This window comes from Pristiophorus japonicus, chromosome 9 (assembly GCF_044704955.1).
Source record: "Pristiophorus japonicus isolate sPriJap1 chromosome 9, sPriJap1.hap1, whole genome shotgun sequence".
Taxonomy (NCBI): Eukaryota; Metazoa; Chordata; class Chondrichthyes; family Pristiophoridae; genus Pristiophorus; species Pristiophorus japonicus.
The window spans coordinates 55,703,020-55,847,198 of record NC_091985.1 but is presented as its reverse complement, the minus strand read 5'-3'; the positions used below and the strand labels follow the sequence as shown (position 1 = coordinate 55,847,198).

The following is a 144,179-nucleotide window of genomic DNA, read 5'->3' as shown; positions in this document are numbered from 1 at the left end:
GCGGAGTTTATGGCGGGGACCAAAAACAATGGCTTTGGTCTTCCAAATATTCCATTGGAAAACATTTCTGCCTATCCAGAACTGGATGTCAGATAAACAGTCTTAACAATTTGGAGGGCTCGAGAGAAGTGGTAGTGAGGTAGAGCTGGGTGTCATCCGTGTACATGTGGAAATTGATGCTGTGTTTTCGGATGATGTCGCCAAGTGACAACATGTAGATGAGAAATAGGAGGGGGCCAAGGCTTTGGGGGACACCAGAGGTAACGATGCGGGGGGCGGGAAGAGAAGCCATTGCAGGAAATTCTCTGGCTACAATTAGATAGATAAGAATGAAACCAGCTGAGTGCAGTCCCACCCAGCTGGATGACAGTGCAGAGGCATTGGAGAGGATAGAGTGGTCAAACAGGTCACCTGAAGTGCACACTGTAGCAAAGAAAGGCTCATTTGCAAACTTAATTTCAACTCTAAAATTCTGTTTTGGTGCCAAGATTTGGGATTACTCTGAGAATAAAAAGCATCGACTAATGCTGCTGTAATCTGGTTAAAGTCTTTGCTAAGGGAGGTCAGGAAAAGGTAGAGACACTTCTCCCATGGCTTGGCCTACATTCAGATATATGTTAGATGGCACTTTGCTTAATGACTTCTTCAGACATCGAATATATGGCTCAGATTAGTGGAAAGATATATTGTCAAATAAGACTAATGTGGAAACGTGGAAACAAGAGTTAAATTTATGAATCAAACAAAAGAATTTTCGACACATGAATCACCTAAATTTTTTTTTTTAATGTGAATTACACATGAGAAAAAGATAAAGGCCCTAAAATTCTGTTACAGAGGCAGGGCAGAGAGTGGGAAGATCGCACACCTGTGGCCAGAATTTGGGCATAACCCAGATCCATCCAAATTTTACACCATTTCTGATGTGCGGCCTTTTTCCAGTCGTGAGTTCATGGCTCGTCTCCCCCTCCCATTTCAAAGGGACAAATCTGGGGAATTCACAAGAATTTCACCTAGTTGACCCTTAGAAGGCTTCAGCAGAATTCTTGCCAACAAAGAGCTGGTGTGAGGACTGCTGAGGCCTTTTGAAAGGCTACAAGCCATCAACAGGCACAGAAGCACAAATGACTCAGAATCTGAAGAGAATTCTTTCCGCATCATCATTGGACTCTTCCTGACCTTTCTTCTGCCTTTGTGTGGCATGGTACTGCTCTAGTTTTCTGGGCCTCTATCAGAGCAGGCCTTTGCAAGAGCCTGCAGTCTACTTCATCCATGCAGATAACCCCATGCCTGGAGACAAGATCTGCTTCGTAGTGTCTGGACAGACAGAAGTTCTGTTCCACTGATAGTTTTACTTGCAGAGCAAGGCACTCAAAATTTCAGCTTCAAAATCTGTGTGCAACGGATGACTTTCAATGAATTCCACCTTCCAGAATACAAAGACCAGACTGTTATATGGCAGTAGTAAATAGATGATAGAAACTTAACATCTCGACTTAAACCGAGGATGGATTATATCCTTGAAAAACATTCAAAGTTATTCTTTGTAAAATGTATAGCTGAGCCTGTGTGGATGTTGGGTGATGATAAAAATGATGCTTGGATGTGATATCTTCACTGTTGAATAGCCCGACAATGCTCACTGTCTCAGCTCAAAGAAGGGAACTGATGCCTGTGGAATAGTAGCTCAGCAGATCAGTACGTTCAGGAGAGGATGGGAGCAACTGTCAGCAGAAAAATATTTAAAATATAGATGGAATTAGTAGGGATGATTTTAATCACATGTTGGGTACTTTTTCTTTTTGCTAGCAGTGTATACGATGCTCAACAGTGATGATTTGTAGCCTTCTGCAATCCAAGCACCAGAGCTGAATCAATGTGTACTGAGCCAAGTGGTTTGAACTGCAATGATATTGAGTTATATTTAGATAATAACATAAGAAATAGGAGCAGCAGCAGGCCATTTGGCCCCTCGAGCCTGCTCCGCCATTGAATAAGATCATGGCTGATCTGATCATGGAGTCAGCTCCACTTCCCTGCCCACTCCCCATAACATAGAAACATAGAAAATAGGTGCAGGAGTAGGCCATTCGGCCCTTCGAGCCTGCACCACCATTCAATATGATCATGGCTGATCATGCAACTTTAGTACCCCATTCCTGCTTTCTCTCCATACCCCTTCATCCCTTTAGTCGTAAGGGCCACATCTAACTCCCTTTGAATATATCTAACGAACTGGCCTCAACAACTTTCTGTGGTAGAGAATTCCACAGGTTCAAAATTCTCCGAGTGAAGAAGTTTCTCCTCATCTCGGTCCTAAATGGCTTACCCCTTAACCTTAGACTGTGACCCCTGGTTCTGGACTTCCCCAACATCGGGAACATTCTTACTGCATCTAAGCTGTCCAGTCCCGTCAGAATTTTATATGTTTCTATGAGATCCCCTCTCATTCTTCTAAATTCCAGAGAATATAAGCCTAGTCGATCCAGTCTTTCTTCATACGTCAGTCCTACCATCCCGGGAATCAGTCTGGTGAACCTTCGCTGCACTCCCTCAATAGCAAGAATGTCCTTCCTCAGATTAGGAGAACAAAATTGTACACAATATTCAAGGTGTAGCCTCACCAAGGCCCTGTACAACTGCAATAAGACCTCCCTGTTCCTATATTCAAATCCTCTCGCTATGAAGGCCAACATGCCATTTGCCGCCTTCACCGCCTGCTGTAACTGCTTGCCAACTTTCAATCACTGATGTAGCATGACACCCAGGTCTCGTTGCACCTCCCCTTTTCCTAATCTATCACCATTCAGATAATATTCTGCCTTTCTGTTTTTGCCACCAAAGTGGATAACCTCACATTTTTCTACATTATACTGCATCTGCCAAGTGTTTGCCCACTCACCTAACCTGTCCAAGTCACCCTGCAGCCTCTTAGCATCCTCCTCACAGCTCACACTGCCACCCAGCTTAGTGTCATCTGCAAACTTGGAGATATTACGTTCAATTCCTTCGCCTAAATCTTTAATGTATATTGTAAATAGCTGGGGTCCCAGCACTGAACCTTGCAGTACCCCACATTCTGAAAAGGACTCATTTATTCCTACTCTTTGCTTCCTGTCTGCCAACCAGTTCTCTATCCAAATGAATACATTACACCCCATATCATGTGCTTTAATTTTGCACACTAATCTCTTGTGTGGGACCTTGTCAAAAGCCTTTTGAAAGACCAAATACACCACATCCACTGATTCTCCGTTTTCCACTCTACTAGTTACATCCTCAAAAAATTCTAGAAGATTTGTCAAGCATGATTTCCCTTTCTTAAATTCATGCTGACTTGGACCGATCCTGCCACTGCTTTCCAAATGCGTTGCTATTACATCTTTAATACTTCATTCCAATATTTTTCCCACTACCGATGTCAGGCTAACGGGTCTACAATTCCCTGTTTTCTCTCTCCCTCCTTTTTTAAAAAATGGGGTTATATTAGCTACCCTCCAATCTATAGGAACTGATCGAGAGTCTATAGAACGTTGGAAAATGACCACCAATGCATCCACTATTTCTAGGGCCACTTCCTTAAGTACTCTGGGATGCAGACTATCAGGCCCTGGGATTTAACAGCCTTCAATCCCATCAATTTCCTTAACACAATTTCCAGACTAATAAGGATTTCCTTCAGTTCTTCCTTCTCGCTAGACCCACAGTCACCTATTATTTCCGGAAGGTTATTTTTGTCTTCCTTAGTGAAGACAGAACCAAAGTATTTGTTCAATTGTCTGCCATTTCTTTGCGCCCCATTATAAATTCACCTGATTCTGACTGCAAGGGACCTACATTTGTTTTCACTAATCTTTTTCTCTTCACATATCTATAGAAGCTTTTGCAGTCACTTTTTACGTTCCCAGCAAGTTTGCTCTCATACTCTATTTTCCCCTTCCTAATTAAACCCTTTGTCCTCCTCTGCTGAATTATAAATTTCTCCCAGTCCTCCAGTTTGCTGCTTTTTCTGGCCAATCTATATGCCTCTTCCTTGGATTTAATACTATCCCTAATTTCCCTTGTTAGCCACAGGTGAGCCACCTTCCCCATTTTATTTTTACACCAAACAGAGAAGTACAATTGTTGAAGTTCATCCATGTGATCTTTAAATGTCTGCCATTGCCTATCCACCATCAACCCTTTAAGTATCATTCGCCAGTCTATCCTAGCCAATTCACGTCTCATACCATCGAGGTTACCTTTCTTTAAGTTCAGGACCCTAGTCTCTGAATTAACTGTGTCACTCTCCATCTTAATGAAGAATTCTACCATATTATGGTCACTCTTCTCCAAGGGGCCTTGCACAACAAGATTGCTAATTAATCCTCTGTCATTACACAAGACCTAGTCTAGGATGACCTGCTCTCTAGTTGGTTCCTCAACATATTGGTCTAGGAAACCATTCTTTATACACTCCAGGAAATCCTCCTCCACCGTATTGCTACCAGTTTGGTTCTCCCAATCTATATGTAAATTAAAGTCACCCATGATAACTGCTGTACCTTTATTGCACGCATCCCTAATTTCCTGTTTGATGCCATCCCCAACCTCACTACCACTGTTTGGTGGTCTGTACACAACTCCCACGAGCGGTTTCTGCTCTTTGGTGTTCCGCAGCTCTACCCATACAGATTCCACATCATCCAAGCTAATGTCCTTCCTTACTATTGCGTTAACCTCCTCTTTAACCAGCAATGCTACCCCACCTCCTTTTCCCTTCTGTCTATCCTTCCTGAATATTGAATACCCCTGGATGTTGAGTTCCCAGCCTTGTTCACCCTGGAGCCACGCCTCCGTAATTCCAATTACATCATATCCGTTAACAGCTATCTGCGCAGTTAATTCATCCACCTTATTACAAATGCTCGTCGCATTGAGACACAGAGTCTTCAGGCTTGTTTTTTTTAACACACTTTGTCCTTTTAGAATTATGTTGTAAAGTGGCTCTTTTTGATTTTGCCTTCGGTTTCTCTGCCCTCCACTTTTCCTTATCTGCTTTCTACCTTTTGCTTCTGCCCCCATTTTACTTCCCTCTGTCTCCCTGCATAGATTCCCATCTCCCTGCCATATTAGTTTACACCCTCCCCAACAGCACTAGCAAACACTCCTCCTAGGACATCGGTTCCGGTTTGTATTGGTCCCACCTCCCCCAGAACCGGTTCCAATGTCCCAGGAATTTGAATCCCTCCCTCTTACACCATTCCTCAAGCCACGTATTCATCTTAACTGTCCTATTTCTACTCTGACTAGCACATGGCACTGATAGCAATTCTGAAGTCCTTTGAGGTCCTACTTTTTAATTTATCAACTAGCTCCCTAAATTCAGCTTGTAGGACCTCATCCCATTTTTTACCTATATCGTTGGTATCTATATACACCACGACAACTGGCTATTCAACCTCCCCCTCCAGAATGCCCTGTAGCTGCTCCGAGACATCCTTGACCCTTGCACCAGGGAGGCAACATACCTTCCTGGAGTCTCGTTTGCGGCCGCAGAATAGACTATCTATTCCCCTTACAATAGAATCCCCTACCACTATACCTCTCCCACTCTTTTTCCTGTCCTCCTGTGCAGCAGAGCCACTCATGGTGCTATGAACTTGGCTGCTGCTGCCTTCCCTGGATGAGCCATCTCTCCCAACAGTACCCAAAATGGTGTATCTGTTTTGGAGGGAGATGACCGCAGGGGACCCCTGCACTACCTTCCTTCCACTGCTCTTCCTGCTGGTCACCCATTTCCTATCTCCTGTGTAACCTTTACCTGCGGTGTGACCAACTCACTAAACGTGCTATTCACGACATCCTCAGCATCGCGGATGCTCCAGAGTGAATCCATGCGCAGCTCCAGTGCCGCAATGCGGTCTGTCAGGAGCTGCAACTGGACACACTTCCTGCACACATAGTAGTCAGGGACACTGAAAGCGTCCTTGATTTTCCACATAGCACAGGAGGAGCATGACACGGTCTGGGCTCTCCTGCCATGACTTAACCCTTAAATTAACTTAATTTGTCAACAATGCCAAAGGTTACCTACTGATAAGAAAAGAAAAAGAAAAAGATTAAATACTCACCAATCCAATAGCCAATCATAACCCTTCACACTCTTATCATTCAAAAATCTGTCTACCTTCACCTTAAATGTATTCAATGATCCAGCCTCCAGGGCTCTCTGGGGCAGAAAATTCCACAGATTTACAACCCTCTGAGAGAAGAAATTCCTCCTCATCTCAGTTCTAAATGGGTGACCCCTTATTCTTAAACAATGCTCCCGAGTTCTAGACTCCCCCACGAGTGGAAACATCCTCTCTGCATCTACCCTGTCAAGCCCCTTCAGTATCTTGTATGTTTCAATAAGATCATCTCTCATTCTTCTAAACTCCAATAAGTATTCATCTCAGGAATCAACCAAGTGAACCTTCTCTGAACTGCCTCCAATGCAAGTATATCCTTCCTTAAATAAAGAGACCAAAACTGTACACAATACTCTAGATGTGGTCTTAGCATCCCTCCCATCATAGGCAGTCCCTCGGAATCGAGGAAGACTTGCTTCCACTCCTAAAGTGAATTCTCTGGTGGCTGAACAGCCCAATATGAGAGCCACAGACTCTGTCACAGGTGGGACAGATATTCATCGAGGGAAGGGGTGGGTGGGGCTGGTTTGCCGTGCGCTCCTTCCACTGTCTGCGCCTGACCTCTTCATGCTATTTGCGTTGGGACTCGAAGAACTCAACGCCCTCCCGGATACACTTTCTCTACCTTGGGCGGTCTTCGGCCAGGGTCTCCTGGGTGTCAATGGTGATGTCGCACTTTACCAGGGAGGCTTTGAGGATGTCTTTGTAAAGCTTCCACTGCCCACCTTTGGCTCATTTACCATGAAGGAGCTCCGCATAAAGCATTTGCTTAGGGAGTCTCGTATCTGGCATGCAAACTATGTGGCCTGCCCAGCGAAGCTGATTGAGTGTGGTCAATGCTTCAGTACTGTGGATGTTAGCCTGGACGAGGACACTGATGCTGGTGTGCCTGTCCTCCCAGGGGATTTGCAGGATCTTGCGGAGACGTCGTTTTGTGATAGATCTCCAGCGTCTTGAAGTGACTTCTCTACATCGTCCATGCCTCAGATCCATACAGGAGGGCAGCTATTACTACAGCCCTGTAGACCATGAGCTTGGTGGTAGATTTGATGGCCTGGTCTTCAAACATTCTTTTCCTCAGACGGCTGAAGGCTGCACTTGCGCACTGGAGGCAATGTTGAATCTCCGCATCAATGTCTGCCTTTGTTGATAAGAGGCTCCCGAGATCTGGGAAATGGTCCACGATGTCGAGGGCCGCGCCGTGAATCTTGATGATTGGAGGGCAGTGCTGTGCGGCGGGGACAGGCTGGTGGAGGATCTTTGTCTTACAGATGTTAAGCGTAAGGCCCATGCTTTCATATGCCTAAGTGAATACAGTGACTATATCCTGGAGTTCAGCCTCAGAATGTGCACAGACGCAGGCATCATCCGCATACTGCAGCTCAACGACAGAGGTTTGGGTGATCTTGGACCTGGCCTGGAAGCGGCGTAGGTTAAACAGTTTCCCACTGATCTGTAGTTTAGTTCCACTCCAGCGGGGAGCTTTTTGATTGTGAGGTGGAGCATAGCGGCGAGGAAGATTGAGAAGAGGCTTGGAGCGATGACGCAGCCCTGTTTGACCCCGGTCCAGACGTGAATTGAGTCTGTAATGGATCCGTTAGTAAGGATCACGGCCTGCATGTCGTCGTGAAACAGGCGAATGATGTTGACAAACTTTTGGGGGCCTCCAAAACTGAAGAGGAGGCTCCATAGACCCTCACGGTTTACAGTGTCAAAGACCTTTGTACGATCGAAGAAGGCCATATATAAGGGCTGGCGTTGCTCCCTGCATTTTTCCTGCAGCTGTCGCGCTGCAAAGGTCATGTCCATTGTGCCCCATAGAGGACGAAATCCGCACTGTGATTCCGGGAGGAGCTCCTCAGCCACAGGGAGAAGACGGTTGAGGAGAACTCTAGCAACAACTTTCCCAGTGGTTGATAGCAGGGAGATTCCCCTGTAGTTGCCGCAGTTGGACTTGTACCCTTTTTAAAAAATGTTCACAATCAATGTATCTCTGAGATCTCCCGACACGCTCTCCTCCCTCCAGACGAGAGAGATGAAGTCATGTATCCACGCCAACAGCGCCTCTCCGCCATACTTTAGCGCCTTAGCAGGGATTCCATCCGCACCCGTAGCCTTGTTATTCTTGAGCTGTTTTATGGCTTTGCCTATCTCGTGCAATGTTGAAGTTTCACTGAGTTGGTGGCGGGCCGCATGCTGCGGGATGGAGTCGAGAACACTCGAGTCAAAGGCAGAGTCTCGATTGAGGAAATATTCAAAGTGCTCCTTCCATCGGGCCCTGACAGCCTCGGTGTTCTTGATGAGTGTTTCCCCGTTTTTGGCTAGGAGTGGGGTGGGGCCTTGGGAGTTTGGACCATAGGTGGCCTTGACTGCAATGAAGAATCCTCGCATATCATGGCTGACAGCCAGTTGTTGTTTTAATACCCTGTACAGTTGTAGCAGGACATCTCTGCTTTTATACTCCATCCCCCTTGCAATAAAGGCATCATTCCATTTGCCTTCCTGATTACTTGCTGAACCTGCATACTCATTTTTTTGTGTTTCATGCACAAGGACCCCCAGGTCCCTCTGTACTGCAGCATTTTGCAATCTCTCTCCATTTAAAAAATAATTTTGCTTTTTTATTTTTCCTGCCAAAGTGGATAACCTCACGTTTTCCCGCATTATACTCCATCTGACAAATGTTTTCCCACTCACTTAGTCTGTTTATATCCCTTTGCAGATTCTTTGTGTCCTCCTCACAACTTGCTTTCCCACCCATCTTTGTATCATCAGCAAACTTGGCTACATTACACTCGGTGCCTTCATCCAAGTCATTAATATAGATTGTAAACAGTTGAGGCCCCAGCACTGATCCCTGTGCCACCCCATTAGTTACCGTTTGCCAACCAGAAAATGACCCATTTGTCCCAACTCTCTGTTTTCTGTTAGTTAGTCAATCCTCTCTCCATGCTAATATATTACCCCCAACCCCGTGAGCTCTTATTTTGTACAGTAACCTTCTATATGGCACTTTATCGAATGCCTTCTGGAAATCCAAATACACTACATCTTCTGTTTCCCCTTATCCACCCTCCACTCTCCATAAAATAATAACATTTATAGCAGAATAGGCAAATTTGCAAACATTGTCTGACTGTGATCCCTCTAGGATTTCTGATGATATAAACTGAAATAATGAGCCAAGTGGTTTGTGCACATTATAATAAACCCTGGTATTAGATTGCAGACTTAAATTCACCAAGCAATGTCAGGTATTTTCCTCAGATTTATTTTTCTTACAAAATATAATTACTTACCTTTTAGTAAGTATATATTGTGTATGCCTGGTTCCTGTTAAAATGAGTATGTAATGGAAATTTTTATTTTGAGACCTCCAAATGCTGTTGAAAGGTGGCATTACATAGGGCCTGAGGAAATATCATTTTCACGATGTCTATTACAAAATTATTTTAATAGTAAATTATAGATTTTTAAAAATCACTAATCTGCATGTACAGCAACTATGTTACAGATCAGATTGACTAATAAAATAAAATCTGTGTATGGAAAATTTAAGAACTATATTTTTCCCATGAAAAATATCACAGTGACATTGAAATAAATCAAATGAGTATGCACACTCAAGAAAAGATTTAAGCACCATTTTCTAAAAAAAAGTAGTAAAAACCAGATCTTTTAAAACAAGATTTAAATCAGTCCATTTTTCTTTCAGAAAAATCACAAGAAAAATACTGCGATCTCTCCATAAAAGCTGTTTTTGTTTGATTTTCAACTCCTTGTCAAAAAGTTCACTCCAGTCACCCGATTCATGCCATTTTTAGCCAGCTGCTCCATTTTACAATTGTTGTTATAACAACAGTGATGCAGTCGGATTACATCAGCAACAGCCTGAGACAAAGAAAATGAAAATGACTAGCCCGAGCTGTAACTACACTTTAAAAAGGACAATGTGAGCAGATGTGAATACCAAGAAAAGAAAATGAGCGTGTTTGAAATTGCACAATTACTGAGGGCTAGTCATGCTGTCAAACTAACGATTAATAATAGTTTACGATATATGATGCTTCTTCATTTTGGCTACAGGCAACATTAGTGTCAGAAATATGTTAAGAGCACATATGGTCTCCTCCAGACCTTGATATGATGCAAGCAACAAATGGTACAATACAGGAAGGGTACATTACAAATCAGATGCATTAAGAAACCTAAATGTGTACGCTTTCTGGCCGTAAGGCTAAATAATTGGCATATCAGATTAGATCCCTGACCCTTTTAACTGGACCAGTTTAAGTGGAACCTAATAGCTCATTTACTGATTTTTGGAACGTGTCCAAAGCCAGCTGAGCAAGTAATGCTGAAAAGGGTATTTCTGCATTTACAAATAAATTTGTACTTTTCTTGTGTGATTTAATACAAGATTTGTTAAAATCCCAATTTAAAGGTGAAATGTGACACTCCACAATTTTCATAGTTGACACAACTGACATCAGCAGCAACAAACAGAGAAACAAACCATAGCTTGACCTACAGCTAAAATGCACGGACAGGACCAGAGCAAATTAAAATCCTGACTCTAAAACTGATTTAGCCCAATGATATTGTTCAATAAAAAAATATTTTTAATACTTACAATGGCTGGAATATTCGTGTTGCCATGCGTGCGGGATTGGAGGCAGGTCAGGAGTAACAGTTGGAATAAATTGGAGCCGGTCGGGAACTTGCCATCATGCAGCCTCCTCATGCCTGTAACTCCGGCGCGTTTGCCAGCATGGCACGGACCCAAACGGCAGAGGTGGGCGACCTAATTTAGCTCATTAATACCTTGTCAGACCTTTACCCATCTTTTAACCATGCGTTTTGAATTTTGCCATGTAAATCACGTAGCTCGGGAACCATGCCTGTCAAGTTGAGGCAGAAGCTGAGTGGCCACTGAGCGAGGTCATTATTGCAGAGCATGTGAAGCACAATAAATACTCCCACATAATACCTGTTTACATTCCTAAGGGAAAAGTTGTTGCTGAGTGCATTTTGAGCACAGATTTAGGTGTCTACAGTTTGCAAGTCTTTTTTGCAAATTCGGAAACCACTCTTACCTCATTGCTACTACCTATCACACCAGTGACAGATTGCTTCTCTGATCTCTACTTGACCTGCCATCTATTACAGCAGCATGGGTGCTGTTTACACTGTCTCACCTTGCTCTTCAGAATCGGACCACAATGAACACCAACACCAGCAGCCGGCACACCAACACCAGGTATACCAGCAGCACCACCAACCTTCTCCTCAATGCCCTGATGCTGCACAGGACAGAGGGCATTAGCGCATGGCTGGACCGCGCCGGAGGCGATAGCCCCAACACAGGATATACAGGCAGAGGATGAGCTTCCTCAACATGACTGAGCAGCAGTGCCAAAGGTGACTCAGGTTATCGCACCAGGTCGTTGAAGACATTTGCAGCTTGCTGGAGCAAGACCTGTAGCCCATAGGACTTGGTGGACATGCCTTACCAGCGCCCTCAACTTCTTCGCCTCAGGATCCTTCCCGAGATCTGCAGCAGACGTTTGCAGCATCTCGCAATTGGCTGCCCACAGATACATCACACAGATCACCAATCCCCTATTTGTCAAGTCAGCCAATTTTTTCAACTTTACCACTGATGAGGCCAGTGTTACTGAGCGTGCGTTTGGCTTTGCGGCTCTGGCTGACTTCTCATGGGTGCAGGGCGTCATCGACTACACACATGTGGCCATGAAGGCAGCCCATCATCACCCAGGAGTGTTTGTCAACTGCATGAGCTTCCACTCCCTCAATGTGCAGCTTGTCTACAACCATAGGAAGATCATCATGCATGTGTGCGCCAAGTTCCCTGGCAGCTGTCATGACTATTTCGTCCACCTTCACTCAGCTATTCATATCACTAAACAAACTTTCTGGCTGGCTGCTTGGAGACAAGGTCTATCCACTGAATACGTGGCTCATGACAAGGCGGTCAAGTGCCGTGGCCAAGGAGAGATATAATGAAAGCCACATGTCCACCAGATGTGTCATAGAGCAAACAATAGGCAGGCTGAAAATGCACTTCAGATGCCTTGACAGATCTGGAGAAGCCCTTCAGTACCCACAATCTAGGATCTCCAGAATCGTCGTTCTCTGCTGCACAATATAGCACAGCAACGAGGATTAGCGCTGCATGAGGAGCAAGGCTCAGAGCGCACAGCCTCTTCAGAGGAGGTGCATCGGCTGGAAAGTGATGAGGAGGTGCAGGAAGAACCTGAAGTCCAGATGCCAGCAGCACCCAAACACTTTGCCGCCCGGGAGGTCAGGTATGGCCCACCAATCACTTCAACTCACTAAGCCACTTCCAAAGTAGCAGACAGAAATTGGCATGACCGTAAAGTGGTGAAAATAAATAGTTTTACTGTTGTGACACAACAGTAACAGAACCTTAACAAAAACACTTCTTTAAACCACCCAAGTGCTTCCCCTTCTGCATCTACTTCTGTGCCACTTTTCTTTTCCGTGTGCTTCTACGAGATGCAACCCCTGTGGCTTCAGCTGAGGTAGGGGCAGGCTGCTCACTTCCCTGCTGCGACTGTATAGACACTCCAGGCGGATGCCCTCTGTGTCTTGTAGTCTGCTCGTCCTGTGACTGTGCAGGAGCAGCCTCGGCCTTCTGGGGCTCTGAGGGGGAGGCAACAGGGGAGAAGTGTGAGCACTTTGAGAGGAGCCCCCACTTCCATGTCCCCCCTCACCATCTTCCTTCTCAAAAGCCACCTGCACTTCCCTGCTGGCGAGGAGCTGGAGAGTACCTTGCTGCACAGTAGTGGGGCCATGAGGACACAAGTCTACATTGACATCCCTCCTAGACGAGGTCTATGAGCCTCTACCATCTGTCCTCCATAGATAGCAAGTGCTCATGTGAGTGGCGTATTAGCTGCCCCATGCAGCTGGCCATCCTATCCATGGAAGGGCCTACAGTCGCCATTGCCTGCGATACAGTGGTGCTCATGTTGGAGATGGACTCCTCCATTCTCTGGAAATTTGCAGTCATCGTGGCCACAAAACCTGTCAGAGCCCCCTGCCCTTCTCCCTGCACCTCCAGGATTGTCGTCTTTCTGGGAGTCTCCACTGCTGTCCCTGTCTCCATCATCTGTTCTTGCTCACTTGTGACTTGTAGGACACAGGTGACAACACTATTCTATCTCGCGTAGGACTCACCGAGGTTTGTGTATCTGCACTGGTGCTGGGTGGGCTTGGGTCTGGTGATGGTGCGCCCTCAGAGACTGGAGTTGTCTTCCTCTTCCTCTGGACAGTGCGGGGGAGGGGGGGGAACCTCTTGATGGACCTGTGGGAGAGTAAAGAGATAATTTAGAAATGTTATATTAAAAATGGGTAATGCTACCATTATGCACATGATGAACATTAACTGGCTGCTGACATCAGTCACCATATGAGTGACTGCTGACTACCAGGCGGCTGTATGAGATGTAATTCTGTCACCAGGTTGCTGAGAGGTCCCCCTCGCTCTGTCTCCTATTGCCAGCTTCTCCACAACTCCAAAGCCCTTCAGGGTGACCTTCTCTGCTGCTGTCAAAGTGGCGAAGGATAGAGGGCCACCTCCGGTTCCCGCCCTCTCCCTGATATTATGGGCTGTCTCCTCCTGTTCAGAGGTAAAGAAGAGAGTGATGGCATGAGTGTAAGGAATGTGTGGGTTACATCTTTAGAAGGTGACTATGAGGGAGTGTCGTGCCCATGCCAAACAGTCTTGTTATGTGGTGTTAGTTAGTATGAGTGCATTAGGATGGAGGTGAGTGTGAGGGGTGGTTAGTCAGATGGGGATGTGAGTTTGTTCATAGAGCGAGAGGGATGGGTGGATGTGCAAAGTATGGTTGGAAATCGGTGGTTAGTGGTGTGCCACAGGGATTGGTGCTGGGACCACAACTGTTTACAATATACATAGATGACCTGGAAGAGGGGACAGAGTGTAGTGTAACAAAATTTGCAGATGACACAAAGATTAGTGGGAAAGTGGGTTGTATAGAGAACACAGAGAGGCTGCAAAGAGATTTAGATAGGTTAAGCAAATGGGCTAAGGTTTGGCAGATGGAATACAATGTCGGAAAATGTGAGGTCATCCACCTTGGGGGGGAAAAAAAACAGTAAAAGGGAATATTATTTGAATGGGGAGAAATTATAACATGCTGCGGTGCAGAGGGACCTGGGGATCCTTGTGCATGAATCCCAAAAGGTTAGTTTGCAGGTGCAGCAGGTAATCAGGAAGGCGAATGGAATGTTGGCCTTCATTGCGAGAGGGATGGAGTACAAAAGCAGGGAGGTCCTGCTGCAACTGTACAGGGTATTGGTGAGGCCACACCTGGAGTACTGCATGCAGTTTTGGTCACCTTACTTAAGGAAGGATATGCTAGCTTTGGAGGGGGTACAGAGATGATTCACTAGGCTGATTCCGGAGATGAGGGGGTTACCTTATGATGATAGATTGAGTAGACTGGGTCTTTACTCGTTGGAGTTCAAAATGATGAGGGGTGATCTTATAGAAACATTTAAAATAATGAAAGGAATAGACAAGCTAGAGGCGGAGAGGTTGTTTCCACTGGTCGGGGAGACTTGAACTAGTGGGCACAGCCTCAAAATACGGGGGAGCCAATTTAAAACCAAGTTGAGAAGGAATTTCTTCTCCCAGAGGGTTGTGAATCTGTGGAATTCTCTGCCCAAGGAAGCAGTTGAGGCTAGCTCATTGAATGTATTCAAATCACAGATAGATTTTTAACCAATAAGGGAATTAAGGGTTATGGGGAGCAGGCGGGTAAATGGAGCTGAGTCCACGGCCAGATCAGCCATGATCTTGTTGAGTGGCGGAGCAGGCTCGAGGGGCTAGATGGCCTGCTCCTGTTCCTAATTCTTATGTTCTTATGTTCTTATGTTGATGTGAGGAATGATGTGTAGGCTTGGGAACGTCGAGTGATGGGGATGTGATGAGAAGCACAGCAGGGTGAAGTTGAGTGTGGCTTTGTACTCAGCTTTCTTGATCTCATGAGATAATTGAAGCGCTTCCGACACTGCACCCAGGTCCTCCTGACAACATCCCTGCTCTTCACCTCCTCTGCTTTATTCAGCCAGGCTCTTTTTGTCTCCTGGGGAGGTCTCTTCCACCCATCAGCAGGGAAAAGGACCTCCCTGCATTCTCTGACTCCCTCCACAAGAATATGTAGGGAGTTGTAATATATTCTTTACAACATCACAAACACACTGCACACAAGATAGCTCTACAGGAACTTGTCAGGTGACCTTGTCACATGATACTTTTATTATATACATCAGCAGTTGCATTATCACACTAGTCCACTAGGTGGAGCTATATTACACTTCTCCCTCCTTAATGAAGAAGTAATCATAACAAAATAATCATCATACATAACTTGCATGGTTATACACATAACAAAAGATATGGACTTATTTTGCCATATTTACAAATCAAATTTAACCTCTGGTTTACTGCTTTGAAGAGGATCCCTTCGCTCTCGAACAGAACTTCCCAAACTTGGTGTCGAACTTAGACTCATTTTGGCTGAGCCCGAGGAGAGTTTTCCTCCAAAGGTAACCCTTGATCTACATTTGAATGCTCTACAACTTCAAACTGTTTGTCTGCCTGACTCGGACTCCGACTTAAATTCGGATTTTCTCTTGGATTTGTTTCCACTACATCTGATATTAGATTTGCTACTGGTACTGTACTTGTAACAAGACTATCTGACTCATCAGAAATAATTGAATCATTCCAACTTCCAACTCCTTCCACGTCTGTAGGTAAAATATGATCAATATGAACAAACCGAACCTTTCCGTGATCAAACAGCTTGACCAAATATTTGCGAGGACCACATATCTTCACTACTCTTCCTGGTAACCATTTTAACCATTTATGTTGATGGTTCTTCACTCTAACCTTCTGATTCAATTTCACACTTCTCTCTCTTATTCTACTTCTATCATGATTCTCTTTCTGTCTTAATTGTTTCTTTTCTACTGATTGTGCCAAGTTTGGCTTTAACTTCAAGAACCTGGTTCGTGGCAGTCATTTGAGAAACAATTCTGCTGGTGTTCTACCAGTAGTTGTATGAGGAGTATTATGATAAGTAATTAGAAAATTTGCCAATTTGTGGACCAACGACAACTGTCGTTTCCTTGGATTTGAATCCAACATTTGCATGATGAGGGCACGATTTACAATTTGTACTGTGCGCTCTGCTGCACCTTTTGAAGCAGGGTGGTACAGTGGAACCTTGGTATGTTTCAAACCATTTCTGCTCGCGCACAGTGGAAATTCTTCTGAACAAAATTGCGGCCCATTATCAGACACAATTTCTTCTGGGAGGCCATATGAAGAAAATAATCTTTGCAAATTGTTTAGTGTTTTACTTGTTATTTTCCGCATCGAAAATACCTCTACCCACTTCGAATGGCTATCAATCACAATGAACAATTGTTGTCCATCTAGCTAAGCAAAATCTATATGTAACCTTTGCCACACCCTGTGAGGTCATCTTCATTGCTTTAATGGTACTGATGGTGGTTTCTTGCTTACCGATTGTTGTACACTGACTAATGATGTATTCTGTATCTTTATCTAGACCTGGCCACCATAAATAACGCTGCCTACAAAAGGCCCAGCGGGGAGTCCGGGGAGCAGTGTGGTGAGTCGGGAGGCGGAGCAACATTGGAGAGACCTACAAAAGGCCAGCTGGTGCAGCTGCACGGAGAGAAAGCAAAAAAGTAGAAAGAAATCGAAGGGTGACGTCACAGCCAAGGGGGTAAGTGATTGGCTGGTTATTGGTGAGTAGTTTTTCTTTTTCTTTATCAGTAGTTAACCTTTAGCATTGTTGTTGCCAAATTAAGTTAATTTAAGGGTTAAGTCATGGCAGGAGAGCTCGGACACATGTCGTGCTCCTCCTGTACTACATGGGAACTCAGGGACGCTTCCAGTTGTAAGGGGTGGTTTTCAGGGGGTCAGCTTTCCCTTCTGACCTTATATGAGCGGTTTCAAATCACTCCCACACCCTTGGTTCTGGACTCTGGAATTATGAAGGGACTGTGACAGACTTGGACAGACAATCAGTTTCAAAGTAGGAAGTAGGTATAACTTTATTGTGTTTAAAAAGAAGTAAAAGGCACACCTTTAATAACACACACAGAATAGTGATACCAATACACACTAAGGGGTACAATACATTAAATAAATTGTCAAAATACAGCCTGTGGGGAAAAGAATACAGCTTAAACTCTAAATGGGGTAAAGAGGAGAATGCAGATACATTTACACAAGTTATCCCAGCCTCCCCCTCCCAATTCCCCTAACTAACTAAGTTATAGCTCTCGGGGTTCAGAGGCTTTGCTCACCAATCCATTTTGACAGTTGCCGGTAAATTTCAGTTTCGGGGTTCACTGCATTTTGCCTTCTAGGCGAGCCATACCCCAGTTGGAGGAGAGGACTTCGGACTGCGTAGTCTTCAGTTGGGGTGAGTCCGCTGATGTGGTAAGTCGCATTTTGGATGTATGGAGTAAGTACCCACTTTCTTTGGTTAGGAATAGTTTTAGTTAGTCCTTTTAGATAATTTCTCACCCATTTGTCATTCAGAAGTTGATTGTAGAGTGGAAATAAATGTTGATTCTTCGATTTTTGCTGAGTTGGTTTTAGTTGGTCATTTCGCTGGTTGTGGTGGCCCGGTTTGTCAATTTGGTTGCTGACAACCTTCCAGTTCGTGGGCCTCTTGCTGTCGGCGTGCTTGGTCGATCCTTGATGGTTTCTTGTAGTTTTTTCCACTACTCCATTTCTTCACTCCCCACCTCCTGCTGCTTTTTCTTTCCTTGTAAAACTGGGAACAGATATACCCCAAAAAAGCTTCCTTATCTCCAGCCAAATCTGGCCCAGCTCTTTGTTTCAAGACAGCTGCTCAATAATTTTGAGCTCTCTTCTTTGTCAGAATTTGGCGGGCTCATTTAGCAGTAATTTGATTATGATGTGCTAATGTGGAAAATTACCTGTTGGCATTGTTGAAGCAGTGTTTAAACTCTTGGGCCGTTTGGCTGGGCCCGTGATTTTTGTAGGCCTATTTGCACATGCATGCCAATAATGGTCTCCGGTGATTAGCTCTTGATGGGTTTATGTCCTAGGGAGCGAATTTTTATGCCTCACAGTTCTTGTTAGTTATCGATTGACTCATTCTCCCAGACAAATTGAATTAGCTCCAATACCCAATTCCTGAGTGAAGTCCCACCCTCTGTTCTGGCAGTCTGTTCTAACATGTTCCTTTAGAGATCTTAAACTTGTAAAGCTCTTGGGTATCTTCCTCAGAGTTTTTCCTACGATACCAAAATGTTCATCGAGTTCCAAATTAAATTCCCTTTCCTATGAGTCCAAACACTGGCGGGGGGGTGGGGAGTGGGTGGCGGTCTCCATGAATGCATCCCCTTTTATCGTGGCAGGCCTCGTCAGCCCTTTAAACTCATTTGTGTCCCGAAGTTTTTCCTTCCATTTTTAAAAGTCCAAAAAGGGAAAGGTACAAGGAATCTTTGTGAAATATTGGTAAATTCTACAGCTCCCACTCATCTTCCAGGCGAGCAAAATTCCTGACTCCCAAGAGATAACCTTCCCCGTAAATTAACTAAACGAGTACCCAAAATATGCATTACACTTATGCAACATCACCATAGATACACACTTTTCCCTTTACAGGTACAAACGTTTTACATTTACACCCTCCCAGCTTGGAGGGGGTTCAATCACTACAATTGCATTTCACCACAGTTACATTTCATTTCAATTACATTATATTCACCAGCATGTAGGTAATGTACAACCACATTACAGAAGGAAGAACATAGATAAAATTAAACAACATCAATTGGTCTCCTGAGGTTTGTCCACCACTCGGTAATGTCTGATGCTTTTGTTTTCTCCCCTTACACGTAGAACACCATAAATACAGAATTATTCCAAGCTGGCAAACCACTAAAAGATGGGAGACTATCCTAATCCAAGGAGGGACTTCTATATTGTTGAGAATGTCCCACCAGGGTGGAACTGTGATGTCTGAAATCTCGCTCTCTATTATGGTTGTCTATTGTTCTAGTGTGTAGAAATGTTTTTGCGATACTTCCACAGATTTCAACAAAGAGGTATGATGTTTGGGTAGAGGAGGAATTGCATAACCGAAATGTGTGACATAGTTTTGTAAGTTGGTAAAGTTTTCTTTACAGTGAGGTGAATAGTGGAGGATTCAGGAATGGGGATAATCCATTCTTGGGCCACTCGAACTTCTGCCTCAGGTTTAAAGCAAAAACTGCTTTCACTCACCGGACACCATATGTGTTGTCCATATTGGTAGTGGGGTGCACTGGTGGTGACACAATATGTCCCACCTCCTATGTATGCTACCTGTGGGGGAACATGGTCTTGTGTACCAGAAGCTTTAAACCCGCACTGTGGTCTCAAGTAGGTGAAGTAGGCATTCAAGTGCTGGGGACACAGCACTACGTGTGTGCCCCGGCTCCGGCATCCAGAGAGGTCAGTACCTAATTGGTCTTTACTATACAGTATAAATGCACACGAGGCCCATACTTGAGAAAAGATCACTCTGTGACCAGTTACCTTTATTACCAAGGCCTCAAGAGCACAGACGGTGGGTGGAGCTTCCCCTTTTATACCGGAAAGTCCAGGTTAGGAGTGTCTCCCACAAGTTCGCCCCCTGTGGTCAGTATTCTCAAGGAATACAACTTAGGTCAGCGAATACATGGGTTACAATGACAGTTGAATACATGACATCACCTCCTCCCGAAAGTCTTATTGGGATCATAGATTAAGTCTCTCTGGTGGTTTACACTCCCTTGTACAGCGCCTGAGGTGGGGCCCCGGTTGTTGGGCGCTGGCCTGAGTGTCTACTATTTGCGGTGCCTCAGGCCTGTCCGGACTGCCCACAGTGACTGGGCTCTCCTCCACTTGGTTCCGGTGTTCGGTCACCTGTGGTGGAGTAAACTCTACGTCGTGTTATTCCTCTGCTTCTTCTATGGGGTTGCTGAATCTCCTTTTAGTTTGATCCACGTGTTTGTGGAAGATTTGTCCATTGGTAAGTTTAACTACCAAAACCCGATTCCCCTCTTTGGTAATCACAGTGCCTGCAAGCCATTTGGGTCCTGCAGCATAATTAAGGACAAAAACAGGGTCATTGACATCAATACATCACGCCCTCGCATTCCTGTCATGGTAGACACATTGTGACTGACGTCTGCTCTCAACAATTTCTTTCATAGTGGGGTGTATAAGGGATAACCTGGTTTTGAGCGTCCTTTTCATTAGCAGCTCTGTGGGTGGAACCCCGGTGAGCGAGTGTGGTCGGGGTCTACTGGCCAACAGGAGGCGTGATAAGCGGCTTTGTCGGGAACCCCCTTGGATTCTGAGCATTCCCTGTTTGATTATCAGCACTGCTCGTTCCACCTGGCCGTTTGAGGCCGGCTTGAACAGTGCCGTTCTGACATGGTTGATTCCATTGCTTGCCATGAAGTCCTGGCCTATTTGCACATGCATGCCAATAATGGTCTCCAGTGATTAGCCTGATAGCTCTTGATGCGTTTATGTCCTAGGGAGCGAATTTTTATGCCTCATAGTTCTTGTTAGTTATCAATTGACTCATTCTCCCAGACAAATTGAATTAGCTCCAATACCCAATTTCTGAGTGAAGTCCCACCCTCTGTTCTGGCAGTCTGTTCTAACATGTTCCTTTAGAGATCTTAAACTTGTAAAGCTCTTGGGTATCTTCCGCAGAGTTTTTCCTACGATACCAAAATGTTCATCGAGTTCCAAATTAAATTCCCTTTCCTATGAGTCCAAACACTGGCGGGGGTGGGGAGGGGGTGGCGGTCTCCATGAATGCATCCCCTTTTATCGTGGTAGGCCTCGTCAGCCCTTTAAACTCATTTGTGTCCCGAAGCTTTTCCTTCCATTTTTAAAAGTCCAAAAAGGGATTCTTCTCCTCTGCAGGGGAAAGGTACAAGGAATCTTTGCGAAATATTGGTAAATTCTACACAGTGTCCCTGATGACTACATGTGCGGGAAGTGTATCCGGCTGCAGCACCTGACAGACCGCATTGCGGCACTGGAGTTGCAGGTGGATTTACTCTGAGCATCCGCGATGCTGAGGATGTCGTGAATAGCACGTTTAGTGAGTTGGCCACATCGCAGGTAAAGGTTACACAGCCAGATAGAGAATGGGTGAACAACAGGAAGAGCAGTGGAAGGAAGCTAGTGCAGGGGTCTGGTGCGGCCATCCCCCTTCAAAGCAGATACACCGCTTTGGGGAGTGTTGAGGGGGATGACTCATCAGGGAGAGCAGCAGCAGCTAAGTTCATGGCACCGTGGGGGGCTCTGCTGCACAGGAGGGCAGGAAAAAGAGTGGGAGAGCTATAGTGGTAGGGGATTCTCTTATAAGAGGAATAGATCGATGTTTCTGCGGCCACAATCGAGACTCCAGGATGATATGTTGCCTCCCTGGTGCAAGGGTCAAGGATGTCTCAGAGCGGCTGCAGGATATTTTGAAGGGGGAGGGTGAACAGCCAGTTATCGTGGTGCATATAGGTACCAATGATAGGTAAAAAATGGGATGAGGTCCTACAAGATGGATTTAGGGAGCTAGGAGCTAAATTTAAAAAGTAGGACCTCAAAAGTGGTAATCTCAGGATTTCTACCATTGCCACATGCTAGTCAGAGTAGCTCAGATATATACATGGCTTGAGGAGTGGTGCAGAAGGGAGGGATTCAAATTCCAGGGACATTGGAACCAGTTCTGGGGGAGGTGGGACCAATACAAACCGGAGGGTCTGCACCTGGGCAGGACCGAAACCAATTCCTCGGGGGAGTGTTTGTTAGTGCCATTGGGGAGGGGTTAAACTAATATGGCAGGGGGATGGGAACCTATGCAGGGAGACGAGGGAAGTAGAATGAGGGCACAAGCAAAAGATATAAAGAAGAAAAGTAAAAGTGGAGGGCAGAAACCCAAGGCAAAAAGCAAAAAGGGCTACATTACAACCAAATTCAAAAGGGGCAAAGTGTGTTAAAAAGGAAAGCCTGAAGGCTCTGTGCCTCAATGTGAGGAGTATTCGTAATAAGGTGGACGAATTAACTGCACAGATAGCTGTTAATGGATATGATGTAATTGGCATCACGGAGACATGACTCCAGGGTGACCAAGGCTGGGAACTCAACATCCAGGGGTATTCAACATTCAGGAAGGATAGACAGAAAGGAAAGGAGGTGGGGTGGCGTTGCTGTTTAAAGAGAAAATTAATGCAATAGTAAGGAAGGCCATTAGCTTGGATGATGTGGAATCGGTATGGGTGGAGCTACGGAATACCAAAGGGCAGAAAACGCTAGTGGGAGTTCTGTACAGACCACCAAACAGTAGTAGTGAGGTTGGGGACAGCATCAAACAAGAAATTAGGGATGCGTGCAATAAAGATACAGCAGTAATCATGGGCGACTTTAATCTACATACTGATTGGGCTAACCAAACTGGTAGCAATGCGGTGGAGGAGGATTTCCTGGAGTGTATTAGGGATGGTTTTCTGGAGCAATATGTCAAGGAACCAACTAGAGGGCTGGCCATCCGAGACTGGGTGATGTGTAATGAGAAAGGACTTATTAGCAGTCTTGTTGTGCGAGTCCCCTTGGGGAAGAGTGACCATAATATGATAAAATTCTTTATTAAGATAGAGAGTGACACAGTCACTCTCAGACATATGAGTCGTGAATTGGCTAGAATAGACTGGCGAGTGATACTTAAAGGGTTGATAATGGATTGGCAATGGCAAACATTTAAAGATCACATGGATGAACTTCAACAATTGTACATCCCTGTCTGGAGTAAAAATAAAAAGGGGAAGGTGGCTCAACCATGGCTAACAAGGGAAATTAGGGATAGTGTTAAATCCAAGGAAGAGGCATATAAATTGGCCAGAAAAAGCAGCAAACCTGAGGACTGGGGGAAATTTAGAATTCAGCAGAGGAGAACAAAGGGTTTAATTAGGAGGGGGAAAATAGAGTATGAGAAGAAACTTGCTGGGAACATAAAAACTGACTGCAAAAGCTTCTATTGATATGTGAAGAGAAAACGATTAGGGAAAACAAATGTAGGTCCCTTGCAGTCAGAATCAGATGAATTTGTAATGAGGAACAAAGAAATAGCAGACTAATTGAACAAGTACTTTGGTTCTGTCTTCACGAAGGAAGACACAAACAACCTCCCGAAAATACTAGGGGACCGAGGGTCCAGTGAGAAGGAGGAACTGAAGGAAATCCTTATTAGGCAGGAAATTGTGTTTGGGAAATTGATGGGATTGAAGGCCGATAAATCCCCGGGGCCTGATAGTCTGCATCCCAGAGTACTTAAGGAAGAGGCCGTAGAAATAGTGGATGCATTGGTGATTATTTTCCAACAGTCTATCGACTCTGGATCAGTTCCTATGGGCTGAAGGGTAGCTAATGCAACACCACTTTTTAAAGACAGGAGGGAGAGGGAAAATGGATAATTATAGACCAGTTATCCTGACATCAGTAGTGGGGAAAATGTTGGAATCAATTATTAAAGATGATATAGAAGTACATTTGGAAAGCATTGACAGGATCGGTCCAAGTCAGCATGGATTTATGAAAGGGAAATCATGCTTGACAAATCTTCTAGAATTTTTTGAGGATGTAACTGAGAGTGGACAATGGAAAACCAGTGGATGTGGTGTATTTGGACTTTCAAAAGGCTTTTGATAAGGTCTCACACAAGAGATTGGTGTGCAAAATTAAAGCATATGGTATTGGGGGTAATGTACTGACATGGATAGAGAACTGGTTGGCAGACAGGAAGCAGAGAGTCGGGATAAACGGGTCCTTTTCAGAATGGCAGGCAGTGACTAGTGGGGTGCCGCAGGGCTCAGTGCTGGGACCCCAGCTATTTACAATATACATTAACGATTTAGATTAAGGAATTGAGTGTAATATCTCCAAGTTTGCACATGGCACTAAGCTGGGTGGTGGTGTGAGCTGTAAGGAGGACGCTAAGAGGCTGCAGGGTGACTTGGACAGGTTAGGTGAGTGGGCAAACGCATGGCAGATGCAGTATAATGTGGATAAATGTGAGGTTATCCACTTTGGTGGCAAAAACACGAAGGTGGGACTGACATATCAAGAAAGACTGGATCAACTGGGCTTGTAGTCACTGGAGTTCAGAAGAATGAGAGGGGATCTCATAGAAACGTTTAAAATTCTGATGGGTTTCGACAGGTTAGATGCAGGAAGAATGTTCCCAATGTTGGGGAAGTCCAGAACCAGGGGTCACAGTCTAAGGATAAGGGGTAAGCCATTTAGGAGCGAGATGAAGAGAAACTTCATCACCCAGAGTGGTGAACCTGTGGAATTCTCTACCACAGAAAGTTGTTGAGGCCAATTAACTAAATATATTCATAAAGGAGTTAGATATAGTCCTTACTACTAGGGGGATCAAGGGGTATGGCGAGAAAGCAGGAATGGGATACTGAAGTTGCATGTTCAGCCATGAACTCATTGAATGGCAGTGCAGGCTCGAAGGGCCGAATGGCGTACTCCTGCACCTATTTTCTATGTTTCTATGGCAGAATGTTATCTGAATGGCGGCAGATTAGGAAAAGGGGAGGTGCAACAAGACCTGGGTGTCATGGTACATCAGTCATTGAAAGTTGGCATGCAGGTACAACAGGCGGTGAAGAAGGCAAATGGTATGTTGGCCTTCATAGCTAGGGGATTTGAATATTGGAGCAGGGAGGTCTTACTGCAGTTGTACAGGGCCTTAGTGAGGCCTCACCTCGAATATTGTGTTCAGTTTTGGTCTCCCAATTAGAGCAAGGATGTTCTTGCTATTGAGAGAGTGCAGCGAAGGTTCACCAGACTGATTCCTGGGATAGCAGGACTGACATATGAGGAGAGACTGGATCGACTGGGCCTGTATTCACTGACGTTTAGAAGGGCGAGAGGGGATCTCATAGAAACATATAACATTCTGACGGGACTGGACAGGTTAGATGCGGGAAGAATGTTCCCGATGTTGGGGAAGTCCAGAACCAGGGGACATAGTCTAAGGATAATGGGTAAGCCATTTAGAACTGGGATGAGGCAAAACTTCTTCACGCAGAGAGTTGTTGATGCCAGTTCATTGGATATATTCAAGAGGGTGTTAGGTATGGCCCTTACAGCTGAAGAGATCAAGGGGTATGGAAAGAAAGCAGGAAAGGGGTACTGAGGTGAATGATCAGCCATGATCTTATTGAATGGTGGTGCAGGCTCAAAGGGCCGAATGGCCTACTCCTGCACCTCTTTTCTATGTTTCTATGCTTCTTTGATGTCTCTACAAGATCCTGCAAATCTCCTGTGAGGACAGATGCACCAACATCTGTGTTCTCGATCAGGCCAACATCCCTAGCATCGAAGCACTGACCACACTCGACCAGCTCCATTGGGCGGGCCACATTGTTCGCATGCCTGACAAAAGACTCCCAAAGCAAGCGCTCTACTCGGAACTCCTACACGGGAAGCAGGCCTCAGGTACGCAGAGGAAACATTTCAAGGACACCCTCAAAGCCTCCTTGATAAAATGCAACATCCCCACTGACACCTGGAGTCACTGGCCAAAGACCATCCTAAGTGGAGGAAGAGCACCCGGGAGAGTGCTGAACACCTTGAATCACATCGCCGAGGCCATGCAGAAAGCAAGCGCAGGCAGCGGAAGGAGCGTGCGACAAACCAGATTCCCCACCCACCCACCCTTTCCTCCATTGTCTGTTCCACCTGTGACAGAAACTGTAATTCCCATATTAGACTGATCAGTCACCTAAGAACTCACTTTTAGAGTGGAAGCAAGTCTTCCTTGATTTCGAGGGACTGCCTATGATGATGATGATGACTTTTAACCTGAAGCTGATTCACCTCAGTTGTCTGACGATTGGAAATGGCGTGAAATTCTCGGGAGTATTGTTCGGCTATGTCCATCGTCATAGCTGTCTGACAAGCTAAATCAAAAGTCAAGTTAGGAGTTGTCAACAACTTTCTTCTGTTTGCTTCATTTTTCAGCCCACAAACAAAGCGGCCATATTAGGCTCGCTCCTGAAAGTTTCCGAAATGACAGTGAATGGATAGCTCCCTTAAAGCTACAATGTACTCACTGATACTTTCGTCAGTTAATGGATTGCGTATTCCAAAATGATAACTTTTAGCAATTTCCAGAGGCTCAGGACTGTCGTGCTGTTCTAGAATTTCCACCAATGGCGTATCCTTTTCTTTGACGGGAATAAGCACATTTCTTAGGGTTTCATACACCTTGGGGCCTGCTTCAATCAGGAAAATAGCCCGGTTTCTTTCTAACACCACCTGGTTACGGTTTTCAGCATCGGGGAATTTGACGATACTATTTGTGGTGAAAAACATTTCTAGCTACGCCACATATGCTCCAAAAGTCTCTCAGTTGCAATGGAATGCACCTAAGCGCCCTATTATTCCCATAGGCGCAGCCATCTGGGCTCTTCAGTTCAGCCAAGTCTGCTTGTAATTAACCTTGGATTTGTAGCTGTTCTACAAAACAAAGAACCTCTCAAAATATCTCTGTCAGTTGGCTGAATGATCCACCAACAAAAATTTCAGCTAGGGAATCCAATTATCGTACCCTATGCCGCCAATGTAATATATTCTTTAGCACATCACAAACACACTGCACACAAGATAGCTCTACAGGAACTTGTCAGGTGACCTTGCCACATGATGCTTTTATTATATATATAAGCAGTTGCATTACCACAGTAGTCCACTAGGTGGAGTAATAGTCCACTAGGTGGAGCTATATTACATGAATCATCGGAAAACCTGGGTGCAGTCCTCTTTATCTGTGAAGATATGTGTGTAAGGCTGAGCAGCAAGCAGATGCTGAAATGTATTAGCTGCACATTTCTAGTCTAACATAGAAACATGGAAACATAGAAAATAGGTGCAAGAGTACGACATTTGGCCCTTCGAGCCTGCACCACCATTCAATAAGATCATGGCTGATCATTCACTTCAGTACCCCTTTCCTGCTTTCTCTCCATACTCCTTGATCCCTTTAGCCGTAAGGGCCATATCTATCTCCCTCTTGCATATATCTAACAAACTGGCATCAACAACTCTCTGCGATAGAGAATTCCACAGGTTAACAACTTTCTGAGTGAATAAGTTTCTTCTCATCTCGGTCTTAAATGGCTTACCCCTTATTCTTATAATGTGACCCCTGGTTCTGGACTTCCCTAACATCGGGAATATTCTTCCTGCATCTAACCTGTCCAGTCCCGTCAGAGTTTTATATGTTTCGACAAGATCCCCTCTAATTCTCGTAAACTCCAGTGAATACAGGCCCAGTCAATCCAGTCTCTCCTCATATGTCAGTCCTGCCATCCCGGGAATCAGTCTAGTGAACCTTCGCTGCACTGCCTCAATAGCAAGAACGTCCTTCCTCAGATTAGGAGACCAAAACTAAACACAATATTCCAGGTGAGGCCTCACCAAAGCCCTGTACAAATGCAGCAAGACCCCCCTGCTCCTATACTCAAATCCCCTAGCTATGAAGGCCAACATGCCATTTGCCTTCTTCACCGCCTGCTGTACCTGCATGCCAATTTTCAATGACTGATGTACCATGATACCCAGGTCTCGCTGCACCTCCCCTTTTCCTAATCTGTCACCATTCAGATAATATGCTGCCTTCCTGTTTTTGCCACCAAAGTGGATAACCTCACATTTATCCACATTATACTGCATCTGCCATGCATTTGCCCACTCACCTAACCTGTCCAAGTCATCCTGCAGCCTCTTAGCATCCTCCTCACAGCTCACACCGCCACCCAGCTTAGTGTCATCTGCAAACTTGGAGATATTACGCTCAATTCCTTCATTTATCATTGATGTATATTGTAAATAGCTGGGGTCCCAGCACTGAACCCTGCAGCACCTCACTAGTCACTGCCTGCCATTTGAAAAGGAGCAGGTTAATCCCAAATCTCTGCTTCCTGTCTGCCAGCCAGTTCTCTATCCACGTCAATACATTACCCCCAATACCATGTGCTTTAATTTTGCATACCAATCTCTTGTGTGGGACCTTTGTCAAATGCCTTTTGAAGGTCCAAATACACCACATCCACTGGTTCTCCCTTGTCCACTCTACTAGTTACATCCACAAAAAATTCTAGAAGATTTGTCAAGCATGATTTCCGTTTCATAAATCCATGCTGACTTGGACCGATTCTGTCACTGCTTTCCAAATGCGCTGCGATTTCATCTTTAATAATTGATTCCAACATTTTCCCCACTACTGATGTCAGGCTACAATTCTCTGTTTTCTCTCTCCCTCCTTTTTTAAAAAGTGGGGTTACATTAGCTACCCTCCAATCTATAGGAACTGATCCAGAGTCGATAGCCTGTTGGAAAATGATCACCAATGCATCCACTATTTCTAGGGCCACTTCCTTAAGTACTCTGGGATGCAGACTATCAGGCCCCAGGGATTTATTGACCTTCTATCCCATCAATTTCCCTAACACAATTTCCTGACTAATAAGGATTTCCTTCAGTTCCTCCTTCTCGCTAAACCCTCGGTCCCCTAGTATTTTTGGAAGGTTATTTATTGTCTTCCTTCGTGAAAACAGAACCAAAGTATTTGTTCAATTGGTTTGCTATTTCATTGTTCCCCATTATAAATTCACATGATTCTGACTGCAAGGGACCTACATTTGTCTTCACTAATCTTTTTCTCTTCACATATCTATAGAAGCTTTTGCAGTCAGTTTTTATGTTCCCAGCAAGTTTCCTCTCATACTCTATTTTCCCCCTCCTAATTAAACTCTTTGTCCTCCTCTGCTGAATTCTAAATTTCTCCCTATCCTCAGGTTTGTTGCTTTTTCTGGCCAATTTATATGCCTCTTCCTTGGATTTAACACTATCCCTAATTTCCCTTGTTAGCCACGGTTGAGCCACCTTCCCCTTTTTATTTTTACTCCAGACAGGGATGTACAATTGTTGAAGTTCATCCATGTGATCTTTAAATGTCTGCCATTGCCTATCCACTGTCAATCCTTTAAGTATCATTTGCCAGTCTATTCTTGCCAATTCACGTCGCATACCATCGAAATTACCTTTGCTTAAGTTCAGGACCCTAGTCTCTAAATTAACTGTGTCACTCTCAATCTTAATAAAGAATTCTACCATATTATGGTCACTCTTCCCCAAAGTGGCCTCGCACAACAAGATTGCTAATTAGTCCTTTCTCATTACACAACACCCAGTCTAGGATGGCCAGCCCTCTAGTTGGTTCCTCGACATATTGGTCAAGAAAACCATCCCTAATACACTCCAGGAAATCCTCCTCCACCATATTGCTCCCAGTTTGGTTAGCCCAATCAATATGTAGATTAAAGTCGCCCATGATAACTGCTGTACCTTTATTGCACGGATCCCTAATTTCTTGTTTGGCCTTTAAATATCCCGGCTGAAAATTAATAATTGATGACGTCATCAGACCTGCATCATTTAATAGGGCCCAGTAAGGCGCAGGCTTGCCTGAATAGGCGCTATTAAGGGAAAGTCGGTTTGGGGACTGCAATGAAAAGAAGAATGAGGTCCTGACCCGCCACACCAGCCGCCCACACCCGACCCGCCCAGGTAAAGGAAATTCCGGCCATTATTTCTGTTTTGTTAACCATGTTAAAATGAATGATTTTGGAGACAATTGATTGGATTAATATCTGATATTGTTTTGAAATGTGGTCTAACGATGTGCTCAAATAGTTCATCTAAGCCTGTTTTAAGCTACTGCATTCAACCATTGTATCCAGACTGATGTTCGACTGTTTTAAAAAGTGGTAAATTCACCCTGACTTGAAATACTGTGATTAATTATTGAAAGTTGCGTAGGAAAATGTGCATGGCTTTGGGAGAGATGGTGCTGAGTACTTTTCCTCTAAAGCTAGAGTTTTTCCCATTTAGAACCAATTGGTGCAAAATCTAGTCTTTCTGTGTTCCCAACAATTACCTGGTCAATGTTGTAAAACACCTATCATTGTTGCAGTTGTTATGCATTTTTAAAAGTATGCAAGTGTTTCATTAAATTTTTGTTCACCGCTCCTTCACATTTTCCCCTTTATTCCTTCTCCCCAGCAGTCACATATGCCAGGCACCAGTCGCTCCCCTGTATCTCACTCATGTCATTATTCTTCATCTGTCAACCTGAATTGCAAGTATCATGGCTATGCAACCACAGGCCTTTATCACCACATCTGATTCTGTCCTTATCAGATATCCACACCCAGTTGCACAAACAGGAGAGTATTGAAGAGCAGGAGCCCTGTTGCTTCTTCCACTCCTTGGCCAGGAACCTTCACTGTCACCCTCTGGATGATAGCAGCTAACTCAACAACGGTGAGGCACCAATGCTGGGATTTTACTGATTCATGCAACAGAGTACCACACTCTGTGACGTATCAGACAATGAGCCATCCGAGAGAGCTAACCGGTGTTATTCATCACTGATGCACCAAAATTAAGCATGAAAAGTTGTGCATCTTAAGGTGACATAAAGCTGTGCATATCTATATAATAAATTCCTGTTACTCTCTGTTGTCACACTTTATCACAATTTTGTGTCAATTCTTCCCAGTATAAATGCCCATCTCAATATTTATAATGAAAATAGCTTATTTAGAGGGCTGAAGTTGCCCCTCCTGATAAGGCCTCTGGCCGCATGAAAGCGGGGGCCAAGGGGTGGTGTGGAATGGCCGGCGACTCTCCATGGAGGGGTTGCCATTTTTTAAATTGCACTTCATTACGGGTGGAGCAGTGCAGGGGACTGCTCCATCTGTTTTCCCGTGTCGGCGTGCACGTGCCGACCCCTTATCGACTGGCGGCGACACCTTCCTGAAATTGCCCCCTGGAAAATATTCCTTTTGCAGAATTGCCCCGCGGGAGTGGCCCCGCTGCCCCCGACAGCTTTTTGTGTCGGTGCACTTTATTGTTGGAACTTGTTGGTTGGCGGCACGGCCGCCCTTAAAGGGGAGGTAGCGCTGCTGGCGATGCCATTTTATTTTTTACTGTCAACCGACTGCCAGATCGGCACGACACTTATGCCCCCGGGGTTCGGCTGGGTCACCAACAGACAGCCTGGCAATCCCTCTTGGGTGCCAGGCCGCTGGGCCGGCCGAAATCCTGCCTGCTGGCCCAGTCGACCTAACTTAAAAATATGCAGAGCTCGCAGCGGCCCTCCCCTTTACCTGAAGGAGAGAGACGTTGTGACGCATCAACGTGACGTGACATGTCGGCGCGCTAACATCATCAGCGACACGCTGACATCATTAGCACGCCGCTGATGAGTGATCGAGTGACCGACCCGCTGCAAAAGCACTTCCGCCCCTCAGCCGCGACTACCTCCGCCCCGAGCAAAAAAAAACACGTCAAAGTGCCAAATATCGACGGCAACTCCGCCACAACCGATGCGACAGAGAAAAACTTCAAAAACAAAAGGTGCATCCTGTGCACCTTCCTCTCGGTGGTGCCATCTTCCTCCACTTGCACTGCAGAGAAACTCCTATGCTCCAACCACCTCGACGTCTCTGCTTCCCAAACTGCCATAAATGTTGTTATTTAAATATAAATAACAATAGAAAACCAAAGTATTATATAAACATAAATACTTGCCTTTAACTAAACTGTTCCAGTACAGCAACACCTCCAGCATCTACCCGACAATGTGGATAATTGCCCAAGTGTATTCTATCCACCAAAAGCAGGACAAATCCAACTGGCCAATTACCGCCCCATCAGTCTACTACTCAATTATCAGCAAAGTGATGGAAGGAGTCATCCAGACATCATTACAGCCTTGGTCTAAACATGGACACAAGAGCTGAATTCCAGAGATGAGGTGAAAGTGACTGCCCTTGCAATCAAGGAAGCATTCCATAGAGTGTGGCACGAAGGAACCCTGGTCAACGGAGATCGGGTGAAAACTCTACAGTGACTGGAATCATACTTGACACAAAGGAAGATTGTGGTTGTGGTTGTTGAAAGCCATCATCGCATTTAAAAAAAATTAATTCGCAGGATGGAGACGTTGCCGGTAAAGCCAGCATTTATTGACCAGCCCGACCCTAATTGCCCTTGAGAAGCCGTCTTCGTGAATACAACTGAATGGCTTGCTGAGCCATCTCAGAAGGCAGTTAAGAGTCAACAACATTGCTGTGGGTTGGAGTCACATATAGCCCTGTCATGTATGTAGACCATGTATACTAACTGTATATATAAGGTGTCACATAAGGTGTGCCACCAGGAGGCACTGCGGTGGGAGACCTGAGGGTCACCTGCATAGGTGTGCAGGGCCCAGTATAAAAGGCTGCTCACCATGCTTGTGTCTCACTTTGAAGTTACAATAAATGGAACACTAGACCTCATGGAGTCATTCATAAGAGTATTACAGACATAACAAGCCCAGATCAGGTAAGGATGGCAGATTTCCTTCCCAAAAGAACACTAGTGAATCAGATGGGTTTTTGTGATAATCCTGTAGTTTCAAGGTCGTGATTATTGATACTAGCTTTTTATTCCAGATTTATTTAATTTAAATTCCCCAGTTACTGTGGTGGGATATCTCCAGATCATTAGTCCAGGCGTCTAGAATTACTAGTCCAGTAACATAACCACTATGCTACCGTACCCCAGATCATCACTGCAGGAGTTCCTCTGGGCAACATCCTCGGCTCAACTATCTTCAGTTGTTTCGTCAATGACCCTCGCTCCATCATAAGGTCATAAGTAGGGTTGCACGCTGATGATGAGGAATGTAGGAACATAGGAACAGGAGAAGACCATTCAGCCACTTGAACCTATTCTGTCATTTAGTGAGATCATAGCTGATCTATATACCAACTTCATTTACTTGCCTTGGCTCTGACTTTAAGGTTATGTCCCCTTGGCTCACCTGACTCCCCAAAACATCTCCACCACTTACAAGGCACAAATCAAGAGTGTGGTAGAATACACTCCACTTGCCTGGATGAGTGCAGCTGCTACAACACTCAACAACACACCATCCAGGACTAAGCAGTCCTCTTAATCGGCACCCTATCTACCAGCTTCAACATTCGCTCCCTCCACCAAGAGTGCACCGTGGCTGCAGCGTGTTCCATCTACTGGATGCACTGCAGCAAGTCACCAAGGCTATGTCGGCAGCACCTCCGAAACCCACAATCTCTACTATTTAGAAGGACAAGGGCACCAAGTGCATGGGAATATCATCACCTATAAGTTTCCCTCCACGTATCACAACATCCTGACTTGTACATATATCGCTGTTCCTTCTTTGTCGCTGGGTCAAAATCCTAGAGCTCCTTCCCTAACAGCACTATGGGAGAACCTTCATCACACGGACTGCAGTGACGGCTGGCAGCGGTTCAAGAAGAGGGCCACCATTTCAAAGGCAATTAGTGATGGGCAATAATGTTGTTGTAGAGAGTCGAAAGATATATATATAGACTTAGGCATTAGGCACCTGCTGGATATTTAGAACTCACATAAGCTTAAATGGACACACACATAAAATGGCTGCCCAGGCATTATGGGAAATCAGGTAGTCAAACTGTGAACTGTTGAACGTTCACTGACCGAGCAATAACCCTGTGAGGCCCACTGTAGGAATGCCTGGGAAGACAGAGATAAGAAGGAAACCATCTCCTGTGAACAAGGCCATGAAACCAATTATTTCAGGAAGAAAGATAAGAGGGAAACCATTTGCTGTAAACAAGGCTATATACCAATTATTTCTCCAAGAAGAAAGAACTAGTGAGAGAACCTATATCAATCAGCCCAAGCTGACAAAAGACGAACACATGGTTCCTGAGACATAAGGGGAATTCTATTGGGTTAAAATAACCTATATGTAATCTATAATCGTTCTGATTGGCTTGTGTCCAGCCGTGATGGGCTGTGTAGCTGCAGTAAACTGTTTTGTAACTGTTGTGAAACATATAAAGGTACATGTAACTCTTTGTTCTGTGAAGAGAAACCTGGATACGGTCCTGAGTTTTTCCTTCCCGCTGAGCGTAATAAAGCTGCTTCAGCATTGGAACCGACCCTGAGTGTTGAGTGATTCTTCAGAGAAAACACTAACGCTAACAATGGCGTAGTCGGCAGGATTTCCCGGAGTCGCTGGACGCCCTTGGAAAAAAACCCGGGTGAGTATAAAAAACAATTTTTAAGTATAAAGGGTGCGGAAGGTGGAAGCTGGTTGATCGACATGAGGAGACGGTCTAATATCTCAAACGCCTAGCCTGAGCCTGAATTAAGAGGACTTTTGTCCCACGTGACGGCCAGGAACCAAGTAGGCGTAGGGAACACACTTAGACCGTGGGATCGTGATACCGAGAGACATCTTCCGGACCCAGTAGTGAAATTTGAAATACCCCGGGGTAGAACCAAGCAGTGTACAGCGGCTAACGGAATCCAAACCTGTGAACAGGGTCGGACCAACGGGCTGAGCGGTGGTAGGTAGTCGTTAAGGATATGTAGAGCACTGCGGGAATTGCTTAAACGCGTTTTTAAGAATTGTATAAGTTTGTGTAACAGCAGAACTTGTGACCTGACAGTAGCCAAGAGACAGTTTACTACAAGTCGCGCTAGAAAGAAAGCGGACCGCTGAGAGTAGATTCCTAACGATACCAGTCCTACCCAGGAATGGCCATGAAAACAAGTAAACTCGAGTGGGGACCAGAAGGGTCGCTTACCCGCCACCTGGCGGAAAAACAAAAGAAGCTAATTGAAAAAATGATTAAAGCAGGGTGGAATCCTCAGGAATTAGTTATGTGAGGAATTATTTAGATAAAACTACGAATTCCCTGAAAGGTCATGGATCCAAAAATAGAGCCGGCCAAAACAAGAAGAGAGACTGTTGTAAATGTCTGATCGTTGAGTGAGAAGTGTCTGTGTGATTTTTGACTGCAGAATGAATTTTTGTTTTATGTTTTCATGTTCCGAAAGCCTGGTTGGAAGAGGAATGCAAGTGTCTGTTTATTTTAGAAACAGAGTGAAAGTCTTTTTTTTTAAACCCTTTGTAATGTTGTCCTGTATGTGGGAAGTTTTAAGACATTTAAGTTAGAAACGCAGGTGTGGATTTATTCGGATGATAAGTTACGGAGCTAGGAAAATAAACAAATAAAGAATAGGTTTGTTGAGCAAAATATTTATTTGACATGCTCACTTACTTGCCGAAAGAAAACATGCAATGATTGATTGGGTTGAAAGACATAAATTTAGTCTCGGAATGAGATAAAGAATGCTTTAAAAAAAAAGAGCTTCTAAAAAAAAAGTTTCAAATAAAGATTGAAATTACAAAGTTTGAATTGGGATTTTGAGATATTCAGAGAAGGCACAGGAAATACTGAGGTGGATTTAAAAAAAAAAAAGATTAAATTAAATCTGATCAGGTCAAACTCCTGGGCAAGTGGCGAGCTATCTGCGAAGGTGTAAAAGGAACTTTTGGAAAATGTTAAAAAAAAACAGCAAGCTTTAGTAACGACTTTGAAACTGGAGCATTTTGAGATAACGAAAAAGCACTCAAACTCTCAAAGATGGACTTCATTCCAGTTATGGAGAAAAAGAAAAAGATAAAGACGCCACTTTGAAAGTAAACAAATGATTTTAAATTAACAACTTTATGGAGTTACGAACCCTCCGTGTAAAATACAAAACCTAATTTGAAGAAAGGAAAAAAAAAAAAGATGTAACGGACTAAATGGAAAAAGACATAACTTACTAAATACTAGTTGATGTTTGCTGTGAAAAAGATATTGGTTTAATTAGAAGAAAAAAAAAAAATTGGAATAAGTAAAAAAACACTCTACATGGATTCGAATTTTAAATTCAATGCAGTTTGAAAAGATTTCCAAAATGGACAGTGTTTATCAAAAATGTCCCGAACAGTCTAAACAAGCAGGAGGGTTTTGAAGATAACGAGGAGAAAGAGAGAAATAAAAAAAAAACAGAATTGAATTTCAGTAAACAAAATTGCTATTGTATGTGTGGTCTTGTTTTAAAACAATTTTAAAAAAAAAATTCTTTGGCAAGTACTTGAATTAGAAGTTAAGAAAACATTGGAGTTTACTCTAATGATTTATGCTGTTTAACGGATTCCTAATTTCGAAGCCAGTTTTGAAGGCACAAAGACTTTTTTTTCAGATGATTACGTGAAGTCACGTAATGACATCAGGTCTTCTTACAAACCTGGAAAGGAGTTAACCCTTTCCATTGACAGCCGTTTTATACTGAACATTATTAATTTGGATTTCTTAATAGGAAAAAAAAAAGACTCACCTAACAGAGGAAACAAAAATAAAAACAGAACTAGCTTATGTAATAATACTTGCCTGATACAATAAAGAAATAGATATTCAATAAAACAAATTGAAGAGTTAAAAGCTAAGATAAACAGGCTGGAAGAGATAACGGGACTAGACGGATAGTGCAGTGCGCAGCCATAGCACCATCACCTCTGGCAATAGAGCCAATGTACCCCACGGTGGGTAGGTGTAGTCCACAAACCCAACCTAACGGTAAAGCAGACAGCGATGTTTGGAGGAATAGCTTTGGCCTTGGTCATAATAGGAGTTTGGGTAATATTTAAGTGGGTAAAGACACGGGCGCACGCCCTACAGATTCAGCTCGAAATGGTTCGATTATAACCTTGTCCTTCTGATTTTGCAGGGTGACAGGGACACTCGTAGAGCAAAAAAACTTAACCCCTGGTGACGACCAGGCCGTCTGTTTAAAATTACAGATAATACTTACCGGAATGGGAATACGAAAGGCGCTACTCGTAATATGGATAGCCCTGCGACATGCACGTACCCTGGGCAACACCGACGGACAGCAGAGCACGCTGGAAATAAACAACTATATGAACTATGGAGTCTTGTTTAATTTAACGGACGGAATGTGCATCCCAGCAACCAAGGACTGGAGCAAGGACAGGACTTATTTTAATGCATGGTTACAAGTGAATCCTAATAAGAATCCTAATAAGAATAAGAGTATGTGTACAGTGCTCCACGGGTATAAGGAGCAGATGCATTAAACGGAGGGATGTCAAAGGGCCTGATGAATGTACTTTCGGCATAATTTGCGCGCCTCCGGGACAATCCCAGCAATCAGTCATCCGCAAGAAGGGAATGGGGCTGTGTGGGTATTACGAGGAGGCGGGGGCGGCTGCAATATAATTGTATGTATGTTTCTCACCCCCTCCGACACCGCGCCCCATAAGAATCACTACATTGCCCGAAGAACTGCCTTGTCCCATAACTACTAAGGGACCAGAAAATGGGATTGCAATGTACAACGAAGGGGAATTATTGTATGATAATGTTAAACATGAAATTGTGCCTGTTCTGATCAATATTTCAGGCATCCAGATGCCGGAATATTGTACCGAACAGTCAAGGAAGATGTACAATGTATTAAGTAAAGTCGTAATGCAGCAGGCTGCCGATGCCATGGGTGCCAGTAAGTTCCGGGGACAGGGGTTAGCACCCAGGGTGAAGAGGGAAATAGTAAATGATGTTGCTACCGTTTTCAATACAGGAACCTCCGTAGTGAACTCGATAGACATACAAGGGCTAAATGAGAGGGTAGAACAGCTTAAAGGGGTGATGAAGGGGTTATTGGAGAGGGTGGAGCAAAACCAGGAAGACCAGGCCAACCTAGGAAAGGAGGGGGCCGAAATCCAGTTGGATGGCATCTCAGTCCTGGAAGCTCACGCTAAAACCATCAATCACCTCATTGATAGAGAACAAGAAGATACAATAAAGCAAAGACAGGGGCAACTCTGTCATGCTTATGGTCTGTGGATGGTGGGACAGATCCGCCACAACCTCGACCAGATCCAACGCGGGGAAGTACCCGATTGGATAGACAGTTCACATTTAGCTCAGTTGGCGAACCAAAGGGGGACACTGGATAATTGTACTCTGAAGGGACTGACCCGAGTATACCCCGCAATTCCAGATTGCCAGATGGGTAGGACGACCGGGATAGGGATAGTCCTGTTGATCCCTATAGCAACGCCGGACTCAGGGCCGTTCCCTTTATACCAACTAGAGAATATCGGAGTAATACGGGAAAATGTCTCCATACGCTACTACCTGACCACCACCTCTGCCGTTCGTCGAAACAACATACTTACTGGGATTTCCCTAGCAGATTGCAAGCAAAGGGGGGAAATCACAGTATGCCCTCACCCGGTGGGCCGAGGGGAACTAGACGAGTGCGGGTTTAACCGAACCAACGGGTGTGTACTAGAAATAGTGCCCGCACACATGCACTTCGCGAGGGCAGGCTACGGAGGGAGGGGAAGATACTGCGTCTCTACCACAGAGCGTTCATACCAGTATAATGACCTGCAGTGCCCTATACCGCAGCCAAACTTTTGCTTTACACCACTACGACCTGTCGCGATCGGGCAAGCGCATATCACCCAGGTTAGGCGCCGGAAGTCCGAAGTTATTGAAGTAACTGATCAGCTCCATGATCATTTGCAGGATTATGACGAGCCAGAGCAGGTCCCTATCCCACATCTAACCGAGGTATTACGGGAGTTGAGGCTCAGAGTGGGTCAATCTGTAAAACTCTATCACCAGCTACAAACTAAAATCAAAGAAGATACCGAGGTAGACTTACAAAGTCAGAGTTGGTGGAGAAAGGTCTGGGACTGGGGAATAAATGTGAACATCCACCCATGGATTCGAATTATTTCACACACACTGGTCGGAATACAATTAATCTTAGCAATAACATGGGGCGTGATGGCCTGCCAGGTATGCAGGCGCCACAAACGGCGGAAACGGACTAATCACCGTTCCCTGGATATTAAACAGGCCTGTTTGATAAGGGGACGGGAGGAGCTAGCCTTTGTTAATTTGATTTGAGCAACCGGAACTCCTGAAACCGCGTGACTGGCCAGCACGTTGAGGCAAGGAATACCGGGCCGTGCACAAATATCAGATAAAGGCAGTATTTCGGTTAAAAGGGGACTAGGACTAGTCCCTTTACCGAAAGGGGGAATTGTTGTAGAGAGTCGAAAGATATATATATAGACTTAGGCATTAGGCACCTGCTGGATATTTAGAACTCACATAAGCTTAAATGGACACACACATAAAATGGCTGCCCAGGCATTATGGGAAATCAGGTAGTCAAACTGTGAACTGTTGAACGTTCACTGACCGAGCAATAACCCTGTGAGGCCCACTGTAGGAATGCCTGGGAAGACAGAGATAAGAAGGAAACCATCTCCTGTGAACAAGGCCATGAAACCAATTATTTCAGGAAGAAAGATAAGAGGGAAACCATTTGCTGTAAACAAGGCTATATACCAATTATTTCTCCAAGAAGAAAGAACTAGTGAGAGAACCTATATCAATCAGCCCAAGCTGACAAAAGACGAACACATGGTTCCTGAGACATAAGGGGAATTCTATTGGGTTAAAATAACCTATATGTAATCTATAATCGTTCTGATTGGCTTGTGTCCAGCCGTGATGGGCTGTGTAGCTGCAGTAAACTGTTTTGTAACTGTTGTGAAACATATAAAGGTACATGTAACTCTTTGTTCTGTGAAGAGAAACCTGGATACGGTCCTGAGTTTTTCCTTCCCGCTGAGCGTAATAAAGCTGCTTCAGCATTGGAACCGACCCTGAGTGTTGAGTGATTCTTCAGAGAAAACACTAACGCTAACAATGTTTTGCCAGTCAGGCCTGTATCCTGAGAATGATTTTTTTTTTAATTTTAAAAATTAATAATTAAAAATAATGACAAACATATGAATTTAGCATTTAGTAAGACTGAATTACATCTACACACCCTGGTGTCTGCATCTTTTTTTTGAATGGAGTCTTCAGGCTCTATTAATCATTCTGTTCAGAATACACGATACAGGCAATATTAGTACCATAAAGATATTCAGAATACAGATGACCTCGTTATGACATGGTAATGCGAGAATAAATGCTGCAAAACAGGAAAAGTATATTATGAATCAAATGTGATAGGGAATCTAAATATATATGCTTCCTGGTCCTAATTTGAGATAATTGTCATATCAGTAACAGGACTGTGCATCAGATCTCTGCCTCTTGTAAATGGGCCTGTTCATGGTAAAGGTCACTAAGGATGCTCCTGTAATGGTCTCTTTAAAGCACTTGAGGCCACTTGGATGTTCAGTGATTAAAAAATATATATTTCTGCACTTATAAAAGCTTTCTTAAGTTATTTGGTGTAAGATTTATTTTTAAAAACCTTGTTTAAGATCATTTGTATTATTCCACAATTTCACATGCATTTGTGTAGGCTAAACAACTGGGAACAGCAGCAGCAGTTTACAGAGAAACAAACCACTGATTGAAGTACAGCCAATATAATCACAAGCACAAATGAGTTATAATCCTGAGGCACAAAGGGTTGGATTTCCCGGTCCTTTGCGCTCTGGGTTTTGCCCCAGAGCGATGTGAAAGGTGACGGCGAGTTCTCCAAGCGCCCCGCTGCGATCCTCCAGTCGGGTTTTGCAGTGGCGCTGAGCAGGACCGCCAGGAAGAGCTGCGCTGGGTGTGCAACGCCCCTGGTTGCGACACTGGCATGGGTTTTGAGTCTTGCCCGACCCATCTGCCCGGAAGTGCGCCCGCAATGACTGCGTGGGAAATCACAACGGTCCTACGATCCCGTCGGTGGAGAGGAAGGTAATGGACTCCAAAATTTAGTGCAAGTGCTTGTTGTTTTAATTTTTTGTGTGATTTGTATCCCAGTGGCGTGGGCAATGTTTTAGGAATGTTTTTGCGGGTTTTTTTAGTTTCCCCCACGACCCCACCGCCCGGCCTCTCTCAGAGCATTCCCTGGCTGGCTGTTTAGCTCGGGAGTTTCCCTTCCCTGCGCCAAGAGAGGTGTACAACAACTCTCTTAGCGCTGCGCCCCTTGACGCAGGCGCCAGTTGCGCAAACTTAAATACTACAGCGCAAACTATTCCCGGCCGCTAACTTTTCACCCAAAGTGTATTTATCCTCTGAAATTATTTTGTAATACCTATATATTCTATACAACATTTAAATTGTTAATGTTTCTATTTAAGCATTTCAAGATTAATTATTTTTGGCGGGAAGCAGGCATTTTTCTGATCCAAGTAGTTGCCAGATTAATATTTGACATTTTAAAATAATTATTTAATAGGTCTTAGGATGTGGGTGACACTGACAAGATCCCATTTATTGCCCATCTCAGAGGTAGGCCTTTTTCATAGCAATTATAACTGAGTCACTGGTTAGACTTCATCATCATCATAGGCAGTCCCTCGGAATCGAGGAAGACTTGCTTCCACTCTTTTAAAAAAAAAAAATTAGTTCTTAGGTGACTGAACATTCCAATACAAGAACCACAGTCCCTGTCACAGGTAGGAGAGACAGTTGTTGAGGGAAATGGTGGGTGGGACTGGTTTGCCGCATGCTCTTTCCGCTGCCTATGCTTGATTTCTGCAAGTTCTCAACGATGAGACTCGAGGTGCTCAGCGCCCTCCCAGAGCACTTCCTCTACTTAGGGCGGTCTTTGGCCAGGTACCCCCAGGTGTCAGTGGGGATTGCATTTTATCAAGGAGGCTTTGAGAGTGTCCTTGAAATATTTCCTCTGCCCATCTTTGACTCATTTGTCGTGAAGGAGTTCCGAGTAGAGCACTTGCTTTGGGAGTCGTGTGTCAGGCATGCAAATAATGTGGCCTGCCCAGCGGAGCTGATCGAGTGTGATCAGTGCTTCAATGCTGGGGATGTTGGCCTGGTTGAGGACACTAACGTTGATGCGTCTCTTCTCCCAGGGGATTTGCAGGATCTTGCGGAGACATCGTTGGTGTTTATTTCTCCAGCGACTTGAGGTGTCTACTATACATGGTCCATGTCTCTGATCTATACAGGAGGGCAGGTATTACTACAGCCCTGTAGAACATGAGTTTGGTGGCAGATTTGAGGGCCTGGTCTTCGAACACTCTTTTCCTCAGGCGGCCGAAGGCTGCACTGGCGCACTAGAGGTGGTTTGGAATCTCGTCATCAATGTCTGCCCTTGTTGATAAGAGGCTCCCGAGGTATGGGAAATGGTCCATATTGTCCAAAACTGTGCCATGGATCTTGATGACTGGGGGGCAATGCTGTGCGGCGGGGACAGGTTGGTGGAGGACCTTTGTCTTACAGATATTTAGTGTAAGGCCCATGCTTTCGTATGCCTCAGTGAATATGTTGACTATGACTTGGAGTTCAGCCTCTGTATGTGCGCAGACGCAGTTGTCGTCCGCGTACTGTAGCTTGACGTCAGAGGTTGAGGTGGCCTTGGATCTGGCCTGGAGATGACGAAGGTTGAACAGCTTCTCACTGGTTCTGTAGTTTAGCTCCATTCCAGCGGGAGTACATCGCGAGGGTCTACGGAGCGTCCTCCTCCGTTTCGGCTGCCCCCAAAAGTTCGTCACCATCCTCCGCCTGCTCCACGACGACATGCAAGCCGTGATCCTTAGCAACGGATCCATTACGAACCCAATCCACGTCCGGACCGGATCAAACAGGGCTGCATTATTGCGCCAACCTTCTTCTCAATCTTCCTCGCTGCCATGCTCCACCTCACACTCAAGACTTCATGGAGCATTAAGGGGTTACCTACCTTTCCCCTTCCTACAAAGCCAAACTTCCCCCCAGTTCCATCCCCATACTAGTTCTGAACCCTTGGTCTCTCTTTAGTTTCTCCTCCATTGCCCCGATCTCCACATGCCCATCTCATCCATGAGATGCACCTCCTGTCCCTCGACTTCATTCCCACTAAAATTCTGACCACCCAAGTTCCTCTCCTGACCCTCATTTTGTTGAATATTGCAAATGGTTCCCTCTCCTCAGGAACAATCCCCCTACATTTTAAAAAGAGCTGTCATTACAGACACTCAAAAAAAACAACACTTGACCCCTCTGTCCTCACTAATTGTCGTCCCATCACCCATTCATCGTCAAAATCCTTGAATGCGTTGTCTCCTCCCAGATCTATCACCATCAGTATTCCCTGTGTGAATCTCGCCTCCCATATCTTTGAACTGGTTCTAACCAAGACAAAAATTACATTAACTGTGACAATGGTGTATTATCTCTCCTCATCCTCCTTGACACGGTCAATCGCACTGCCCTCCTCCAATTCCTCTCCTCCAGCTTCGTCAGACTGCCCTTGCTTGATTCAACTCTTACTTATCTGATCATAGCCACAGAATCTCTAGCAATAGCTTTTCTTGCTAGCCTCACACTGTCACCTCTGGAGTCTCTCAGGGATCCATTCTTGACTCCCTCCTCTTCCTTGGCTAAATGCTGCCCTTTAGAGACATCATGCAAAACCATTGGGTGAACTTCCACATGTAGAATTAGAGAATCACTGAATTTTACAGCACAGAAGGAGGCCATTCGGCCCATTGTGTCTGTACTGGCCGACAAAGAGCTATCCAGCCTAATCCCACTTTCCAACTCTTAGTCCATAGCCTTGTAGGTTACGGAACTTCAATTGCATATACAAGTACTTTTTAAATGCTATTTCATCAGGACCTGGGAAGTTATCCACTTTCAAAGATGCAAAACCCCTGAATACATCCTCCCTCACTATATTTATTTCATTTAATAACTCCTCCTTCCTGATTGCAATGTCTGCATCATCCCTCTCTCTTGTGAAAACAGACGCAAAGTATTTATTAAGAACCATACCCACGTCTTCTACCTCCACACACAGGTTACCTTTATGGGACTCAATTTTCCCCAGTGATTTGCGCTGTTTTTTTGGAGCAGGCTGCTTCTTTTGGCCTAAGTTAAAAATCCACAGTTTCCCCAATCAATTTGCACCAGCGTAACTCAGTTAGTTCTGATTTTTTTAGGTAAATTTTTTTTTCAGCCAAAGGGGGCGTAACCTGGCACCTGCGCCAATATTGACCATTTAGGCAAGTTTGGCCAGCTGAGAGTTACTCCAGTTCTGCTTAGGCCAGCGTATGTGGCCTCTGCAGAAAAACCTTCCGGAGAGTTAAAAAAATCGGTGTAGGTAAGGAAAGCGGAGGAGACCATTCGGCGTGGGCTAGGGGCAGGAGCAGACTAGGAGTGCACTCGGGGCCAAGGTCGGGGGGGAGCGGATCGGCAAGCCCTTCGGCCTGGGCTAGAGGTGGGGAGCTGATCGGCAAGCCCTTCGGCCTGGGCTAGGGGCGGGGAGCAGACTAGGAGTGCACTCGGGGCCAAGGTTGGGGGGGAGCTGATCGGCAAGCCCTTCGGCCTGGGCTAGGGGCGGGGAGCAGACCGGGAGGGCACTTGAGGGAAGCGGAGGGAGAGACAGCCAATCAGAAGGCTTGGTGCCCAGGGAGGGGGAGGGGGAGGGGGAGGGGGAGACAGGTCACTTCCGTAATGTTGTGTTTTGTTAATGAAACATGATTCAGTTTTAATGTAAAATATATTTTATTCAAAAGTTTACAATGTACTTAACTTGACTTTAATAAAATTATTCTTGTATCAAACTTTGCTTTAATATCACTCTTTAAGATCACTTAAAAACTTTAAGATCACTTATAAACTTGTAAATTTACATAACTTACAAAAATGTAATTTGAGAACAGTTACAACAGTAACAATAATAATAACAACAACAAAAACAACAGCAGCACTCATCTCTCATCCCCCTTAGTCTAATAGTGCCCGCTGCGTTTGGTCTTGGATTCTCCAACACCCCTGCCAGCAGGCCGTGGCACAGTGCTTTTGGGCTTATTCCTTCTACATCTTGGGTACCACACACCTCTTGAGGGTGGGGGGGAGTCAGCTTCAGGCCGGAAGTTGGAGGGCATGGCTTTGGGCTCTTCAGAGGCTGGTGTGGGGATTGCAATGGGAGTGGCAGTTGATTCTGTCAATGGGTGCGGGGTCTGGGCGTGTTCCCTTAATGCAGCAGCTAACTCACACATGCCATCCCTCATGCACCCTGACAGTGTCTCAGCGAACTGCAACATTCCCTCCCTGATGGCCAGTACTACCTCTGACATTCCCTCACTCAATGCCAGTGACGTGGTTTGCACTACCTCTGACACTCCCTCCGTCATGGCCAGTGCCGTGGTTTGCACTAACTCTGACACTCCCTCCCTCATGGCCAGTGACGTGGTTTGCACTACCTCTGACATTCTCTCCCTCATGGACACTATTCCCTCACTTATGGTCCCGGTGAGTGTTGTTACTTCTGACAGTCCCGCTACCTCATCACTCACCCCACTGATGGTGTCCAGGAGCGATTGGGTAAGGTCAATGCTCTCCGCATTCAATGACATCATCTGAACCACATTGGTTACATCCTGCATCTCAGGAGAGCATGGTTGAGCTTTCCTTCCCCTCCTCCCCATGGTGTAGCTCGCACCCAAACACTGGAACTCGCAGCCTGGGACGGTGGGGCCCTGGGTATGCCTCACTGCACCCCAACAATGGAACCCGCAGTTTGGAACAGTGGGGCCCTGGGTGTGACTTGCTGCACCCCACTACTGAGACCCGCAACCTCGGAAGGTGTGAAACCATGGAAAGTCCCACCAACACTCAAACCACTAGTCATGGAAAGGGCTGTCACCTCCATGAGCGGTACCTCCTCCAAAGTCAGTACAACAGTGGGAGCTTCAACCAGCTCCATCCACTCCCCCTCACCCCCATGTTCTTGGTAGGAGGTGTAAAGTCCTTACTCTACAGTATGAATCCACACGAGGCACATTCTGGGGACAAGGTCACTCTGTGACCTTAACTCTTTATTCACAGGACTCCAAAGACGATGACCCTCCGTGGGACCTCCCTTTTTATACCTGTGTGATCAGGTAAGGAGTGTCTCCCACAAGTTCACCCCTTGTGGTCAAGGTGTGCATCTAGGTTGAGTGTATACAGTAATACAGTGGTGTTACATTGTGGTTACATACATGACATCACCTTCCTCCCCCCAAAGTCTTATTGGGACCATAGGTTTAGCCTTTCAGGTGGTCTACGCTCCCTCGTGGAGCGCCGCAGTTGGGGCTCTGGTTGTTGGACACTGACGTGAGTGTCTGTCACCTGTGGTAATTCCGGCCTGTCCGGGCTGACCGCAGGGACTGTGCATTCTTCTGATTGCTCTTGTTGCTCGTTCACTGGCGGTGTTGTGAGCTCCATCTCATGGTCTTCTTCAGGTTCCTCTATGTCGATGCTGAACCTTTTTTTTACTTGGTCCAGATGCTTACGGCATATCTGACCATTGTTGAGATTTACCACGATGACCCTATTCCCCTCTTTGTCAATTACAGTGCCCTCAAGCCATTTGAGCCCCATAGCGTGATTGAGGACTAATACAGAATCATTTATTTCTATACATCTCCCCCTCGAATTACGGTCATGGTACTCATTTTGTGACTTGCGCTTGCCCTCAACTATGTCGGTCAGGACTGGGTGAATGAGGGACAACCAAGTTTTGAGAGTCCATTTCATTAGTGGCTGTGCGGGCGGGACCCCGTGAGTGAGTGCGGTCGGGATCTATAGGCCAGCAGGAGACGCGATAGGCGGCATTGTAGGGAGGGTCCTTGAATCCTGAACATACCTTGCTTAATGATTTGGACCGCACATTCCGCCTGACCATCGGAGGCTGGCTTGAACGGTGCTGCCCTGACGTGGTTGATGCCATTGCCCGACATAAACTCTCGGTATTCGTAGCTTGTGAAACATGGGCCATTATCACTAACCAGGATGTCCGGCAAGCCATGGGTTGCAAAGATCGCACGTAGGCTTTCCACAGTGGTGGATGATGTGCATGAATTCAGAATGATGCACTTGATCCATTTCGAGTATGCATCTACCACAATAAGGAACATCTTTCCCATGAACGGGCCCGCGTAGTTAACATGAATACACGACCATGGCCTGGTGGGCCAGGGCCACGGGCTGAACGGGGCCTCCCTGGGGAGCATTACCCAGCTGGGCACATGTCGTGCACCTGCGAACACAATGTTTGAGGTCTGAATCAATTCCAGGCCACCAAACGTGTGACCGGGCAATGGCCTTCATCAGCACAATTTCTGGGTGCTCGCTGTGGAGTTCCCTGATGAATGCCTCCCTGCCCATCTGGGGCATAACTACCTGGCTGCCCCATAGTAGGCAGTCGGATTGGATGGAGAGCTCATCCATCTGTCTGTGGAACGATCTGACCTCCTCAGGGCATGCTCTGTGTGTGGACGCCCAATCCCCAGTCAGGACACATTTCTTAATCAGGGAGAGGAGGGGATCTCTGTTTGTCCAGATTTTGATCTGGCGGATTGTGATGGGGGAGCCTGCGCTGTCAAAGGCATCAACAGCCATGATCATCTCGGCGCTTTGCTCCGCTGCCCCCTCGGTAATGGCCAGTGAGAGCCTGCTGAGCGCGTCAGCGCAATTTTCAGTGTCGGGCCGATGCCGGCTGGAGTAGTCATAAGCAGCCAGCGTGAGAGCCCATCGCTGTATGCGAGCTGATGCGTTGGCATTGACAGCCTTGCTGTCTGACAACAGGGATGTTAATGGCTTGTGGTCCGTCTCTAATTCAAACTTCCTACCAAAGAGGTACTGATGCATTTTTTTTGCACCACAGACACATGCAAGCGCTTCCTTCTCGACCATCCCATATCCCCATTCTGCTTGGGAGAGCGACCTGGAGGCAGAAGCCAAGGTTGTAGTTGACCCTCAGCATTGCCCTGCTGCAACACGCACCCAACCCCATAGGACGATGCATCACATGTCAGAACCAATTTTTTACAGGGGTCGTACAGGGTCAACAACTTGTTTGAACAAAGTAGGTTTCGCGCCCGATCAAAAGCCCGTTCCTGACAGTCCCCCCAAAACCAATCACAACCCTTACGCAGGAGCACATGTAGCAGCTCCAACGACATGCTCAAGTTCAGCAGAAAGTTCCCGAAATAGTTCAACAGTCCCAGGAATGAACACCACTCCGATGTGATGCAGGGCCTGGGTGCTCGTCGAATCAACTCTGTTTTGGATTCTGTGGGCCGAATCCCATCTGCAGCAACCCTCTTGCCCAGAAACTCAACCTCAGGAGCTAAGAACACACATTTAGACTTCTTGAGTTGCAGACCTACCCGGTCCAGTCAGCGTAGCACCTCCAGATTGAGGAGGTGTTCCTCGGTGTCTCGACCCGTGATGAGGGAATACGATCGTTCCGGAATGGATTTAAGCAGGCTTTCCATGTTTCGTTGAAAAATCGGGGCCGCTGATCAAATGCCAAATGGGCACCTGTTATAAACGAACAGTCCCTTGTGCGTGGTGATGGTGGTCAGTAATTTAGATTCGTTGGCCAGTTCCTGGATCATATAGGCTGAAGTGAGGTCCAACTTGGTGAACAGCTTGCCGCCTGCCAGCGTGGCAAAGAGGTCCTCCGCTCTCAGGAGCGGGTATTGATCTTGTAGGGATACCCAATTGATGGTGGCCTTGTAGTCGCCACAGATCCTGACAGAGCCATCCGCTTTTAGGACGGGAATGATGGGGCTCGCCCAATCGCTGAATTCAACAGGCGAGATGATGCCCTCTCTCAACAGCCGGTCCAATTCGCTCTCGATCTTTTCCCGCATCACATACGGCACTGCTCTGGCTTTGTGGTACACTGGCCTGGTGTCCGGGGTAATGTGTATCACTACTTTAGTGCCTTTGAAAGTCCCGACGCCAGGTTGGAATAGTGAATCGAATTGTTGTAGGACTTGTGAGCACGAACTTCACTCCACAGATGACATTGCGTGAACATCCCCTCCTTTCCAGTTCATCTCGGCTAACCAGCTCCTCCCCAACAGTGCGGGACCATTGCCCGGGACAATCCAGAGCGGCAGCCGATTCACTAACCCATTGTGTGTGACAGCCAACATTGCACTGCCTAGCACTGGAATGATTTCTTTAGTGTAAGTCCGTAATTGTGTCTCAATACGTGCTAATTTGGGTTTACTGGCTTTAAGTGGCCATAGCTTTTCAAATTGCTGAACACCCATGAGTGACTGGCCGGCCCCAGTGTCTAGCTCCATGCGTACTGGGATACCGTTTAATAAAACCCTCATCATCATTGGTGGCGTTTTGGTGTATGAACTGTGAATATTCGCCACATGGACCCGCTGAACCTCGGCGTCCATCAATTTGCCCCAAAGGCTATCCTGCCTCAAAGAACCCTCTTCTGGTCCATCCGCCTCATATATTAGTCTGATTGCAGACTTCCTGCACATTCGAGCTAAATGGCCACTGAGATTGCAGTTCCTGCAGATAAACTGTTGAAATCTGCAAGATCTAGCTGAGTGTTTTCCCCCACACCTCCAGCATGAGTTAAAGTTTCCATTGTTGAGAACAAGGGGACTATGGCCAGGCATTCCACGCTAACTGTTCCTTTGACTGCTATTAAGTACCCTATTAGTGGGTGTCAATGGCCCCATCCCGGGTCGCATTGTCCACTGTGATGGCGTGAATGTCCGTTCAGCCTGCCATTGTCTCTGTTGAAGTCCTACTCTGGGGTCTATTGCTGCCTAGGGGCTCTCAGACTGCCCCTGCCTGCCTGCGAGGCTCTGAGTCGCATTGATGATGTTGACTCCCTGATCCATCGCCGCGTTAGAGGCAGAATTGCGCGCGTATATTATTTTCGTCTCTTCCTCCCCCGCCATGAAAGTTTGAGCTATCAACGCCGCTGCTTCCAAGGTCAAATCCTTGGTCTCAATTAATTTGCGGAAAATTCCCGCATGACCTATGCCCTCGAAAAAGAAGTCCCTTAGCATCTCCCCCCTGCAGGTGTCTGTGAACTTACAGAGGCTGGCCAAACATCGGAGGTCCGCTACGAAGTCCGGTATGCTCTGTCCTTCACGACGTCGGTGGGTGTAGAATCTGTGTCGGGCCATATATATGCTACTCGTCAGTTTGAGGTGCTCCCCGATCAATTTGCTAAGTTCTTCAAAGGTTTTGTCCGCCGGCTTTTCGGGTGCTTGTAAGTCCTTCATGAGCGCGTAAGTCTTTGGTCCGCAGCTGGTCAAAAGATGAGCCCTTCGCTTGTCGGCCGCTGCATCCCCCAGCCACTCTTTCATATCGAAGCTTTGCTGAAGCCTCTCGACAAAATTGTCCCAGTCTTCCCCAACACAGTACCGTTCCTCTGTGCTACCGGTGGCCATTCTCGTGGGTCGTGAATTCCCGTTTCTCGTCGCCAATGTAAAGTCCTTACTCTACAGCATGAAACCACACGAGGCACATTCTGGGGACAAGGTCACTCTGTGACCTTAACTCTTTATTCACAGGACTCCAAAGATGATGACCCTGCGTGGGACCTCCCTTTTTCTACCTGTGTGATCAGGTAAGGAGTGTCTCCCACAAGTTCACCCCTTGTGGTCAAGGTGTGCATCTAGGTTGAGTGTATACAGTAATACAGTGGTGTTACATTGTGGTTACATACATGACAGGAGGGTTGGATTGGAAGATGTTCTCTTCAGGCTTATCCTCGTCTGAATCTTCTTCTGCATTGTCAGAGTTGGCCTCAAGTTCTGCCAAAGATAACAGAACAGTCAAATGGTTAGCAGCACAGGAGGGGGCAGGGTGGATGGCATGAGTAGACTCACACATCGCAGGCCAGGCAGCAGGCTGATTTGAAGGACAATGATGAATTTGCAGGACTTACGCTCACCCTCGACTGTTTGCTCAGCTTGTGCAGTGATGGTTGCTTTTCTTCAGGCAGGACCTATCAAAGCAGCAACCCTCTCTTCCAAGGGTGTCAGTGGGTGCAGTTTGCCGGGCCTCCTCCTGTTCGATTTCTTTCCCTTTTATTATGTGCCACTTTCTTCTGCAAAGATGAAAATACAACTTTTTAGAGAGGGTATCTTTCTGCTGGGTGGGACATATACAGCTAATATACAATCTATATTAACGACTTGGAAGAAGAGACCGAGTGTAACGTAGCCAAGTTTGCTGGCGATACAAAGATGGGAGGAAAAGCAATGTGTGAGGAGGACACAAAAAAATCTGCAAAACAACATTGGCAGGCTAAGTGAGTGGGCAAAAATTTGGCAGATGAAGTATAATGTTCGAAAGTGTGAGGTCATGCACTTTGGCAGAAAAAAAATCAAAGAGCAAGTTATTATTTAAATGGAGAAAAATTGCAAAGTGCTGCAGTACAGCGGGACCTGGGGATACTTGTGCATGAAACACAAAAGGTTAGTATGCAGGTACAGCAAGTGATTAGGAAGGCCAATGGAATCTTGGTCTTTATTGCAAAGTGGATGGAGTTCAAAGCAGGAAAGTCTTGCTACAGTTATACAGGGTATTGGTGAGGCCATACCTGGAATACTGCGTTCAGTTTTAGTTTCCATATTTATGAAAGGATATACTTGCTTTGGAGGCAGTTCAGAGAAGGTTCACTGGGTTAATTCCGGAGATGAGGGGGTTGACTTATGAGGAAAGGTTGAGTAGGTTGGGCTTCTACTTATTGGAATTCAGAAGAATGAGAGGTGATCTTATCGAAACGTATAAGATTATGACATGGCTTGACAAGGTGGATGCAGAGAGGATGTTTCCATTGATAGAGGAGACTAGAACTAGAGGACATAATCTTAGAATAAAGGGACACCCATTTAACATTGAGATGAGGAGGAATTTCTTCGCTGAGGGTGTAAATCTGTGGAATTCTCTGCCTCAGAGAACTGTGGAAGCTGGGACATTGAATAAATTTAAGGCAGAGATAGACAGTTTCTTAACCGCTAAGGGATTAAGGGGTTATGGGGAGCGGGCAGGGAAGTGGACCTGAATCCATGATTGGATCAGCCATGATCGTATTAAATGGCGGAGCAGGCTCGAGGGGCCATATGGCCTATTCCTGATCCTATTTCTTATGTTCTTATGTTCATATATCACATTTACAATTGCATTGAATAAATGAAAATATTACTTACACTAACTACTTGACCATGTCCTGCCATTTCTTTTTACACTGGCTTCCAGATCTCTTGGTGTTCACCACTGCGCAGTAATCTTCTGCAACTTGATTCCAGCGTTTCTTCGTTTCTTTTGATGGAACTTTTATGTGACCTCTGCTGGTATCCAGCTCATGCCATCTGTTCTCAATCACAGTAACTAGTGTCTCCAATTCTTCTAGCAAGAAATTCTTGGTTTTTGGGCCGCGTTGCATCTTGTATTGCTGCAACTGTGCTTTTTCCAATGCTCTCACACACACAGCCCTCCTTCTCTCACACACATACAACTGGCTCTTTAAAAATGGCCGATTGCCAAATCCGAGCTGTACTGAGCATGTGCGTCCAATGGATCGACGCCAAAAACCTACGTTTTTTTTCCCGCGCATGTGCAGATGGCCCAGCTTCGTTTTTCGGTGCAGACAGCAGGCTCCACCCCACAAGGTGACTGCACAGCTCCGAATTCGATTTACAGATCGGCGAACGTTTGAACAAATATTTATGGTGCATTTCTGGCCCTAAAAACCCGCCAGAAAATGAGCTTGGGCAAAATTGAGCCCATGGTCTCTAATTGGTCCTACTCTTTTCTTAATTATCTTCTTGCTCTTAATGTATTTATAAAACATCTTTGGGTTTTCCTTGATTTTACTTGCCACTATTTTTTCATGCCCTTTATTTGCTTTCCTAATATCCTTTTTAATTGCACCCCTGTACTTTCTATACTCCTCTGGGATTTCTGTAGTATTGAGCCCTCGGTATCTGTCATAAGCTTCCCTTTTTTTCTTTATGCTACCTTGTATGCCCCTTGCCATCCAGGGGCCCTAGCTTTGTTAGTCCTACCCTTTTCCTTTAAGGGAACATGCTTGCTCTGAACCCTCCTTGAATGCCTCCCACTGCTCTGACACTGTTTTACCTTTAAGTAGCAGTTTCCAGTCCCCTGTGGCTAAATCACATCTCGGCTTAGTAAAATTAGCTTTACCCCAATAGAGAACTTTTACTGATGACAGCCAGCTCACCCACTCCAACACCTGTCTCGACCCCTCCACTGCCCTTGTGTTTTCAGACTGGGTGTCCAACCTCCAGTTTTGGATCAGCTGCAGCTATCTCCAGCTGGCCTGGCCGAAACCCTCCCTGGTGTCCCAGTGGACATAACTAAAATAAATGCAGAGTCCACAGCGGCCCTCCCCTTTAAGTGAAGGGGAGAGACGTGGTGACATGCCAGGGCGATGACGTCACCGGTGCTATGCTGATGAGTGACAGCGACGGACTGTCCAGCCCCCACTTCCACCCCTCTAGTGTGCAAACTTCCGCTCTCCACTGCACTTCCACCCACATTATGACAGACTTCCAGGCCACTGGAAAAAGAATCCAAAGAACAGAATTTTGCTCAAGAGACCAACGCCTCCATTGTGGTGATGAAAACAGCTGAAACAGGGTAGGTGTGCTGCATTTCCGGTGGTGGGAGCATTGTAAACTGGTGTTTACTATTCAGGCTCCTGCCAGAATACTAATTAGTGTAGACAAGGCTTTCCTCTAATTGTAGCCTGAATCTAAATACAATCACCATAAGCCAGGTGGCACCACTGTTATTAAATCAGCTAATGCATGAAATTTTAGCAGCCGAGTTAAATTTGTCACATAAGGCTGGATTTTTGGCTGATTTGTGCCCCATTTAGCGCCTCGGCGGGGCGCTAAAATGATTTTGGGGGCGTGAATCGAGGCACACATGATTTTGCGCCCGGCTGGAATTTTCGGCAATAGTTTTGTGGTGGTGCTAAAACCGACCACCCTGCCGCTGTTTTGACCATTGGGATGACTTAAATCGTCGTGCTTCGCTGCGCTAGTGCTCTGGCAGAACTTTCGGACATATCACCCGATTTAGCATCCGCCCGAGAACCCGCCCAGAAAACCCAGGTGGACCCAGGGTGCACCAGGTGCTAACGGCGTTAAGTTGAAAGTGAAGGAGAAAGTCACAGTTGTGAGTGATTGAAAGGATTGGGCGAAGAACACTGCGTTACTGCATACTTTTGATTATGAAGTTTATGTGAGTTTCTAGTTTGTTTTATAAAGGACATTTAAGGACATTTTAAAAGAGGAGGGCTGTAATGTCCTTACACACTACTATAAATTCACACGAGGCACATTCTATGGACACGATCACTCAGTGACCCGAACCTTTATTCACAGGACCAAGAAGTGATGACCCTGCGTGGGACCTCCCTTTATATACCTGGATGACCAGGTGAGGAGTGTCTCCCACAAGTTCACCCCCTGTGGTCAAGGTGTGCATTTCTTAGGTGTATACAGTATGCAGTGTTGTTACATAAAGGTTACAGTTACATGAAGGTTACATACATGACATCACCTCCCCCCAACGTCTTATGGGGTCAAAGATTAAGTCTTTCAGGCGGTCGACGCTCTCTCGTGGAGCGCCGCAGTTGGGGCTCGGGTTGTTGAGCCTTGGTATGCGTCTCTGTCACCTGTGGTGATTCCGGCTTGTCTGGGCTGGCCGCAGGGACTGTGCATGCTGCTGAATGTTCTTGTTGCTCGTTCACTGGCAGTGGTGTGGGCAACATCTCATGATCTTCCTCAGTGTCCATGCTGAACCTTTTTTTTACTTGGTCCAGATGCTTGCGGCATATCTGTCCATTGTTAAGTCTGACCATTATGACCCTATTCCCCTCTTTGCCAATTACAGTACCCTCAAGCCACTTGGGCCCCAAAGCGTGATTAAGAACAAATACAGGGTCATTGATTTCTATACATCGCCCCTTTGAGTTACGGTCATGGCACTCATTTTGGGACTGGCGCTTGCTCTCAACAATGTCTGACAGGACTGGATGAATGAGAGACAGCCGAGTTTTAAGTGTACGTTTCATGAATAGTTCCGCGTGCGGGACTCCTGTGAGTGAATGCGGTCAGGATCTATAGGCCAGCAGGAGGTGCGATAGGCGGCATTGAAGGGAGGGTCCTTGAATCCGGAGCATGCCCTGTTTTATGATTTGGACCGCACGTTCCGCCTGGCCATTGGAAGCCAGCTTGAACGGTGCCGTCCTGACATGTTTGATGCCATTACCCGACATGAACTCCCGGAATTCATAGCTAGTGAAACACGGGCCGTTGTCGCTAACCAGGATGTCAGCAAGCCGTGGGTCGCAAAGACCACACGCAGACTCTCCACAGTGGTGGATGTCGTGCACGAATTCAATATGATGCACTCAATCCATTTCAAGTACACATCAACAACAATGAGGAACATTTTTCCCATGAACGGGCCCGCGCAGTCTACGTTAATACGTGACCATGGCCTGGTGGGCCAGGGCCACGGGCTGAGTGGAGCCTCCCTGGGGGCATTGCCCAGCTGGGCACATGTCATGCACCTGCGAACACAGTGTTCCAGGTCTGAGTCAATTCCCGGCCACCATACATGCAATGGCCTTCATTAGCACGATGCCTGGTTGCTTGCTGTGGAGTTCCCTGATGAATGTTTCCCTTCCCTTCTGGGGCATGACTACCTGGCTGCCCCATAATAGGCAGTCGGCTTGGATGGAGAGCTCATCCATCCGTCTGTGAAACGGTCTGACCTCCTCGGGGCATGCTCCATGTGCGGGCGCCAAATCCCCAGTCAGGACACATTTCTTAATCAAGGATAGGAGGGGATCCATGTTTGTCCAGATTTTGATCTGGCGGGCTGTGATGGAGGAGCCTGCTCTGTCAAAGGCATCAATGGCCATGACCATCTCAGCGCTTTACTCTGCTGCCCCCTCAGTGGTGGCCAGTGGAAGCCTGCTGAGCGCATCAGCGCAATTTTCGGTGCCTGGCCGGTGCTGTATGGTGTAGTCATACGCAGCCAGTGAGAGAGCCCATCGCTGTATGCGAGCTGATGCATTGGCATTGACAGTTTTGCTGTCTGACAACAGGGCTGTTAATGGCTTGTGGTCCATTTCTAACTCGAACCTTCTGCCAAAAAGGTACTGGTGCATCTTTTTCACCCCGTAGACACATGCGAGTGCTTCTTTTTCAACCATCCCATATCCCCGTTCTGCTTGGGAGAGCGACCTGGAGGCATAAGCCACAGGTTGGAGCTGGCCCTCATCATTACTCTGCTGCAACACGCACCCAACCCCATAGGATGATGCATCACATGTCAAAACCAATTTCTTACAGGGGTTGTACAGGGTCAATAGCTTATTAGAACAAAGCAGGTTCCGCGCCCGATTGAAAGCCTGTTCCTGACAGTCCCCCCCCAAAACCAATCGCAACCCTTATGCAGGAGCACGTGTAGCGGCCCGAACAATGTGCTTAAGTTCAGCAGAAAGTTCCCGAAATAGATCAAGAGTCCCAGAAATGAATGCAACTCCGATGTGTTGCCGGGCCTGGGTGCACGACGGATCGCCTCCGTTTTGGATTCGGTAGGCCGGATCCCGTCTGTGTCAACCCTCCTGCCCAAAAACTCGACCTCTGGGGCCAAAAACACCCACTTGGACTTCTTTAGTCACAGGCCTACCCGGTCCAGTCGGCGTAGCACCTCCTCCAGGTTGTGGAGGTGTTCCGCAGTGCCTCATCCCGTGATAAGGATGTCGTCCTGAAATACGATTGTTCCAGGGCTGGATTTGAGCAGGCTTTCCATGTTCCATGGGTGCAGGACATTCTGAAATGGGAGGGAGAACAGCCAGTTGTCGTGGTGCACATTGGTACCAACGACATAGGTAAAAAAAGGGATGAGGTCCTACGAAACGAATTTAAGGAACTAGGAGCTAAATTAAAAAGTAGGACCTCAAAAGTAGTAATCTCGGGATTGCTACCAGTGCCACGTGATAGTCAGAGTAGGAATCGCAGGATAGCGCAGATGAATACGTGGCTTGAGCAGTGGTGCAGCAGGGAGGGATTCAAATTCCTGGGGCATTGGGATCGGTTCTGGGGGAGGTGGGACCAGTACGAACCGGACGGTCTGCACCTGGGCAGGACCGGAACCAATGTCCTAGGGGGAGTGTTTGCTAGTGCTGTTGGGGAGGATTTAAACTAATATGGCAGGGGGATGGGAACCAATGCAGGGAGACAGAGGGAAACAAAAAGGAGGCAAAAGCAAAAGATAGAAAGGAGATGAGGAAAAGTGGAGGATGGAGAAACCCAAGGCAAAGAACAAAAAGGGCCACTGTACAGCAAAATTCTAAAAGGACAAAGGGTGTTAAAAAAACAAGCCTGAAGGCTTTGTGTCTTAATGCAAGGAGTATCCGCAATAAGGTGGATGAATTAATTGTGCAAATAGATGTTAATAAATATGATGTGATTGGGATTACGGAGACGTGGCTCCAGGATGATCAGGGCTGGGAACTCAACATCCAGGGGTATTCAACATTCAGGAAGGATAGAATAAAAGGAAAAGGAGGTGGGGTAGCATTGTTGGTTAAAGAGGAGATTAATGCAATAGTTAGGAAAGACATTAGCTTGGATGATGTGGAATCTATATGGGTAGAGCTGCAGAACACCAAAGGGCAAAAAACGTTAGTAGGAGTTGTGTACAGACCTCCAAACAGTAATAGGGATGTTGGGGAGGGCATCAAACAGGAAATTAGGGGTGCATGCAATAAAGGTGTAGCAGTTATAATGGGTGACTTTAATATGCACATAGATTGGGCTAGCCAAACTGGAAGCAATACGGTGGAGGAGGATTTCCTGGAGTGCATAAGGGATGGTTTTCTAGACCAATATGTTGATGAACCAACTAGGGGGGAGGCCATCTTAGACTGGGTGTTGTGTAATGAGAGAGGATTAATTAGCAATCTCATTGTGCGAGGCCCCTTGGGGAAGAGTGACCATAATATGGTGGAATTCTGCATTAGGATGGAGAATGAAACAGTAAATTCAGAGACCATGGTCCAGAACTTAAAGAAGGGTAACTTTGAAGGTATATGAGACGTGAATTGGCTAGGATAGATTGGCGAATGATACTTAGGGGGTTGACTGTGGATGGGCAATGGCAGACATTTAGAGACCGCATGGATGAATTACAACAATTGTACATTCCTGTCTGGCGTAAAAATAAAAAAGGGAAGGTGGCTCAACCGTGGCTATCTAGGGAAATCAGGGATAGTATTAAAGCCAAGGAAGTGGCATACAAATTGGCCAGAAATAGCAGCGAACCTGGGGACTGGGAGAAATTTAGAACTCAGCAGAGGAGGACAAAGGGTTTGATTAGGGCAGGGAAAGTGGAGTACGAGAAGAAGCTTGCAGGGAACATTATGGTGGATTGCAAAAGTTTCGATAGGTATGTAAAGAGAAAAAGGTTAGTAAAGACAAACGTAGGTCCCCTGCAGTCAGAATCAGGGGAAGTCATAACGGGGAACAAAGAAATGGCAGACCAATTGAACAAGTACTTTGGTTCGGTATTCACTAAGGAGGATACAAACAACCTTTCGGATATAAAAGGGGTCAGAGGGTCTAGTAAGGAGGGGGAACTGAGGGAAATCTTTATTAGTCGGGAAATTGTGTTGGGGAAATTGATGGGATTGCAGGCCGATAAATCCCCAGGGCCTGATGGACTGCATCCCAGAGTACTTAAGGAGGTGGCCTTGGAAATAGCGGATGCATTGACAGTCATTTTCCAACATTCCATTGACTCTGGATCAGTTCCTATGGAGTGGAGGGTAGCCAATGTAACCCCACTTTTTAAAAAAGGAGGGAGAGAGAAAACAGGGAATTATAGACCGGTCAGCCTGACCTCAGTAGTGGGTAAAGTGATGGAATCAATTATTAAGGATGTCATAGCAGGGCATCTGGAAAATGGTGACATGATAGGTCCAAGTCAGCATGGATTTGTGAAAGGGAATTCATGCTTGACAAATCTTCTGGAATTTTTTGAGGATGTTTCCAGTAAAGTGGACAAAGGAGTACCAGTTGATGTGGTATATTTGGACTTTCAGAAGGCTTTCGACAAGGTCCCACACAAGAGATTAATGTGCAAAGTTAAAGCACATGGGATTGGGGGTAGTGTGCTGACATGGATTGAGAACTGGTTGTCAGACAGGAAGCAAAGAGTAGGAGTAAACGGGTACTTTTCAGAATGGCAGGCAGTGACTGGTGGGGTGCTGCAAGGCTCTGTGCTGGGGCCCCAGCTGTTTACATTGTACATTAATGATTTAGACGAGGGGATTAAATGCAGTATCTCCAAATTTGCGGATGACACTAAGTTGGGTGGCAGTGTGAGCTGCGAGGAGGATGCTATTAGGCTGCAGAGTGACTTGGATAGGTTAGGTGAGTGGGCAAATGCATGGCAGATGAAGTATAATGTGGATAACTGTGAGGTTATCCACTTTGGTGGTAAAAACAGAGAGACAGACTATTATCTGAATGGTGACAGATTAGGAAAAGGGAAGGTGCAACGAGACCTGGGTGTCATGGTACATCAGTCATTGAAGGTTAGCATGCAGGTACAGCAGGCGGTTAAGAAAGCAAATGGCATGTTGGCCTTCATAGCGAGGGGATTTGAATACAGGGGCAGGGAGGTGTTGCTACAGTTGTACAGGGCCTTGGTGAGGCCACACCTGGAGTATTGTGTACAGTTTTGGTCTCCTAACTTGAGGAAGGACATTCTTGCTATTGAGGGAGTGCAGCGAAGATTCACCAGACTGATTCCCGGGATGGCGGGACTGACCTATCAAAGACTGGATCAACTGGGCTTGTATTCACTGGAGTTCAGAAGAATGAGAGGGGACCTCATAGAAACGTTTAAAATTCTGACGGGTTTAGACAGGTTAGATGCAGGAAGAATGTTCCCAATGTTGGGGAAGTCGAGAACCAGGGGTCACAGTCTGAGGATAAGGGGTAAGCCATTTAGGACCGAGATGAGGAGAAACTTCTTCACCCAGAGAGTGTTGAACCTGTGGAATTCTCAACCACAGAAAGTAGTTGAGGCCAATTCACTAAATATATTCAAAAGGGAGTTAGATGAAGTCCTTACTACTCGGGGGATCAAGGGTTATGGCGAGAAAGCAGGAAGCGGGTACTGAAGTTTCATGTGCAGGACATTCTGAAATGGGAGGGAGAACAGCCAGTTGTCGTGGTGCACATTGGTACCAACGACATCGGTAAAAAAAGGGATGAGGTCCTACGAAAAGAATTTAAGGAGCTAGGAGCTAAATTAAAAAGTAGGACCTCAAAAGTAGTAATCTCGGGATTGCTACCAGTGCCACGTGCTAGTCAGATTAGGAATCACAGGATAGCGCAGATGAATACATGGCTTGAGCAGTGGTGCAGCAGGGAGGGATTCAAATTCTTGGGGCATTGGAACCGGTTCTGGGGGAGGTGGGACCAGTACAAACCGGACGGTCTGCACCTGCGCAGGTCCGGAACCAATGTCCTAGGGGGAGTGTTTGCTAGTGCTGTTGGGGAGGAGTTAAACTAATATTGCAGGGGGATGGGAACCTATACAGGGAGACAGAGGGAGACAAAAATGAGGCAAAAGCAAAAGACGGAAAGGAGATGAGGAAAAGTGGAGGGCAGAGAAACCCAAGGCAAAGAACAAAAAGGGCCACTGTACAGCAAAATTCTAGAAGGACAAAGGGTGTTAAAAAAGCAAGCCTGAAGGCTTTGTGTCTTAATGCAAGGAGTATCCGCAATAAGGTGGATGAATTAACTGTGCAAATAGATGTTAACAAATATGATGTGATTGGGATTACGGATACGTGGCTCTAGGATAATCAGGGCTGGGAACTCAACATCCAGGGGTATTCAACATTCAGGAAGGATAGAATAAAAGGAAAAGGAGGTGGGGTAGCATTGCTGGTTAAAGAGGAGATTAATGCAATAGTTAGGAAAGACATTAGCTTGGATGATGTGGAATCTATATGGGTAGAGCTGCAGAACACTAAAGGGCAAAAATCGTTAGTGGGAGTTGTGTACAGACCTCCAAACAGTAGTAGTGATGTTGGGGAGGGCATCAAACAGGAAATTAGGAGTGCATGCAATAAAGGTGCAGCAGTTATAATGGGTGACTTTAATATGCACATAGATTGGGCTAGCCAAACTGGAAGCAATACGGTGGAGGAGGATTTCCTGGAATGCATAAGGGATGGTTTTCTAGACCAATATGTCGAGGAACCAACTAGGGGGGAGGCCATCTTAGACTGGGTGTTGTGTAATGAGAGAGGATTAATTAGCAATCTCATTGTGCGAGGCCCCTTGGGGAAGAGTGACCATAATATGGTGGAATTCTGCATTAGGATGGAGAATGAAACAGTTAATTCAGAGACCATGGTCCAGAACTTAAAGAAGGGTAACTTTGAAGGTATGAGGCATGAATTGGCTAGGATAGATTGGCTAATGATACTTAAGGGGTTGACTGTGGATGGGCAATGGCAGACATTTAGAGACCGCATGGATGAATTACAACAATTGTACATTCCTGTCTGGCGTAAAAATAAAAAAGGGAAGGTGGCTCAACCGTGGCTATCTAGGGAAATCAGGGATAGTATTAAAGCCAAGGAAATGGCATACAAATTGGCCAGAAATAGCAGCGAACCTGGGGACTGGGAGAAATTTAGAGCTCAGCAGAGGAGGACAAAGGGTTTGATTAGGGCAGGGAAAGTGGAGTACGAGAAGAAGCTTGCAGGGAACATTAAGGTGGATTGCAAAAGTTTCTATAGGTATGTAAAGAGAAAAAGGTTAGTAAAGACAAACGTAGGTCGCCTGCAGTCAGAATCAGGGGAAGTCATAACGGGGAACAAAGAAATGGCAGACCAATTGAACAAGTACTTTGGTTCAGTATTCACTAAGGAGGACACAAACAGCCTTCCGGATATAAAAGTGGTTAGAGGGTCTATTAAGGAGGAGGAACTGAGGGAAATCTTTATTAGTCGGGAAATTGTGTTGGGGAAATTGATGGGATTGAAGGCCGATAAATCCCCAGGGCCTGATGGACTGCATCCCAGTGTACTTAAGAAGGTGGCCTTGGAAATAGCGGATGCATTGACAGTCATTTTCCAACATTCCATTGTCTCTGGATCAGTTCCTATCGAGTGGAGGGTAGCCAATGTAACCCCACTTTTTAAAAAAGGAGGGAGAGAGAAAGCAGGTAATTATAGACCGGTCAGCCTGACCTCAGTAGTGGGTAAAATGATGGAATCAATTATTAAGGATGTCATAGCAGCGCATTTGGAAAATGGTGACATGATAGGTCCAAGTCAGCATGGATTTGTGAAAGGGAGATCATGCTTGACAAATCTTCTGGAATTTTTTGAGGATGTTTCCAATAAAGTGGACAAAGGAGTACCAGTTGATGTGGTATATTTGGACTTTCAGAAGGCTTTCGACAAGGTCCCACACAGGAGATTAATGTGCAAAGTTAAAGCACATGGGATTGGGGGTAGTGTGCTGACGTGGATTGAGAACTGGTTGTCAGACAGGAAGCAAAGAGTAGGAGTAAATGGGTACTATTCGGAATGGCAGGCAGTGACTAGTGGGGTACCGCAGGGTTCTGTGCTGGGGCCCCAGCTGTTTACATTGTACATTAATGATTTAGACGAGGGGATTAAATGTAGTATCTCCAAATTTGCGGATGACACTAAGTTGGGTGGCAGTGTGAGCTGCGAGGAGGATGCTATGAGGCTACAGAGTTACTTGGATAGGTTAGGTGAGTGGGCAAATGCGTGGCAGATGAAGTATAATGTGGATAAATGTGAGGTTATCCACTTTGGTGGTAAAAACAGAGAGACAGACTATTATCTGAATGGTGACAGATGAGGAAAAGGGAAGGTGCAACGAGACCTGGGTGTCATGGTACATCAGTCATTGAAGGTTGGCATGCAGGTACAGCAGGCGGTTAAGAAAGCAAATGGCATGTTGGCCTTCATAGCGAGGGGATTTGAGTACAGGGGCAGGGAGGTGTTGCTACAGTTGTACAGGGCCTTGGTGAGGCCACATCTGGAGTATTGTGTACAGTTTTGGTCTCCTAACTTGAGGAAGGACATTCTTGCTATTGAGGGAGTGCAGCGAAGATTCATCAGACTGATTCCCGGGATGGTGGGACTGACCTATCAAGAAAGACTGGATCAACTGGGCTTGTATTCACTGGAGTTCAGAAGAGTGAGAGGGGACCTCATAGAAACGTTTAAAATTCTGACGGGTTTGGACAGGTTGGATGCAGGAAGAATGTTCCCAATGTTGGGGAAGTCCAGAACCAGGGGTCACAGTCTAAGGATAAGGGGTAAGCCATTTAGGACCGAGATAAGGAGAAACTTCTTCACCCAGAGAGTGGTGAACCTGTGGAATTCTCTACCACAGGAAGTAGTTGAGGCCAATTCACTAAATATATTCAAAAGGGAGTTAGATGAAGTCCTTACTACTCGGGGGATCAAGGGGTATGGCTTGAAAGCAGGAAGTGGGTACTGAAGTTTCATGTTCAGCCATGAACTCATTGAATGGCGGTGCAGGCTAGAAGGGCTAAATGGCCTGCTCCTGCACCTATTTTCTATGTTCAGCCATGAACTCATTGAATGCCGGTGCAGGCTAGAAGGGCTGAATGGCCTGCTCCTGCACCTATTTTCTATGTTTCTATGTTTCCTTTGAAAGATAGTGGCTGCTGATCGAATGCCAAACGGACACCTGTTGTAGACAAACAGCCCCTTGTGCATGGTGATGGTGGTCAGTAGCTTGGATTCTTCGGCCAGTTCCTGGGTCATGTAGGCTGAAGTAAGGTCCAACTTGGTGAACAACTTGCCGCCTGCCAGCGTGGCAAAGAGATCTTCTGCTCTCGGAGTGTCTTGTGGTGATACTCGGTTGATAGTGGCCTTGTAGTCGCCACAGATCCTGACCGAGCCATCCGTTTTTAGGACAGGGATGATGGGGCTTGCCCAGTCACTGAATTCAATGGGCGAAATTATGCCCTCTCTTAGCAACCTGTCCAACTCACTCTCAATTTTCTCTCGCATCACATATGGCACAGCTCTGGCTTTGTGATGCACTGGTCTGGCGTCCGGGCTGATGCGTATCACTACTTTGGTATCTTTGAAAGTCCCGACACCAGGTTGAAATAGTGACTCAAATTTCTGTAGGACCTGTGAGCAAGAACTTCGCGAGACAGATGAAATGGCGTGCACATCCCCCCATTTCCAGTTCGTCTTGGCTAGCCAGCTCCTCCCCAAAAGCGCGGGACCATTTCCCGGGACAATCCAGAGTGGCAGCTGGTTCTCTGATCCATTATGTGTGACCACCAACATTGCACTGCCGAGCACTGGGATGATATCGTTGGTGTACGTCCGTGTCAATGTGTTCTAGTTTGGGTCTGCAAGCTCTGAGTGGCCATAGTTTCTCGAATTGTTGGACACTCATAAGTGACTGGCTGGCCCCTGTGTCCAGCTCCATGCATACCGGGATTCCGTTTAATAGGACTTTCATCATCATAGGTGGCATTTTGGTATATGAGCTGTGGATGTTTGTCACATGAACCCACTGAACTTCAGCATCCATTGCTTTGTCCCAAGCATCAACCTGCCTTGCAGACCCCACTTCTGGTTCATCTGCCTCGTAAATTAGCCTCACTGTGGGCTTCCTGCACATTCTGGCTAAACGTCCACTGAAGTTACAATTTCTACAGATAAATTGTTGAAAACTGCATGTTTTTGCAGCATGTCTGCCCCCCACCTCCAGCATGAGCTGAGATCGTTGTGAACAAAAGGGCTGTTACCAGGCATTCCTCTCTGAATGTCTCTTTGATTACTCTTGAGCACTCTGTTAATGGGTGTCAATGGCCCCATCCCGGGACGCATTGTCCACCGTGATGGCGTAAATGTCCGTTCAACCTGCCATTGTCTCTGTTGAGGACCCACTCTAGAGTCTGTTGCTGCCTGGGTGGTGTCGAGTTGCCCTTGCCTGCCTGCGGGGTTCTGAGTCGCGTTTACAATGTTAACTCTCTGATCCATCACCACGTTGAAAGCAGAGTTGCGCGCGTATATTATTTTGGTGTCCTCCTCTCCCGCCATGAAGGTCTGAGCCATCAACGCCGCTGCTTCCACGGTCAAGTCCTTGGTCTCAATTAGCTTTCTGAAAATCCCGGCATGACCAATGCCCTCAATAAAGAAACCCCTTAACATCTCCCCCCTGCAAGCGTCTGTGAACTTACAGAGGCTGGCCAAGCGCCGAAGGTCCGCAACGAAGTCCGGTATGCTCTGTCCTTCCCGACGTCGGTGTGTATAGAAACAGTGTCGGGCCATGTGTAAACTGCTCGCCGGTTTGAGGTGCTCACCGATCAGTTTGCTGAGCTCTTGAAAGATTTTGTCCACCGGTTTCTTGGGTGCGAACAGGTCTTTCATCAGCGTGTACGTCTTAGGTCCACAGCTGGTCAGTAGATGCGCCCTTCGCTTGTCAGCCGCTGCATCTCCCAGCCAGTCCTTCATGACAAAGCTCTGCTGGAGCCTCTCAACGAAATTGTCCCAGTCCTCACCAACACAGTATCGTTCCTCTGTGCTACCGGTGGCCATTCTCATCAGTCGTTGATTCCCGTTTCTCATCACCAAATGTAATGTCCTTTCACACTACTATAAATTCACACGAGGCATATTCTGCAGATAAGATCACTCTGTGACCCGAACCTTTATTCACAGGACCAAGAAGTGATGACCCTGCGTGGGACCTCCCTTTACATACCTGGATGACCAGGTGAGGAGTGTCTCCCACAAGTTCACCCCCTGTGGTCAAGGTGTGCATTTCTTAGGTGTATACAGTATGCAGTGTTGTTACATGAAGGTTACAGTTAATGAAGATTACATATATGACAGGGGGCATGTTAGGTCAGGAGCCAGTAATCCTGGCTGCTATTGCCATACGGCTTCAAGCTGGAAGAAGGCTTATTGTTGTTCATGTGCAATGTAATCGAAGAGGTCACAGACGTATGGAGAGGCCTTACCCACCACGAGTTTACAGGGAACATCGCTCATACCTGCAGCTCTCTGAGGCAGTGTGTTAGAAGGCAGCGCTTCTGAAAAGAAGTGTTGACATAGATATGACAGCTAATACAGACGGACCTACAACTTACTAGTGGCAACAGGACTGCACTGCCCGACGAGGTGAAGGTGACTGCGGCACTTGCCTTCTATGCCTCCAGCTCATTTCAGGCATCAGTGGGGGACATATGCACCATTTCGCAGCACGTTACACATTGCTGCATTTGCCAGGTGACTAATGCACTGTACACACGCAGGATAGACTTCATAAATTTCCCAATGACCAAGGAGACCCAGAATGAGAGGGCTGTAGGTTTTGGACGATTTGCTGGCTTCCCAAAGGTTCAGGGTGCCATTGACTCTACCCACATCGCCCTGTGAGCACCTTTATAGAATACAGATTTTCCAAAACTGAAAGGGATTCCATTCCATGAACATACAGATCATCTGTGACCATACTTAGCGCATCATGGCAGTCAATGCCCAATATCCAGAGAGCATCCATGATGCTTTCATTTTGCATGAGAACAGTGTCTCACTCATGTTCCAGCATCGACCACAAGGCCAGAGCTGGATGCTCGAGGACAAAGATTATGGCCTCGCCACCTGGCTCAGGTGTTGTCTTACATATTGATTTACTTCCTCTGTTAATTTTACGTGGGCTCGCAGTATCAAGACCACAGCCTTTTCATTTTTATCTTTCTTTTCCTTCTCCCACCATTCCCGCTGATTTGCTGGCAGGTCCTGGGGATCCCATCCTGACTTAATCATCTTCTCAATTAGTTTCTTTTGTTTTTCTGCCAGGTGGTGGGTAAGGGACCCTTCTGGTCTCCACTCGAGGTTATTTGCTTTATTGGCCATTCCTGGGTAGGACTAGAACCGTTAGGAATCTACTCTCAGAGGTCCGCTTTCTACCTAGCGTAACTTGTAGTAGACTGTTTCCTGGCTACTGTCAGGTCACAAGTTCTGCTGTTACACAAACTTATACAATTCTTAAAACGCGTTTAAGCAATTCCTGCAGTGCCCCACGCCTCCTTAACGACTACCTACCACCGTTTTGTCTGTCGGTCCGACCCTGTTCACAGGTTTGGTTTCCGTTGGTCGCTGTGCACCGCCTGATCTCTGGGGTATATTTTCAAATCACACTACTGGGTCTGGGAAGTGTCGCTCGGTATCACGATCCCACGGTCTAAGTGTGTTCCCTACGCCTACTTAGTTCCTGGCCGTCACGTGGGACTAAAGTCCTCTTAATTAAGGCTCAGGCTAGGCGTTTGAGATATTAGACCGTTTCCTTGTGTCGATCAACCGGCTTCCACCTCCCACACCCTTTATAATTAAACATCTTTTATACTCACCCGGGTTTTTCCAAGGGCGTCCAGCGACTCCGGAAATCGTGTTCATGACGCCACCGTTAGCGCGAATGTTTTCCTGCAAGAATCACTCGACACTCTGGGTCGGTTCCAATGCCAAAATGGCTTTTATTACGCCAGCGGGGAGGCACAGAGTGAGAGGGCTCTAGGATTCTCCAGAATTGCCAACTTCCCCAAGGTGCAGGGAGCAATAGACTGTACGCACATTGCGATGTGAATACCTTTTCAGGGTGCAGAGGTTTTCAGGAACCACAAGGGATTCCACTCCCTGAATGTCCAACTTGTTGTCGACCACCAGTGAATTATACTGGCTGTGAATGCTCAATTTCCGGGCAGCATCCATGATGCTCACATCCTGTGTGAGAGCACTGTATCTGACTTGTTTAACAATCAGCCACAAGGTCAATGCTTGGTGACAAAGGATATGGCCTCGCCACCTGGCTGATGACCCCTCTGTGTGACATCCACACCGAAACCGAGAGGCGATACAACGAGAGCCACAGAGCCACTCGCAAAATCGTGGAGAAAACCATTGGAGTGCTTAAGCAAGGCTTTAGATGCCTGGACCACTCAGGAGGCGACCTCCAATACCACCCTGAGCAGGTAGCTCAATCTGTGGTGGTGTCCTCCATACCGCATAACTTGGCTATCAGGAGGGGACATGAATTGCCTGATGAGTCTGGCAGTCCACCTCACCAGAGAGAGGAAAAGGAGGAGAGGAGGCAGACACTGACATCGGCCCAGAGATTCAGGCTGATGCTGAAGCCATGCCCCCTCCCCCCTGTAACCACATGAAAGGGCCCGTAGTGGCATCATAGCTGCAAGAGCCTTACGTCAGGAGCTCATCAACGATTGCTTTGCCTGAAAGAACGTTGGTGTTATTTACAAGGCTGACACACTGCTGGGTGTGCAGGTCATACATCAATGGTGGGTATCACCTTGGTGACAGTTAAAGTTTAAGTTGATTGAAGTTAAGTGTCATTATACCCTTTGATGTTATGGAATCACCAGCATGTAACGGTGCAGCTATCTGAGCTAATGCGCAACAAGATTTTGTTTAATAAAAAACATTTAAACCGAACGTTTGTCTGAAATCATCAGTATTTCTGTAAAAACCAACCTTCCCCCACCCACCCCCCTGCTTCTCCCCACCTCTACCCCTTCCCCTCCTGGCTCCAAGCCGCCTAGCCGAGGAGCTCCTCTGCTTCATTGGGGGGAGATGACAGCTGAAGCGCTGCGTGAACGATGTTGCTCCTGGCTCTCATGTGTGATCGGCAATAGGGGTGCAGTGTAGCGCTCCGGGACCACTGGGAGCCCTCTGCCACCAGTGTTCCTGGCTACCAGCTCCAGGGCCTCCACCATCCCTTCCATGTTATGTCTTATTTGTTGGATAAAAATTTGGTGCCAACTATGTTCTTGGTGCTTAGTAGGCTTTTTGCTACTGGTGAATCTCCCTCATGCCTCCCACAACAGCCAAACAAGCACACGCCACAGCTATACACTCCTTCAGTCCCTCTCGGCTCCCTCTCTCTCTGTCTCCTCTTCTGCGCATGTCATGATGACCCTTGACCACCTGAATCGCGAGAATCGATCATTGCCATGCCGTTGCTAAGGATGGCGACACTTTACGGCAGAAGGTCAGCGAGATTTAACGCTACCGCCCATTTCATATCGCTCATAGTAACGGCCATTTTAAAAAATGGAGACTAGGTGCTTTGAGAATGGGCGAGAAGCCAACGATCTGAAAACCCTTTTTCACCGCCCGCGCCAGAAATAAGGCCTACTTTTGGGCGATCTGCACAAAAGTGGAAAATCTAGCCCATGGAGATTTCGCCACTGCAAAAGTCTTACGTCGATAGCTCATAACTGAACGCTTTGTTTGAAGAATGAACGGCATGTTTGAGCGTTGCCTGGCCACTCTATCCCACCATGTTGACTATTCCCTCTTATTCTGCAAATGAGACATTACACAGAAATAGTTACGGTAAAGAAAAAATGTACTGAACATTGTAACATTGGAAACTTTGTACCCTTTATTGTGGGACTTAAATAAAATAAAATAAGCTGCATCCAGCAGTGTGATAATTCAACAACATTATCGGAACATAATCCAGCATCAAGCATCAACAACATAGTGTGATACTGTAACATAATGATACTGTAACATAAAACATACGATGCATCCAACATCAACAACATAATCCAGCAACATCAATTCCTGCCCCACTATTTTTTCCCACCGTCTTTTGCCCCCCCTTCCCTTCATCACTCTCCCTTGTCTGCTGCTTTTAATCAAAATGGCACCAAGATGGCATGCAGTAAGGCTGCCAGAGCGCTGCTGTGTTGGGGGGAAAGACAGCATCGGGGGATGCACTGGACCAGCTCGTGGTGTGGAAGGCCCGGCTTCTGACTGGCTGGTTCCTTCATCGGTGTCGCCAGTCACAGGTAGTTTGGGTGACAACCGTCGCTGATGCTTGGTTGGCAACTGAGTGGGGGAGATGGAATGTTGTCATCCGGAGAAATGACACAACGTCCCATATCCCTGGAGCCACTCAGTCGCCGACGGGGCTGTCCCTAGCAACTGGAGCACCTTGCTGGCCTGCTTCGGAACTGTCACTTCCCCGTGTGACAACAGGGAATGCAGAGAGTATAGAGGCAGGCATGGACTGCATCATCTGCCCAAACTGAAGCAAAGCTTGTACCTGTGATGTGCCATATTCTGCTAGGGCTCGCGCCACACTCTCCGGGACTCCAGTGTCACTGCTGGAGGCCACCAGCCTCGTGTGAGTATTGATGGCCTCGCTGGTATCACGGCTCGCACCGACAATCTGCGATCCCACCTCCGTAATGGTTGCTTTCAGACTGTCAATGCTCGCGGGAATCCTACGCAAGACATCAAGAAGCTGACAGGTGACGTGGATGATCTCCCTGGACATTCCCACCATGTCCAGTTCCAGGTCTGCCTGTCTGTCAGCAGACTGACTTTGCCGACTCACCCTCCGGAGAGATGGCCTGCGGGATTCAACCCCAGCACTGTGTTGCTGCACGCCACTCGTCCCAAGAGCCTCTGATTCCTCGAACCCCGAGAAGGTCACGTCGTCCTCAGAGGAGCTGAGTCCCGGTGGTGGAGCAGGGGTCGATTGATGCTGCGCCGGAGTCGGCTCATCGGTATCCTCTTCCTCCTCCTCCAGGAATGGCCTGATGTGGACTGGTCTCTTGTGGGATGCTGCACCTGTGGCTGGTCACCTGGAAGTAGAAAGCAACAGAAGAATGGTTAGCAGCAGGGGAGGGGGCAGGGTAACATGAGGAAAGTCGCAGAGCACAGGCTCATTTGAAGAACCGTCGATACTCCATTATATCTAGTCCAGAGGCACTGCAGGATATTATAAAAACATAAGAACATAAGAACTAGGAACAGGAGTAGGCTATTTGGCCCCTCGAGCCTGCTCCGCCATTCAATAAGATCATGGCTGATCTGATCATGGACTCGGCTCCACTTCCCCGCCCATTCCCCATAACCCTTTACTCCCTTATCGCTCAAAAATCTGTCTATCTCTGCCTTAAATATATTCAATGACCCAGCCTCCACAGTTCTCCGGAGCAGAGAGTTCCATAGACTTACAACCCTCTGAGAGAAGAAATTTCTCCTCATCTCAGTTTTAAATGGGCGGCCCCTTATTCTAAGACTATGGCCTCAATTTTCACCGAGCCCGTTTTCTGGTGTACTTGCCCGAGTTGCGCCGATTTATTATGTGAGTAGAAGCACCAGGAAAAAATCTTCGTAGTTTCCCCGATGTTTGGCCTCTACTCTGCAGCCACGTAGCGTGGCCAGTCGCCTCAGGGGGTGGAGCCTGCGGTCTGTGTTGAAAAAAGGTGCTGGGACTTCTGCGCATGCACGATGGAAAAAAGTGACATTCCTGACGTCTCTGAAATGGTCGCGGATGCGCAGTAGTGCTCCGAGTTGGCAATCGGCCATTTTTAAAGAGCAGCTTGTGAGCTTATGTGCGTGTGCCAGAAGGAGTGCTGTGTTTAGAAAAATCCCAGCTGAATATAGAAGCAGTGCTGTGTGTGTCTCAGAGCATTGAAAAAGTGTTGTGTGTGTCAGAGAGCAGCTGCAGCAGTGCAAGATGCAACGCGGACCAAGGACCAAGAATTTCTTGCTGGAAGAAGTGGAGGCACTAGTTACTGTGATTGAGGCAGATGGCAGGAGCTAATTACCAGCAGAGGTCACATAAAAGTGCCACCAAAAGAAATGAAGATACGCTGGAACCAAGTTGCAGAAGATTACTGCGCAGTGGTGAACACCAAGAGATCTGGAAGCCAGTGCAAAAAGAAATGGCAGTTAGTGTAAGTAATATTTTCATTTATTCACTGCCATTGTAAATGTGACCAGCTGTATATGTCCCACCCAGCAGAAAGACACCGTCTCTAAAAAGTTGCATTTTCATCTTTGCAGAGGAAATTGGCCCACGACAAAAGGGAAAGAACTCGAACAGGAGGAAGCCCGGCACATCTGCACCAACTGACACCCTTGGAAGAGAGGGTTGCTGCTTTGATGGGTCCTGCCTGGAGAAAAACAAGCTATTGCACAAGCTGAGCCCACACTCGAGGGAGAGGGTAAGTCCTGTAAATTAATCGTGGCCTTTCAAATCAACCTGCTGCCTGGCCTGCGATGTGTGAGCCTACTCATGCCACCCACCCTGCCCCCTCCACTGCTGCTAACCATTTGACTGTCTGTTATATTTTGCAGAACTGAAGATGTAGAAGAAGATTCAGACGAGGATGAGCCTGAAGAGGAGAACATCTTCTAATCCAACCCTCCAGACCAACATGGGGGTGAGAGGGAGGGGGAGGGAATGGAGATGAAGGCCACACTGAATCTTGAGAGGTAGCGGTCATGGACAGCCTCTTCCGTGACTAGTGGTTTGAGTGCCGTGGGACATTCCATGGTTTCCCACCTTCCGAGGTTGCAGGTCCCGGTAGTGAGGTGCAGCGAAGCACACCCAGGGTCCCATCGTCCCAGGCTGCGGGTCCCAGTGGGGTGCAGTGAGGCACACTCAGGGCACAACAATCTGAGGCTGCGGGTCCCAGTGGGATGCAATGAGGCACACTCAGGGTCCCACAGTCCGAGGCTGCGGGTCCCAGTGGGATGCAGTGAGACACACCCAGGGTCCCACAGTCCGAGGCTGTGGGTCCCAGTGGGATGCAGTGAGACACACCCAGGGTCCCACAGTCCGAGGCTGCGGGTCCCAGTGGGGTGTAGCGAGACAGACCCAGGGTGAGGGGAAGGAGAACTCGACCATGCCCTGCTGAGATGCAGGATGTAACAGATGTGGTTCAAATGATGTCATTGAATGCGGAGAACATTGACCTTACCCAATCACTCCTGGACACCATCAGTGGGGTGAGTGATGAGGTAGCGGGACTGTCGGAAGAAGTAACAACACTCGCCGGGACCAAGAGGGAGGGAATGTCAGAGATAGTGCAAACCACGGCACTGGCCATGAGGGAGGGAGTGTCCGAGGTAGTGCAACGCACATCAATGGCCACAAGAGAGGGAGTGTCAGAGGTAGTGCAAAGCACGACACTGGTCATGAGTGATGGAATGTCAAGGGTAGTACAGGCTGTCAGGGAGGGAATGTTTCAATCCACTGAGACATTGTCAGGGTGCATGAGGGACGGCGTGTCTGAATTAGCTGCTGCAATAAGGGAACACACCCAGATCCCGCGCCCATTGACAGAATTAACTGCCACTCCCACTGCAATCCCCATACCAGCCTCTGAAGAGCCCCAAGTCAGGCATCAGTAAAGCATTCACGGATGAGTTGCTGGTGCAAGGCTCGAGCAATCATTAAAGGAGCACGATGGCCTGCCCTCCTCCGACATCGTGCTCTGGTCTCAGGCACTTGCATGGTTTCCTCCTCCTCCCCCTTCCCCTCCTCCTGCTCATCACCTGCATCTTCCAAATCATTATCATCAGCCACTCTCACTGCAGGTGGGTCTTCCACTACCAGCTGCTGCTGCCTCATGATGGCTAAGTTCTGCAGCATGCAGCACACAACAGTGAACTGATCGACAATCTCATGGGAGTATTGCAAGTAGCCTCCGGAATGGTCCAGGCATCAGAAATGCTGTTTCAAGATGCCAATGGTCCTCTCTATGATGCTGCGTGTCACAATATGTGACATGTTGTATTCACAGTCAGCTTCCGTCCGGGTTACGCGTACGGAAGTTATGAGCCAGGTGGCGAGGCCGTAACCTTTGTCTCCCAGTAGCCAGCTCTGCCCTTCTGGCTGCTGCTCAAACATGGCAGATATAATGCTGTCGCATAGGATGAACGCATCATGGGTGCTACCAGGGTATCTTGCATTGACTTGACATGATGCAATGCGTGTCGTCACTAACAAGCTACACATTAATGGAGTGGAAGCCTTTTCTATTCCTGAACATCTTGGAATCCTCCAAAGGTGCTCACAAGGTGATGTGGGTACAATCAATGCAGCCCTGTACTTTTGGGAAGCCAGCAATCCTGGAGAAACCCACAGCCCTGTCATGGATTGCTTGGGCGGTCATTGGGAACTTGATGAAGTCAATCCTCCGTGCATACAGTGGAGCCGTGACCTGGCGAATGGAGACACGTATTCCATGTTGAGAGATGGTGCACACATCTCCAGTTGTAGCTTGAAATGATCCGGAGGTATAGAATGAAAGTGCAGCTGTAACCTTCACTTCAACTGACAAAGCAGTCCACCTGCCGCTTCTTGGCTGCAGGTCTGGTCTCAGCAACTCACAGATCTCAGGGACAACTTCTCTGCGGAAATGCAGCCTTCTGACACAGTCTGCATCACTCAGGTACAGGTACGAACACCTGTCTCGATATACCCGAGGTGGGTATGGCCTCCTGCCCCAGCACCCTACGAGCTCTGATGTTCCTGATGTGATGAGCTCTAATCAATTGCCTCCCACATTGTACAATGATGCAGAACGCTTGCACAATGCATGGCATTGTCAGTATTGCCCACATACTTAAAGTTAAACTTTCAAAGAAGCTCAAAACGGCAGAAAAGCAGTCAGCACAGGTTCGCAGGTCTCTCTCTCTCTCTCCCCAAGGTCTTTATGGATGGACCACACCCAAAGGTCTTTTGTTCTCTCCTCTCTCCCTCCCCTCCCCCCCTTGAGTCTTGTGACCTCTCTCCCTCCTCCCTCCCCGGGCACCTAGCCTTCAGATTGGCTGTTTCCGACCCTCTCTGGTCCCTGAATGAGTTGCATTCCTGGTCCGCTGTGGTGAGTACCCTTTCTACCACCTGCCCCAGCCTCTTCGGTACCTTTCCGCCGATCGCTTTGTTGTCCCCGCCCGATGCCGGCCAATTCGCTCGCTCTCTCTCCCCACCGAGCCTCTCCATTCCTGAGTGCATGCAGGTCCAGGTCCTCTCCACTTCCCGCCCCTAGCCCAGGCCGAATGGCTTCCAATGTATTTACCTGCGCCGATTTCTTTAACTCTCTGCAAGGGTTTTCTCGAGTGGCCACATACGCTGGCCAAAGTAGAAATGGAGTAACTATTAGCTGGCCAAAGTTGCCTAAAAGGCCAGAAGTGGCGTAGGTGGCTGGTAACGCCCCCTTTTGAGCAAAAAAAAACTTACCTAAAAAAAACGTAACTAAGTCAGTTATGCTGGTGCAAATTGATTGGGGAAACTGGGGATGTTTAAGTTAAGCCAGAAAAAGCAGCCTACTCCAAAAAAAACGAAGTAAATACTGGGGAAAATTGAGCCCTATGTCCCCTAGTTTTAGTTTCCCCTATGAGTGGAAATATCCTCTCTGTATCTACCTTGTTGCGCCCCCTCAGTATTTTATGTTTCATTAATATCGATTATTATAAATCTCTACCTTTTACCTGAAACCAACACACAACGTGATATGTGAAGATGTCTAATTGCAACATTGCCAGATCATATTTTTTTTAATTTCAAATTTGTAAGGGTACATTACAGTCCAATCCAAATATCAATTCACAGTGCAAGACAGTTTCAGTACAGTACATGGCGCTCCAGTGAGCCTTATTCCAATTACAGTGCAGTGTACACATACGTTTCCATTGCCAGATCAGATAAACAGCGAATGAGGAGAAGGATAGTTTGACGCTTGTTCTTGCATTTCAAGGACCCCTTTTATTTACTCGGTGGATACTTTATGGCCGGATGCGACAAGATCCGCGTGCTGTTATCTACAGTAATTGTTCTCAATTTAAAATTAGTCATTGATGAAAATAGAAGTGCAGCGCGCCGGGTGCGTGCACGTGGAAACATCCTTATCTCCCACATACAAATTACCTTTCCCCAGCAAACCCTACCCTGGGGGCAGGCGGTTTAATATGGCTCAATTGCACCGACACCAGTGCTGACGTGTGAACAACGCAGTGAGAAATTAAATGAGACTGGTCTCCTGTAAGCTCTTGAGGTATAAATAGAGGCACGGGATGTGGTGAACATTGAGCCCTCTAGGTACTTCTCTGGATACATCCGAGCAGTGAAGTCCTCTAGCCTGGCCAGCATGGAATCCGCCAAACAGACAGTCACTGCAGAAACTAACGGCGTGTGCTGTGCCAAGAAGTTAGTCGCCAGCTGCTTTGATGGCTACAGCGATTTGACTTTAGAGTCCAAGAAAGTGACGGTGCAGAGGAAGGACGGGAAGACGCGCAGCAGAGAAGATGCACTGTCTGCCCTGGAGGCAGCCTACACAAGCATCCTAAGAGGGTTAGGGGAGAATCCCGAGAGGCAGGGGCTGCTGAAGACTCCCAGGAGAGCGGCGAAAGCCATGCAATTCTTCACCAAAGGTTATCAGGACAACATTCCCGGTAAAGTTTTTTTAAAAATCTACTCGACTGGAGCGCTGATTTTTACTGTTGCATTTTCTAAGCATATTTTAGATTAGGTCAGGAGCAGCAACAAATGGTTAAAGCTTACTTAATGACGGAAGTTGCTTAGCACTTGAAGAGCTGCAGTATAACAGAAGGCAAACTGACTAATTTTACATGACTCGCAACAAATCTTCATTAAACCCCACTGTCCAGTTAGGGGTTCAGTAACAACCAGAAACTGGTTTGATGCAGATTGAAACAGGGGCGAGTGAAACTCCGATGGGCTTGAGTTACCGTCCAGTTTTTGTGCAGAAGTTTAGAGAACGCAGTTTAAACCAATTCTGTCTACTATTCTGTCTTTAAAAAAAAATAAAAGTAATTGTAAAGTCCTGTCCCTGCAGTACAGATTCACACGAGGCACATACTGAAGTCAAGGTCACTCAGGACCTGCACGTTTATTACACAGCTCTCGAATGCCATACTTGCCTGAGGCCTGTCCTTATATACCTGTCTGGGACAGGTATCCAGTGTCTCCTGCAGTGCCTCCCTGGTGGTAAGGTAAGCTTGTGGTTACAGGTCAACTCGAGTTACAGTCATGTATAGCATGGTAAGATACAGTTATATACAGTCGTGTGAGATACATGACATCACCCTCCCCCAAGGTCTTATTGTCTTTATAGGTTCAGTCTCTCAGGTGGTCTACACTCTCGCGTGGAGCGTATTAGTTGTGGTTCAGTTGTTTGCCTTGGTGCCTGTTTTTCTTTCGGTGTGATTGCTAGTATCTCGCCTGGGCTGTCTGTTTCGTTCAGTATGATTGTTGGTGTCTCGCCTGGGCTGCCTGTTGGGATTGCTCTTTCCTCAGGTTGTTCCCTCTGTCTGTCCACCAGGTGTGAACATAAGAACATAAGAATTAGGAACAGGAGTAGACCATCTAGCCCCTCGAGCCTGCTCCGCCATTCAACAAGATCATGGCTGATCTGGCCGTGGACTCAGCTCCACTTACCCGCACGCTCCCCATAACCCTTAATTCCCTTATTGGTTAAAAATCTATCTATCTGTGACTTGAATACATTCAATGAGCTAGCCTCAACTGCTTCCTTGGGCAGAGAATTCCACAGATTCACAACCCTCTGGGAGAAGAAATTCCTTCTCAACTCGGTTTTAAATTGGCTCCCCCGTATTTTGAGGTTGTGCCCCCTAGTTCTAGTCTCCCCGACCAGTGGAAACAACCTCTCTGCCTCTATCTTGTCTATCACTTTCATTATTTTAAATGTTTCTATAAGATCCCCCCTCATCGTTCTGAACTCCAATGAGTAAATACCCAGTCTACTCAATCTATCATTATAAGGTAACCCCCTCATCTCCGGAATCAGCCTCGTGAATCATCTCTGTACCCCCTCCAAAGCTAGTATATCCTTCCTTAAGTAAGGTGACCAAAACTGCACGCAGTACTCCAGGTGCAGCCTCACCAATACCCTATACAGTTGCAGAAGGACCTCTCTACTTTTGTACTCCATCCCTCTCGCAATGAAGGCCAACATTCCATTTGCCTTCCTGATTACTTGCTGCACCTGCAAACTAACTTAAAAAAAAAAAATGGCATTGTAAATGTTGGTGTTTCCCCCAGATCGGGGGGCATGGTTTAATGTTTTTCTGTTAATTCCTAAAAGAGTTTCATGCACAAGGACCCCCAGGTCCCTCTGCACCGCAGCATGTTGTAATTTCTCCCCATTCAAATAATATTCCCTTTTACTGTTTTTTTTCCCAAGGTGGATGACCTCACACTTTCCGACATTGTATTCCATCTGCCAAACCTTAGCCCATTCGCTTAATCTATCTAAATCTCTTTGCAGCCTTTCTGTGTCCTCTACACAACTCGCTTTCCCACTAATCTTTGTGTCATCTGCAAATTTTGTTACACGACACTCTGTCCCCTCTTCCAGGTCATCTATGTATATTGTAAACAGTTGTGGTCCCAGCACCGATCCCTGTGGCACACCACTAACCACCGATTTCCAACCCGAAAAGGACCCATTTATCCCGACTCTCTGCTTTCTGTTCGCCAGCCAATTCTCTATCCATGCTAATACATTTCCTCTGACTCCGCGTACCCTTATCTTCTGCAGTAACCTTTTGTGTGGCACCTTATTGAATGCCTTTTGAAAATCTAAATACACCACATCCATCGGTACACCTCTATCCGCCATGCTCGTTATATCCTCAAAGAATTCCAGTAAATTAGTTAAACATGATTTTCCCTTCATTAATCCATGCTGCGTCTGCTTGATTGCACTATTCCTATCTAGATGTCCCGATTCCTATCTAGATTCCTATCTAGGTGTGAGTTCCACATTGTAGTCTGCCTCTGGTTCAGCAGTGTTGTTGGTAAATCTACTTTTGACTTGGTCTACATGCCTCCGGCAGGTTTGGCCATTGTCCATTTGAACCACCAGTAGCCTGTTTCCTTCCTTGCCTGTTACTGTCCCTGCAAGCCATTTGGGACCCCTGCCATAGATTAGCACAAACACTTTGTCCCCTACCTCATTCCACCTTCCCCTCGAATTTCGGACATGGTACTCGGTTAGCTTACGGCGCTTTGCCTCAACAATTTCATGCATGTCTGGGAGGATTAATGAGAGCCTTGTCTTTAAGGTCCATTTCATTAATAGTTGCGCGGGGGGAACTCCAGTCAATGAATGCGTACGAGATCTGTATGCAGTCGCGACAGGCGGCCCTGCAGCGTGGGACCTTGGATTTTGAGCATGCCTTGTTTAATGATCTGCACTGCTCGCTCCGCCTGGCCGTTGGAGGTCAGCTTGAACAGTGCCGTCTTAACGTGATTTATGCCGTGGTCACTTATAAAATCTTGGAATACTGCACTGGTGAAGCACGGACCATTATCACTGACCAATATGTCAGGAATGCCGTGCGTTGTGAACATGGTTGCGAGGCTCTCCACAGTGGTGGAGGTGGTGCTCGAGTTTAAATAGTGCATTCGATCCACTTAGAAAATGCATATAACTACGAGGAACATTTTGCCCATGAATGGGCCCGCATAGTCTACGTGCACCCACGACCACGGTTTGGTGGGCCAGGGCCAGGGGCTCAGGGAGGCCTCCCTGGGGGCATTACTGAGTTGGGCACAAATGGTGCACCGTCGGACACAGAGCTCCAAGTTGCGTCAATGCCAAGCCACCAGACGTGGGATCTGGCTATGGCCTTCATGAGAACGATCTCCGGGTGCTCGCGGTGGAGCTCCCAGACAAATGCCTCTCTGCCTCGCAGAGGCATAACTACTCGGCTGCCCCACATCAGGCAGTCTGCTTGTAATGACAGCTCATGCATGCACCTATGGAAAGGTTTGATCTCCTCGGGGCAGGCATCACGAGCCTCTGCCCAGTCACCAGTTAAGACACATCTTTTTACTAGGGATAACGTGGGGTCGCTGGTCATCCAGGCTCTGATTTGGCGAGCCATCATGGGCGAACCTGTGGACTCAAAGGCATTGATTGCCATGACTATCTCACAGTCCTGTTCATCAGACCCTTCCGTGGTCGCCGGGGGAAGCCAGCTAAGCACGTCAGCACAGTTGTCTATGCCTTATGGTGTAATCGTAAGATGCCAGCATGAGTGCCCACTGTTGAATTCGCACCGAGGCGTGGCGTTTATTGCCTTGCTCTCGGATAGGAGGGACGTGAGGGGTTTGTGGTCGGTTTCTAACGCGAACATGGCCCCGAAAAGGTATTGGTGCATCTTTTTGACACCGTACACGCACGCGAGCGCCTCCTTCTCCACCATTCCGTACCCGCGCTCCGCCTGCGAAAGTGACCTGGAGGCATAAGCTATGGGTTGTAATTTACCTGCACTATTGACATGTTGTAAAACGCACCCGACCCAGTACGCTGACGCATCACATGTAAGATCTAGCTTTTTACCTGGATCAAAGAAAGCCACACTCTTGGAACATAGAAGGTTGCGTGCCTTATTGAAGGCACGTTCCTGGGCGTCCCCCCAAAACCAATCGCACCCCTTTCTGAGTAGCACGTGGAGAGGCTCCAGCAGCGTGCTTAAGTTCTGCATAAAGTTCCCAAAGTAATTGAGTAGCCCGAGAAAGGCGTGCAGTTCTGAGACATTCTGGGACCTGGGTGCCAGGCGAATTGCTTTGGTTTTGGACTCTGTTGGGCGGATTCCATCAGAGGCAATCCTTCTGCCCAAAAATTCAACCTCGGGCGCAAGAAACAGGCACTTGGATTTCTTAACTTTTAGGCCTACCCGATCCAACCGCTTTAGTACTTCCTCTAAATTGCAGAGATGGGAGTCGGTGTCACTGCCCGTGATAAGTTTGTCGTCTTGAAATATAACCATCCCCGGGATGGACTTGAGCAGACTCTCCATGTTGCGCTGGAATATAGCAGCTGCCGACCTGATGCCGAATGGGCATCGATTGTACATGAAAAGGCCTCGATGTGCGTTGATGGTGGTGAGTAGCTTGGACTTGTCGGTCAATTCTTACGTCATATATGCAGATGTGAGATCTAGTTTTGAGAAAAGATTTCCTCCATCCAATGTGGCAAATAAGTCCTCCGCTCTGGGCAGCGGGTATTGGTCCTGTCGGGAGACTCTGTTTATGGTAGATTTGTAGTCCCCACAGATTCGTACAGATCCATCAGGCTTCATGACTGGGACAATAGGACTTGCCCAGTCGCTAAATTCCACAGGTGAGATAATGCCTTCCCGCAGAAGCCTGTCCAGTTCATGTTCAATCCTTTCCCTCATCACATAGGGCACAGCTCTAGACTTGTGATGGACCGGTCTAGCATCCTGTGCGATGTAGATTTTGACTTTAGCCCCTTTGAAGGTGCCCACTCCTGGCTGAAAGAGATGTTCAAATAGACTTAGCACTGTTGAGCAGGAGGTCCGTTCCTCTGACGACATGGCGTGAACATCATCCCATTTCCAATTTAGTTTTGCCAACGAGCTTCTCCCCAGCAGTGCTGGGAAATCTCCGGGGTCAATCCACAGGGGAAGTCGGTTCACTGTCCCTTTGTGTGTGACTGAGAGCATGGCGCTGCCGAGGACTGGGACGATTTCTTTGGTATAGGTCCTTAGTTTGGTGTCGACCCTTGTAAGTTTTGGTCTGTCTCTTTTGTGCGGCCACAGCTGTTCAAATTGTTGAGCGCTCATAAGAGATTGACTCACTCCCGTATCCAGCTCCATGTTGAAGGGTATCCCGTTGAGTCGGACCCTCATCATTATTGGAGGCGTCTTGTTGTAGGAGCAGTGGCCATTAATTGTGTTGACCCGCTGTACATCGGTGTCCCGGTACTGTTCCCTTTCCGACCCTTCCGATTCGTATACCAGCCGAGCTGCCATTTTTCTGCACATACAGGCCAGATGCCCTGTGTAGTCGCAGTTTCTGCAAACAGCATGCTGAAATCGACCGCTCCTTGATGAGTGCCTTCCCCCACATCTCCAGCACAGACCTTTGTTTCCAAAGGATGAGCTGCGTCTGGCTGATCTCTCTTGAGCTTCTCTCAGTTTGTAGTTGATTGCTTGCATTGTGGGTTGATGAGGTATGAACGGCCGTTCAAGTGGCCCTTGATGGCTTCTGGCACCACTGCCTGCTGTTGAAGGCCTGCTCTCCTGCCTTTGTCTGTGTTTGGGGGTGGCGGCTTGTTTCACGCTATGAACCCCTTGTTCCAATGTTTCGTTAGTTGTCGTACCAGCAGTGTAGATCAACCTCGTCTCTTCTTCTCCTGCTAAGGAGTGTCTGTGCAACCAGTGCTGCTGCCTCTAGAGTCAGGTTCTTGGTCTCTATGAGCTTTCGGAATATGCCTGCATGGCCTATTCCTTCAATAAAAAATCTCTAAATACTTCTCCCCTTAGTTCTTCGGAGAACTCACATAAGCTAGCCAACCTCCGAAGTTCCACCATGAAGTCGGGTATTCTCTGGCCCACACAGCATCTGTAGTTGTAGAACCTGTGTCTGGCCATGTGTAGGCTGCTCGCTGGCTTCAGGTGGTCTCTTACCAGTGTGCTCAACTCTTCAAATGACTTGCTTGCTGGTTTCTCGGGTGCCAGCAGGTCCTTCATTAAGGCGTATGTTTTCAAGCCACAGCTGGTCAAGAGATAGGCTCTTCTCTTGTCTGCCTTATCATCGCCTAACCACTCTTTGGTTACAAAGCTTTGCTGGAGCCTTTCTATAAAGCCCTCCCAATTATCTCCAGCATTGTATTTTTCATCTGAGCCATTGGTCGCCATTCTGTGGATTTTGTAATCCCGTAACTTGTCACCACTGTAAAGTCCTGTCCCTGCAGTACAGATTCACACGAGGCACATACTGAAGTCAAGGTCACTCTGGACCTGCACCTTTATTTCACAGCTCTGGAATGCCACACTTGCCTGAGACCTGTCTGTGACAGGTATCCAGTGTCTCCTGCAAGTGCACCCCTGGTGGTAAGGTAAGGTAAGCTTGTGGTTACAGGTCATCTCTAGTTACAGTCATGTATAGCATGGTAAGATACAGTTATATACAGTAGTGTGAGATACATGACAGTAATGCCAAAAAACCTCTTATACCTTAAGTGATGGACCATCTGGTCTGCCAGCATCTGAAAGCCACAGAAGGGAGTACGTTTGATAGTGCCCATGGTGCTAAAACTGCAGCTGTCTCTGGAGTTGCTACATGCTTCATGGTAGATTACAGTAGCTGAATACTTATACGATCATAGAAATTTACAGCATGGTAGGAGGCCATTTCGGCCCGTGTCCGTGTCGGCTGACCAAGAGCTATCCAGCCTAATCCCACTTTCCAGCTCTGGTCCGTAGCCCTGTAGGTTATGGCACTTTAAGTGCACATCCCAGTATGTTTTAAATGCTATGAGGGTTTTTGCCTCTACCACCCTTTCAGGCATTAAGTTCCAGACCCTCAGATATGAAGAGATCTCTCTGAACCTCCCCTCAAATTACTTTACATCTATTCTTCCTTCATCCCTGTACAGGTGTGGCTTGTAGATTCCTCTGGAGTGGCCTTCATCTGTTATCTCTTTGACCAAACTTTTGGTCAGCTGTCCTAATATCTTATTTTGCTCCATGTCAAATTCTGTTTGATAACGCTCCTTTGAAGCACCTTGAAACATTTTACTATGTTAGATGGCTATATAAATACAAGTTGTTATTGTAATGTATTTGCTTCAAGGGTTCTTTACTTAAGAATTCATAGCAACTATTAAGAACTAGTTGGTTTGTTAGCAAAAGCTTAAACAATCACACTACCCATTACCAGTTCATCCACCAGGCTCACAACCACCTGCCTCGTCATGAATCCCCTAAACCCAACTGGCTGGGGTTTTATTGAGTCTTGTGAACATCACGTGACTGGCTAAGCCATTCCCAACTCAACAGCTCCACAACTCTTTTCGTTGTAAACAAAATAAACAGTTAAATCAAGTGCCCCCTGAAAAACCTGTGAGCATACTCACAGGTGCATACATTACAGTTATTGTTACAGGTTAATGGAAACATTGTCCCGTGACTGTACTGTGGTCTGTTCTCAGAAAGCATTATTCATATAAATAACAAAAGGTTAGTCAAAGGAATGGTGGGGCTAATTGGGGAGCAAAAAGGAGAATTTCAAGTGGAGAGGGCATGGCCTTGATACTAACTGAGTACTTGGCATCTGTCTAAAGAAGAGGATGCTGCCAATGTCACAGTAAAGGAGGAGGTAATAGGGAAATTGGATAGGATAAAAACAGATAAAGAAGAGCTACTACAAATTGGCTGAAGACTGGCTTCTGTGATGGTGGTGGCCGATCTGGATCATCCATTCGGCACTTCTGGCTGAAGATGGTTGCAAACGCTTCAGCCTTGGCTTTTGTACTCACGTGCTGGGCTCCATCATCATTGAAGATGAGGATATTCATGGAGCCTCCTCCTCCTGTTAGTTGTTTAATTGTCCACCACCATTCACGACTGGATGTGGCAGGACTGCAGAACGTTGATCTAATCCGTTGCTTGTGGGATCACTTAACTGTCAATAGCATGCTGCTTCCGCTGTTTAGCATGCATGTAATCCTGTGTTGCAGCTTCCCCCCAGGTTGGCATTTCATTTTGAGATACGCCTGGTGCTGCTCCTCATTGAAATAGGGTTGGTCCCCTGGCTTGATGGTAATGGTAGAGTGAGGGATATGCCGGACCATTAGGTTACAGATTATGGTGGAATCAGCTACTGCTGATGGCCTACAGCGCCTCATGAATGCCCAGTTTTGAGCTTCTTGATCGGTTCAGAATCTATCCCATTTAGCATGGAGGGTGTGCTGCACAACACAATGGAGGGTGTCCTCAGTGTGATGACAGGACTTCATCTCCAAAAGGACTGTGTGGTGGTCGCTACCAATGCTGTCATGGACAGATACTTCTGCGACAGGTAGATTGGTGAGGACGCGGTCAAGTAGGTTTTTGCCTCATGTTGGTTCTCTCACCACCTGCCGCAGGCCCAGTCTGGCACCTATGTCCTTCAGAACCTGGCCAGCTCAGTCAGTAGTGGTGCCACCGAGCCACTGTTGACAATAGACATTGAAGTCCCCCACCCAGAGTGTATTCTGTGCCCTACAGGAAACAGTTTGCTTCTATCTACCCTGTCCCATCCTTTCGCAGACTTAATTTTTCAAGTCGTTCTTCGTATTTGTATTTCCTCATATCGGGCAGCATGTCAGTGAATCTGCAAAGTATTCTCTCCTAATGTACCCTCTTTAAAGGCTCAATAACCTTCCTTTAGTTGGAAGCCCAATGCAGTACTCTAATTGTGGTCTTATTAAGGTTTCATACAGGCCCATCTTGGCTTTTATATTCTAAGAGAGGAATTTTAACTGCCTCTTGGCTTTTATATTTTATAGAGATGAATTTTAACTGGCAGATATTAGGTTGGTAGAACACATATGCTGACTGTCCAGGATGTACAACAGGAGGCCTTGTCCGTTTTAATAGCCAGGCTTCATTTAAGTAAAGTTAGCATGGTGCCCGCCCCAAATGGCCATCCAGATACAGCTCGCCAGATTTGAGCTGGTGCAATGTTGGGCTTCCAGAGGCCGCCCAGCAAGCAACAAGGTAAGTCATTGGGATGGGGTGGTTTGGGAATGCCAAAGAGAGACACCCCAAGGTGGTAGTGGCCCAAACAACTTTTGTCGGGCTTGGTGGAGCGCTCTTGCTTACAGCTTTGCTGCCAACCATTGTAGAGCTTGACAAACTTCCCACTGGATACAGCACTGTCCAGTCACAGGCTCCAGGTCACGAATTAACTGCAGGTCATCTTCAGGTCACTGTTCCCTTGCGCCATCTCCAGGACAACTGCTTCCTTCCAGGGTATGGTAGTTTAACGGTTGTGGTACTGCACTAGCAACCTAAAGGTCATGCGTTCAAATCCCAATTTGGCAATTTACGAAACTGAATTCAATAAATCCAGTATATTGTGAGCTGCGTCAGGAACAAAATGATCATGAATGCTGCAGCTTATTGTGAAAACCCAACTGGTTCACTAATGCCCTTCAGGAAAGGGAGCACCCCGCACTACATGGTTGAATCTTAATGCTCTCTGTACAACTACGGATGGGTAATAAATGCTGCCTTGCTAGTGTCTCCCATTAAAAAAAAATCAGTTCCAGGATACTGCTTTCTTCGAGAATCTGTGCTTTAATCAGCTGCAAAACTTTTTTCCTGCAGCTGTACCTAGAATTCCTCTCCTTCACTGGGTATACACCCAACATTTCTACAATGTTCCCACTAAGATTTTACTATATAGTGTGACTGCTTGGTCAACTCTTGCCTCATTATAACTATGTACTGAACTATAGAATCATAGAAGGAGGCCATTCTCTGCACGAGCACTTTATTTATCAGCCAAGGCATAGAATATAGAAACAAAGAAACATAGAAATTTACAACACAGAAGGAGGCCATTTCGGCCCATCGTGTCCACGCCGGCCGACAAAGAGCCGCACGGCCCTTGGTCAGCAGCCCTGAAGGTTACATATAAACCTATGAACAATGACGGAAAGGCAAAGAACACCCAGCCCAACCAGTTCGCCTCACACAACTGCGACACCCCTTATACTAAAACATTCTACACTCCACCCCAACTGGAGCCATGCGATCTCCTGGGAGAGGCAAAAAACAGATTAAAAACTCAGGCCAATTTAGGGAGAAAAAATCTGGGAAAATTCCTCTCCGATCCATCCAGGTGATCGAAACTAGTCCTGGAGATCACCCTGGCCATATTCTATTCCCTGCAGTACTTATTATATCTGCGCCGTCCAACAAAAGGTCATCCAGTCTAATCCCAATTACCTGCCCTTTCCCCGTAGCCCTGCATTTTTTTATTCTTTCAAATCTCAACCTTCTCTGCTATAATACGGTTATGTTTGAACTGTATAAAACATTGGTTAGGCCACAGCTGGAATGCTGCGTGCAATTTTGATCACCGCATTACAGGAAGGACGTGATTGCACTGGAGAGGGTACAGAGGAAATTTACGCGGATGTTGCCGGGAGTGAAGAATCTTAGCTATGAGGACAGATTGGATAGGCTGGGTTTGTTTTCCTTGGAACAGAGGAGGCTGAGGGGAGACCTAATTGAGGTGTATAAAATTATGAGGGGCCTAGATATAGTGGATAGAAAGGGCCTATTTCCCTCAGCAGAGGGGTCAACAACCAGAGGGCATAAATTTAAAGTAATTGGTAGAAGATTTGGAGGGGATTTAAGGGAAATTTCTTCACGCAGAGGGTTGTGGGGGTCTGGAACTCACTGCCTGAAAGGGTGGTAGAGGCAGAAACCCTCACCACATTTAAAAAGTACTTATATATGCACTTGAAGTGCTGTAACCTGCAGAGTTACGGACCTAGAGCTGGAAAGTGGTATTAGGCTGGATAGCCTCTTGTTGGCCGGAGCGGACACAATGGGCCGAAATGGCCTCCTTCCGTGCTGTAAACTTCTATGATTCTATGAGCACATCAGCTAGTCCCACTCCCCTGCCCTTTCCCCGTAGCCCTGCATTTTTTTATTCTTTCAAATCTCAACCTTCTCTGCTCTAAGGAGAACAACCCCAGTTTCTCCAGTCTACCCACGTAACTGAAGTCCCTCATCCCTGGAACCATTCTTGTAAATCTTTTCTGCACCCTCTCCAAGGCCTCCTTCCTAAAGTGCGGTGCCCAGAATTGGACACAATACTCTAGTTGAGGCCGAACCAGTGTTTTATACAGGTTCATCATAACTGCCTTGCTTTTGTAATTTATGCCTCTATTTATGAAGCCCAGGATCCCGTATGCTTTCTTAACCGCTTTCTCTACCTGCCCTGCCTCCTTCAGCAATTGGTGCACATATACCCCGAGGACTCTCTGTTCATGCACCCCCCTTTAGGATTGTACCCTTTAGTTTATATTGCCACTCCTCATTCTTCCTACCAAAATGTATCACTTTGCACTTTTCTGCATTAAATTTTATCTGCCACGTGTCCACCCATTCCACCAGCCTGTCTATGTTTTATTGAAGTCTATCACTATCCTCCTCATTGTTCACTATACTTCCAAGATTTGTGTCATCTGCAAATTTTGAAATTGTGCCCTGTACACCCATGTCTAATTCATTAGTATATATCGAGAATAGCAGAGGTCCTAGTACTGACCCCTGGGGAACACCACTGTATACTTTCCTCCAGTCTGAAAAACAACAGTTCACCACTACTCCCTGTTTCCTGTTACTTAGCTAATTTTGTATCCATGCTGCCGCTGTCCCTTTTATTCCGTGGGCTTCAACTTTGCTGGCAAGCCTATTATGTGGCACTTTATCAACTGCCTTTTAGAAGTCCATGTATCTCACATCAACTGCATTACCCTCATCAACCCACTCTGTTATCTCAGCAGAAACACGCCAGAGCTTCTCGCAGCATGGGGCAGGCGGGCACCAGAGATGCACCCAAAGTGGTGCTTGTGCTCGCCCATCCTATGCTAATGAATTGACCTCCCACTGACCCCGCAAACTCTGGCAGGGCAGTGCTGGCGAGCACTGTCTAGCGCAATTCTGGCAGAACTGCTGGGATTGTGACCCAAGCAAATTCTAACCTTCAATTCCTTTGATGCATGACTGGCAGTAGGTAAAAATTCTGCAAACTTCTATTAAGAACATAAGAAATAGGAGCAGGAGTAGGCCATCTGACCCCTCAAGCCTGCTCTGCCATTCAATAAGATCATGGCTAATCTAATCTTGGCCTCAACTCCACTTCCCCACCCGCTCCCCATAACCCTTGACTCCCCTGTAGTTCAAAATTCTGTCGATCTCCATCTTAAATATATTCAATGACCCAGCCTCCACAGCTCTCTGGGGTAGAGAATTCCAAAGATCCACGATCCTCTGAGGGAAGAAATTCCACATCATCTCTGTCTTAAATGGGCAACCCCTTATTCTGAAACTATGCCCCCTCGTTCTCGATTCCCCCATGAGGAGAAACATCCTCTCTCTATCTACTCTGTCAAGCCCCTGTCAGATTCTTATATGTTTCAGTAAGATCACCTCACATTCTTCTAAACTCCAATGAGTACAGGCCCAACCTGTTCAACCTTTCCTCACAAGATAATCCCTTGTGTGGTAACAATATTCAATCAAAGCTTCCACTTTTGAGACAGGCTGATGCCTTCAAATTAAAACCGTGGTGAGGATATTAAAAGATACAAAAGGCAATTCAGTGGATAAATTGAATCATGGTATTGTGAAAAAGATTTTTCAATCTGCTTAAACTTTGCTGCTCTCCACCTTCTCTCACAGCCTAATACATTTCCTGAAGTTTGCAGAACACAAAACAAACGCTACACAGATGTGTAATCAGTAAACTGTTATTTTTCTCACATAGACATGCATTGACATGGCCTCTTTAAAATCTCTCAATGTACATTTTACTTCATTTAAGCTTTTTCAATTTGTCCTCTTGTTTTTCAAAAAATATTTATGGAAAGCTACTGAACCAAAAGCTGAAAAAAAATTGCAAAGGTACAGCTGACTGAAAAGTACTGATGCATCCTGAGACACTGTGCACAGATTGCACAATCCAAATCCCGCTCAGAGTCGCAGCTTTGGGCAAAAATATCAGCTCAACTTTAAGGAGACGCTGATACCTTCAAATGAAAACATTAATGAAGGCATAAAAAGAGAATTCAATGGATAAATGTAATCAAGTTATTGCAAAATATGTAAGATTTAATGTTTGTATTTTTAAACCCATATTTTGGGCAATAGAAATTTCAGTTACTGAGGGGAAAAAATATCGAGTGAAAAAATTCAGAAAACACACTGAGAGAATCATGGGAACCCAGTCCACAATCATTGAGTGACATAATCCCAGTACAAAATAGCTATTGTGTCACAGTATGACACATTTAGCATTGAAAATACCTATCACAGCGCCACCTACAGAGGTAATAGGTATTGCAGATACATACAGCTAGAAATTCAATTGCTTTTGAAAGGTAGAAAAAGTAGCGCCAGGAGCTAATGATTCTCTCCTGCTGGGAAGTTCAGCTTTAGCGCTCCAAGAGAAAAGTGGATGCTAAATCAAGCGCTAACCACTTTTCTTAGGGCAATAAAGTCTGAGAGCAGGGCGGTAGCGACAGAGCACTGAAAACTGTGGAGTGCATTGCCAACAGCATCAGGGGCTGCTTTTCTAGCTTAAAGGGAAGGGCCAATGGTGGTACACAACCTACCTGTCAGCAGTTCTACATTGCAAGACGACCTGCGATACTGCCATTACAGTCCCAAACACTCTCACAAAGTGGAGGGCTTGAGCATCTTGCAGCAATGAAACATCCAAAACTTTGAGCAGGCACCAGACTGCATTCCTTTTAATTAACGCTCCCCAAGCGGCCAGCCGAGTTGACGACTCCTCCTCTTCCTGCCGTTTTTGGCGCCCGGTGATAAATTAATATATGTAAATTGATAGATTTTGGTGACCTTATGCACATTATTGATATCTTCAGAGGGCCTATCTGGATGAGATGCCCAGCCCATCACTATAACAAACCTAAGTTAACACCAATAATTATAGTCATAAATCCAGGGCACCTTAATGATCTTGTTAATGCAACTCATGGGCCCCTATTTTTGCCACGATTGTGCATCGTTTTTTAGCGCCCAAACATTTTTTGGCGTGAAATACTCACATTCCAACATTCGCCAACTTTTGGACACCGGCACCGATCATGTGCGTCAGTTTAAACATTTTTGGCGCAGACACGAGTCAAAACGGAATCCAGCGCCGTTTTTGTGGACTTAATCGATTTTGGCCTTCCATGATTTTTTCCAGCATGGCACACACTGCCCAAAAGCCCCACAAAAAAAAAACATACGTTAACAAGGAATCAGCACGGGGCACAAGAGGACAGGAGTGAGGCAATAAGAATACAGAATAAAATACCTTTTTTTTAACAGGGAACTCTTTTTGGAACAAGGGAAGAAGATTTCTGGGCTGAAAGGACTGCCCTGCCCGCCCCTCCCCCCCGACGCAGCTAAACCCGCTGCAATCCCAGGCTGAATGGCCCCCCGCTCAGCCCCGCTCCCCCTGCGAGTTGAAGTTCGGGAGTGGGAGGGCCATTCAGCCTGGGATTGCAGCGTGTCCAGGTGAGGGGGGTGCGTGGAGTGGTGGCCACAGGTCCACCGGGGGGGAAGGTCCTTCAGGGGCCCAGGATTGCAGCGGGTCCGGCATGGTGTAATGTCTATAAGCTTGTAATGTTTGTAGCTCCACAATGTGGATGTGGACGTATTGTGTACTACAACTGCAGAGTTAATAATAAACAGAACCAGGCTGTTCCAGAGGCTTCCGGCAGAGCTGCCTGCCATGTTAAGAGCTGTGTGTGCTTGTGCTCTGTGAATATATCACATTTGGTGACGATGGGATTTTTCGGATGATTTAAAGCTTAAATTTTATTGGTGAAGGATTCTGCCAGCCGACAGAGAGACTTTGGAAGTTTCTGTCTTTGGAAAAAGCTACAAAAATCCGAGGTAAAATACAGCACATGGTGTGAATAGCTAGAGATTAAAATGACAGGTATAATGGGACAGTTGGGTGAATATAGACACAACCGGGAACGTTTTAAAGCATATGTGGATCGGCTAGAAATGTATTTCATTACAAATAACATAATCGAAGTTCCAGACAATGCAGTCCAAAACCGGGCTGTGTTGGAACGTAAGAGAGCGATCTTCTTATCGGAGGCAGGCCCGGCATTGTATGAAACGCTGGTAAATCTACTTGTGCCGGACGAGCCAAAGGACACAACGCTTAAAGAGATTTTAACGAAGCTGGAGCAGCACTATAACCCCAAACCGTTAGAAATTGCTGAAAGCTATCGTTTTGGGATTCGGAATCAAAAGATCAGTGATTATATCGTAGCAAAAAAAAAGCTATCGATGCACTGTAATTTTGGAAACTTTCAAAACCGACCATTACGGGATCGTTTTGTTTGTGGGGTGAAAAATGATGCGATCAGAAGTTATTGATGATGGGTGACTTGACTTTTGAGATTGCTTGTCAGACAGCAAGGTCGATGGACATGGCCGAACAATATTCCCGAGAATTAATTAATAATTACGGTCGTCAGTCAGCCGAGGTAAATCACTTGCAGGTTCAAAGTAAAAGACGGTGGGGGCCCAAAGTCTAAGGAACTAGAAATTCTAACAGAGCGTCGAAGTCATGCTATAGGTGCCTGGGACAACACATTGCTCAAAGTTGTTCATACGTGAAGGCAGAGTGTTCTCTTCTGCAGAAAGATTGGGCATCTTGCGAAGGCATGCCGACTGAAGGGTAAACCAGCTTCCAAAGCTATGAGTCCAGCATTCAAAGCTATGAGTAGAAATCCCAAGAGACTACATAGCATGGAAGAACAACAACAGGACGAGGAGATATTAGAGTTACACATCATCAGGAGTATGAGGTTAACGGACAGCGATTCGGAAAGTATCAAAATCCAAATAATAGCTGTTGCGGGATTCAAGGTACCAATGGAAATCGACACGGGTGCATCCGTGAGTGTAGTACTGGAGTTGCTGTACCTCAACAAATTGAGTGTTTTCCAACTGGAGAAATCCAAGATAGAATTGCGAGGCTGCTCGGGAGAGAAAATTCCTGTGGTAGGTCGTATCACCGTACCGGTGAAATATAAAGATCAATTTCAGAACTTGCCTCTAATCGTAGTGAAAGAAGACAAGTCTGCCTTACTAGAAAGAAATTGGTTGAGCTCACTGAAGCTGGATTGGAGTAAGATTTTCTGTGTGGAAGCAAGATTTTCATCAACGGATGAGGTTATCAAGAAGTATCCGAAACGGGCAGTCTGATCCAAGGCTTCAAGGCGAGTGTCAGGGTACAGAAGGACGCTAGATCGGTTTACTACAAGCCACGTTCCGTACCATATGCAGTCAAGGAGAAAGTTGAGCAAGAGCTCAAAAGACTAGAGACTGAGAACATTATTTGTAAGACAGATCAATGTAATTGGGCTACACCCACTGTTGTTGTACCTAAGTCTGATGGTAAGGTAAGATTGTGTGGTGATTATAAAGTAACCGTAAACCAGGTTCTAGAGGGTAATGTCCCCAATACATTGCCGAATATAGAAGATTTGTGCACAACACTGACAGGCGGTCAGATTTGATCAAAACTGGATTGAACTAGATGAGAAGTCCAAGTCATGTTTGACTATAAATACTCATCTAGGCCTATATCATTTTAATAGGCTACCATTTGAAGTGTCTTCTACCCCTGCCATATTCCAAGGGGTGATGAACCAGATTTTGCAAGGTATTGAAGGGGTAGTATGTTATTTGGATGACATATTAATTTCAGCACCAAATAGACAAATTCATAATAACATATTGAATGAAGTCCTCAAACGGCTAGAGAACACAGAGTACAAGTGTCTGCTCATAAGTATGAGTTATTTAAAAACTCAGTGGAGTACTCAGTGGAGTAGACAAAGATGGTTTACATCCAACCATGGAAAAACGGGATGCAATCAGAAATGCACCCACTCCCAGGAATGTCACTGGACTTCGTTCATTCTTGGGTCTTTTGAACTATTATGAGAAGTTCCTACCAATTTTTGGCTACAGTATTACATCCACTGAATGAACTTTGAAAAAACAGGTCCATTAGAAGTGGTCAAAAGAATGCGATACAGCATTCAGGGAGTGTAAAAGCAAATTGGTAGAGAGCGCCATGTTAGTTCACTATGACATATCTAAGGAGATTAAGCTCTCCATATGGAGTTGGGGCAGTAATCTCTCATGTATCACGTAGTGGGGAGGAGAGGTCCTTGGTGGGCCCAGGATTGTAGCGGGTCCAGCGGGGGGGGGGGGGGGCGGGGGAGAGGTCCTTCGGGGACCCTGGATTGCAGCGGGTCCAGTGGATTTCACTTTTTAAATGCTGGATTGTATGGTATAGAAATAGAAACATAGAAACATAGAAAATAGGTGCAGGATCAGGCCATTCAGCCCTTCTAGCCTGCACCGCCATTCAATGAGTTCATGGCTGAACATGAAACTTCAGTACCCACTTCCTGCTTTCACGCCATACCCCTTGATTCCCCGAGTAGTAAGGACTTCATCTAACTCCCTTTTGAATATATTTAGTGAATTGGCCTCAACTACTTCCTGTGGTAGAGAATTCCACAGGTTCACCACTCTCTGGGTGAAGAAGTTTCTCCTTATCTCAGTCCTAAATGGCTTACCCCTTATCCTTAGACTGTGACCCCTGGTTCTGGACTTCCCCAACATTGGGAACATTCTTCCTGCATCCAACCTGTCCAAACCCGTCAGAATTTTAAACGTTTCTATGAGGTCCCCTCTCACTCTTCTGAACTCCAGTGAATACAAGCCCAGTTGATCCAGTCTTTCTTGATAGGTCAGTCCCACCATCCCGGGAATCAGTCTGGTGAATCTTCGCTGCACTCCCTCAATAGCAAGAATGTCCTTCCTCAAGTTAGGAGACCAAAACTGTACACAATACTCCAGGTGTGGCCTCACCAAGGCCCTGTACAACTATAGCAACACCTCCCTGCCCCTGTACTCAAATCCCCTCGCTATGAAGGCCAACATGCCATTTGCTTTCTTAACCGCCTGCTGTACCTGCATGCCAACCTTCAATGACTGATGTACCATGACACCCAGGTCTCGTTGCACCTTCCCTTTTCCTAATCTGTCACCATTCAGATAATAGTCTGTCTCTCTGTTTTTACCACCAAAGTGGATAACCTCACATTTATCCACATTATACTTCATCTGCCACGCATTTGCCCACTCACCTAACCTATCCAAGTCACTCTGTAGCCTCATAGCATCCTCCTCGCAGCTCACACTGCCACCCAACTTAGTGTCATCCGCAAATTTGGAGATACTACATTTAATCCCCTCGTCTAAATCATTAATGTACAATGTAAACAGCTGGGGCCCCAGCACAGAACCCTGCGGTACCCCACTAGTCACTGCCTGCCATTCCGAAAAGTACCCATTTACTCCTACTCTTTGCTTCCTGTCTGACAACCTGTTCTCAATCCACGTCAGCACACTACCCCTAATCCCATGTGCTTTAACTTTGCACATTAATCTCCTGTGTGGGACCTTGTCGAAAGCCTTCTGAAAGTCCAAATATACCACATCAACTGGTACTCCTTTGTCCACTTTATTGGAAACATCCTCAAAAAATTCCAGAAGATTTGTCAAGCATGATCTCCCTTTCACAAATCCATGCTGACTTGGACCTATCATGTCACCATTTTCCAAATGCGCTGCTATGACATCCTTAATAATTGATTCCATCATTTTACCCACTACTGAGGTCAGGCTGACCGGTCTATAATTCCCTGCTTTCTCTCTCCCTCCTTTTTTAAAAAGTGGGGTTACATTGGCTACCCTCCACTCGATAGGAACTGATCCAGAGTCAATGGAATGTTGGAAAATGACTGTCAATGCATCCGCTATTTCCAAGGCCACCTCCTTAAGTACTCTGGGATGCAGTCCATCAGGCCCTGGGGATTTATTGGCCTTCAATCCCATCAATTTCCCCAACACAATTTCCCGACTAATAAAGATTTCCCTCAGTTCCTCCTCCTCAATAGACCCTCTGACCACTTTTATATCCGGAAGGTTGTTTGTGTCCTCCTTAGTGAATACTGAACCAAAGTACTTGTTCAAATGAGCAGGTTATCATCTTGGGGTACAGAATACAGCAGTGATCAACTGCTAATGATGTCTATGTCTTGGTAAAGTTGTCTTACGTTCGCTAATCTCTCAGTGTGAATGTCATTATGAATCAAAGACAGATGCAGGCTTCAGCTTGCTTCAGCGTCTCTGGTTGCCCTGGCAACCTCAGCTTTTCGCGCATGCCCAGAGAGTTTTTAGCACGGATTTGAAGCTCCACCCACCAGACTAACTTCGGAGAGCGCCGCACCAAATTCAAATAATTCTTTGGCAAAAGTCCAGATTTTTGGGGGGCGCAAACGGGTACAAAAAAATCGGACGTTAACATGCGCAGGCGCCAAAAATCCCGCAAATGGAAAATAGGTAGCCTGAAGAACTCATCACCAGCAGTTCGCCCAATTCATCATTAGTGTCATAGACAGTCCCTCCGAGTCAAGGATGACTTGCTTCCACTCTAAAAAAGAGTTCTCAGGCAACTGAGGAGTCCAATTCAGGATCTACAGTCTCTGTCACAGTTGGGGCAGACAGTGGTTGAAGGAAAGGGTGGTCAGGGAGCCTGGGTTGACGCATGCCCCTTCTGCCGCCTACTCTTGGTTTCTGCTTGTTCTCGGCGATGAGACTCGAGGTGCTCAGCGCCCTCCCAGATGCTCTTCCTCCACTTTGGGCGGTCGCGTACCAGGGATTCCCAGGAGTCAGTGGGGATGTTGCACTTTGTCAAAGAGGCTTTGAGGGTGTCCTTGAAATGTTTCCTCTGCCCACCTGGGGCTTGCTTGTCGTAGAGCGCTTGCTTTGGGAGTCTTGTGTCGGGCATGCTGATGATGTGGCCCGTCCAATGGAGCTGATCGAACGTGGTCAGTGCTTCGATGCTGGGGATGTTGACTTGAGCGAGAACACTGATGTTGGTGTGTCTGTCCTCCCAGTGGATTTGCAGGATCTTGCGGAGGCATTGCTGGTGGTACTTCTCCAGTGTTTTGAGGTGTCTGCTGTATATAGTCCATGTCTCTGAGCCATATAGGAGGGCAGGTACCACTACTGCCCTGTAGACCATGAACTTAGTGCCAGATTTGATGTCCTGGTCTTCAAACACTCACTTCCTCAGGCGACCGAAGGCTGCGCTGGCGCACTGAAGGCAATGTTGGTCCTCGTCGTCAATGTCTGCTCTTGCTGACAGTAGGCTCCTGAGACATGGAAAATGGTCCGTGTTGTCCAAGGTCTCATCGTAGATTTTGATAATCGGGGGGCTATGCTGTGTGGCGGGATCAGGTTGGTAAAGGACCTTTGTCTTATGGATGTTTAGCATAAGGTCCATGCTCTCATAACCACCAGCATACCTTACCACCAGGGGTGCACTTGCAAGAGACAGGTATATAAGGACAGGTCTCAGGCAAGTGCAGCATTCCAGAGCTGTGAAATAAAGATGCAGGTCCAGAGTGACCTTGACTTCGCTACATGCCGCGTGTGAATCTGTACTGAGGGGACAGGACTTTACAGTGGCGACGGGTTACGGGATTACAGAATCCACAGAATGGCAAACAATGGATCAGATGAAAAGTACAATGCGGGAGACAATTGGGAGGACTTTATAGAAAGGCTCCAGCAAAGCTTTGTAACCAAAGACTGGTTAGGCGACGATAAGGCAGACAAGAGAAGAGCCCATCTCTTGACCAGCTGTGGCTCGAAAACATACGCTTTAATGAAGAATCTGTTGGCACCCGAGAAACCAGCAAGCAAGTCATTTGAAGAATTGAGCACACTGGTAAGAGACCACCTGAAGCCAGCGAGCAGCCTACACATGGCCAGACACAGGTTCTACAACTACAGACGCTGTGTGGGCCAGAGCATACCCGACTTCGTGGCGGAACTTCGGAGGTTGGCTAGTTTATATGAGTTCTCCAATGAACTGAGGAGAGAAATGCTGAGAGACTTTTTCATTGAAGGAATAGGCCACGCAGGCATATTCCGAAAGCTCATAGAGACCAAGAACCTGACCTTAGAGGCAGCAGCACTGGTTGCACAGACATTCTTGGTAGGGGAAGAAGAAACGAGGTTGATTTACAATGCAGGTACGACAACTAACGAAATATCGGAACAAGAAGTTCACAGAACTAACCAAGCTGCTACCCCCACACACAGACAAAACCGGGAGAACAGGCTCTCGACAGCAGGCAGAAGCCATCAAGGGCCACAGGAACGGCCGTTCACACCTCATCAACCCACAATGCGAGCAATCAACTACAAACTGCGAGAAGCTCAAGAGAGATCAGCCAGACGCAGCTCATTCTTTGGGAACACTTTGAACAATGGAACAGGTCTATGCTGGAGGTGTGGGGGTGGGCACTTGTCAAGGGGATGTCGATTTCAGCAGGCTGTTTGCAGAAATTGTGAATATACAGGGCATTTGGCCCACAGGTGCAAAAAAACGGCAGCTTGGCTGGTATACGAATCGGATGGATGGGGACAGTACCCGGGACACCGATGTACAGCGGGTCAACACGATCAATTGCCGCTGCTCCTACATCAGGACGTCTCCTATAATGATGAGGGTCCTACTCAACGGGATATCTGTCAACATGGAGCTGGATACGGGAGCGAGTCAATCTCTTATGGGCGCTCAACAATTTGAACAACTGTGGCCGCATAAAAGAGACAGACCAAAACTCACAAGGGTCGATACCAAACTAAGAACCTATACCAAAGAAATCGTACCAGTCCTCGGCAGCACCATGCTCTCTGTCGCACTCAAAGGGACAGTGAACCGACTTCCCCTGTGGATTGTCCCCGGAGACCCCCCAGCACTGCTGGGGAGAAGCTGGCTGGCAAATCTAAACTGGAAATGGGATGATGTCCATGCCATGTCATTAGAGGAACAGACCTCCTGCTCAACAGTTACAAAGCGATTTGATCATATCTTTCAGCCAGGTGTAGGCACTTTCAAAGGGGCCAAAGTCAAAATCTACATCACACAGAATGCTAGACCGGTCCATCACAAGGCCAGAGCTGTACCCTATGTGATGAGGGAAAAGATTGAACATGAACCAGACAGGTTTCTGCGGGAAGACATTATATCACCTGTGGAATTTAGCGACTGGGCAAGTCCCATCGTCCCAGTCATGAAGCCTGATGGATCCATACAAATCTGTGGGGACTACAAATCTACCATAAACAGAGTCTCCCTACAGGACCAGTACCCGCTGCCCAGAGCGGAGGACTTATTTGTCACATTGGATGGAGGTAAACTTTTCTCAAAATTAGACCTTACGTCTGCGTATATGACGCAAGAATTGACCGAGGAATCCAAGCTACTCACCACCATCAATACACATCGAGGCCTTTTCATGTACAATCAATGCCCATTCGGCATCAGGTCGGCAGCTGCCATATTCCAGCGCAACATGGAGAGTCTGCTCAAGTCCATCCCGGGGACGGTTGTATTTGAAGACGACATACTTATCACGGGCAGGGACACCGACTCCCATCTCCGTAATTTGGAGGAAGTACTAAAACAGTTGGATCGGGTAGGCCTACGAGTCAAGAAATCCAAGTGCCTGTTTCTCGCACCCGAGGTTGAATTTTTGGGCAGAAGGATTGCCGCTGGTGGAATCCGCCCAACAGAGTCCAAAACAGAAGCAATTCGCCTGGCACCCAGGCCCCGGAATGTCTCAGAACTGCACTCCTTTCTCGGGCTACTCAATTACTTTGGGAACTTTATGCATAACTTAAGCACGCTGCTGGAGCCTCTCCACGTGCTACTCAGGAAGGGGTGCGATTGGTTTTGGGGGGACGCCCAGGAACGCGCCTTCAATAAGGCACGCAACCTTCTGTGTTCCAACAGTGTTTTGACTTTCTTTGACCCAGGTAAAAAGCTAGTTCTCACATGCGATGCGTCAGCGTATGGGGTCGGGTGCGTTTTGCAACATGTCAATAGTGCGGGCAAATTACAACCCATAGTTTATGCCTCCAGGTCACTTTCGCGGGTGGAGCGCAGGTACGGAATGGTAGAGAAGGAGGCGCTCGCGTGCGTGTATGGTGTCAAAAAGATGCACCAATACCTTTTCGGGGCCAAGTTCACATTAGAAACCGACCACAAGCCCCTCATGTCACTCCTATCTGAGAGCAAGGCAATAAACGCCAACGCCACGGTGCGAATTCAACGATGGGCACTCATGCTGGCGTCCTACGATTATACCATAAGGCACAGACCAGGCACAGACAATTGTGCCGACGCGCTCAGCAGGCTACCCCTGGCGACCACGGAAGGGTCTGATGAACAGGACTGTGAGATAGTCATGGCAATCAATGCCTTTGAGTCCACAGGTTCGCCCATGACGGCTCGCCAAATCAGAGCCTGGATGGCCAGCGACCCCCATGTTATCCTTAGTAAAAAGACGTTTCCTAACTGGTGACTGGGCAGAGGCTCGCGATGCCTGCCCCGAGGAATTAAAACCCATTCACAGGCGCCTGCATGAGCTATCACTACAAGCAGACTGCCTCTGGGCCTGGCCTACCAAACCGTGGTTGCGGGTGCACGTCGACTATGCGGGCCCATTCATGGACAAAATGTTCCTCGTAGTTGTAGATGCATTTTCAAAGTGGATCGAATGCACCATTTTAAACTCGAGCACAACCTCCACCACTGTGGAGAGCCTCGCAACCATGTTTGCAACGCACGGAATCCCTGACATATTGGTCAGTGACAATGGTCCGTGCTTCACCAGCGCAGAATTCCAAGACTTTATAATTGACCACGGCATAAATCACGTCAAGACGGCACCGTTCAAGCCGGCCTCCAACGGCTAGGCGGAGAGAGCAGTGCAAATCATTGAACAAGCCTTGCTTAAAATCCAAGGTCCCACGCTGCAGGATCGCCTGTCGCGACTGCTGCTGGCATAAAGATCTCATCCGCACTCACTGACTGTTGATGAAAAGGACTTTAAAAACAAGGCTCTCATTCATCCTCCCAGACATGCACGAAATCGTTGAGGCAAAGCGCCGTAAGCTGACCGAGTACCATGACAGAAATTCGAGGGGGAGATGGAATGAGATAGGGGACAAAGTGTTTGTACTAAACTATAACAGGGGTCCCAAATGGCTTGCAGGGCCAGTAACGGGCAAGGAAGGAAACAGGCTACTGGTTGTACAAATGGACAATGGCAAAACCTGCTGGAGGCATGTAGACCAAGTCAAAAGCAGATTTACCAACAACACTGTGGCACCAGAGGCAGACTACAATGTGGAACTCGCACCACACCTGGTGGACAGACAGAGGGAACAACCTGAGGAAAGGGCAATCCCAACAGACAGCCCAGGCGAGTCAACAACAATCACACCAATCGAAACAGACAGCCCAGGCGAGATACCAGCAACCACACCCAAAGAAAAACAGACACCAAGGCAAACAACTGAACCACAACTCGGATGCTCCACGCGAGAGCGTAGACCACCTGAGAGACTGAACCTATAAAGACAATAAGACCTTGGGGGAGGGTGATGTCATGTATCTTACATTATTGTATATAACTGTATCCTAACATGCTATTCATGACTGTAATAAGATATGACCTGTAACCACTAGCATACCTTACCACCAGTGGTGCACTTGCAAGAGACAGGTATATAAGGACAGGTCTCAGGCAAGTGCAGCATTCCAGAGCTGTGAAATAAAGGTGCAGGTTCAGAGTGACCTTGACTTCACTACATGCCTCATGTGACTCTCTACTGAGGGGACAGGACTTTACAGAGGAGACGTCTGTTAAATGCTTTTTATTCATATTACACAACCTACATACATTACATTCAATGACCAAGAGATTCCTGGTACAAACAATTATTCACGTGAGAATTCATCAAGGAGAGTTGTAAGTGTGTAGTTCTAATCTGCTTACACTGGTCAAAGCTAGAAGTTCAAGTCCGACTGAACTTTTGTGTATTATACCTTTTATAGGGCCCACTTTTCGGGTCGCTCCTAGAACGGCGCAGCCCAGACCTGGACGCCTGTTTTTCGCGCCACAAAGTGCGCCTAAAAAAAACTCACGTATTCTCCGGCTCCCTGCAGGTCCTCTGGCCCTCGGCGTGGCGCAGCATGAGCTGTGGGGGGCGGAGCCAGGTCCCTGCGCTGGAAACAGTGCCGGGACCTCTGCACATGCACGCTACAGTGGGCGCGCATGTGCAGTAGCTCCAGGCACCCAAAACTGTGTGGGAGGGGCCCGAAACACGCAGCCCATAGCCCTGACCGAATGGCCTCACTGGGGCTGTGTCGATAAGGCTCAAGTCCCACGCCCAGCTCCTGCTTCCTCCCGACCGGACCCGACCGGACTTGCCTCAAGCTCCCTCCCCCGGACTGGACCCCGACCCAACCACCCCGCCCCCCCCCCCCGGACCCGACCTCCCCTCTCCCCACCCCCCTCCCCCCCGCCCCCGCAACCCGACCTCCGCTCCCCCGCCACCACCCCCCACCGGCGACCCGACCTCCCCTCTCCCCACCCGCCCCGGCGACCCGACCTCCGCTTCCCCTCCCCCCGGCAACCCGACCTCTGCTTCTCCCCCCTCCTGGGCTACCCGACCTCCGCTCCCCACCCCCCCCCGCCGGCGACCCAACCTCTGCTCCCCCCCTTGGCGACCCGACCCCCCAACTCCGGCGACCCGACCTCCGCGACCCTCCCCCCGGCGACCCCACCTCCGCGACCCCCCCGCCCTCTGCGACCCGACCTCTGCGACCCCCCCCACCGGCAACCCGACCTCGGCGACCTCCCCCCACCGACCCCCCACCGACCCACACTCCCGTCCCCCACCCGGACCTGGGACCCGACGCCACCTACCTGTGAATCCGGTGCTGAAGTCTTGGGCCCGGCCCGTTCAGCCTCCTTCTCCCTTCCTCCCTCCTCTCCCTCCCTCCCCTCTCCTTCTCCCCCCCCCTCCCTCCCCTCTCCTTCACCCCCCTCCTTCTTCTCCCCCCTCTCCTCCTTCTCCCCCCCTCCTCCATCTCCCCCATCCCCTCTCCTCCCCCTCTACCCCCCCTACCCCTCCCCCTCTACCCCCCTCCCCCCCCATCCCCGTCCACCCCCCTCCCCTCGCTGTCAGAAACACAGACACTGACAGACAGAGAGTGAGAGACGCACACACAGACAGACAGAGAGACAGAGACACTGACAGCGACACATACTCTTAAAAATGTACTTTGTATTCAGTTCATTTTCTGATCATTTGGCTTGGTGCCTCGAAAATACAATGTTTGTTTTTGCAAAGTATTAGTCAATTGATGTTTGTTCGCAAGTTCTAATCTTGTTCAGAATATGACCTTATATAAGTGTCTTTATTATTGAGAAATGTTTAATAAGGTTGTTAGACTCGTCAAACTGGAATTTATACTCCTTTATATTCGCATTTCATGTTCAATATAAAATTTCACCCGTATAAAAGTTGATTTAATTTCTTAGTAGATAACATAAAATCCATTATAACCATAAAGAAACTAGGAATAAATTACTACCTTAGTGTAGTTTCCGCATCTCTCCTGTACAAATCTTTTTTTATGTCTTTTTCAGACGTTCTGAATGATGCTGTCTTTGATGAGGACCACGATGAAGTAGTTATTGTGAAAGACATCGATTTGTTTTCACTTTGTGAGCATCATTTAGTTCCATTTTTTGGCAAGGTTAGTATATAATCTAAAACATCTATGTATAAAGTAGTACATAGAATCATACTATTTAGCACAGAAGGAAGATAATTGACCCATTGCACTGTTGGCTCTCTGAAAGAGATATCCACTTAGTCCCATTTCCCTGCCTTTCCCCGTTTCCTTTTACATTTTCTTTTTCAAATATTTATGCACTTTCCTGATTAAAAACTATGTGCATTCTAATTCCAGCCCTGTTTCTGGTCGGACATTCATTCAATATCCTAATAACGTGAAAACTTTTACAGATCTAATTCTATCACTAGCACATCAGAAATGTGTTTTAGGTTAGTTGAGGGCAAATTAACATGGAGTTGGTTTTTATTCTTACCATATTTATTTCTTACTTGCAGGTACACATAGGTTACATACCGAATAAAAAGGTAGTTGGACTAAGCAAACTAGCAAGGTATGTAAAGTGTAAAACACATTTTTCACAAGTTTAGGCTTTTTTTAACATGTATAAAGATAGTTAAGTTAAGGAACAGCTTATGGCTATCAATGTGCACAAACAAATAAGTGTAAGGTGACACAAATTGCACCAGGAAGTGTGAAATATTTATAATATTAAAGATGTTACTTAATTTAAAATGGAAGGCCAAATTACACACTGCAGAACAAAAACATAATAATTGTAATCAGCAGGAGCTGAGCAGGACAATTCCAGTGGATTTCACTTAACCATAACTTCACAGTACAACATGATGAAGGCTATGCAGTGTAAAAGACGGTAAAGAAAAAAGAATTGAGTGTAATTTCTGGGCAAACTATAGCTGTTATTAATAAAGCTAGTGAAATACTTGGGAGCCCAATTTTAATGGGGTACTGAAGTTGCATGTTCAGCCATGAACTCATTGAATGGCGGTGCAGGCTCGAAGGGCCGAATGGCCTACTCCTGCACCTATTTATTGTGTTTCTATGTTTCTAACTCTGGTAGCTGGGCTAGAAACTTACCCACTGCAGCAGAAAACCGGGCCAGGCATTTTAACTCCTAAGCCTGATTAACATGCTGCCATTCCACTTCCCGTCTGGCATGTGGGTGGAAAGTAACTACTGGTCTCTGGAAAATCAAGCATCCATTGACCGCCCCCTGACATTAAGGCAGGTGCAGGGAAGGGGATTCCAGGAGGGTCTCATGAGAGGAAAGTGGAGGGACACCAGGGCAGAGGAGGCCACAGCTTACGTGACTGGCTTGAGGGTCATTCTCAAACCCACCGTGAAGCTACTCCATGGACTTATTTTCACTATCATTTCTAATATAAATTTCTGAAGAGGTGCAACAAAAATTCAAACATATAAAATCATCATTCAGTATATTCAGGCATTTTTTCGGTTGTTCATTTTAGAGAAAGAACTCTCACACAACTAAGTGGACATGAATATACAAATTAGCTGTTTTTGTGATAAATTAATTGGCTGTCTTTGATAAAGTAGACTGTACACAGTCTGTGAACTGAGTGGGTTTGAAAGGTTAATGGCCCCGAAATTTATCAACTGCCGCTCCCGCCCGTTTCTCGGCAGTAACTGGGCAGTCCTTGCATTTTTACCACCCGGTACCGCTAGGGCCAATTGGGCGGGAGATTCATCCCGGCTTTCTCAGCGGGAGCAGGCGGTGGCGGGAGTCGGCGGTAGGTGCAGACCTCTCGACTCGGGAAAGATCGGAGGTCGTGTGCTGCGCATGCGCGAGATTTGGGATTTTTTTTTCAATGCCGAACTCACTTTTCCCGCGATTGGGGCTGAGTGGTCAGCCACACGTGCGTAGAGAAGCTCGGGAGTGACTTCCACCTCGACAAGGATTCATTTGAAGGATCTATATTTATATAATGCCTTGTACATCCTCAGGACAGCCCAAAGAGCTTCACATCTGATGTATGAATTTGAAGTGCTGCAGAGGGTCATGAGATGATAGCTTCCTCTAACTACAGAGTCAATTTGAACTAAATCAATCCAGCCACACAGCCCCGTTAATGGTGTTGGTCTCACACACTAACTCCTTTGTTACTTTAATGCATTAGAATACGATTGTTAGAAAGTGAATTGTAGTGCCCCCTTGCCTTATTGCAATCCATTAAATAAAACTGGCATTTCACATCACAGCAGCAGATGCAACTCTGCCAATGCTCTAGTGCTTGGTCTTTCACCCCACTATTGCAGTGGAATATAAAAGAAAGGTGAATATACTACTTAAATTATTGGTGGACGTAAATTCAGTCAATTCCCTTCAATTCACAGATCATTATCCAGAAATTCAATACATAGAGCACAGCCAGGAAAAACAGTAAAGTTTGTTAACATACATGGAATAGATGTGCTCTAAGGCACTGTATGGGATGTTATTAGAGAGTGTACAAAAACAAATGGTAAGCTACTCAAAGGGTGCTCTTGATTTCTTCACTAGCAGCTGTAAACATCATACATTTGTAAACATTATGAGCCCAAGTTTCGGCCTCAGTTGCTCCTGATTTTTTGGAGCAACTGGTGTAGAACGGAGTATCTTAGAAATTCAAATTCTCTGCATTTAGTTTGCTCCCGTTCTAGTCAGTTAGAACAGTTTCACTTTGGAACAGAATTTTTTTTTCAAAAGCGGGCGTGTCCGGCCAAGTGGCCGGACACGCCCGCTTTTGAAAAAAAAATTCTTACGCCTGTTTTCAAAGTTTCGGCAGTGAAAACTTACTCCAAACTAACTTAGAATGGAGTAAGTGAAGATTTTTGTACGCTTGAAAAAACCTTGTCTACACTTTAGAAAATCAGGCATAGGTTACAAATCAGGCGTAGGGAATGGGGGGGAGGGGGATTAAAGGGAAGTTTACAAACATTAAACACTTCAGTTTTACAAATAAAGAGCCATCATCAATAATAAATGATAAAAACATCAATAAATCAACCAATAAATCAATCAAAAAAATTTATAAAAAATATATATTTTTTTAAATCAATAAATAAAACATTTTCTACTTACCGACTGCAGCACCAGGAGCCCTCCAACAGCGTGCTGGGATGCCCCCCCCCCCAAATGTGTGTCTCTGTCAGTGTCTCTATCTCTCTGTCTGTCTGTCTGTCTGTGTCTCTCACTCTCTGTCTGCCAGTGTCTGTGTTTCTGACAGCGAGGGGAGGGGGAGGAGGGAGGTAGCGGGAGAGGGAGGGATGGGGGAGAAGGGGGAGGGGGGAGGAGGAGAAGGGGGAAAGGGGAGGAGGAGAAGGGGAAAGGGGGAGGAGAAGGGGAAAGGGGGGAGGAGAAGGGGAAAGGGGGGGAGAGGAGAAGGGGAAAGGGGGGAAGAGGAGAAGGGGAAAGAGAAGGGGGGAGAAGGGGAAAGAGAAGGGGGGAGAAGGGGGGAAGGAGAAGGGGGGGAAGAAGAAGGGGGGGAAGGAGAAGGGGGAGGGAGGCTGAACGGGCCGGGCCCGGCTGGGCCCAAGACTTCGGGCAGGGCCCGTCCCCAGCACCAGATTTACAGGTAGGTAGCGTTGGGTCGGATCGGGTCCGGGGTCCGGGGTTGGGAGCGCGAGTCGGGTCGGGGGGAGCGCGGGTCGGGGTCGGGAGCGCGGGTCGGGTTGGGGGGGCGGAGGGAGGTCGGTTCGGGTCAGGGGGGGGTGGGGAGGGAGGTCAGGTCGGGTGGGGGGGTGGGGGGGAGAGCGCAGGTCCGGTCCAGTCCGGTCCGGGGGCGGAGGGCGGGGGGGAGCGGGAGTCGGGTCGGTGTCGGTGTCGGGTCCGGTCTGGGGGTATCGGCGGGGGGGAGGGGGTGGCGGGGAGCGGGAGTCGAGTCGGGTCGGGAGGAAGCAGGAGCTGGGCGTGCAAGGCAGCCTTATGCATGCAGCCCCAGTGAGGCCATTTGGACAGTTTTGGGCGCCTGGAGCTACTGCACATGCGCGCCCACTGTAGCGCGCATGTGCAGAGGTCCCGGCACTGTTTTCAGCGCAGGGATCTAGCTCCGCCCTCCCACAGCTCGTGCTGCGCTGCGCCCAGCTCCAGAGGACCTATAGGGAGCCAGAGAATCTGTAAGTTTTTTTTAGGCGCACTTTGTGGCGCGAAAAATGGGCGTCCAGTTCGGGGCTGCGCCGTTCTAGGCGCGGCCCGAAACTTCGGCCCATTATAACATGATTAAGTGAATCTTTCTCATGAGAGAAATTCAATAAGAGTTGCCTGCATGCCAGTATGAAGTCACGAGCTGAAGGCCATCATATTTTAAAGGGAGAAATACTAATTGGAACATTTACATTAAATGCAAATAATCCAAATTCAGTGTGGATAAGCTGTTGCCTAAGTAGTAACTTTATCTAGTTAAATGCAGTTTCACTTCTTTAAATTAATGTTAAATATGCTGCGTAGGTAAGGTTATGGTTTCAAACCCCATTCCAGCATATAATCTCAGGTGACACTTCAGTGCTGTATTAAGGGAGCTGCATTGTCAAATATGTTGTCTTTCCTCCCTCAAACATCACCACTTAAAACAGATTAACTAGTCATTTATCTCACTTGCTGTTTGTGGAATCTTACTACAAAATTGACTGCCTTATATGAAAATTGGCTAAGATCAAAGTAAGACCACCTTTTTCAGAACAGTCTTTCTGGTGTGCAGTAAATGGAGCTTAGCCGATCTTAGTGATGAAACTGGTGTTTTGGGGGATTTTCCCATGGGCTAGCGCCAGCGGTACTTCTCTGATGAATTTACCGCCGGGCGGTAGTTGAGCGGTAGGTCAGCTGTAGGTGATTTTTTTTTTACCAAACTGGGATTTTTGGGCGGTAGCTCACCGGTAGTGGGCGGTAGTGTGATGAATTTCAGCCCCATAAGGTTTTATCATTCCATGTTTTCTTGTATTATTTTCTTATCATTTAAAAACAAAAGCATGGAAATTCAGAGGTACAGTGGAATGGAACATCAGCTACAACTTTGCTGGAGGCTGCTGTATGATAAGAAAGGGGCAGAAACCTGTAGGCTCACTACTTATGCACAATCATACATACTGAAAATGTCATTCAAATGGTCCTCCCAGCTGAAATATGTACCTGACTCTGTTGCTTTGCTACAGGACAGAACTGCCTTCCCCACACTGCAAGTCGGTATTCCAGGTCTCTTGATAGTTTTTGCCTGATCAGGAATTTCTGCACAGATCCACTCCTGAAACAAAGCAGCAATGAGAAGAGCATCAAAGAGAGAGCGAGAGAGAGATTGCCTCTCCATGAATTATTGGGGTGGGTGAGCTGGGGGAAAGCTAGAGGAGAAATTACCTCTGTGAATTGGAGGCGTTAGTGGAAATGACTTTTTCTGTTAACGGGGAAGGGGAAAACTAAGGGTTCAATTTCCCCCATTATCTGCGCCGTTTTTTTGGCATGCACCTTTTTTTTGGAGTAAATTCAAATCTCCAAGTTTCTCCAAAGTTTCTGTGCTCGCGTAATTCACTTCGGTAGGATTTTTTTAGGCTCTGTTTTTTTTTACCTCATTGGGGACGTAACCTGCCACCCACGCCAATTATGGCCACTTAAGCAAGTTTGGCCAGCTCCGATTTACTCCAATTTTTCTTAGGATGGCATATGTGACCGCTCTGGAAAAACCTTCTGGGAATTAACAAAATCGGCGCAGGTAAGAGAATCAGCACGCCAGATGCAGTTCCACGGCCAGGACAGCATCAGCAGAGAGGGAGTGATGGGGAGAGGAGAGAAGGCGGGGAGAGGGGAGAGGGGAGGAGGCCTTCTGGCCAGAGTTGGGAGCGGCAACCGGCTCCGGGAGGTGGGAGGCCTTTTGGCCAGGGCTAGCAGCAGCAACCTGAAGGAGGGAGGCCTTTCGGCCAGGGTTTTGAGCGGCACCGGGCACTGGGGGGAGGGAGGGATAGACTTTTGGCATAAACTCTTTAATAATTTAATGCTATTAAGCTGCTGCAATGTGCAAGGTACTTGTGCACGTTGCTGTGAGCTAGCCAGAATGTGTTGTATGTTTCACTTTCCAGCCTTAGCGTGCAGTGTGTCCCTGGTTACCCTGACAAACAGATCTTTTTGGCGCGGATCTTAGACTCCATCCCCAAAGCTAAAGGACAGGCTACGAGGCACCAAAATCAACAATTGAAACGGGGAAAGTTGGATAATTTTTTTTTTGCCATAGTTTTTTTTTGCCACAATTTTCCCCAAAAAACGGGCGTAACTCTTCAAGTACGCCAAAAACGGCTTTGGGGAAAATTGAGCCCTACATCTGTGAAAGAGAGAGGCATGCTTCTAAAAAGAGGGACGAATGAATGTTCTTGCAGACTTGTGGTAGTGATGAATTGGGTGTTCTATTGAATGCAGACAAAACCCTTATGTCACTTTTATATGAACTATTTTAGATTGATAATCATTTAAGTGGTGTTTTTGGAATTAGTCGGAATGCACCATTTTTAATGTAAAGGTTCAACATTTTCCAAGAAAAGAGAATTTAGACTGTTTCTGTGAAGGAGCAGACTTCTGTGCAGGAAGAAGTGGGCCTCTGGGAAAAGGAGCATCTCCAAGAAGAGGGAAGAATGGCTGTTCATTTACGTTTTGAGGAGGGGGTGACTTCTGCATCCCTCTAGAATTGCACATCCCAGCGGGTGTAGGAAGGGGTTAGCTTTGCAATTGCATGATTCAAAATCTGTTGCCTACACCCATAGAACATAAGAACATAAGAACATAAGAATTAGGAACAGGAGTAGGCCATGTAGCCCCTCGAGCCTGCTCCGCCATTCAGTGAGATCATGGCTGATCTGGCCGTGGACTCAGCTCCACTTACCCGCCCGCTCCCCGTAACCCTTAATTCCCTTATTGGTTAAAAATCTATCGATCTGTGATTTGAATACATTCAATGAGCTAGCCTCAACTGCTTTCATGGGCAGAGAATTCCATAGATTCACAACCCTCTGGGAGAAGAAATTCCTTCTCAACTCGGTTTTAAATTGGCTCCCCCGTATTTTGAGGCTGTGCCCCCTAGTTCTAGTCTCCCCGACCAGTGGAAACAACCTCTCTGCCTCTATCTTGTCTATCCCTTTCATTATTTTAAATGTTTCTATAAGATCACCCCTCATCCTTCTGAACTCCAACGAGTAAAGACCCAGTCTGCTCAATCTATCATCATAAGGTAATCCTCTCATCTCCGGAATCAGCCTCGTGAATCGTCTCTGTACCCCCTCCAAAGCTAGTATATCCTTCCTTAAGTAAGGTGACCAAAACTGCACGCAGTACTCCAGGTGCTGCCTCACTAATGCCCTATACAGTTGCAGCAGGACCTCCCTGCTTTTGTACTCCATCCCTCTCACAATGAAGGCCAACATTTCATTCGCCTTCCTGATTACCTGCTGCACCTGCAAACTAACCTTTTGGGATTCATGCACAAGGACCCCCAGGTCCCTCTGCACCGCAGCATGTTGTAATTTATCCCCATTCAAATAATATTCCCTTTTACTGTTTTTTTTTCCAAGGTGGATGACCTCACATTTTCCGACATTGTATTCCATCTGCCAAACCTTAGACCATTCGCTTAACCTATCAAAATTTCTTTGCAGCCTCTCTGTGTCCTCTACACAACCCGCTTTCCCACTAATCTTTGTGTCATCTGCAAATTTTGTTACACGACACTCTGTCCCCTCTACCAGGTCACCTATGTATATTGTAAACAGTTGTGGTCCCAGCACCGATCCCTGTGGCACACTACTAACCACCGATTTCCAACCCAAAAAGGACCCATTTATCCCGACTCTCTGCTTTCTGTTCGCCAGCCTATTCTCGATCCATGCTAATACATTTCCTCTGACTCCGCGTACCTTTATCTTCTACAGTAATCTTTTGTGTGGCACCTTATCGAATACCTTTTGGAAATCTAAATACACCACATCCATCGGTACACCTCTATCCACCATGCTCGTATATCCTCAAAGAATTCCAGTAAATTAGTTAAACATGATTTCCCCTTCATGAATCCATGTTGCGTCTGCTTGATTGCACTATTCCTATCTAGATGTCCCGCTATTTCTTCCTTAATGATAGCTTCAAGCATTTTCCACACTACAGATGTTAAACTAACTGGCCTATAGTTACTTGCCTTTTGTCTGCCCCCTTTTTTAAACAGAGGCGTTACATTAGCTGCTTTCCAATCCGCTGGTACCTCCCCAGAGTCCAGAGAATTTTGGTAGATTATAACGAATGCATCTGCTATAACTACTGCCATCTCTTTTAATACCCTGGGATGCATTTCATCCGGACCAGGGGACTTGTCTACCTTGAGTCCCATTAGCCTATCCAGCACTACCCCCCTAGTGATAGTGATTATCTCAAGGTCCTCCCTTCCCACATTCCCATGACCAGCAATTTTTGGCATGGTTTTTGTGTCTTCCATTGTGAAGACCGAAGCAAAATAATTGTTTAAGGTCTCAGCCATTTCCACATTTCCCATTATTAAATCCCCCTTCTCATTTTCTAAGGGACCAACATTTACTTTAGTCACTCTTTTCCGTTTTATATATCGGTAAAAGCTTTTACTATCTGTTTTTATGTTTTGCGCAAGTTTACTTTCGTAATCTATCTTTCCTTTTTTTATTGCTTTCTTAGTCATTCTTTGCTGTCGTTTAAAATTTTCCCAATCTTCTAGTTTCCCACTAACCTTGGCCACCTTATACGCATTGGTTTTTAATTTGATACTCTCCCTTATCTCCTTGGTTATCCACAGCTGGTTATTCCTTCTCTTACTGCCCTTCTTTTTCACTGGAATATATTTTTGTTGAGCACTATGAAAGAGCTCCTTAAAAGTCCTCCACTGTTGCTCAATTGTGCCACCGTTTAGTCTGTGTTTCCAGTCTATTTTAGCCAACTTTGCCCTCATCCCACTGTAGTCCCCTTTGTTTAAGCATAGTACACTCGTTTGAGACACTACTTCCTCACCCTCAATCTGTATTACAAATTCAACCATACTGTGATCACTCATTCCGAAAGGATCTCTTACTAGGAGATCGTTTATTATTCCTGTCTCATTACACAGGACCAGATCTAAGATAGCTTGCTCCCTTGTAGGTTCTGTAACATACTGTTCTAAGAAACAATCCCTTATGCATTCTATGAATTCCTCCTCAAGGCTACCCCATGCGATTTGATTTGACCAATCGATATGTAGGTTAAAATCCCCCATGATTTCTGCCGTTCCTTTTTCACATGCCTCCATTATTCCCTTGATTATTGCCCGCCCCACCGCGATGTTATTATTTGGGGGCCTATAAACTATGCCCACCAGTGACTTTTTCCCCTTACTATCTCTAATCTCCACCCACAGTGATTCAACATTTTGTTCAATCGAGCCAATATCGTCTCTCACAACTGCCCTGATGTCATCCTTTATTAACAGAGCTACCCCACCTCCTTTCCCTTCTTGTCTATCTTTCCGAATTGTCAGATACCCCTGTATGTTTAATTCCCAGTCTTGGCCACCCTGCAACCACGTTTCTGTAATGGCCACCAAATCATACCCATCTGTAATGATTTGTGCCGTCAACTCATTTACTTTATTTCGAATGCCTGGCATGAGTGCTGTTGCTACAGGACTGCTCCTAATGAAAGTATATATTGTTTAGCGTTGTGGTGGAGCCTGCACACCCAATTCGCAGCACATCACATTTTGTGAAGGAAGTTGCTAGAATTACGTGAACTTGCTTTGTAGGATCACTAGGCTGCCGATCCTACGGGTGTTTCTGCCTTTTTAACTGTGCTCTTCGGGTGCCACTGCAGCACCACCGTGACTTTGCACCAGGCACTGGCGGCTCCCTCCTGGTAAAAGATGTAATGTATTTGCTTCATGGGTTCTTTGCTTAAGCATTCATAGCAATACATTGCTATTGAGAATCAGTTGGTTTATTAACAAAGGTTTAACAATCACACTGCACATTACCAGTTCATCCACCATGCTCACAACCGCATACCTCATCATGGATGACCTAGACCCAACTGACTGGGGTTTTATTGAGTCTTGTGACCATCACGTGACTGGCTAAGCCACTCACAATGCAACAGCTCTACAAACCCATGAGCATACTCACAGGTATATACATTACAGTAGGAATCCCGTTGGGGGCCTGTCATGTATGTCCGATGAATCCTGAGCCAGAAAACCGCAGGTAGAATTTCCAGAGTTCTCCCAGTCTCAGCAGAATCCCAGAACTTCAGCAGAAACCCTGCATAAATGGCATAAATGGCCATTTACAACATTTCTCCAGGCGATTCTGGTGATCTCCTGGCAACTTTATAGAAGTAGCTTGGGGGAACTCCAGCAGAAATTTCACACGGTGAAGATGGAAATTTATCCCACAATCTTGTTCGTTTTTTTTGAGGGCCTTGTTGCCCTGTGGAGTGCAACTAAACTACAGAACCAGTGAGAAGCTGTTCAACCTTCGCCGTCTCCAGGCCAGGTCCAAGACCACTCCAACCTCTGTCGTCGAGCTACAGTACGCGGATGACACTGCGTCTGTGCACACACAGAGGCTGAACTCCAGGACTTAGTCGATGTATTTACTGAGGCGTATGAAAGCATGGGCCTTATGCTAAACATCAGTAAGAAAAAGGTCCTCCACCAGCCTGTCCTCACCGCACAGCCCTGCTCCCCAGACATCAAAATCCACGGTGTGGCCCTGGACAACGTGGACCACTTCCCTTATCTCGGCAGCCTCCTATTAACAAGAGCAGGCATTGACTACGAGATTCAACACCGCCTCCAGTGCGCTAGTGCAGCCTTCGGCCGCCTGAAGAAAAGAGTATTTGAAGACCAGGCCCTCAAAACTGTCACCAAGCTCATGGTCTGCAGGGCCGTAGTAATACCTGCCCTCCTGTATGGCTCAGAGACGTGGACCATGTACAGTAGACACCTCAAGTCGCTGAAGAAAGACCACCAATGATGTCTCCTCAAGATCCTACAAATCCCCTGGGAGGACAGATGCACCAACATTAGCGTCCTCGTCCAGGCCAACATCCCCAGCATTGAAGCACTGACCACATTTGATCAGCTCCGCTGGGCAGGCCACATAGTTCGCATGCCAAACACGAGACTCCCAAAGCAAGCGTTCTACTCGGAACTCGTCCACGGCAAGCGGGCCCAGGTGGGCAGAGGAAATGTTACAAGAACACCCTCAAAGCCTCCCTGATAAAGTATGACATTCCCACCGACACCTGGGAGTCCCTGGCCAAAGACCGCCCTAAGTGGAGGAAGTGCATCCGGGAGGACGCTGAGCTCCTCTAGTCTCGTCACCGAGAGCATGCAGAAATCAAGCGCAGGCAGCGGAAGGAGCGTGCAGCAAACCAGTCCCACCCACCCTTTCCCTCAACCACTGTCTGTCCCACCTGTGACAGAGACTGTGGTTCTCGTATTGGACTGTACAGTCACCTAACAACTCATGCTAAGAGTGGAAGCAAGTCGAGGAAGTCTTCCTCGATTCCGAGGGACTGCCTATGACTGACTGACATTTTTTGTTGCCTTGCTTTCCTTTCTGCTCATGCACATTCCTGGATATAAAAAGATTGTCCAGATTGCCTGAACCCAGCTCTTCAATGATTGCAGTCCAATATCTAGGAGGCATGTGAGAACAGTCGGGTGTTATTTCTCCCCCTGACTTTCCTTTCATGCCAGTGGGGAGGTCTTGGTCTCTGCCTGCTATATGCCCACAGTGCAATAGCTGGGATCACCAACTAAGCAGAGGGATGAAACCTGCCTTCCCCCTCCCCCCCGTCTCCTACCGCCCTGATACTAGCAATTGGTGGTCCAACAAGCTGTATCATCATGTCATAAAATAAAATAATACTAATTGATATATGATAGTACTTCTATTTTGTAATTTGTTGCAAAGCAAGCTACATAAGAACGTAAGAAATAGGCCATTTGGCCCCTCGAGCCTGCTCCACCATTCAATAAGATCAAGGCTGATCTGATCTTGGCCTCAACTCCACTTCCCTGCCCGCTCTCCATAACCCTTCACTCTCTTATTATTCACAACTATGTCTATCTCCACCTTAAATATATTCAATGACCCAGCCTCCACAGCTCTCTGGGGCAAAGAATTCCACAGATTAACAACCCTCTGAGAGAAGAAATTCCTCCTCATCTCACTTCTAAATGGGTGACTCCTTATTCTGCGACTATGCCCCCTAGTTCTAGATTCCCCCACGAGGGAAAACATCCTCTCTGCATCTACTTTGTCGAGCCCCCTCAGTATCTTATACGACTCAATAAAATCACCTCTCATTCTTCTGAACTCCAATGAGTATAGGCCCAACCTGCTCAACCTTTCTTCATAAGTCAACCCCTTCATCTCAGGAACCAACCTCGTGAACCTTCTCTCAACTGCCTCCAATGCAAGTATACAGGTTTAGTGTTTACATGTTATACAATGCAATACACACGACAAGCCAAACAAATTTTTGTCCAGTTAACAAAGTTATTAGGGTCAATAAACTTCAGAAATGTGGAACTAAAAGCAGAAAATCAAGGTCAGCTGTTACAGTACATAGATCATAGTTTAACTGTAAATTTCTACGGGCTTATTTTTCAGTCTTGGCGTGAAGGGCTTCCTGAAGTCAACCTGCTGCATTTTGCAAGGATAGCTCATTAAGTATGCCTAGTGACTACCTAGTCCAGATGGGGCCTACCAGTAAGAGTTTATTGTCAGCAGTGCGTGGGAAATAGCATACAGCTATACAGATTATGAAAGCTGAAGCTGCAAGCTGAATTCCTTCATTCTTGTTGTACACCAATCTGAAAATGACTGGCTAAGAATGCAGGCCAACACCATTTTCAAATGTTGCTTTGGAGGTGCTTGTGCACAAAGTTTATCAAAGGAGGGTTGCCCTGTCTGGAAGTCGGGACACCGTTCCCACAGGAGCTCCATCCACTCTCCTTGGCATAAGGTGACGTGAGGACAGGGACTATGCTGTGTCCAACAGCCAAAAAATGTGAGAACATATGTGGAAAAGGTTTAACAGCCTGATAAAATCTGCCACGGGAAGATAAGCCGGTATTTTACAATACCAAGGAGTTGAACACATTATGCATGTCACAAAGGCCACAATTTTATGAACAATGGCGGATCCCGACCCTGCTGCTGGCACCATCCCGCTGTCTGAAATGAATTTACCTTGATGGGACTTGGCAAGCCCGTCCAGTGTGTTTCCCAGCCAATTAGAGGAAGCGGGTCTGGTGACATCATTCGATGACGAGTTATCAGCCGCTTTCCTTTAAAGACTCCATGGCCAACTTTATTTTGACATTTGTGCTGTCAGTATTCTACAGCATTGAGCTGCAAACACTGACAGGCACTGCACAGAGGGGCAGGGCTGCACCACGGCTCGCCCATGATTCCCTCCAGATGATTATGGAGGGAGTCACAGCACACAGGGATGTCCTCTTTCCTTCACATGGGCGTGAGAGATCTCCCCAGGAGATCAACACAGCCTGGTTGCACATTGCAGAGGAGGGCACAAGCAGGGATGTGGTCAGGAGTACCTGAGTGCAGTGCCGCAAACATTTCAATGATCTCAGTAGATCATGAAATGCTAGTACAAAGCTACACTCAAACTCATCCTGCTGTGTCTCTCATCACATCCCCATCACTCTGCCTTCCCTACTCTACTCCTGCACATCCGTTCTCACACCAACCTACTTTGCACCTTAACCCATCCCTCTCTATCAACATTATCACATCCCAATCTCACTAGCCACCCCTCACGCTCACCCTCATCCTAGCGTACACATACCAACTAACAACACACAAGGGTAGCCACTTGGGTTTGCAATGTTCAAATAAAGTTTCTGTTAATATGCTGTCAAACATTGAAACCTTTATTTTCAACACTTTGCGTTATTGGACAGATTAATGTGCACCTTTGGAAGTGGTTTAGTGAGTTGTAGTGAACGGTGAGACATAACGGTATCCCCCGCAATGGTGATAAGTGTAAAAGGAATGGCTTGGACATTGCAGGGATGCTTTATGGTGTTGGTGTGGGATGGTGCCATCCTGCTGCATCATGTGGCAGCCAGGATGTACAGCGTCAAGTGAAGTAAATCTGGCCATCCCTGGCATGCCAGGCAGCAATGTGGTCGGGTGCTGATTCCCTGTGTCCTGAGCAGCATCAGGTGATTGCGGAGAAGTTTGGTGATGTTGTTGGTGCTGCTGGTGTGCCTGGTGCTGCCGGTGTTGGGGCTGATCGTGTTAGGATTCTGTAGACCAAGGTGAGATTTTTTTCATGGGCACCCATGCTGATGGAATAGACGGCAGGTGAAGTGGAGATGGCAGAAGCAATCTGTTAATTGCGAGAGAGGTAATGGTCAGATTGGATGGAGAATTATGTAAAGATTTGCAGCATGGTGAATCTGTTGTGGAAATACAGTGACGAAGAGTTTTTGGCAGAGGGAAGATATCTCTATAAGCTGGAAGCTTTTACTGTACATTTGAAGCTATCAACTCAACAGCTGATTCAATGGCCATTGACCTCCTGCACATGGCCTTAATATAATATTTAAATGGGACACCTGGGAACAGGTTGGTTGTCTGCCCCCATTCCGCCACCATTAAAGCTGGAAGTGGGTGGGTTGGGGGTCGGGTGTAAGATTAAAAATGTTTTTTAATATGTCCCTACTTATCTGTAGAATAACTCCACGAGGCCTAGTGCTGTGCTTGAGCTGCTGTGACCTTAGTCTCTTTATTGTAACTCAGAGTACCTGCACAGCATGGGAAACCTGCTTATATATAGTGCTCCCAAGGGAAGCTGGGATCCCTTGGGACTCCAACAGGTGGTAGAAGCTGGTCACAAGGTGTTGCATACATAACATCACTCCCCCCCCAAAGTCAATAGTACATTTATTTACACTGTGAGACGATCTGGGGCTTTCCACCCCCTAGTCGATCGTCTCGGTACAAACACAGGTGCAGATGAGTTGGTTTGGCCTTCGCTGGGCTGCTGTGCAGCTGGCCTTGCTGGGCTGCTGGGGTTGGTGAGTTCAGCTTTGTGATGTCGGGTGCCACTTGTGTGTGTATCGGAGGGTCGAAATTGGTGATGTCCTTTTCGGGTTGCTCATGGCTGCCTGTGAATCGCAGTTTGGTTTGATCCAATGCTTTCTGCAAGTTAGTCCATTTGCAGGTTTGACTTCAAACACCCTACTCCCTTCTTTGGCTATGACAGTGCCAGCGAGCCATTTGGGACCATGTACATAATTGAGTACAAATACAGGGTCATTGACTTCAATATCGCGTGACAAATTTGCGCGATCATGGTACATGCTTTGTTGATGCCGCCTGCCCGCGACATAATCATGGAGATCAGGGTGGACTGGAGAGAGCCTTGTTTTGAGTGCCCTTTTCATGAGCAGTTCGGCAGGGGGAACCCCATTGAACGAGTGGGGTCTTGTGTGGTAGCTGAGCAGGACTTGGGACAGGCGGGTCTGCAGGGAGCCTTATGACACGCGTTTCAAGCTTTGCTTGATGGTTTGGACTGCCCGCTCCGCTTGGCCGTTGGACGTGGGCTTGAATGGGGCAGACCTGACATGCTTGATGCCATTGCGGATCATGAATTCATTGAATTCCGAGCTGGTGAAACACGGACCATTGTCGCTGACCAGAATGTCGGGCAAGCCATGGGTGGTGAACATGGCCCTGAGGCTTTCAATGGTGGTGGTGGACATGCTGGATGCCATTATTACACATTCGATCCACTTAGAGTAGGCGTCCACTACAACAAAAAACATTTATCCTAGAAAGGTGCTCGCATAATCTACGTGGATCCTGGACCATGATTTTGCAGACCAGGACCACAGACTAAGTGGAGCCTCTCTGGGGGCATTGCTCAATTGTGAGCAAGTGATACACTGGCGCACGCACGACTCCAAGTCCGAGTCAATGCCAGGCCACCAGACGTGGGACCTGGTGATAGCCTTCATCATGCCTATGCCTGGGTGGGCACTGTGTAGGTTGCGTATGAAGGTTGCCCTGCCTTTTTTTGGCAGGATGACGTGGTTGCCCCATAAGAGGCAATCCGATTGGATGGACATTTCATCTTTACGACGGTGAAATGGCTTTATCTCGTCTTGCATTTCTCTTGGGACCGCTGACCAGCCCCCATTGAGGACGCAACTTTTTACAAGAGATAACCCAGGGTCCTGGATGGTGCAGATCTTGATCTGGCGGGCCGTTACGGGTGACCCTCAGCTTCCGAAGATGTCCATGACCCAGCACAGGTCTGCGGGCTGCGCTATTTCCACCCCGGTGGTGGGCAACGGTAGCTGGTTGAGGATATCAGCACAGCTCTCAGTGCCTGGCCTGTGGCGGATCGTATAATCGTAGGCCAACAGTGTTAGTGCTCATCTTTGGATTCGCGATGAAGCATTGGTGTTCATGCCTTTGCTTTCTGAAAACAGTGACATGTAAATAAGTGTACTATTGACTTTGGGGGGGAGTAATGTTATATATGCAACACCTTGTAACCAGCATTCTACTGCCACCAGAGGGCGCATCTGTAGGAGTCCCAAGGGATCCCAGCATCTCTTGGGAGCACTATATATAAGCAGGCCTCCCATGCTGTGCAGGCACTCTGAGTTACAATAAAGAGACTAAGCTAACAGCAGCTCAAGCACAGCACTAGGCCTCATGGAGTTATTCTACAGATAAGTAGAGACATATTAACTGGCGATGAGAACACATCACGGGCTTACACGCAGAGATGGCTGCCGTCGGTAGTTTAGAAAAATTTACAGAGGGTGAAGCCTTTATTTGGGTTTCGCTGGCTAGGTATTGCTTCTACATGCACCGCAGTACCGAGGGCCAGGATTTAGCGGAATATGTCGCAGACCTACGAAGGCTCGCGGAACCGTGCAAATTTGGCGAACTCCTCAAGAATGTGTTGTGGGACGTTTTCGCGGTGGGATGGGACGTGAATTGGACCATCACCTTAAGCCAGGCGTTCATGATCTCACTGTTGAGATTCTCCCAGAATCAAAACTCACTGGCAAGTACTGTGCAGAAAATAGCTGTTGATCAAAGAATTAGTTATTACAAGCTTTGTTTGAACAGATGTCTTGCAGCTAGCATTTTAGCATAAGGTCCACTTCTTTGTCTACAGCCAGACCCCATGAATCAGCAACATGTCCCACTGGTACCCAAGAAGCCAACACAACACAGCATCCTGCATCACTCACTCTTTCTGTAGCGAGCATCAGCACAAGAATATCCACCCTGCCAGATTTAGATAGCTTGAGAAAGATGCATTGGGAGAGTCACAGAGACTGAACGAGCAGTAACCAGTGATAGCGGCAGAGGAGGAGCAGGATCCTGGTGGCCGGACGACCAACCAACATTCATCAGCTGCACAGTACATACATTTAGACACAAAAAAACATACTCGGTCACTAGGGGGAAGCACTGGCCAAAAGACACTAACCATGTGCCCTAATCACTAATATTTGGTCATACTTCATATCAGCTGCCTCCAGAGAGTTTTCTTATCAGGGTGCATAATAAGGTATTGGCAGATTAAAGAGTTGGCATCTGTGGTAATTAAGTAATATTAGAGGCCAATGTTGTTTAAGGTGCATTGGGCCATTCACTGCATTGTGCCCAGGTATAAAGAGCACTAATAGTACATTGGAAAGATGCGGCAATTAACTGAAGAGCTCTTTTGTGAAAGTCTGCCAGTATGGTTCTTGCTGACTGATCTTTCTATGCTTCACATGTATACTGCAGCAGGGAATACTTTATTACTGCTACTTAAGATCAAATCAAATTTGCATCACAACCTACCTGCATGATGCATGGCCCATTCATTCACACATAAACCAAGATGCCAGGAGGACTCCTGGGTCTCACTCTTTATTTGCTCCTCAAACTTTCTGTAGCAATATTTTCTGGCTGATTATCAGTGTCTTGCCCTGCTATGACTACAGATGACTCTCCTTTTCCACCTGCTCAATTATTGGACCTCCCCGATAACAGAATGTGCAGTATGCAGAAGACTATAATAATCCCTGTGGGGCTGTGCCTTAAAACAGTCCCTGATCTGTCTACATATCTGCAGTGCTGCTTTGGGATATTTATAGCATCTTTGATAACTACCTTGGTGGCTGAATGGGCCATGTTGTACCTTCACTCTGTTTATGTTCATGGATGACTCTGATGTCAGAAGCCAGCAATGAAGATGGTAGCTTTGGTGTCCTGGGAACCATCCTTGTTGTCTACCTTCTCCTTCAAAAAGCCTTGCCACAGGGCTTGTGTTAAGATGAAGGCATAATGACTGATGAAAGTATTGGCCTCCATATATAGCACAAAAACAGGCCATTCAGCCTTACTAGTCCATGCCTGCATTTATGCTCCACTCAAGCCTCCTCCCATCCTAATTTAACTTTATCAGCAGAACCCTCTATTCCCTTCTACCTCATATACTTATCTAGCCTCCCCTTAAGTGCATCTATACTATTCGCACCAATCACTTCCTGTGGTAGTGAGTTCCACATTCTCATCACTTCTGGGTAAAGAAGTTTCTTCTAAATTCCGTATTTGATTTCTTGGTGACTATCTTATATTGATGGCCTCAAGTTTTATTTTTCCCCACAATTGGAAACACACTCTATGTCTACTCTATCAAAACCTTTCATAATCTTTTATGCACCCTCTCCAGTGCCTCTATCATTTTTATAATATGACGATCAGAACCGTACACAGTTCTGTTTCGATACAAGTTTAGCATAACTTATTTACTTTTCAATTCTATCCCTCTAGAAATAACCCTAGTGCTTGGTTTGCTTTTTTTATGGCCTTATTAACCTGTGTTGCTACTTCTAAGGATTTGTTTATTTGTACTCTCAGATCCCTTTGCTCTCTGCCCCATCGAGATTCTTATTTTCTAAGTAGCATGTGACCTCCTTCTTTTCTTACCAAAATGTAATACGTCACACTTATCTATGTTGAACTTCATTTGCCAATTATATGCCCATTCTGCAAGTTTATTATATCTTCTTGTAATTTGTTGCAGTCCTCCTCAGGATTGACTATCCCCCCCCGCCCCCCCGCCTCACAATTTGGTGTCATCCGCAAATTTAGAAATTGTGTTTTTGATTCCAAAGTCTTAAGTCGTTAATGTAAATTATGATCAGCAGTGGAAAGAAGCACCGATCTATGTGGGACTCCACTTTCCACCTTCTGCCATTCTGAATAGCTACCCTTTACCCCTACTCTCTGCTTTCTGTCTTGCAGCCAGCTAGCTATCCATTCTGCTACTTGTCCCCTGACTCCGCATGCTCTGACCTTAGTCATTAATCTAATACGTGGCATCTTATTGAAGGCCATTTGGAAATCTAGATAAATTACATCTACTGCTTTACCCTGCTCTACTCTCTCTGTTGCCTCTTCAAAGAATTCAATGAGGTTGCACAAGCCAGACTTTCCCTTTTTTAACCCATGTTGACTATTTATTACTTTTATTTTTTTTTCTATTTTCTCCTTTAGTAGGGATTCTATTATTTTTCCTACCACCTGTATTAAGCTGAGTGATCTATAATCCCTGGACATGTGCTATCTCCCTTCTTAAATAAAGATATAACGTTAGATATCCACCAGTCCTCTGGCACTACACCTTTTTCCAATCAATTATTAAATATGTGCAATAGTGCCTCTGCTATCTTCTCTAGATTCTTTTAAAAAGCATGGATGCAATCTTCTGAGTTTGAATCATTTATTTAATATTTCTCCTTTTTATTTTAAATGTGGTTATATCGGGCCCATATTTGGCCTAACCGTTTTTTCGGCGCACTCACGTGTGATGTGCCAACTTCCGAGGCTCAAAACAGCGGCAAAAAGATGTCCCCAGATTCTGGCCACTCTGTTGACTCTCCCGGGGCTTGGCGCGGCGTGGCGATTCCATTGGAGGGCGGAGCTAGGGCCCTACGCGTGAAAAAGTGCCGGCAGTTGTCCGCATGCGCATTAGAACGTTCGCGCATGCAGTAACTCCTGCCGACAATGATGATGATGCATGCTGCAGCGTGGGACCCAATGCGTCCCGCCCCTAACCTGGGCCGAGTGGCCTGCCACACAGCCTGTCTTCTTCTAAAGCGCTTGGTTGTTTTGTTGGTTGCCTGCATTATATTCTACACACAACTTGAAGACTTGAGGACATTGCCATGCAAAGGTTCAGATAGAATTGACTATTTTGAAATCCATCTTAAAAGTTTGATTGGGATGGAGAGAGTTTTGATCCCAGGGGGAGTTTTGATCCTGGGGGAAGTTTTGATCTCGGGGGGAGTTTTGATCCGGGGGCGGGGGGGGGGGGGAGGTGGAGGGAGTTTTAGATCCCGGGGGAAGTTTTGAGTTTTGATCCCGGAGGGAGTTTGGATCCCAAGGAAAGTTTTGATCCTGGGGGGAGGTTTGATCCCAGGGGAAGTTTGATCCCAGGGGCGGGGGGGGGAAGGGAGTTTTGATCCCGGGGGAAGTTTTGATCCCAGGGCGGGGGGAGGGAGTTTTGATCCCGGGGGAAGTTTTAATCCTGGAGGGGGGGAGGGGATGTTTTGATCCCGGGGGGAGTTTTGATCCTGGGGCAAGTTTTGATCCTGGGGGGCGGGGGAGGGAGTTTTGATCCCGGTGGTTGAGTTTTGGGGGCAGGGGGGAGGGAGTTTTGATCCCGGGGGGAATTTTGATCCTGGGGGGGAGGGAGTTTTGATCCCGGGGGATTTTTTGATCCCAGGGGAAGTTTTGATCCCGGGGGGAGTTTTGATCCCGGGGGATTTTTTGATCCCAGGGGAAGTTTTGATCCCGGGGGGAGTTTTGATCCCCGGGAAAGTTTTGATCCCGGGGGGAGGTTTGATCCCAGGGGAAGTTTGATCCCAGGGGCGGGGGGGGAAGGGAGTTTTGATCCCGGGGGAAGTTTTGATCCCAGGGCGGGGGGAGGGAGTTTTGATCCCGGGGGAAGTTTTAATCCTGGAGGGGGGGAGGGGATGTTTTGATCCCGGGGGGAGTTTTGATCCTGGGGCAAGTTTTGATCCTGGGGGGCGGGGGAGGGAGTTTTGATCCCGGTGGTTGAGTTTTGGGGGCGGGGGGGAGGGAGTTTTGATCCCGGGGGGAATTTTGATCCTGGGGGGGAGGGAGTTTTGATCCCGGGGGATTTTTTGATCCCAGGGGAAGTTTTGATCCCGGGGGGAGTTTTGATCCCGGGGGATTTTTTGATCCCAGGGGAAGTTTTGATCCCGGGGGGAGTTTTGATCCCCGGGAAAGTTTTGATCCCGGGGGGAGGTTTGATCCTGGGGGGAGTTTTGATCCCGGGGCGGGGCAGGGAGGGAGTTTTGATCCCGCGGGATGTTTTGATCCCGGGGCGGGGGGAGGGAGTTCTGATCCCGGGAGAAGTTTAGATCCCGGGCGGGGGGCTGAGGTGGTGGTGGTAATAACTGTGTAGCCAGTAATTTTAATTTTAATGCGCTTACTTAAGACTTTCCTTAATAACCTTGATGATGAAAATACTTTCCTACATAAGAACATAAGAATTACGAGCAGGCGGTACTTCTATTTTTTATTTGGATACTTAAAAAAAATTATGTAAATATGTTTTGTCTCTTTACTTCTTTTATTTTTGTAGTTTAAGCTTCCATGACTGCTTCTGTTCTATAGTAAATTAACAGTTTGTCAGTCTTGTATAGCTGTTTGATCTTATTCACATTCTTTAGTCCAGTCATTAAGTACTTACTTGCGCTGATTTCTTAACTCTCCACAAGTGTTTTCTGTGGCCACATACACTGGCCTAAGTTAGTTTGGAGCAACTATTAGCTGTCCAAAGTGGCTTAAATGGCCAAAATGGGCGTAGGTGGCTGGTAACGCCCCTTTTTGAACAAAACTAAACTAAACTAAAAAAAATCATAACTAACTTACACTGGCGCAAATTGAATGTGCAAAATGGGGATTTTTAAGATACTCCAGAAAAATAAAGTTGCTCCAAAAAAAACGGAGCAACTCCTGGGCAATTTTGGGCCCATCATTTCGAATTGTATCTTCCGATGTCATGTCGACCTGATCTGTCTCACTGGTAAATACTGAAGCAAAGTAATTGTTTAATATTTCTGCAATTTTGCTATCACTGCATGTGATTTTATCCTGTACATCCCTTAGTGGCCCTATTCCCATCCCAACTTTCCTTTTTTTAAATTTATGTGCCTTTAGAATATTTTACAATTTTGTTTTATGTACTTTGATAGTTTAATTTCATAGTTCCCCTTTGCCTTCCTAATTGTTTTTTTTTTACTTCTCCCCTAATCACTTCATATCCTCCCTTGCTGTGCTCGCCCCTGCTGTCCATGTACTTAGTGTATGCCTCTTTCCTTACCCTCAATTTTTTTCCTCGTACCTTTATTCATCCATGGAGTCTCATTAATGTTTAGTTTGTCTTGAAGTAGAACCTCCTGTGGTTCATGAAGGAATGGGCATGATTTGTAAATGCCAGATAATCAAAAAAACACGTTGGGGAATTACACAATGTGAAAAAATTGCAGTGCACTCACATTCTGCTGCTGAATCACCAGGGCAGCAATTCTGATAAACTTGAAGTTGTTTGCATTGGATAAATGGTGCATCAATGGCCAGTTTGATTCATCTGTGTGCTGTGGATTGACTAATTGCTGATTTCCTATATGGAAGTTTTGAATGAGTCTGATGTGTTAACCTTGATTGCCACTTGCACTCTTTGGTGGGGGTTGGCTGTAGGTTACCTTCAAGCAGATGACACAACTCTGTCACTGTCCTGCTAGTGCATTATTCCTTGAGCCTTCCCAGCTAAGATTGGCTGGATGTATAGGTACAGTTGTATGGGTAAGGTTAGGTGTGTGCACTCCTCTTCTTGTACAAACAACCCTGTTTCACATCCTTCCTTTTGTCCTCCTCTTCCTCCTTCAAATAACACAAAAAGAGAATTCTCATTTGAATTTGCCAATTCAAAAATGTCATTATAGCAATGATAAATGTTGGTGTCAAAATTGTACCACCAATGTTATTTGCACCTAATCTCAGATTCAAAAGGTGAGGCTATAATGAGCTCAATGGTAATGAGTGGGAAAACTCTCCACTGTCTGGAGTTATACCTAGCACAAAGGAAGATGGTTGTGGTTGTTGGAGGTCAATCATCTCAGCCCCAGTGTATCGCTGCAGGAGTTCCTTGGGGCAGTGTCCTCGGCCCAACTATCTCCAGCTGCTTCATCAACGATCTTCCCTCCATCATAAGGTCAGAAGTGGGAATGTTCGCTGGTGATTGCACTGTGTTCAGTTCCATTCGCAACTCCTCAGATAATGATGCTCGCATGCAGCATTGGGTTGATAAGTGGCAAGTAACATTCGCACCACACAAGTGCCAGACAATGACTATCTCCAACAAACAAGAGTCTAACCACCTCCCCTTGACATTCAACGGCATTACCATTGCCGAATCTCCCACCATCAACATGTTGGGGGTTACTATTGACCAGAAACATAACTGGACCAGCTAGATAAATAATATGGCTACAAAAGCAGGTCAGAGGCTTGGTATTCTGCAGTGAGAGTCTCACCTCCTGACTCCCCAAAGCCTTTCCACAATCTACAAGGCACAAGTCAGGAATGTGATGGAATACTCTCCACTTACCTGGATGAGTGCAGCTCCAACGACACTCAAGGAGCTTGACACCATCCACGACAAAGCAGCCCGCTTGATTGGCACCTCAACCATCACCTTAAACATTCAGTCCCTCCATCTGCAAGATACACGGTAGCAACTCGCCAAAGCTTCTTCGGCAGCACCTCCCAAACTCGCGACCTAGAAGGACAAGGGCAGCAGATGCATGGGATGACCACTACCTGCAAGTTCCCCTCCAAGCCACACACCATCCTGACTTGGAAATATATCGCCGTTCCTTCATCGTCGTTGGGTCAAAATCCTGGCACTCCCTCCCTAACCTAACAGCACAGTGGGAGTACCTTCATCATACAGACTGCAGTGGTTCAAAAAGGTGGCTCACCACCATCTTCTCGAGGACAATTAGGGATGGGCAATAAATGCTGGCCTTGCTAGTGACGCCCACATGCCAGGAACGAATAAAAAAATAAAACATTGACATTGCTTTTTGTAACTGTCATGTTCGTACTTTATTCAGAAATGCAGAATTCAGATTAGTGTGGTGTCATCGGTACAGCAAATCATGTCACTGATTCACAGAAGAATATGAAGTTGAATTATTCTGAAAATAACCTATGGGGGTGGAGCCGTGGAAGGTGGTGGTTAGAAATGACACTGTAAACCATGGGTAGGGATGAGTTGGAAAGGCGAGAGGAGATTGGTTTCCCGAGGAGCCGAGGAATCAGGCGCCAATGAAAATGTGAGTTTTCGTTAAAAATGAATTTGCGTAGTGGCGAGAGTGGCATGAGTTGACATCCAGTTTCACAGCACTCCTGACGTCTGCTGCTGGACACTATCGGCCCCCTCCTATTGCCCTCTCTTTTTGGCCCCCACTTCTTTCTCACCTCCCCTCCCGTACTTACCCGTGGCCCCTGCCAGTGAGGCGGGTGGCCTGAAATTCGTTTGTGCAGAAACTTGACAGGTGCCGGCTGCTCATCCAGATCACTTAGTTGAGGCCCAATTTTGCTCTCTACACGGGCCTCCCGGTTCAGGCCCGAAACCAGACGCCAACAAATGTCTACCCTTACCAGTTCAGATTCGGAAGATTTCTATGATACAAGTGACCATCTGAGGGCAGTGCCCCGCAAAATGTCCTTATGAGTTATCTCTCTGTTTACTGCCCCTCTTCTCATAAGCTCATGCTCTCGTAGTAGATATTGATTGATTTGGATTGCTCGGGTGAAGTCTGGGTGATATGTCTTTCTGGGACACAGTTTCTCAATTGCTCTCGGGTCTCTTCTCAATTGACAGATAACGGTGAGGTAAGAGCCAGATGAAATAATTTGTTACTACATTTGAGGCAGAATTTAATGTAAACCTTCATTCAATCAAATGGAGATTAATTCACAGATATGGTATTTCTCTCTCTCTCTATCATTAGGACTACATAGCAATTTGTAAAATTAACATACTTCCTGTATTGAATTACTGACACACAGTGCTCGTCTTGAAAGTAGAGTCCCCCCCAGCCCTTTTAAGGTTAAACAGACGGCAAATAGCCTTCTGTTGGCAGGCTTGGAACTGTCCTGAATACATGCAAGATGACTAACTACTATAAGACGAATATTGTGGAGATCAGTACAGCCCATATGTTGGTGGCCGACCTTGGGTCAACGTGGAGCCCCTCCCTGCTTGAAGGAAGTTGCATTTGGTATTCATCTGCTGTCTTGTTTCTCGTCTTAGCCTCTGGCCACTTAGAATTTTAGATGCAATCAAATCTCCACAGGCCTTAGTCTGTTCATAGAATCATATAGAATCAAAGAAATTTACAGCACGGAAGGAGGCCATTCACCCCATCATATCCCTACCGGCCAGCAAAGAGCTAACTAGCCCAATCCCACTTTCCAGCTCTTGATCTGTAGCCCTGTAGGTTACGACACTTAAAGTGCACATCTAAATACTTTTTAAATGTGGTGAGGGTTTCTGCCTCTACCTTTCAGGCAGTGAGTTCCAGACCCCCACCACCCTCTGGATGAAGACATTTTCCCTCAAATCCACTCTAAACCTCCTACCAATTACTTTAAATCTATGCCCCCTGGTTGTTGATCCCTCTGCTACGGGAAATAGTCCTTCCTATCTACTCTATCCAGGGCCCTCATAATTTTATACACCTCAATTAGGTTTCCCTTCAGCCTTCTCTGTTCCAAAGAAAACAACTCGAGCCTATCCAATCTTTCCTCATAGCTAAAATTCTCCAGTCCAGGCAACACCCTCGTAAATCTCCTCTGTAACCTCTCCAGTGCAATCACATCTTTCCTGCAATGTGATGATCAGAACTGCACGCAGTACTCTAGCTGTGGCCTAACTAGTATTTTATACAGTTCAAGCATAATCTCCCTGCTCTTATATTCTATGCCTTGGCAAATAAAGCCAAGTGTCCCATATGCCTTCTTAACCACCTTATCTACCTGTCCTGCTATCTTCAGGGATCTGTGGACATGCACTCCAAGGTCCCTCTGTTCCTCTACACTTCTTAGTGTCCTACCATTTAATGTGTATTCCCTTGCCTTGTTAGCCCTCCCCAAATGCATTACCTCACACTTCTCCGAATTGAATTCCATTTGGCACTGCTCTGCCCACCTGATCAGTACATTGATATCTTCCTGCAGTCTGCAGCTTTCTTCTTCATTATCAACCACCCAGCCTATTTTTGTATCATCTGCAAACTTCTTAATCATACCCCGTACATTCAAGTCTAAATCATTGATATATACCTTTCGGAACCTTCCACTGGTCCCCCATATTTGATTAAGAATTTAGGAAGCTGTTCTTTTTGGACCTGAGCTGTCAATTGGATTGGGGAAGCTGGCAGCCTACAGGTTTGCAAATGATTAGAAATGTTCCTGCAAGAGCAATTAGGCAGCCTTTAAATGTATGAAAAATGACTCAATCTTGTTCCAACCTTTTTTTTCACCCCCACCGTCTCCCTCAAAGCCTGTTTCCTGTTTTTATCTCCTTGTCTTTAATGGCAGTTAGTCTTTATCCCACTATTCACACCCTATCTTAACTAATGTGTTTCTAACTCCTGGCATTACCATTTCAATTCGGCCCATCAGCCCTTTTGTCTCTCTAATCTCTCATGCCTTCCACCCTATCATAGACCTTCCCTTTTGTTCTTTCTTCCCCTCCCCCCCACCCTCCTTCAGTGTTTGTTAAGAATGTGTTCTTTCCGAACACTCTCCAGTTCTGACGAAGGGTCGTCGACCTGAAACGTTAACTCTGCTTTCTCTCCACAGATGCTGCCTGACCCGCTGAAATTTCCAGTATTTTCTGTTTTTATTCCAAATTCCAACATCCGCAATATTTTGCTTTTGATATATTATGGCAAGGCTGAGTTATCAATAAATTTTACCCATGGATTCTAGGGGCTCAATTAGCATGGCAAGTTTGAATTTGCATGTTGCAGAGGATTTAACTGAGATGGCTTTCCAGAGCAACAGTACTGTTTGGGAATTGGTTTAGGCCTGAAATTTTCATATTCAAGATGGAGGCATATTTGTAAATTGCCCAAATAGACTTCAGTATAAAATCTTTTAACTGGTCATTGAATAATCAATGGGTCAGTATCTTGCAAAATAAGGATGTTATAATGAAAAAGAAAGTTAAATTATTAAGCCTGTGGATGTTTTTGCCAATAGCGAAGAAGTGCTTTTTAATGATGGAGCGGAAAAATATCAGCTTTGCATTGTGTTTTAAGTAATTTTGTACTTGACCGACTAACAGTTGAATTACAATTGAGGAAGAATCCCCCATTTTGACCTGTAAATAATTAATACATACTTTCATACCACACATTTCCAATTAATACATTTTTTTCCAAAGTTACTTTCAACTTTTGGTGACAACTTAATAAAATTATTGCTAGTGAACCCTTGGAAATCATTGAGAACAAATCACCAAAGGTTGCGACACAGATTAGCAGGGCCATAAAAAAACAAACCAAGTTCTAGGGTTTATTTCTGGAGGTACAGAATTGAAAAGTAGGGAATTTATGCTAAACCTGTATCGAACCTTCGCTAGACCACACAGAGTACTGCATACAGTTCTGGTTGCCATATTATAAAAAATATATAGAGGCACTGGAGAGGGTGCAGAGAAGATTTACAAGGATGATACCAGAAATGCGAGTGTATACATATCAGGAAAGGATGAACTGGCTGGGTCTCTTTTCTCTTGAAAAAAGAAGGCTGAGGGGTGACCTAATAGTGGTCTTTAAAATTATGAAAGGCTTTGATAGAGTGGAGACAGAGAATGTTTCCACTTATGGGGAAGAGCATAACTAAAGGCCATCAATATAAGATTGGCTGAGATAGACTGGCAAATGATACTTAAAGGGTTGATGGTAGATAGGCAATATCAGACATTTAAAGATCACATGTTTGAACTACAACAATTGTACATCCTTGTGTGGCGTAAGAATAAAAAAGGGAAGGTGGCTCAAAAGGGGTTAACAAGGGAAATTAGGGAAAGTGTTCAATCCAAGGAAGAGACATATAAATTGGCCAGAAAAAGCAGCAAACCTGAGGACTGGGAGAAATTTAGAATTCAGCAGAGGCGGACTAAGGGTTTATTTAGGAAGGGGTAAATAGAGTATGAGAGTAAGCTTGCAGGGAACATAAAAACTGACTGCAAAAGCTTCTATAGATATGTGAAGAGAAAAAGATTAGTGAAGACTAATGTAGGTCCCTTGCTATCAGAATTAGGTGAATTCATAATGGGGAACAAGGAAATGGCAGACCAATTGAACAATTACTTTGGTTCTGTCTTCACTAAGGAAGACATGAATAACCTCCCGAAAATACAAAAGGACCAAGGGTCTAGCGAGAAGGGGGAACTGAGGGAAATTTTTATTAGTCAGGAAATTGTGTTAGGGAAATTGAAGGAATTGAAGGCCGATAAATCCCCAGGGCCTGATAGTCTGCATCCTAGAGTACTTAAGGAAGTGGCCCTAGAAATAGTTGATGCATTGGCGGTCATTTTCCAACAGTCTATCGACTCTGGATCAGTTCCTATGGATTGGAGGATAGCTAATGTAATCCCACTTTTTAAAAAAGGAAGGGAGAGAAAACAGGGAATTATAGACCGGTCAGCCTGACATCGATGGTGGGAAAATGGTGGAATCAATTATAAAAGATGTAATAGTAGCGCATTTGGAAAGCAGTGACAGGATTGGTCCAAGTCAGCATGGATTTATGAAAGGGAAATCATGCTTGACAAATCTTCTAGAATTTTTTGAGGATGTAACTATTAGAGTGGATAAGGGAGAACCAGTGGATGTGGTGTATTTGGACTTTCAAAAGGCTTTTGACAAGGTCCCACACAAGAGATTAGAGTGCAAAATTAAGGCACATGGGATTAGGGACAATGTATTGATGTGGATAGAGAAATGATTGGTAGACAGGAAGCAAAGAGTGGGAATAAACGGGTCCTTTTCAGATTGGCAGGCAGTCACTAGTGGGGTACCGCAAGGTTCAGTGCTGGGACCCCAGCTATTTACAATATACATTCATGATTTAGACGAAGGAATTGAATATAATATCTCCAAGTTTGCAGATGACACCAAGCTGGGTGGCAGGGCGAGCTGCAAGGAGGATGCTAAGAGGCTGCAGGGGGACTTGGACAGGTTAGGCAAATGTATGGCAGATGCAGTATAATGTGGATAAGTGTGAGGTTATCCACTTTGGTGGCAAAAACAGGAAGGCAGATTATTATCTAAATGGTGACAGATTAGTAAAAGGAGACGTGCAACGAGACCTGGGTGTCATGATACATCAGTCATTGGACATATTCAAAAGGGAGTTAGATGTGGCCCTTATGGCTAAAGGGATCAGGGAGTTTGGAGAGAAGGCAGGAGTAGGGTATTGAGGTTGCATGATCAGCCATGATCATATTGAATGACGGTGCAGGCTCCAAGGGCCGAATGGCCTGCTCCTGCACCTATTTTCTATGTTTCTATGTTTCTAAGATAGTCACCAAGAAATCCAATAGGGAATTCAGAAGAAATTTCTTTACCCAAAGAATGGTGAGAAAGTGGAACTCGCTACCACAGGGAGTGGTTGCAGCGAATTGTATAGGTGCATTTAGGGGGAGACTAGACAAGCATAAGGGGGAGAAGGGAATAGAGAGTTCTGCTGATAGATTTAGATGAGGAAAAATGGGAGGAGACTCGAGTGGACTGGTTGGGCCGAACGGACTGTTTCTGTGCCGTATATTCTATGTAATCCTATGTATCACCAAGCATGTTTAATGTTTTGATGCTATATATGAGGTTATGCAATATTCAAGCATTTGAAGTTTAGAAAGGGACATTTTTTTACATTTCACTTTAGAATTATTAATATTTTCCTGGAAGTTAAACCTACAATGCCAAATTACTACAAGAAGGTAACTGTAATTTATTATTTTTTACAGGATTGTTGAAATCTACAGCAGAAGACTGCAAGGTACTGTTAATTCAAAAATAATGTGCATTTTCTTTCCTCATAAAATGTTCTATCGGCAATTTCTATACATTACTGTCCTTTTATTCTCTTTTTCTCAAATGCATAACCTAAAATTTACCAATATAGTGGTCTCAATTTATGCTTGTATAATCCAAAACCTTCTTTCAAATCATAGGGGATCATTTTCATTTTGGGCACAGGTTACAGATTGGGATTCACTCATTTTCCTTTCCATTAACTTTGTGGCTTGCACAAGTACATCTGGTAAGACCAGGCCTACTGGCTAACCAAGGGGCAGAGGTTGGGGACCATCCAGGGATCTAGACCAGGATCATTACCTGAATACCCATAAAATAATCTAATTGTTAAAAACGAAGAGGCTGAAATTCGTTTGCTAACACCAGCTGATAACGCGGTGGTAGGTGTTGACTGGCCGGCAGCGACTTCGCTGCTGTGTTGACGCCTGTGCGAAATTTGGTTCTGGTTTTTCAAGGGCATAAAGAATTGCCGCCCCGCCAACTACCACCATGGAAATCATGATGTCTCGCCAAATTCACTTTTGCCACCTGACTTACTGGCTGGCGGCCAACACCCCACAAAAAGTTGGTGTTCACAAGGCGGATTAGGATTCTGGGGCAACATTTAAACGGAATTGCAGCCGGGCGCAGTGGTCACGGTCAGTGCAGCATTTGGTCCTCGCACAGTGTGTAGGTGTTGGAGTGCTGTGTCTGCTGCATGCGGGTGCATGGGAACACAATCACCTGCAAGTTCCTCTCCAAGTTACACACCTTCCTGATTTGGAAATATATCATCGTTCCTTCATCGCCGCTGGGTCAAAATCCTGGAACTCCCTCCCTAACAGCTCTGTGGGAGTAACTTCACCACAAGGACTGCAGCGATTTAAGAAGGCGGCTCACCACCACCTTCTCAAGGGCAATTAAGGAAGGGAATAAATGCTGGCCTTACCAGCAACGCCCACATCCCAGGAACAAATAAAAAAAAACATGTTAACCTCCCCCCAACCAACTGCAACATCCCTCTGTACATCTGTTTTTCCCTTTTTATGTTTAGCCAGCTTCAGTTTTTATCTCCTTTTGGAAACAAATTAAAATGTCTCCTTAAGTGAGACAGCTTCTATACAGCATGATTACATGGTTGGCACCTGCATAGTCAAGATATTAAACCATCTTAAAGGGCAACATTCTAATGAATTCACCCTTTAGTGACCTGGGCTTACTCTTATACTTTGTGGAGGATGCTTCTATTTGAAGAATGAAAAAGACCCCTGATTCTTCAAATGGAAGTATCCTCCACACACTGTAGGTGTAAGTCCATAGGGAATCTAACTTTATGGTGTCATAGCTATCTGATTGATCCCATTTCTGTGAGGTTCCTCTAATCCTGAAGTACCTGCATGAACTTAAACGAGCTAATTACTTGTCCATGTGGCAGCAATATTAGTTATCCACCTTGCATTATAGAATGGGATCTTGGAGAACAGCCTGGTTCATATCTCAGAAGATGTCAATTTCAGCATGGGTCTTAAATCTGCATTTTTGTAAATTTATATCCTCACCATTTAAGTCATTATACGATATTGGATCTCAAGTATTGACATGCAAAGAACTTGATGGGTTTAGTCAACACAAGATTCAACAAACTCCAAAGGTTCACTACGGGTACTTGTGAAGACATGGCCTAAACTCTTCATCAAAACAATATCCAGTTCCATCCCTACTGAAAAGTTATCATTTTCATTCTTTTTGAAATCTTATTTCAGTAACATTTGACAGTCTTGACTTTACATGCCTCATTTGCAAAGAGAATTTACAAATTAAATAGAAAAACATATCATTTACAGCACAGAAACAGGGCACAGGAGCCACCTCCCATTATAATTAACTCTTCACATGCTACCCCGTATCTCTCTCTTCTCTACTCCCTCATGTGTGCATCAACCCTTCCCTTAAAGACAGTTTTTATAAGTTTGCTAGAAAGGATCTTTCTGTTGTGGTTAGGATGTTGTTCACACAAAGTGACCAGAGGAAACTTACCCCTTGGTCTCTGACCCTCTACATAGAAACATAGGAACATAGAAAATAGGTGCAGGAGCAGGCCATTCAGCCCTTCTAGCCTGCACCACCATTCAATGAGTTCATGGCTGAACATGAAACTTCAGTACCCCCTTCCTGCTTTCTCGCCATACCCCTTGATCCCCCGAGTAGTAAGGACTTCATCTAACTCCCTTTTGAATATATTTAGTGAATTGGCCTCAACTACTTTCTGTGGTAGAGAATTCCACAGGTTCACCACTCTCTGGGTGAAGAAGTTTCTCCTCATCTCGGTCCTAAATGGCTTACCCCTTATCCTTAGACTGTGACCCCTGGTTCTGGACTTCCCCAACATTGGGAACATTCTTCCTGCATCTAACCTGTCTAAACCCGTCAGAATTTTAAACGTTTCTATGAGGTCCCCTCTCATTCTTCTGAACTCCAGTGAATACAAGCCCAGTTGATCCAGTCTTTCTTGATAGGTCAGTCCCACCATCCCGGGAATCAGTCTGGTGAATCTTCGCTGCACTCCCTCAATAGCAAGAATGTCCTTCCTCAAGTTAGGAGACAAAAACTGTACAGAATACTCCAGGTGTGGCCTCACCAAGGCCCTGCACAACTGTAGCAACACCTCCCTGCCCCTGTACTCAAATCCCCTCGCTATGAAGGCCAACATGCCATTTGCTTTCTTAACCGCCTGCTGTACCTGCATGCCAACCTTCAATGACTGATGTACCATGATACCCAGGTCTCGTTGCACCTTCCCTTTTCCTAATCTGTCACCATTCAGATAATAGTCTGTCTCTCTGTTTTTACCACTAAAGTGGATAACCTCACATTTATCCACATTATACTTCATCTGCCATTCATTTGCCCACTCACCTAACCTATCCAAGTCACTCTGCAGCCTCATAGCATCCTCCTCGCAGCTCACACTGCCACCCAACTTCGTGTCATCCGCAAATTTGGAGATACTACATTTAATCCCCTCGTCTAAATCATTAATGTACAATGTAAACAGCTGTACATAGTTCAAACATAATCCTAATAACGTTACAATTAATTTTTCTAACACCCTCTTTGGTCTGCTACTTTTATGTCATTCTCAGCTGTCTTTTATATTTAACCTTCATGTCTTCTTTGCTTAATCCTTTCTGCTATTTAAAACTCTTTTGACTTACCCCTTAGCTACTAGACATGTATTAACATATTTGTAAATAGCAACAAAATTTCTATAATTATTTGTTGGAGGTGGGCACTGGAAACTTTTCCTACGTTTATCCACTATAGTTCAAGAACGGCTGACCAAGCAAATTGCTGTGGCCATTACAGAGGCTTTGAAACCAGCTGGAGTAGCAGTTGTCATAGAAGCAACGTAAGCATATTCTTATTTCATTTAAGCCTGTAATATTTTTGTTATATTTATCAGTACTAGTCATCTTGTCATTTTGGGGTAGGGGGAGTAACTAAGGTTTTACACCATATAAAAAATATAGCCTAATTCATTGTTATGTTGATATATTTAAAAAAAATACACTAGATGAAGAATAGTTGTACATATTTAACCATAAAAAAGGGAAGTGCATTCAACAGAATGATTACACAATTGAAGATGTTATAAATACTTAACGGGGTCTCTCAGTTGCAACTGTTACTATGTTTTGGGCTTCAGCATTACTGGTTAAAGGCAGCCTTCAAGTCTTTGGAGTGTGACCTCAAGCTGTATCCTTCTGACTCAGAGGTGATGAGGCTACCAATGAGTCAAGGCTGACAAGTGTTCCTGAGCACCCGTGGACATGGATTGGGAAGTGGAACAGGATGGGGAAGAAAGGGAAACAGGGATAGGGGCTAAGGGACAGGACATATGCTTAGTGAGGGAGTGGGGGAAGTTTGGAAACTGGCTCAGTTAGTGGTGGTGGAAAACCTGCTCTGGAGTTGGGGGGTGGAGCAGGGTGTTGGGAAACATTCTCACTGAGGCATTGGGAATCATACTGAATGGAGTGAGGGAGGAACATAGTCAGCGGGTGGGGATGCAAACGTATGCAGACCAGTGCTAGGTTTTATGTGCTCATGGTACCTGAAGGCTACCATCTCCTATAAATTAGTATCCCAGCAGGAGTCAGCTCCTTCAGTTAGTATGCAGGTACAGCAAGTAATCAGAAGGCAAATGGAATTTGGCCTTTATTGCAAAGGGGATAGAGTATAAAAGCAGAGAAGTCCTGCTACAACTGTACAGGGTATTGGTGAGGCCACACCTGGAGTACTGCGTACAGTTTTGGTCTCCGTATTTAAGGAAGGATATACTTGCATTGGAGACTGTTCAGAGAAGGTTCACTAGGTTGATTCCGGAGATGAGGGGATTGACTTATGAAGATAGGTTGAGTTGGTTGGACCTATACATATTGGAGTTCAGAAGAATGAGAGGTGATCTTATTGAAACATATAAGATAATGAGAGGGCTCGACAAGGTGGATGCAGAGAGAATATTTCCACTCATTGGGGAAATTAAAACTAGGGGACATAGGGCTCAATTCTGGCCACCATTCTGCGCTGTTCTTTTGGCATATGCAGCTTTTTTTGGAGCAGACAATAACATGCAAGTTTGGCCAAAGTTTCTGCGCTGTTCTAAAGTAGGTACTTCCGATTTTTTTAGTTCCCGATTTTTTTTACGTCACTGGGAGTGGAACCTACCACGTGCACCACTTCTGGCCATTTAAGCGAGTTTGGCCAAGTACGATTTTTTTCAAAAACGGCGCACTGCACACTTGTGAAAAACCTTCCCTGCACTTAAGGAAATCAGCGCAGAGAAGAGAAAATCGGTGGAGAGAAGACGCCATTGTTCAGCGGAGCTGACGACGGGGCAGGTAGGTGGTGGATGGGCCACTTCGGCCCGGGATAGGTGCGGGCTGGCCTGCTCCCTTCCCGGGCAAAAAGGACCCCACACCAGCCCGCTGCCATTCCTGGCCGAAAGGACTCCACACCGGCCTGCTCCCTTCCCGGTGCGGGGTCCTTTCGGCTGCGGCTTCAGTTTCCAGCCCAGCCTCAGCCCTTTTTCACTATCTAACCTCAGCCCTTCTGAGCGTCCCTCGTTACCCTAGCAACATCAGTTTTTGGCACAGGCCTTAAGCTCCACCCACAAAGCTTAAGGCCAATCTGCCCTGCTCCAAATTCAAAGTTAATTCCAGCGAAACTTGAATTTTTTGGGGGCTCATTTGGGCCACTAAAAAATTGTACGTACCTCTTCAATTGTGTCAAAAATCACCCATGTGGAAAATTGAGCCCTTTGTCTCAGAATAAGGGGCCGCTCATTTAAAACTGAGATGAAGAGGAATTTCTTCTCTCAGAGGATTGTAAATCTATGGAATTCTCTGCCCCACAGATCTGTGGAGGCTGGGTCATTGAATATATTTAAGGCGGAGATAGACAGATTTTTGAGCGATAAGGGAGTGAAGGGTTATGGGGAGTGGGCAGAGAAGTGGAGCTGAATCCATGATCAGATCCGCCATGATCTTAGTAAATGGCGGAGCAGGCTTGAGGGGCCAAATGGCCTACTCGTGCTCCTATTTCTTATGTTCTTATGTTTATGGTCTTATGTTCAGGAAAGGAGGGGTGAAAGGAGGAGAAAGCTAGAATGGGCAGGGAAAATATGATATTAAATTTAATGACAACTTTTTCTGACATTGATTTTTGGAAAGGAGTCCTGATGGTGACAGTGGATCTTTAAAATGACAGTTGTTGATATAAACTGGATAGTACTGGCCTTTCACCTCTGGCACCTGAGTTTAAGTCCAAGCCTAACTGATGGGATGCTCCACTGCCTGCTGAAATTCTAGAAGTTTTGATAAGTCTTAATTCAGTTCCAAGCAAGAATTGGTCTACAGCACAAAACTGTCCTTAATTTGACATTAATTGACAATATCACTTAGAGAAGCAAAAGGAAATGGAAAAATAGCTCACAGTAGAGGATACTGCTCTGCGATTGGGAGGCATGTTGTTGCGTGTACTATTCCTCACTTGCGATTGGTTGATCTGAAAATGGGTGAATGAGATGGGAAGAGTTCCACTCTCCAGCAATATCATTCCTCACATTTTTTTTTAAATACTTATTCTCTGGATGTGTGTGTCGCTGGCAAGAGTAGCATTTATTGCCCATCCCTAGTTGCCTTTGAGAGTGGTGGTAGGCCTTCTTCATGAACTGCTACAGTCATGTGGTGAAGGTACTGCTACAGTGCTGTTAGCTAGGGCGTTGCAGGATTTTGACCCAGTGCCGAAGAAGAAACAGTGATATATTTCCTAGACAGGATGGATTGTGACTTGGAGGGGAACCTGGAGGTGAGAGAGTTTGCATGTTGGAGGTTGTGGGTTTGTGAGGTGCTGTCGAAGAGCACAAAAATCACAGTGAGAGGATGAGGTAGAAATTTTGATATCAAATTATACATATATCCATTTTTCTTCAATGCATATATTTTATATTCTGACACCTCAACTGAAAGATGTGTTGCTTCATGCCTATAAAATCTTTTCCAACATTGCAGTTATTATTATTCTTCATATGCCAATGAGTATTGGTAGCCTATTTGACAATGGAAGTCACTGCAACTAAGTTCAATTCTGTCCTGCTGGGTCAACAGGTGTAGAAAGCTTTCCTTTCCCTTCCCTAGTTTGCGAATACTGAGGACAGTTGTTGAACCATGATAACAACCCAGTGGAAATAAGATAATACAGCACAGAATAGCAAACAATCCTGGGACCTTGGGGTCTGATGACTTAGCAACTCACCACACACTAAGTTACCAGCTGAGCAATAAATGTATTCATCTGAAAAAGTCACTGTGCAACCATGAAATGAAGCAGAAAACAAAAACAGATAGTAAATTCTTTCAAATGTAGTTGGAAATGATATTTTAACAGTTACACACAGTTAACCAGTCTGTTCATAAAGTTAAATACTCTAAATTAGATTATAATATAATGTGGCCTTAACCCATAGATGAACTACAAAACCAGAAAAGGTGGCAAGGTAAGCGGAAAGGGCAGCATCACCGCAGCTTTTATCTGGTTAACATGAAAGAGATAAGTACTGTTTTAATGTATATTTAGAATTGATTATTAACTAATTTCAAACATTGTTTGCAGGCACATGTGCATGGTGATGCGAGGTGTGCAGAAAATCAATAGCAAGACGGTGACTAGCACTATGCTCGGAGTTTTTCGTGAGAACCAGAAGACACGGGAAGAATTCCTCACGCTGACAAAGGAGTAGCAGAATCATTCTCAGTCTATCTCTGGCTGCAACTTTTGGAAAATCTGCTGCCTGTCATGAAAACAGGATTTCATTGAAGCCATAACTTCTGTTTGTTTGAATTTAAAAGACAATATTGACTCCTGCACAGATTAAATGCTGAATATTCCAAACAACCCATTTAGTTCAAGCAGTGGAGCAAGATATTGCCAAGATACTATCGAGAAACAATGTTTTGGTGTTGTTGTGCTATATTTGAGAAGGATAAAATGCATCATTTTAATGTGAAGTTGTGGTTTTCTAACTAACTGCCTACATACTTAGTGCGTCTAAGTGTATAATTCTGCAATTTCATTTAACATTCCTAAAAGATTTCTGACATTCCAGAGGCTAAAATTTAATAATACAAAAGTGCTTAAACCAATACAATGGCAGATTTAATGTTGACTGGGAGCTGATTTGATTAATTACTGGACAGGGAAAAGTGATTGACAGCAAGTTTAGACAATTATAAACTAGGAAATGCACAACCAGCTCAACAAGTCACTACACAACAATCTAATCATATTGTTTTTTGTTCAAAATTCAAAACAACTAGGTTAGCCTTTCACTTCTGGAACCTGGGTTCAAATCAGCCCAGATTGATGAGTCAGACGTCTCCCCTGTCTGTTGACTTCAAGGCTCTTAAGGTGAACTGAGCCATTAATTTTGCACTAGCTGGCAACCCCCGGCCACAGGATAGCTGATGTGATAAATGGAAAAATAACAGTAGTAGGTGTGCTTCTGAAGTTGTAGCTAAGACATATTTTGGGACTGAGTAGAGGAAGTTTCACTTTACATTAGTTGATCTGGAAGTGCATGACTCTGGGTACATAAAATGGAAAGTTTTTCAAACTCCGGCATTAACATGCCTCACTTTGATGCCCAAACCTTTTTTTTTAAATAAAACCAAAATTACTGTATGGCTCTTTTATTTTACATGATTTTTGAAAAATTATATTTGAAAAGCATTACAGACCCTTTTTCTGTTTTCCACTTCATTTTGCAGTTGTGATGTGGCTTTTTTAGATGAATAAATTGATTGCGTAGCTGCTAAATCAATGTGTGATGAGTTACTAAGCCATCATACCGCAAGGCCCCAGGTTTGATTGGCAGTCTGTGCTGTAATAGCTGAGATCTGTCAGGCCACTGGGTCACTACAACTGTCCTCTGCAATCTTGAGCTAGTGAATAGAAAAGTTATCTGGGTTTTCTGCTCCTCCTCACTTACCATTTTTTTTTATTCGTTCACGGGATGTGGGTGTCGCTGGCAAGGCCAGCATTTATTGCCCATCCCTAATTGCCCTTGAGGAAAGTGGTGGTGAGCCATCACCTTCAACCGCTGCAGTCCATTTGGTGAAGGTACTTCCACAGTGCTGGCTTTGTTGTAGCAGTTTGGTACAACTAAACGGCTTGCTAGGCCATTTCAGAGGGTAGTTAAGAGTCAGCCACATTGCTGTGGGTCTGGAGTTACATATAGGCCAGATCGGTTAAGGACAGCAGATTTCCTTCTCTAAAGGACATTAGTGAACCAGATGGGTTTTTATGACAATCCGATAGTTTCATGGTCAACGTTACTCATGCTAGCTTTTTTTATTCCAGATTTATTTCATTAACTGCCGTGGTAGGATTTGAACTCAAGTCGCTGGATTATTAATCCAGGTCTCTGGATTACTAGTCCAGTAACATAACCACTATGCCATCGTATCCCAGCTGAGGGCAGAATTAGCCTTGAATGTGGTTGCCTCCGCACTTGAATAGCCTACCAATGCTCACTGTCTAGATTGACACTTAAAAAATGGTTGCTTGAATGAGGTATTGGAGGATAGCTGTTGTCCATGGGAATGTAGCTCAGTAAGAATTAATGCCTTCAGGAGACAGAATTGGAAAGGGCAAAAGCTCTTGTTTCTCATGTCAACAGTACATCCAGCTACATTTGTCATTTGTCTGCAATGGAGCACATTTTAAAGCATCATAATGCTAGAAGTTATAGCTGGTGATGTTATCATACGAACTTAATCAGGGGGAAATCTGTCCTGGGCAGGAGCGCAAAATGGACAATAGTGAATCAGCAGCCTGTTTTACTCCTCACCCATATTTTCATGGTAAAGTCAATGGGGAAAAATGGGACGGAGTATAAAACAGGCTGCCATGTGCAATCATTTGGTTTGCGCTACCACCCAAAATGAATTTCACCCCCAATGTGTTCTTATCAATTCCTCTGTTCCACTAGTTTAATGGAGATATTAACATGTTTATTTAAAATAGGTTAATGTTTCCAATAAAATAGCAGGTAGAATAATTTGATATAAGCATGCTAATTATTTGTAAAAACACATTGGCAACAGTAATTTCTACCATTACATATTCTTTGTCTCACTGGTCTTAATGTTACATGAAAAGATTAGATCAAAAATATACTGATCAGCTACTTTTATTATATAAGTCCTGCACTAACAATACATTTTAAAATCCTTATTATTTCCATTTTTAGCAGAACACCGAATTTATAATTTTGATTTCATCCATGCCCTGCTGAGTAAATGGGGATTCCATGCTTAACATAACAAATGCTGATACCAACAATGTATGGTTACACCTTTTTAGAAAGAAAGAACTTGCATTTATATAGCGCCTTTCGTGATCACAGGGCATCTCAAAGCGCTTTACAACCAATGAACTACTTTTGAAGTGTAGTCACTGTTATAATGTAGGAAACGCGGCAGCCAATTTGTGCACAGCAAGCTCCCACAAATAGCAATGTGATAAATGAACAGATAATCTGTTTTAGACATTGGTTGAAGGATAAATATTGGCCAGGATAACAGGGAGAACTCCCCTGCTCTTTTAGTGCCCTGGGTTATTTTACATATACCTGAGAGGGTTCTAAAAGACAGAATCTCCGACAGTGCAGCACTCCCTCAGTATCATAGAAACATAGAAAATAGGTGCAGGAGTAGGCCATTCGGCCCTTCGAGCCTGCACAACCATTCAATAAGATCATGGCTGATCATTCCCTCAGTACCCCTTTCCTGCTGTCTCTCCATACCCCTTGATCCCCTTAGCCATAAGGGCCATATCTAACTCCCTCTTGAATATATCCAATAAACTGACATCAACAATTCTCTGCGGCAGGGAATTCCACAGGTTAACAACTCTCTGAGTGAAGAAGTTTCTCCTCATCTCAGTCCTAAATGGCCTACCCCTTATCCTAAGACTGTGTCTCTTGGTTCTAGACTTCCCCAACATCGGGAACATTCTACCCGCATCTAACCTGTCCCGTCCCGTCAGAATCTTATATGTTTCTATGAGATCCCCTCTCATTCTTCTATACTCCAATGTATAAAGGCCCAGTTGATCCAGTCTCTCCTCATATGTCAGTCCTGCCATCCTGGGAATCAGTCTGGTGAACCTTCGCTGCA

The 144,179-nt window shown here is 46.0% G+C and overlaps 1 protein-coding gene across 1 annotated transcript; it reads left to right on the top strand.

Annotated features, from left to right (window-relative positions):
* The first annotated feature begins 76,148 nt into the window (after nt 1-76,148).
* On the top strand, nt 76,149-140,740 carry gch2 (GTP cyclohydrolase 2). Its single transcript, XM_070888690.1, has 6 exons — nt 76,149-76,452; nt 103,221-103,330; nt 103,708-103,763; nt 133,395-133,426; nt 136,768-136,852; nt 140,614-140,740. Exons 1-6 carry the CDS (start codon nt 76,149-76,151, stop codon nt 140,738-140,740), a joined length of 714 nt encoding a protein of 237 aa, XP_070744791.1.
* The last annotated feature ends 3,439 nt before the right edge of the window (nt 140,741-144,179 follow it).

Bases quoted from the DNA above. Each gene is read 5' to 3' on its own strand.
- gch2 (XM_070888690.1), top strand. From the start codon at position 76,149: ATGGAATCCGCCAAACAGACAGTCACTGCAGAAACTAACGGCGTGTGC. The intron at 103,764-133,394 runs GTATGTAAAGTG...TATTTTTTACAG, and splicing joins GGACTAAGCAAACTAGCAAG to GATTGTTGAAATCTACAGCA. The intron at 133,427-136,767 runs GTACTGTTAATT...TATCCACTATAG, and splicing joins CTACAGCAGAAGACTGCAAG to TTCAAGAACGGCTGACCAAG.